Source organism: Periplaneta americana, chromosome 5, assembly GCF_040183065.1.
Source record: "Periplaneta americana isolate PAMFEO1 chromosome 5, P.americana_PAMFEO1_priV1, whole genome shotgun sequence".
Classification (NCBI taxonomy): Eukaryota; Metazoa; Arthropoda; class Insecta; order Blattodea; family Blattidae; genus Periplaneta; species Periplaneta americana.
The window spans coordinates 174,226,707-174,335,518 of record NC_091121.1 but is presented as its reverse complement, the minus strand read 5'-3'; the positions used below and the strand labels follow the sequence as shown (position 1 = coordinate 174,335,518).

At 35.6% G+C, this 108,812-nt stretch overlaps 1 protein-coding gene across 5 annotated transcripts; it reads left to right on the top strand.

Annotated features, from left to right (window-relative positions):
- The first annotated feature begins 1,586 nt into the window (after nucleotides 1-1,586).
- LOC138700295 (pancreatic lipase-related protein 2-like) lies at nucleotides 1,587-98,922 on the top strand. 5 transcript variants are annotated; one of them, XM_069826809.1, is made up of 8 exons: nucleotides 1,587-1,692; nucleotides 34,735-34,817; nucleotides 51,857-51,974; nucleotides 67,822-67,967; nucleotides 77,189-77,440; nucleotides 88,429-88,614; nucleotides 90,974-91,139; nucleotides 98,423-98,917. In XM_069826809.1, exons 2-8 carry the CDS (start codon nucleotides 34,769-34,771, stop codon nucleotides 98,490-98,492), a joined length of 987 nt encoding a protein of 328 aa, XP_069682910.1. In that variant the 5' UTR covers nucleotides 1,587-1,692; nucleotides 34,735-34,768; the 3' UTR covers nucleotides 98,493-98,917. The 5 variants fall into 5 exon arrangements, with proteins under 5 accessions (XP_069682910.1, XP_069682912.1, XP_069682908.1 ...); XM_069826807.1 differs by lacking the exon at nucleotides 1,587-1,692 and adding an exon at nucleotides 14,258-14,380 and having other exon boundaries at nucleotides 98,423-98,918; XM_069826810.1 differs by lacking the exon at nucleotides 1,587-1,692 and adding an exon at nucleotides 19,163-19,195.
- The last annotated feature ends 9,890 nt before the right edge of the window (nucleotides 98,923-108,812 follow it).

Here is a 108,812-nt window from a genome sequence, read left to right as displayed (position 1 = left end):
AGAAGTCTTGTCGTGACCTGATAGCACATCATTTATAATACGAAGTTGTGAATAGGATAATTTTTAGCAATAATGTTTCCCAACTTACATTTCACTTTTTCTGAAATTAGTGAATTGTTATTTTGGATAACGGTTTGTGATACGTTATACACTATATTAAGGGCTTCTGAGAGTTGTAGTTTAGACGATTCTAACAGTGTGATGCTTTTCGACACGATTTTAAAATTAGAATCAATGAACAGAATATCTTCCAATAGCTGTTCAGAAGGCAATGATTTTACAGCTGCAATAGCGGAACTGTCTGTGCTATCCAATGCATCAATTACCTCCATTATTTTGCCGTAATATTCTGCATAATAATTAACAGCATCCAACCACGTTTTCCAAAGGGTCAAGACAGGCTGCGGGGTAAGGGTATTCCAGGGGCAATTGTTTGGAACAGCAACAATTTCATTGTAGTATATTTGATTGAATTCTTGTCTGCACTGAACAAATGTCAAGCTTTGACTATTCCAACCACAGTAATGCAAAAACAAATGCTTACATAGGTATACATTAGCTGTAGCTGCTCTATCTATTTGGACCGGTCACAACTCTTAACATGAACTGCTTATGCTACGAGACCGGGACGTCGCCCACCTCCTCTATACTACCGTACATCGGCAACCTGATAGCATGATGCGTGTGGCAATTCAACGAAGTCTAGATGTAACAGTAGTTGCTTTGTTAATTCATTTCCTTACAAACAATTTCCATGCGAATATTTTCAAAATTTTCAATACACTATCTTCAGTAATACGTATATACGGTATATTAGATTTACGAAAACATTCTGTAAGGCTACTAAATAAATAGGCCTATATCTGAAAATATGAGAAAATATTTCTTTTGAATAAAAAAATGAAACTTGTGTAAATTAAGCATTAAAATTAAAATTTACATTCTTATAATGCACTTATACTTCTCAGGCAAATCTAAAAATTAACATGGATACAGTTTTAATAAGTTCTCTTCCCTTTATCAATTAAATCAGTGCTGGCCATTCCTGAATATAGCTCGACCAAGCGGCATATACCACCTCTTTCGTCTGTCTCTTTCCTTTCCGCTGTAAAGCGCTGAGGCTCTCCTGGGCTCTAAAGCGCGCGCTTGCTCCTGTGGGCATCAATTCACATGTCTGCCCTAGTATTTCATACCAATGGCTAATTTATCTAAGCTTTTAAATAGATAATATAGAACATAACAAATTTAATATAAATATTATTAAAATGGGTAATTCCGGTTCAAATAATTGCCTGGCTGTTGCAGACTCATTGTAAAGTTGGTCTTACCTTATGAAAGAGTGAGTTTCAGTAGCCTAAATATCCAGATGCGAAATTAGGTCAAGATTCAGTATTAGATTACATTACTATGTGACAGAAAGGTCAGCTTGAAGCACTATTTCATGATAATTGAAGAGTAAAATAGCAAGACCGCGAAAAATAGATAAATAAAAAGAAAATTCCAATCGTATCTTATCGAACACGATATTTCTTTAAGAACGTTACTCTAGAAATAATTTATTTTCTAATGCGGAGTTCTTGTCTTTACACCATGAGGTTAAAAGGCTTTAGAACAGCCGTCGTTGGCGGAGTGCACGCTCGTGCTGCTGTCTCTAACCCGCTAGTCCTCTAGTGCATTCGTGGGAGCGGACGGGTAAGTAATATTTCAGTGGCGGCTTTTCGTTCGTACCATAAATTATGTAACTCAGTGGAATTCAATAGCACTAATAGTGTAATGAAGCACCCAATGTTCACATGCGTATTTAAGTAAGCATATTTTACATAGTTAATGAATAGCCTACTCACGATTTCCGTTTTTAATTTCAAACAATTTAAAAAAGTCACCTCTAAAATTGTGGAGTCGAATCAAAGGAGGAGACAAGCCATAAATCTTGATATTTCACTGGAATGTGAGGAAATAATTTCTCCGGACAAAATTCTATGACAACATATTATTCTAACGGTAGGTAGCTTCTCAGAACAGAGTTCTTCGGCAGCGTTTATTATACATTCTTCCAACAAATCACCATCTGTGAATGGTCGGAGTTTTCTTCCAAGACGCAGAGCAGTTTGTAACTAACTCGAACCCTGACATTATCTTCATGAACGTCTTCCTGTGAATAACACAAAGTACTAAAAAATCCTCAAGAACGCTAATGTGAGCAAGGCCGGCAGTATACTGCATGGAAATTCTTCCCGGTCAACCACGGACACGATATCGACCTGTAATGTCACCTGAAGTTTCGTCCACTAGCGGACAAGATCGCACATTTCATTCTTCGCATGTGTGAAGTCCGCTGTACACTCACTCATTCACGTGATTTGCTGTATGTCCAGCGTGGGTAATATAATTTTATTGTTACACTAGCCGTACCCGTGCGCTCCGCTGCACCCGTTAGAAATAAATATAAAGTAATTACATAATTAAAATAGGACGTCGATCCAGGGAACATTCGTGTTTGATAGAAGGATAAATCGTTTAATATGTTACTTAAATTAAATTGCATCCAAATAATTAAAATGCGATCATTTTGGTCCAGAGACACTCATTTGGTGCAATGACAATTCCTTTAACATGTTTCTTAATTTTTATTACATGCAACCATAGTTTAATGAAGATTGACATCATTTAGATTTAATCTGCATATTTTATTTTACTTGTTATAGGTTTCCATTGAATTATGGTAATAACTTTATTTTAACCCTTGTTTTCTACGTATTCAGTGAATGGCGCTTGGCCCACTATGGTTGTGAACCCTTCAAATAACTTATATTATATTACTAGCCGTACCCGTGCGCTCCGCTGCACCCGTTAGAAATAAATATAAAGTAGTTACATAATTAAAATAGGACATTTGATCGAGGAAACATTCGTGTTTGATAGAAGAATAAATCGTTTAATATGTTACTTAAATTAAATTGCATCCAAATAATTAAAATGCGATCATTTTGGTCCAGAGACACTCATTTGGTGCAATGACAATTCCTTTAACATGTTTCTTAATTTTTATTACATGCAACCATAGTTTAATGAAGATTGACATCATTTAGATTTAATCTGCATATTTTATTTTACTTGTTATAGGTTTCCATTGAATTATGGTAATAACTTTATTTTAACCCTTGTTTTCTACGTATTCAGTGAATGGCGCTTGGCCCACTATGGTTGTGAACCCTTCAAATAACTTATATTATATTATATTATATTATATATTATATTATATTATATTATATTATATTATATTACTAGCCGTACCCGTGCGCTCCGCTGCACCCGTTAGAAATAAATATAAAGTAGTTACATAATTAAAATAGGACATTTGATCGAGGAAACATTCGTGTTTGATAGAAGGATAAATCGTTTAATATGTTACTTAATTTAAATTGTATCCAAATAATTAAAATGCGATCATTTTGGTCCAGAGACACTCATTTGGTGCAATGGCAATTCCTTTAACATGTTTCTTAATTTTTATTACATGCAACCATAGTTTAATGAACATTGACATCATTTAGATTTAATGTGTATACTTTATTTTACTTGTTATAGGTTTCCATTGAATTATGGTAATAACTTAATTTTAACCCTTGTTTTCTACGTATTCAATAAATGGCGTTTGGCCCACTATGGTTCTGAACCCTTCAAATAACTTAAATTATATTATATAATATTACATATTATATATTATATTATATTATATTATATTATATTATATTATATTATATTATATTATATTATATTATATTATATTATATTATATTATATTATATTATATTATATTATATTATATTATATTATATTATATTATATTATATTATATTATGTTATGTTATGTTATATTATATTATATTATATTATATTATATTATATTATATTATATTATATTATATTATATTATATTATATTATATTATATTATATCATATCATATCAGAAGTTACTGTAAAAACATTATAGCATTATGTCCATCTAGAGACACTACTCTTTCCAATGGTGACATAATAATTAATTACACAAATCGGTTAATTGAGCTTCCGATATTACTTCATACAAACACAGAAACATTCTCTGTAGGCTATCTTTCATAGCTTTCGATTGTTGCTGTCCAAGGCCCCTTATAGACGAAGTCATTTGTTTTTTTATTTCATTACACGGTCTTAGATGGCAGTTATTTTAATTTTAAAACTCATTTATCTCATTAAATATCAGTTCTATCAAATTTTTCAATGCATAAAACTTATCGCAAATTATTTTTAAAGAAACTTTCGTTATGTAACATTTTTCACAAAAATCAATAATAAGCGAGATATTTCGATTTATTTAATTCAGGCCCCCTTATAACCCCCCCCCTTTTAAATAATGTATTTTGAATGCCATATAGCCTAAAATCTAAGTTACAAAGAACTTATTTTATATACCAATTTTCATCGAAATCCGTTCAGCCATTATCTCGTGAAAAGGTAATAGACAGACAGACAGACAGACATACAAACAAAAATTTCAAAAAAGCGATTTTCGGTTTCAGCGTGGTTAATTATATATGTTAGGACCAATTATTTTTGGAAAATCGAAAATTACCAGAAAAATTTCGGCTACCGATTTATTATTAGTATAGATATTATATTATATTATATTATATTATATTATATTATATTATATATTATATATTATATATTATATATTATATATTATATATTATATATTATATATTATATTATATTATATTATATTATATTATATTATATTATATTATATTATATTATATTATATTATATTATATTACATTACATTACATCAGAAATTACTGTAATAACATTATAGCATTATGTCCATCTAGAGAAACTACACTTTCCAAAGGTGAAATAATAATTAATTATACAAATCGGTTAATTTAGCTTCCGATATTACTTCATACAAACACAGAAACATTCTCTGTAGGCTATCTTTCATAGTTTTCGATTGTTGCTGTCCAAGGCCCCTTATAGACGAAGTCATTTGTTTTTTAATTCATTACACGGCCTTAGATGGCAGTTATTTTAATTTTAAATCTCATTTATCTCATTAAATATTAATCCTATCAAACTTTTTCAAGGAATAAAACGTATCGCAAATAATTTTTAAAGAAACTTTTGTTATGTAACATTTTTTACAAAAATCAATAATAAGCGAAATATTTCGATTTATTTAATTCACGCCCCCTTATAACCCCCCTTTCAAATAATTTATTTTGAATGCCATACAGCCTAAAATCTAAGTTACAACGAACTTAATTTATATTCCAATTTTCATCGAAATCCGTTCAGCCATTATCGCGTGAAAAGGTAACAAACATACAGACAGACATAAAAAACAAAAATTTCAAAAAAGCGATTTTCGGTTACAGGGTGGTTAATTATATATGTTAGGACCAATTATTTTTGGAAAATCGAAAATTACCAGAAAAATTTCGGCTACAGATTTATTATTAGTATAGATTGTATTTACAACCATTTTCCAATTGAATTAAAAATGGATAGACTTGTTATGTGCATGCAAGAACCCCCACTTTTTGTTTTACATTGAAAAAATATATATATATATATATCATTAGGAGAAATCTAATATATAGAGTACGGAAAGAAGTTTTGAAAGAAATTTATGTACTTAAACTTCTTTTTATGTGATTTTCTTCTTTTAAATGCATAAAATAATCGATCATTGCTACGTCGGTTGCTATCAGGTCGCAATTCAGAATAGCAATGTATGGAAAACAAACTACGTACGTCGTGGCGAAACTCTGTTCGAAACTGTCGACAGTTCTAGAAAGACCCAAACAGTCTTGTCCAGTGTCAGACGGTCCGAGACGAAACTGTCTCGTCCAAGACACGATGTCCGATGCAGTATTCTGCGGGCCTAGGGAAACGTTCTCTGACTAACTGCACATCAGTATCGGAATAATAATAATAATGATAATAATAATAATAATAATAATAATACCTGTCTTATATTGGTGTTTTTAACTGTTCCACCATTTCGATTCTTTCGTCGTCTTTAATTTGTCGTATTCATTAGCATGACAGTTGTCATAGTGACGCTGCAGGTTATATTTTTATCTATCACATTGAGTATATTGCTACATTTTAAAACTCTGTAAAAATGCCTCCTCCCATTAAGAGTTAAACAACGTAGGGGTGGAATATCTACGTAAATCACTATTTGAACTTTCTACCATCGTGTACGTACACAAACCACCCACAATTGTCTAGTACTGTACTTACTACTCTAGTCTCCACTGATCGTCCGTATCAGCTAAGGCCAGATTCCTCCCTCTCCCTCCCTCGATGCATGCACTGACGTGCAGGCTTCCCTGCTCTCTTTACCCAATACCCATTTCAGCGAGTGCTGACGACCACTGCTTTAGAATATATTTCAGTAATCGTAGCATTTATTCTTTAAAATATAAGTGAGTTTCAGTAAATATCCAGATGCGAAATTAGGTCAAGATTCAGTATTAGATTACATTACTATGTGACAGGAAGCTCAGTTTGAAGCACTATTTCATGATAATTGAAGAGTAAAATAGCAAGACCGTGAAAAATAGAAAAAAATAAAAGAAAATGCAGTCGTATCTTATCTAACACGATATTTCTTTAAAAAGGTTACTCTAGAAATAATTCGTTTTCAAATGCGGAGTTCTTGTCTTTACTCCATGAGATTAAAAGGCTTTAGAATATATTTTATGCTCGACATGCCGAAATGTAGTAATTATACACCTGGTAGCAGACCTTTAATGCATGTCATTAAAGTACACCTATTCATTAAAGGGCAGGTCTTTCAGCCAATGACGACTCAGGTTACAACTGTTCAGCCAATAACAGGTCAGCTTTCTACCGTTATAAAACCGCAAGTATCGATTATTCTCGGATATGTAATCGAAAGAGAATTAGCGAAAAGTCACGGAGGCTGGAAATCCAATACTGTCGCAGAAGGTTATGTTCTGTTACTATAATAATTAGCGTTAATTGTAAGTAATATTCAAATAAATTCAATTTGTCATCTCGTTTTTCAAAGTCTAATTTTATTTCAATGTTATCTCTGTAGGTTCTTATGGCCTAGCAAGGTCAATGTGGACATCTGTTCCTCGGAAAAAATCAATATTTTCGCGTCTGCGCACATCTCACAACATACGGGACATTGCTCCAGGTCAGATACAATAAAATTAATAATATCAAGTTAGAAATATGGTCGAGCATAAAAAGTCGTATGAAACTCGCCTATAATGGTAATTAAGTAGCTCGTATGAAAATTATGAAACTCGCTTGCGCTCGTTTCATAAATATCCATACTCACTTCTTAATTACCTTCATTATAGGCTCTTTGCATAATGTACTATTATGCTCGACCATGCCGAAATGTAGTAATTATACACCTGGTAACAGTCCTTTAATGCATGTCATTAAAGTACACCTACTCATTAAAGTACAGGTGTTTTCAGCCAATGACAACTCAGCTTACAGGTGTTCAGCCAATGACAAGTCAGCTTTGTACAGTTATAAAACCGCAAGTATCGATTATTCTCGGATATGCAATCGAAAGAAAATTAGCGAAAAGTCACGGAGGCTGGAAAACCAATACTGTCGCAGAACGTTATGTTCTGTTACTACAATAATTAGCGTTAATTGTAAATAATATTCAAATAAATGCAATTTGTCATGTCGTTTTTCAATGTCGAATTCAATAATCAAGTTATACCAAGTTTAATGGGATTACACAAGGTCAATGACATTATTGTTCCTCGGAAAAAATCAATACTTTCGCGTCTGCGCACATCTCACAATTCACGACCTAGAACAAGGTCACTTCCGATCTTGTCAGATACAAATAAAATGTATACATCTGAATAATTTCAAGTTAGAAATATGGTCGAGCATAAAAAGTCGTATGAAACTCGCCTATAATGGTAATTAAGAAACTCGTATGAAAATTATGAAACTCACTTGCGCTCGTTTCATAAACATCCATACTCGCTTCTTAATTACTATCATTATAGGCTCGTTGCATAATGTACTATTAGTAATCATAGGATTTATTCTTTAAAACATAAGTGAGTTTCAGTATATATCCAGATGCGAAATTAGGTCAAGATTCAGTATTAGATTACATTACTATGTGACAGGAAGGTCAGCTTGAAGCACTATTTCATGATAACTGAAGAGTAAAATAGCAAGAGCGTGAAAAATAGATAAATAAAGAGAAAATTGCAATCGTATCTTATCGAACACGATATTTCTCTAAGAAGGTTACTCTGAAATAATTTATTTTCTAATTCGGAGTTCTTGTCTTTACTCCCTGAGATTAAAAGGCTTTAGAATATATTTTAGTAATCATGGGATTTATTCTTTAACACATATTATAAGTAACTGATTAACTAGCGGACTTACTCGTGTTAATTATGTAAGTCTGTGCGGCTGACAGCTGTTTCGGTGCTCCACACACCATTCTCAGAGCCTACTAGATCTCGGCGTCATCTCGAACTTCTCTGCCTGTTATATGGGTGCGTTTGATTGTTGAAAAGTGTTGAAAAGTGGAGTCGAATAGTGTGTACTGAAATTGATTTGTGTGTTGAGAATTTAATCGGGGATAGGCAGAGAAGTAGGAGATGACGCCGAGATCTAGTAGGCTCTGAGGATGGTGTGATGAAGCACCGAAACAGCTGTAAGCCGCAAAGACTTACATAATTAACGAGTAATTCCGCTAGTTAATCAATTACTTATATTCAAGTGTTAAAAGTAGTGTACGCAAGATTCAAAATGGATTATCAAGACACATTATAAATTGAATACGTAATCAATTAAGTCTTATATAAACCTATTTAAACTGTTTTTAATTTAAAAACAGTAATCGGTGAATTTTTTAGTGTAGAGCAGTTTTACAAGGAAATGTCTACTATTCCCTTATAAATTATGCATGATATTTCAAACTCAAAGTACTTCTTGACGTAGAAGACATCCGTATCTTAACAGCAGTGCTGATATCGTTCCGATTACAAAAGAATTCGACAGAACAGCAGTATATTCCGCGTAAATGATCTGTTGTATATTACGAAATTGGGAAGTGTCACTAATACATAGCAATTTACTAAAGATAATTCTCTACTTTACAAGATACACTGATATACAAGTTGTATCAAAAGTGAGGTCAATCATTAAGGAAGTGTTGGACGAGTGGATTTGCTGAAAAATATGATACAGTCATTTGGGGTAACTTTATACCGGTCAGGGTAACTTTGTACCAGTTCCTAATTTTACTACAAGATTTAACTTCACATTTCCTAAGGGACTGAAGCCATCCCCATAACCTACAATCTCCATGCTTTGCTTTCTATCTGTTCAAATAATTGCCTGAATGTTGCAGACTGATTGTAATGTTTCTCTTACCTTATGAAAGAGTGAGTTTCAGAAAATATCCACATACGAAATTAGGTCAAGATTCAGTATTAGATTATAATACTATGTGACAGGAAGGTCAGCTTGAAGCACTATTTCATGATAATTGAAGGGTAAAACAGCAAGACCGTGAAAAATAGATAAATAAAAAGAAAATTCCAATCGTAACTTATCGAAGACGATATTTCTTTAAGAAGGTTACTCTAGAAATAATTTATTTTCTAATGCGGAGTTCTTGTCTTTACTCCATGAGATTAAAAGGCTTTAGAATATGTTTCAGTCATCATAGGATTTATTCTTTAACACGTGTTATAAATTTAATACGTAATAAATTGTCTTATATAGACCTATTTAAACTGTTTGTAATTTAAAAACAAAAATCGGCGAATTTTTTAGTGTAGAGCAGTCTTACAAGGAAATTCCTGCTATTCCCTTATAAATTATGCATGTTGTTTCAAAATCAACGTACAGATCGATTATTTAGTCCTGACAGCTCAGCGAAGCGAAAGAGAGGAAGTAATAGGAGTAGTGGGGAGAGCTCCGGAGAAGAGATAAGGGCGAGTGGTCGGTAAAGGAATGCAGTACAGCTTAATATTGTACTAGAAACTTACTGCTCTACCACACGCATGACATCCGATCGCTCCGAAAGCAAGCGAGTAACTAACCCAAACACCCCTTGGCGTAACTAAATGGACTCGCCTGACCCTGGCGTACATCTCCGGCGACTGTCAGGACTAAATAATCGTACTGGTACTGCTCGACGTAGCAGACATCCGTATCTTACAGCAGTGCTGATACCGTTCCGATTACAAAAGAAGTCGACAGAACAGCAGTAGATTCCGCGTAAATTATCTGTTGTATGTTACGAAATTGGGAAGTGTCACTAATACATAGCAATTTACTAAAGTTAATTCTCTACTTTACAAGATACATTGATATACAAGTTGTATCAAAAGTGAGGTCAATCATTAAGGAAGTGTTGGACGAGCTAATTTGGTGAAAAATATAATACAGTCATTTGGGGCAATTTTATACCGGTCAGGGTAACTTTGTACCAGTTCCCAATTTTACTACAAGATTTAACTTCACATTTCCTAAGGGACTGAGGCCATCCCCATAACCTAGAATCTCTATGCTTTGCTTTCTATCTACGTATTATGTCCTGGTGTTGTGGAAGGGAAGGCCTAATGGCCTTAACTCCACCAAAATAAATAAATAAATAAGTTAAGTAAGTAAGTTAAATAAGTAACTAAGTAAATAAATAAATAAATAATAAATAAATAAATAAACGAATAATTCAATAATTGAATAAATGAGTAAATGAGTAAATGAATAAATGAATAAAAAATTAATGAATAAATGAATAAATAAATAAATAAATAATTGAATAAATAAATAAATAAATAATTGAATAAATGTATAAATGAATAAATGTATAAATGAATAAATGAGTAAATAAGTAAATAAGTAAGTACATAACTAAATAATTAATCAATTAATTAAATAAATAAATAAATAAAATAAGTAAATATACAAATGAATAAATAAATTAATCAAATAAAATTAATATATATATAAATGAATAAATGAATAACTGAATAAGTGAATAAATAAATAAATAAATAAATATAAATAAATAAACAAACATATAAATGAATAAATTTATAACTGAATAAATGAATAAATTTATAAATGAATAAATGAATTACTATATAAATGAATAACTGAATAAATGAATAAATAAATAAAATAAATAAATAAATAAATAATTGAATAATTGAATAAATGAGTAAGTGAATAAATGAATAAATAAATTAATGAATAAATAATTCAATAAATAAATAAATGAATAAATGTATAAATGAATAAATGCATAAATGAATAAATGCATAAATAATTAAATAAGTAAATAACTAATTAAATAAATAAATAAATAAAATAAATAAATATATAAATGAATAAATAAATAATTATATAAATGAATAAATGAATAAATTTATAACTGAATAAATGAATAAATGAATTACTGAATAAATGAATAACTGAATAAATGAATAAATAAATAAAATAAATAAATAGATAATTGAATAATTGAATAAATGAGTAAGTGAATAAATGAATAAATAAATTAATGAATAAATAATTGAATAAATAAATAAATGAATAATTGCATAAATGAATAAATGTATAAATGAATAAATGTACAAATGAATAAATGTACAAATGAATAAATGCATAAATAAGTAAATAAGTAAATAACTATTTAATTAATTAAATAAATAAATAAAATAAATATATATAAATGAATAAATAAATAAATGAAATAAATATATATATAAATGAATAAATAAATATATAAATGAATAAATGAATAACTGAATAAATTAATAAATGAATAACTGAATAAATGAATAAATAAATATTAAATAAAATAAAATAAAATAAATATATATATAAATAAATATATAAATGAATAAATGAATAACTGAATGAATGAATGAATAATGAAATAAACGAACGAATGAATGAATGAATGAATGAATGAATGAATGAATGAATGAATGAATGAATGAATGAATGAATAAGTAAATAAATAAATAAATAAATAAATATGTCCGCTCCCTGAAGAATATTTTGGGCTCCACGTGGTTAAATATTGTATTCTGTTTATAGTAGCTCGTTTATAAAATGATTTTCAACTTTATAGTGTAAGTGTATAATTTTATCTCACCTTTAAAATTATTGTAAATGTTAAAGCTTATCCCCTCTTCTTTAAAATACAATAATAACATCTGACATATATGATCTTGTAAATTATAAAATAAATCCGACAGTGCTGTTTTAGTTCGATTTCAGGGTTACTTTGTGCAGCTACAAAGTTTGCAGAGTATCATTGATTCTATTATAAGAATTTAATTGATTATAAATAAACAATTGATTTTTTATGAAATAATGAGATAATTACTACATAAAATTAATATAAAATGTAACTACTAGACCACTGCGGATTTTGTTGATTAAATCTTTTCATTTATACTTTATTTTTCCTGTCTAGGTTAAATTATTAATTCATAAAAGTAGATTTTTGTTGTACCTTATGTATCAATCAGCAGTAGCCATTATTCAATCCTAAAAGAGATGCACTATCATCTTTACTTTTTAACTGTGCTGTAGAACAGCCGTGGCGAGAATGCGACTCGCGAGACATTGTGGCTCGTTGTGAGAGTTATGCATTTTCTCTTGCTTCTAACCTCCCCCAACCCCCACCCTCTCACTCACTGGAGTCAAACTCCATTCCATTTGTATTTGCCTCTGACCTGCGAGTGGCATATGTCTCTCTCTCGAAACCATGTATATCTACAAAAACGAAAGTTTCAAATAGGATGGGAGGACGCATTTTTTTCCTGTCAATATGACGAGAATATTAAATATATGATTTGTTCACGAGTATTACGAGGAAAACGGTTGTATAACATAAAACGGCATTATACTACATGTTACTCATGTAACATTAAAAGTTACGTGTTAATAATAATAATTAATAATATCATCATCATCATCATCATCTCTTTACGTCGAACCTTTTTCAGCAGATGTATGAATAATGCGGTTAGCTCTTCAATTTGAGCTCACTGATTTACTACGTGATGTCAAATGAAAGCTAAATGTAAGGAGTTGACAAATGTTGAACTTTTCAAATCTTTGCCAAAAAATAAATATCCGAAGCTTCGTTCTTTCGCTTGCTCTGTTGAAGCCATGTTCGCTACAACTTGTTTGTGAAAAATTATTTTCAACAATGAAAATAGTAAAAACCAAATTTAGATCACGACTGAAAGACAAACACCTTCGTGATCAACTACGACTGGCAGTAAGTGACATAATTTCTGATTTTGAAAATTTGTCGCAGACACATTCAGAAGACAGTTAATTTTAGGTTGTGATATTGTTCACTTATTGTTCATTTCTTTCTTCGTTAAACGTATTAAACATTAGTTTGTAGCCTTGTACTGTATAAAATTATATTTAAGTGCTTGACGTAAGGAAAATGAAAATCCGGTAATAAGTTAGACAGTTGCTTCACTTCCCCTTCGGGTGTCCGCCTCCCTCCATAGGTGCTATGCACGTTGCAGGTTACACAGTGGCTCGGCGCACAACTACATTTTCGCCACGGCTGCTCTAGAATATGGCATTAGGAAAATCCAGGGTAACAAAGAGGGTTTGGAATTGAACGGGTTATATCAGCTGCTTGGTTATGCAGATGAGGTAATTATGTTAGGAGAAAATTCACAAACTACACTGAGTAACAAATTTTAACTTTTTTTGCACTGGACACGTGATACATTAAAATTAAAAAAGTAAAGGTGACAGTGTATCTCCTTGCTTTAGCCCACAGTGAATTAGAGAAGTATCGGGTAACGACTTTATTTCTGGGTTGTAGTTGTGACAGGGGATGCGGAACTATTGCGTCACAATTTCAGTGCGAAGATCATTTGTTTCCATGTAATAGCTCTGCTTGTAGTCCAGTTCATATTGACGAAGTTATGACAACGTTTTTACTGACCTTGAACATATGGAATACGGTAAGGTCAATAGGTGCAGCTATTTACTAGGTAACGGTTCAAGAAAGTAAAAAAAAAAAAGAATATATTATTCGTATCATGATAAGGAAACTGAATTTTAAAGCGAGTAAATTATGTAATGTGTTAAGCCATGCGTTTGGATAACCTAGTCAGTGGAAAGAGGTTATCTGTGAACAGGACATAGCGTAGGAGCACACAGCAAGGACAGTCCATTCGGTTTTTGATTAATAGGGAACGAAGTTGCGATACCAAGACTGACTATAGGCGGCTACAGGTTTATGGAATACAGTGAAACTCCACAAATAGACGCTCACTCTCGTATACTTCACGATACAAGGTAAGTCAACGCATCCTGTCCCGTGCTGCACAGGGCTAACCAGTTGAACCAGTGCAGTAGTGTGCAGATACTCGTACACGTTGGTACAGTGTTGCCACGACCACTCACGAAAATCAGGAGAAAAGCATCGAAAAAAACAGGAGATTACAGTAGATAAATTAAACATGAATTTTCTCTGCTTATTATAATATTAATTACAAAACAGTGTATACTGTAAGAAAGATGATACTGTTGTATTACTACAGGGACATCATTTTATTTTTACTTCAATTTTTATTGTACCTGAATTTTTGAATGTACTTCACTCCCACCCCTTCTACTAATTAAGTTCCAACTCCACACAGAGCCAAGACCGCAGATAGTAAGCAGTACTGAGTTACTGAGTATAGTACGTTCCAGAAATATGTTCGCGTTTTCCAGTGACGAAAGAGCTTTCAATATTGAATCATTTTCGCACAGGTACTGTCCGTTTGCCTACGTCGCATCCCGATTTCCCCCACCTGCTTCTGCTCGCCCCTCTGTAAAAGCTGGGCTGTCTTAGCTCTTTTCTGAAAACATTAATTTCTCTTAGGAATTGGACGTTTACGTAATATTATACAGCTGTTTAATTTAACTTAAATAAAAGGGCCTCGTTAAGTAATTCACTGTCACGTGATTTCCCCCCTTTCTACAATCCTGCGGCATAACCACTTGGACGGACAGTAGATAGCATGTCTGAGTAATTTTATATTTTCGGGTCGGGCAGAAGTGAAGATTGAATTTACAGTACGTAGAGTAGGTACAGAATTATTTCAACATGAGTTACTAGTACGAAGGACGAAACTGGCAATTGGAATTAGATGCAATAGTCTATAGTGCGATAATATGCACAAAAGAACTGAAGCCTGTATCGAAATGAACGGCCACCATTTTCAAAATTGTGTTTAAATATTCATATTATGATTATTTTTCAATTTAACTTCTTTCTCTACATTGTACGCTAATGTGCTGTAGACAGTATAATATACACCGCATAATGAATACGTTCGCATGGATAACTCACTTCGTGAGTAAAAACACTTATTCTTAATACAGTACTGTACTTTGATTAAAGAAAAACCTAATGAAAATTATCAAACTCAAAATCGCGATATTTCCTAGTTTACGTAAATGGATTAACTACTTTCCTTCCTTCCTATACCTAGTAGAGTGATTTGTGTTTTACGCCAGTATCATCGAACTCCAGTCTTGGAGGGGGGAGCAAGCGGTGTTTCCGGTTCTCTAAAGGTATAGACAGGTTAATATTAAAAATGTTAGTAAAAATAAAATGATGTCCCTGTATATAGCACATCCCTAACCAATGAAATTGAACAATTTTGCTAAATATTACTACTTCATCTTTACTCAGCGTATGTAAATAAGTCATGCAATTTTGTTTTTACAAGTAATGTCTCATTGACAATGTTTCGCATTAAAATGTATTAATCAGTAGTTTTTTGTATATTGACAAACGATTTTAGATAGAACAAGATTTATTTTAAAGATGATATTAAAGACAGTACTGCATTATCTGCGATTATAACAGACGAAAAACGATCCCTTTTCCTGTTTTTGCATAACTACCATTTAAACTGTTCATAATTTTCCCACTCTGATTTATAATTCTGCGAAGAAGTATTTACTCTTCTTTCTTGCTGGGACACTTTCACTCATTTTAAAAGATCACTGTGCACGATATGTAATACAAAAATGCCATTACCTACACTTTACTCTCACACTGTTTCACGTGTTCTTGTGGCGACGCGCTATGAGCAGAGAGACAAAACGAGCTAGAAGAATATTCTTACTTCTAGCTCGTTGGGGAGACAAATGAAAACTTCGTTTGATTTGTGTATAAGATGGAAAAGTAAGACATGGTGACATAATATAATATGTAATAAATTTAAAATCCGGACATAGAACCAGGCGACTGCAGCATGCCAAAAACGAAGGAGAAATTCGGACTTTTGACAAAGAAAGAAGTAGAGCAGTAGATTCAATGGAAACACAGGAAATCTCCTGCTTAACCAGTAGGTATCGCAACACTGCGTTGGTAGCAAGGCAGGGAACAAGAAATGTGTAGGCCTACTTATGTTGAAGCAGAAGTTACAAATATTGGAACGGTTTAAAAAAGATGAATCAATCAGAGCCATCCCTCCAGAACTTGACATTTCGATCAGAACACTGCATAGGATAAAACAAAATTGATCTAATTACGAGGTATTCTGTAGTGATTATAAGAAACTTTCTTATTATCAGTTGACTGTAGGATGAAAACACAGCTTATTTTGTGTATTTCCTAAATTTAATCAATAGGGATGATTTATGTTCTCTCTTGAAGGGTATACACCATTTTAAAATAATTTAATACACAAACACAACTATTACAAGAAATGCTCGATAAGTTTTTGTAGCTTTATCCTCTTCGGCTCTAATCAACAATAACAAAAATGCAGGTTGCCAGGCGACGATAGAAAACAAAAGATGCGAAAACAAATGAATGTGGTGTAAAAACAATTTAATGCTCTTTCATATCTATACTAATAATAAATCTGTAGCCGAAACTTTTCTGGTAATTTTCGATTTTCCAAAAATAATTGGTCCTAACATATATAATTAACCACCCTGAAGCCGAAAATAGCTTTTTTGAAACTTTTGTTTGTATGTCTGTCTGTATGTTTCTTACCTTTTCACGCGATAATGGATTAACGGATTTCGATGAAAATTAGAATATAAATTATGTTCGTTGTAACTTAGATTTTAGGCTACATGGCATTCAAAATACATTATTTAAAAGGATGGTTATAAGGGGGCCTGAATTAAATAAATCGAAATATCTCGCTTATTATTGATTTTTGTAAAAATTATTGCATAACAAAAGTTTCTTTAAAAATAATTTTCGATAAGTTTTATTCCTTGAAACATTTTGATAGGACTGATATTTAATGAGATAAATGAGTTTTAAAATTAAAATAACTGCCATCTAAGGTCGTATAATGAAATAAGAAACAAATGACTTCGTCTATAAGGGGCCTTGGACAGCAACAATCGAAAGCTATGAAAGATAGCCTACAGAGAATGTTTCTGTGTTTGTATGAAGTAATATCGGAAGCTAAATTAACCGATTTGTATAATTAATTATTATTTCACCATTGGAAAGTGTAGTTTCTCTAGATGGACATAATGCTATAATGTTATTACAGTAACTTCTGATGTAATATAATGTAATGTAATATAATATAATATAATATAATATAATATAATATAATATAATATAATATAATATAATATAATATAATATAATATAATATAATATAATATAAGTTATTTGAAGGGTTCAGAACCATAGTGGGCCAAACGCCATTTACTGAATACGTAGAAAACAAGGGTTAAAATTAAGTTATTACCATAATTAAATGGAAACCTATAACAAGTAAAATAAAGTATATACATTAAATCTAAATGATGTCAATGTTCATTAAACTATGGTTGCATGTAATAAAAATTAGAAACATGTTAAGGGAATTGTCATTGCACCAATGAGTGGTCTCTGGACCAAAATCATTGCATTTTAATTATTAGGATGCAATTTAAATTAAGTAACATATTAAACGATTTATCCTTCTATCAAACACGAAAGTTCCCTGGATCAAATGTCCTATTTTAATTATGTAATTACTTTATATTTATTTCTAACGGGTGCAGCGGAGCGCACGGGTACGGCTAGTTTAAGTATAAAATTATAGGTGTGCCATTCGAAATTCCAAAGTGGGAGTGGCTGAGAATGGGAGGTAAAATCTGAAAGACAATTAGCCTTGTTTAAGACTTCCCCCTTGATATCTAAATTTACGTATTTTTGTTTTAAATTGAATCCAATTAGTTATTTAGAGGGGGAAGTTTTGAGATATATGTAGATATATTTAGAGAGTTTTTCCTCCAGAAGTTTGTTTTATGTTTCAGATGTATCACGTATGTATTATACTTAATCACGGATTTGTTGTGTTATATATTTTGCATATACTGCAATATGTTATTTAAAATATATATTTTAATTATTTATATTTCGCTCCGCACGCCATAAAAAACATTGTACAGCCCTTATGTTTAGCAATGTCCGCAGTACTCCGTAGAAAGACAGCGTTCATACCTCGTCTCGCACACGGACCATTGCTGTGTTTATTTGTGGAATTCCACTGTACTGACTATAGGATGACGTTATCTGTTTACTTTACTGATGTACCTTCAGGTTCGTATGCAGAAGAAAACGCGTAGCATGATGGAAGTTCTGTTCATTCGAAGTATAATGTGTGGTTCTGTATTGTTTATTGTATTCTAATAGGTTGTTTCGACACACCATGCCTATGTTCTGTTTAAAAAGTAAACGTTTCGTAATGATGAAAGAGAGATGGAACGGAGAAAAATTCTCTCCGGCGCCGGGATTTGAACCCGGGTTTTCAGCTCTACGTGCTGATGCTTTATCCACTAAGCCACGCCGGATACAATCCCGACGCCGTTTAGAATCGTCTCAGATTAAGCTCCATCTCTTGGGTTCCCTCTAGTGGCCGCCCTCTGCACTACGTCATAGTAATGAGTTCAGTTATGATTATAACCTAGCGAAGATATTGTGAAGGTGTATTAAAATGCCGCCAATAACAGTTCGAAGATAATTTTTCAGTCAAGGACGAAAATATATATGATAAGGTAAGGTGTATAAGTTAGACGTAAATGTTAGAAAGTGGTGTTATTTACAAAAACACAGTGACTCTAACAGACACATGGAGCATCTGCAACTGTTTAGTGAGTCGATTTGAGATCAGTTTACTTTTTATTATAATATATAAATATAAATTTATCTTCCCTTATGAAAAGGTTGCCAGATTTGACAAAGCGTATTACATATAATTTGGAAACACACCCTAACAGGTAAAATGATATACATTTGAAACGGTTAGGAAATCGAATATACAAAATGTCAGAAAAATGTACACCTAATTAGCGTTTGTGCTCATTTAAAGTTAAGAAAGAGGGGAAAAATATCATCAGATAGGTTAGAATGATTTGAATGCCATATACCGCGAGAAAAATAATAGTACGGATTTGTTGGCATTGATATCTAAACCAATCAACAGCCATCGGTTAAGATAACTTGAAATTTCCATTATCACTCCCATACAAATGATTTCTCAATATCTGAACCGATCCTTTGAGGGCACTAATGGCCATTTCCTTCACAATGCTGTGTGTTAGGCCCAGGTTTTTACATTTGTTGGCAAAGAAGGAGGGTATGGTACCTCGTGCTCCCACTATCAGACCTATTACATCAATGTGGAAGAGGCTGATGCTGAAATGTGCAAATATTCCGTTCTATAAACTTTAGAATCCACATTTTAAACATTCCATTGAAAAGTATACATTTAGAAAATTGCCGAGTTCAACAACAATGCGTACACAATACTTACCCTCGTGTTATGAAATAGATTTAAATTCTGTATGATCAGTTTGTTGGTAACAATAAAAGAGTTAAACTAAAACTGAAGAGTGTCCTTGAAAAAATCCTGCTTTTCGGAACCCTGTGAAATGAAATATGAACTAAATAATGAACAGGCACAAGAATATAATAAATAAAAACTCTTTCAAATTCGTACCGACAACATCGTGTGACGTCGGAAGAACATTTTCATGTTTCAGTAACAATCGAAACAGTTTTATATTTGACAATTTACGAATGTATATAGTTGTACATTGCAACAGAATTAGTGACATTTAAAGTACACTATTTATTTTAATTTAAAATGTATCACCATTTTCTACACAGAAGAGAATGAGGTAAGTCGCTTTCGTAAATATGTCTCATGCCCTATTTGTGTTTGTCACCTGATTATACCGAGTGATGTTTCGATTCAAGCTTAACAGTGCTCTGAACATGTTGCTCTACTAACCCGAGTTGATGTAAACAACACTACTTATATAATAAGCGACGTAGTTAACTTCGTAGCTTCGGTGTGCGAACTCCCATCCGAGCTACTTTCTCAGTAAGTTTCATTTATGCATCCGATTCTTGGGCTGATCGAAACTGTCGATCTATATGGCAAAATTATCCATATTACTACCGTAGCTTCAATAAAATCTTGTATCAAGTTTTGTCCTTTCGGATATAACACTGTCAATTACTAGGTAACAATAAGAGAGGTTCGGTCGAATTCTTTAGTTTCAGTTTTTGTGGTAACCCTAATAATTCTGCTTTAAGATCGCAATCATAATCAGAATTATCGAAATGATTGATATACGATGTTTCAGGTCTAAAACTATCTGCTGCCTTACGCAAGTACAGGGACATCATTTTATTTTTACTTCAATTTTTATTGTACGTGAGTTTTTGAATGTACTTCACTCCCACCCCTTCTACTAATGAAGTTCAACCGTTCTCCACACAGATCTAAGACCGCATATACAGTCATAGTAGCCTTACCGTCACAGTACGTTCCAAAAATATGTTCGCGTTTTCCAATGACGAAAGAGCTTTCAATATTGCATCAATTTCCCAAAAGTACTGTCATCCATTTGCCTACGTCGCATTCCGGTTTTCCCCACCAGCTTCTATTCGCCTCTCTGTAAAGGCTGTCTTAGCTCTTTTCTGAGAACATTAATTTCTATTAGGAATTGGACATCTACGCAATATTATACAACTGTTTAAAATAACTTAAATAAAAAGGCCTCGTTAAGTAATTAACTGTCACGTGATTCCCCCACCCCCTTTCTACGATCCTGCGATCACTTGGACGGACAGTATATAGTATGTTTGAGTAATTTTATCTTTTCGGATCGAGCAGAAGTGAATATTGAATTTACAGTACGTAAGGTACTCTTTTACAGAGTAGGTATAGAATTATTTCAACATGAGTTACTAGTACGAAGGACGAAAATGGTAATTGGAATTATACGCATTAGAACTGAAGCCTGTATCGAAATGAACCGCCACCATTTTGAAAAATGTGTTTAAATATCCATGTTATGATTATTTTTCAATTTAACTTAATTCTCTATAGTGTACGCTAATCTGCTGGAGACAGTATAATATACAATGCATAATGAATATGTCCGTATGGACAGCTCAGTTATTGAGTAAAAACACTTATTGTTAATACTGTACTGTATTCTGATTAAACAAAAACCTAATGAAAATTATCAAACTCAAAAGCGTGATATTTCCTAGTTTACGTAAATGGATGAACTACTTTTCTTCCCTCATATACCTAGTAAAGTGATTTGTTTGTATATTGAGCCATCGAACTCCAGTCGGGGAAGGGGTAGCAACCGTTGATCCAAAGGTATAGCCAGGTTAATATCAGAAATGTTAGTAAAAATAAAATTATGTCCCTGTATATCCACCTTTCACGAACAGTCTGTACCTTTGAAAATCAATGGTAAATTATCACAATTTACTTTTTCCTCTGTTTTCACATGTTGCTACTGCACAAGTGCAAGGATTTTTTTTTATTAATCCTTTTTACACTCTCTATGAAATAATGTAGAACTGCACTACAAACTTGGCAAAGTAAAACTGAAAAGTTACTTAAAGTATCTGTAACATGTAAATCGATGGTAAATTACGTTTTTATCACCACCATTTTTTCTTCTTTTTACATGTTCCTGATGCACAACTGCAAGGCATTTTTATAAATTAATACCTTTTGCACTTACTAAGAAACACTGAATTATCTGTAGTAATGTCACGAGAGGTCTGAGATTTATCTGGGAAATCTCAGACCTCGAGTGGCATTTATTAGGACTATTTCGTGAATAAAATAAAAATGTAAATAATATATCCCTAAAATTCGATCACAAAATGTTAATAATTGTTTATTAACGAATACTTAGCCTATTCAGACATTGTGAAGTTGAAATACTCGTAGATGAATATCGATTACTGCAATAAAGAAATTCGATGTTATTATTCAGTAATGCCAATTGCGAAATAGAGGTTTAGCGATGTTAATTACATGTACTGCACTTTTCTCTTATTATTATAACATAAATACATTTTCATTATCTGCTGAAATCATAATTTAATTTAACAGCAACAGTGGGGACAGCTATATACCAATGCTTATGTATTCACAGCGAGACATATTGCTACACAGTGAAGCCATCTTTGTATAGATAGGCCTAATTAAAACACGAATTTTATTACGCCATACGGAAGGCAGTTTGATGAAAAGACTTTATTATTACTATGCAAGGACATTAGGTTTGATATGTGATTATGTTACATAAATTTGAACATCTGACTTTCTATTAATTGTTTCATTTCATTCACAAAACACAAATTTTATAGGCTACTTATAGGTTATGTTACCTGTGGGAGCATGACCAATGTCAGCTGTGTCTTATTTAGACCGTTACAATCAGTGCTACACGAAAGCATTTTTCATAGCTCGACAAACGCATTCTCGCTGTAGTGTGTAACGGAACTAAAGCTGCATCTACACAGTTCAATATTCCAATCGCGTATGCGTGCAATCTGGGAAGAATATTGAAAGAATCAAATTTAAAAGGTACGCTCAATTAAGATGCATGAAGATTTTGTGCCTACATGGTGCGCCGTTTTGAACGTCGTCTTCACTGCGTAAATATATTAATTAATATTAAATAGCCTATCAATCTTGCATTCATTGCTTTAAAGTTGAAAGAAAAGTTTAACCGTGTAGCTGCATCTTAATGTATTCATGATCATCAATTCACGGGGAAACAGTTGGCGACATCGACTAAACAAAAGAACGACCATGCGATAAATTGATAGCGATAAATCTAGCTGCAAAAATTATCGCAAAGTGTGACTGTGATTGGATGCAATTCAAAATTTCACTACACTTCATTGGTCGAAAATGGAATGACGTCATATAAACGAAATAGTCAACAGTAATCTCACTAGACGTTTTGATTTATCTAGAGAAAATCAAAACTCGAGTGGGATTTAATTGACTATTACACGATTAGAAGAAAGTATATAAAGATTAGAAGTAACGAAGTACTCCAATACAATAAAATATTAATTGACTTACGAAAATACAACTTTCTTCAAATGTATTATTGTACCATCTCAACATTACAAATATTACGCTAGATGCATGCTAGATGGCAGTAGTGTCTTTATACAGACACTGTAATGATTAGTGTTCAATAAATCTTAATATTAAACAATCTCTGATACGTGACTATCCATAATATCATATGGCAGAAGTTCTTTTTATCCTCTCAGAGCAGAAGCTATAACATAACCTAACTAATATACACAAGTGTTAGAAAAGTTTTAATTAACGACGATGACATAAAAAATAAACATGAATAATTTTAAAAGGAATAATTATTGAATGTACAATTTTCAAATTTGAATGTGGTTGGTGGTTCAATTGATGTTATATTGGACGTGTGCGTAATAGAAGTGGAACTCGTTGATTTCGGCAAACATGGTGTATTCAACTTATTCAGAATTTCCGAATGAATAATTTTAAAAGGAATGATTATTAAATGTACAATTTTCAAATTTGGGTGTGGTTGGTGGTTCAATTTATGTTATATTGGACGTGTGCATAATAGAAGTGGAACTCGTTGATTTAGGCCTACATGATGTATTCAACTTATTCAGGATTTCCGAATGGTGCTCTTCATTTATTTGTAAATCGGATTTCAGAAGATGCATAGGTATGATCAGTGACTTTATTAATTCTTGTTCTTGAATGCCAATGCGAGTCATATTTGGAACTGCTGTGCATCGACTGGAATGGTTTGTTATTATATATATATTTTTGACGTCCAGACAAGCGCAGTTTCAAATGTTGGCAAACAAAGAAACAAATGCTAGGGACGCGATAAAATTAAACAAATGCTAGGGACGCGATAAAATTGTGCGATAAGCAGCCATGATTGGTTGAAATACGTCCTTTCGTACCGTTTTATTGGTCAAAAGTAGTATGACGTAGTAAGAGTGTAATAGTAAAAATAATCGGAACAAACGTACGATATTTCCCGGCCTAAAACTCTCTGCTCTCTTACACACATACACACTGAAGTACAAACTTGGCTTGAAAAACCAAAAGGAAATTGTACTTGAGACACCTCTAGGAAGGGTGAAAGAGAAATGAGCTCAACTTTATAGGTGTATACAATTTGTTCCCCTATGCTTTTTAACACATCAAGATCTACCAACGTACTTTTGATGGTTTTATGAGGGATAAATTATAAAGCTTCTCCGAGAAATCGGGTGTCAGAAATATCTTCGGTGCATTGCTTTCCATAGCTTAGGATAAGGTACATTATATTTTCCTCAAGCGCTTCAACGGGATTTTTCTGGATACGCGAGCAAGTTATAGGTCCCAGTCTCGACGGCAGATGTCCTCACGAGCATTGGAGGGGGGGGGGGTTCTGGTGGCCAGTACTTCTACTTTACTTTTCTTGAATACATCTATAGTTTATCGCGTAAGTTATTACTAGACTTCGAGACTTTGTACCCGATACAATAAGTTTACTGTGCATGCTCTATAGGTTGTTGACTCGCTGCAGGTAGCTAGAGATGTGTTGAGGTAACAACGTTGCTATTTAGAATTGAGCACAGTAGTATGGGGAAGCACACATATGTACATTCTGAAAGTAAATATACAGGGACATCACTTTATTTTTACCAACACTTTTAACATTAACCTGGCTATACTCGGAAACACTGTTGCCCCCTTCCATTACAGGAGTTTGATGTTACTAGTGCAATATGTAAACAAATCATTTTACTAGCTATAAGAGGAGAGAAAAGTAGTGTATCCATTTATGTTGTAGGGAAATACGATATTACGATTTTCAGTTTGATCATCACTTTTACGGAATTTATCAAAATATAGTAGAGTAGTAACATTTTTTTTTCAAAAACTCAACTTTCCTGGCGGCTATGTTCGTTATGTAATGTCTACTTTATTTAGCATATTAATTATTGATGTTAACATACAATATAGAGAGTACATTTAACAGTACCTCTTATTTTAATAGATTATTTTACGACGCTTTATCAACATCTTAGGTTATTTAGCGTCTGAATGAGATGAAGGTGATAATGCTGGTGAAATGAATCCGGTTTCCAACACCGAAAGGTACCCAGCATTAACAGTACAGTCTCGTACATTTGCACATGACAGTTACATTATCAATTTACTTCTTTAATTTCATGACAGTCAATGGATAAGTGGACGAATTCCAGACTTTACATACATTCCAGACCCAATATGATCAATGAATTGATTGACAAGTTGAATTGTGACCTAGCCACTGTCTCCTCTTGGGCGGGCAATTTCGGACTCGCCCTTAATCCAAGTAAGACTCAAGCTATAATTATTGGCCATAGGCGTTTAGTTAACTCCCTTAATAACAGTAATCTTTCAGTTGTTACCCTTAACAACACGCTAATCCTTTATTCATCTGTCGTAAAAAATCCTGGCTTCTTTTTTGATAATAATCTAAGATGGAATTTTCAAGTTAAAGAAACGATAAAAAAAAATCTGTTCCTCCATTCACTGTTTGAGTCGCTTGAGAAACTTCTTGCCCCAGCAACTAAAACTTACCCTAGTACAAATCCTAGTAATGGCGCACTTCGATTATTGTGACGTTTTGTTAAGTGACCTAAGTTCTGAACTGTCAGTCAAGTTACAGCGAGCTCAGAATATGTGCGTCAGATACGTGTGCAACATCCGACGATATGATCACATATCACCGTCCTTCGCAAGTCTTTCGTGGCTCCGACTTAAAGAACGTAGAACTTTACACTCTTTGTCTTTATTCTTTCGAATTCTGCACACCTCAACACCAAATTACCTTTCGTCTCGTTTCTCTTATCTATACTCTAGCCACGACGTAAATACCAGATCACTTATCTGTGGCACGCTAAGTATACCTCTTCATAGAACATCTTGTTATTCATCATCTTTTACAGTATCCACCTCGCGTCAATGGAATTCCTTGTCACAAAGTATTGGGCTGCAAGACAATAAACACCTTTAAAAACAGCTTAAAAGATAACCTTATTAGCATTTCACTCCAATCATACTGTTTTAAATTATCACTGACTACATTGTTACTTCTTTCTTTAGACATATCCTGATAGCGCTGTATTTTCAAAATTGTCTCATAATAATCTCTATTATCTAATATTATTTGAATTATATTAACATTCTATGTATTTTAGCTTAATTCTGCTACAAAGTTTATTTCAGTGTTTAATTAATAGTTCATAGTATTTTGTTGTTTAATTCGTAAATAACTCTTGTATACATGTAACTCTTATCTAAATCAAATTGTTGAATTCTTTGGAAGTTCATGCATATGTATGTATACTTTTTGCTGGTTGAGTGGAAGAGAAGGCCTTACGGCCTTATCTCTGCCAGTTAAAGTAAATCATTATTATTATTATTATTATTATTATTATAGTGGGAATCCTAAGAATAGTGCTTATTGTTAAGCCACAGTCTAGTATATACAGTCACGAAGCTCAATACGTAGCAAATATACATCCATAGGTAGTTGCTAACCATTAAGATCGCTAATATCCCTCATTACAGACAATGCGAAATAGTACCGGCACAGTCTATTGTTCCAAGCAACCTCACACCTCAAGCTTCGTGACCGTTGTTAAATTTTTTTTTGAATAGATATTCCTGTTTATCATCAGAATAGATAGTACTAAATAACAAACACAGTATTTTAGTGTCCTTGTACGCATCACAAAGTAAGGAACGACTGTAGCTGAAAATCATTGTTATATAATTCTTCAGTTGAAATGATAATTTATTCGAGTAACGTAATGTTTAGTGTCAGTTGTCTTCTGTCACGGCAAGAAGGAACTCAGGTTCGGCTCTAGCTGCACTTCTTAATAAAGGTAAGTTTGGCCGCTTCTGAGCTGTATTATGGTTGTTGTTGTCGTTCAGTCAATTGTCCGAAGACATGTCTGAACCTCACAAGTGATACCAAAAAGACATCACTTACGAGGCAACTAGACCAGTAGACAATGAGGTAGGTTGGCCAAATTCATGTTTCCCTCCATTGCATACATCGCCGATTAGCTACATATTACACTAGTCAGACTTCAGATGCATACAAGTAATTATTCTTCCTCTGACACATATCGTCAAGAGAGGTGTACAGCCTGATAATAGGTGTATATGACACTATTTATTACTTACTTACAAATGGCTCTTAAGGAACCCGAATATTCATTGCCGCCCTCACATAAGCCTGCCATCGCTCCTTATCCTGTGCAAAATTAATCCACTCTCTATTAACATTTCCCATCTCCCTCAAATCCATTTTAATATTATCCTCCCATCTACGTCTCGGCCTTCCCAAAGGTCTTTTTCTCTCCGGCTTCCCAACTAACACTCTATATGCATTTCTGGATTCGCCCATACGTGCTACATGCCCTACCCATCTCAAACGTCTGGATTTAATGTTAATAATTATGTCAGGTGAAGAATACAATGCGTGAAGTTCTGCGTTGTGTAACTTTCTCCATTCTCCTGTAACTTCATCCCTCTTAGCCCCAAATATTTTCCTAAGAACCTTATTCTCAAACACTCTTAATCTCTGTTTCTCTCTCAAACTAAGAGTCCAAGTTTCTCAACCATACAGAACAACCGTTAATGTAACTGTTTTATAAATTGTAACTTCTATTTATTCTGCGTTTAATTTCCTCCCGAGTGTCATTTATATCTATTACTGTTGCTCCCATAGTTTGGAACATGAGAATGAATATTTTCTTTCAGTATGGTTATTTGTTCTTCAACCTCTTGTGTAATTGCAGTAGCTCTGCATTTCTGTCTTCGAGAGCAGTTGCAATTCATTTCATTCGTTGAGCCAGAAATTCTGCATTGACCTTTCCTTGGTTTGGAGCATGAGAATGAATATTTTCTTTCAGTATGGTTATTTGTTTTTCAACCTCTTGTGTAATTGCAGTAGCTCTGCATTTCTGTCTTCGAGAGCAGTTGCAATTCATTTCATTCGTTGAGCCAGAAATTCTGCATTGACCTTTCCTTGGTTTGGAGTATGAGAGATCAATAACAGTAATCTGTCACTTTTTTGTCTCTTCTCTAGTATGGTGCCCATTACATAGCAATTTATTTTCTCCTCCAGATGAAATTATGATCTGTGCCATAATTATACTGGAGCTTTGTATTACAGTACACCTAACTAAAATATGTACTAGGAGAAAATTTACTTGAATGTTGTATTACACTACACCTAAAAGCATTACCATGGATACTCACTACAATATACAGGCTTTTTCTGGGCTGATGTTACAAAATTTCAGGGAAGATGGGGAAGGGCACATGTATCAATTTGAGATAAGGAACCATGGTCCGGAAATGACCGAGTCGAAAGTTACAAGCAAAAATAGTTGTGTGGAAATGGAATTGTGATTTCGCACCACGTGCCCTCCTTCCCTTAACCTTTATAATAATAATAATAATGATTTATTTTAGCTGGCAGAGTTAAGGCCGTAAGGCCTTCTCTTCCACACAACCAGCAAAAAGTGTATATACATATGCATGAACTTACAAAGAATTCAACAATTTGATTTAGATGAGAGTTACATGTATACAAGAGTTATTTACGAATTAAACAACAAAATACTATGAACTATTAATTAAACACTGAAATAAACTGGGTAGCAGAATTAAACTAAAATACATAGAATGTTAATATATTTCAAATTATATTAGATAATAGAAAGAGATTATTATGAGACAATTTTGAAAATGCAGCACAATCAGGATGATGTCTAAAGAAAAAAAGCAACAGTGTAGTCAGTAATATTTTAAATCAGTATGATTGGAGTGAAATGCTAATAAGGTTATCTTTTAAGCTGTTCTTAAAGGTGTTTGTTGTCTTGCAGCCCCTAATACTTTGTGACAAGGAATTCCATTGACGCGAGGTGGATATTGTAAAAGATGAGGAATAACAAGATGTTCTATGAAGAGGTATATTTAGCGTGCCACAGATAAGTGATCTGGTATTTACGTCGTGGTTAGAGTATAGATAAGAGAAACGAGACGAAAGGTAATTTGGTGTTGAGGTGTGCAGAATTCGAAAGAGTAAAGACAAAGAGTGTAAAGTTCTGCGTTCTTTAAGTCGGAGCCACGAGAGACTTGCGAAGGACGGTGATATGTGATCATATCGTCGGATGTTGCACACGTATCTGATGCACATATTCTGAGCTCGCTGTAACTTGACTGACAGTTCAGAACTTAGATCACTTAACAAAACGTCACAATAATCGAAGTGCGGCATTACTAGGGTTTGTACTAGGGTAAGTTTTAGTTGCTGGGGCAAGAAGTTTCTCAAGCGACTCAAAGAGTGAAAGGAGGAACAGATTTTCTTTATCGTTTCTTTAACTTGAAAATTCCAACTTAGATTATTATCAAAAAAGAAGCCAAGATTTTTTACGACAGATGAATAAGGGATTAGCGTGTTGTTAAGGGTAACAACTGAAAGATTACTGTTATTAAGGGAGTTAACTACACGCTTATGTCCAATAATTATGGCTTGAGTCTTACTTGGGTTAAGTGCGAGTCCGAAATTGGCCGCCCAAGTGGAGACAGTGGCTAGGTCACAATTTAACTTGTCAATCGATTCATTGATCGTATTGGGTCTGGAATGTATGTAAAGTTGTAGGTCGTCGGCATAGAGGTGATATCGGCAATACTGTAAGTTCTTTGATACGTCATTAATGTAGATAGAGAAAAGTAGTGGTCCTAATACGGAGCCCTGCGGCACTCCCGCCTTTGTGTATCGCCATTGGGAGAATTGATTATCAAGTGAAACACACTGTTGGCGGTCCCGTAGGTAGGAGTCCATCCAGCTCAAGGTATTGTCTGATAGGTGCAAAGTTTTCATCTTTGCAAGAAGCAAGTCGATATCAACAGAACCAAAGGCATTGCTGAAATCGAGAAGAGTTAGTGCCGTTACTTCACCCCTATCCATAGCTTCACGGATGTCCTCGGTCACTTTAAGTAGGGCTGTAGTAGTGCTGTGTCCATGCCTAAAACCCGATTGATAGTCATCGAGGAGTTTGTGTTCGTCGAGATAGTTCGTAAGTTGTCCGTGTACAATATGTTCTAATGCTTTTGAAAGAGTGGGAAGAATTGATATCGGTCTGTATTGGTTTACTGTAGAAGGTGTGTTAGATTTAGGTAAAGGTTTCACTAATGCCATTTTCCAGAGTGAGGGGTAGGACCCAGTCATAATAGATGCATTGAATATATGGGTGACGGTCGGCAGAATCACATCTATTATTTTATACAGGAGAGTGATATTTATATTGTCTACACCTTGGGCTTTAGATTTCATACATCGCAGCGTCTTCATTACGTCAGTCGGGTTAATGTATTTAAAGAAGAATTTATCCCATACAGGTTGGGGGCAAGATCTGAGAAATTCAAGAGTCTCTTTTTTATGTAATGGTTCAGGTGGAGCAGTGACGAAATGTTCATTTAGGCTATTGAGTGACAAGTTGATGTTATCTACCCGAGGCTTTGCTTTTGTTAGACCCAGGTTATTAAGGTTACGCCACAATTCTTTCGCACTGACCGAAGGTATAATAAGGGAATGTGCATGGCGTAATTTAGCATTTCTTACTGCTTGATTACATTTATTTCTTAAAACTTTGTAAGTATTAAAATCTAATTTGTCCTTGCTCCGTCTGTATTTACGATAAGCAGTGTCTCTGTCTGTCATGAGTAATTTTATGGCATCGCACATCCAAGGCGCAGGGCGTCTACCAACTCGTCTGGTTTTCAAGGGTGCGTGTTTATCGTATAACTGGATTACTAGGTCGTTAAATTTTTCGATTTTGTCGTCAATGTCTGGTAAATTCCACACTTCAGTCCAAGGCAGGCTAAGTGCATCGTTGATTAATTTATCATGCTCAATATGCTTCAAGTCACGGTATGATGTGATGTGAGGTTTATATTTTGGACAATACAAGGAATATTCTAGAAAGATTATGTCGTGTGCTGAGATACCCGGCGCTGGTAGTTGTCCATTCGTTAATGCTAACTGAGGATTAGTCGTGGCAATAATGTCAAGAAGTGTCTCCGATTCCTGGGTGTGGTGGGTAGCTGCGGAAGGAAGGATGGATATATTGTAAGACTCAAACATGTTCTTAAGTTGAACTGTAGCGTAATTACTTGAATTTAATAAGTTTGTATTGAAATCGCCTAAAATAACAGTATGGTCATAGTGAGGCACAAGATTAAGCAAAGGTGTTTCAAGATCACTTAAGAATCCTGATTTAGGGGGTTTGTATACAACTCCAAGGAGGCACTTTTTGTTGCTTGCACCGACTTCGATGAATAGATATTCAGGATGTTCTAAGACTTCATTCGAAGACTGGTAGACAATTTTAAACGGTAAGTCCGATCGCACATATATCGCAACACCACCTCCGCGTTTACCAATTCGGTCATTTCTACAGAGGGTGTAATTATCTAAACTTACTAGAGAAGATGATAGGGAAGGCTTCAACCACGTTTCAGAGATAAGAATAGCGTGAACAGTCGTGGAAAGATGGTATGGGCCGGATGTCTCCTACGTGGGTACTTGCCCGATACAATCTGTACGCTTGTCTACTATTCCCATTGGCTCATCCGTATTCGAAAATCAGGTCTGCATATTCCGCTCTCGTGTACTCCTCCATTTCACTACGACTGATCGACTGGACACTGCAACCTGTACACATGCACTGCTGTCTACTGACGTGCATATCAGGACCGACCATGTCCGTTACACATTACGCTATCTGCATTGCTTTAGTGTAGTTTCCTGTCCCCATCCCTCTGACAGGAGCACTGAATGGAATACTGTAAGTAGACAACGTAAACAACGTCAGATAAATACAGTATGTGTAAGATGTACAGATAAATACACATAAATGAGGTGTATAGAGGAATAAAATTATTTCAATTCCACAGAACTATTTTTGCTTGTAACTTTCGACTGAGTCATTTCCGGACCAGGGTTCCTTATCTCAAATTGATACATGTGCCCTTCCACATCATCCCTAAAAGTTTGTAACACTATCCCGGAAACACCCTGTATGTATGACAAATATAATTGATTTTTGTATTACACTACAGCTAAGTGCATTACAATGGATACTCACTACAATATATACAGATACAAATTTGAGTTTAGATCGCACCAATGTGTAGTAAAGCATTAAAAGAGAATCAGGCGTGGAAAAAGTATAAGTTATTGACCGTATTGTTCCCAACATTCCGATTGCGTGATTGTAAATGTAATCAACGTGACTATGAAATAGTAATATGCGTTACAAGAGAGGTATGTTCAAGTTTTCATTTCGAGGAAAAGTTTGAAAAAGCGAAACGTAGTTGAGCTTCTTTAATTTCCGAGAATTGAAAGAAAACATACCGCTTGTGTATCGTACATTATTTTGTGCGAAGATCGTTTATTACATACCTGAAAGAGGAATTTCTAATTAGTTGCAATGAAATTTCCATCTTGGTTTCTGTTCAATGACGGCAAATTTGCAAAACAAAAATATCTATCTTCAACATTGTTGCTTTAAAATGTTTTTTGTGTTTACTATACTCCAGCAGGCCGTGATATACGTCTGTCTTTTTTTTCCCCCAGTCTATGATGAGTCTGGAAACTTGTTGATTTTTTCACGGCTTCCTTAATGTTACTTGCATCACGAATGCAGTAACTTTAGTAGAGTTGTAGAGTTTACCTAATTTTTGCAAATATTTAAAAACAATAATTAACAGTGCAATTTAGGTGAAATTGCAGTGGTAAGTTTCCAGCTTATAATTATTACTATGTTAATCGTCTCTAAAAATAATATGTTAAAAACCTAAAGCAGTAAAATGAATGTCGCGCTTAAGCGGTAAGAAGAGGGAAATTGTTATGTGTGTTAAGTTGGGAATACTGAATATGAAATTTTAGACTTTCCGCGGATTGGTTTTGTGCGGAAACCAAGCAAATACGCACGATCTCGCACAAATAAAATTTACTGTCAATGAACATTCCCAGATCTTTTACACAATCCATTCTATTAATTATAACATTTAGTTTAAATTAAATTAAAAATATAATAATAATAATAATAATAATAATAATATTTATTCTGGCGAATTTAAGGCCATCAGGCTTTCTCTTCCACTTTTAGCCAGAAGGAATAAAAGGTGAGACAATTTGCAGTAATACGAGTTAAATTACAGACTATATAACAACACTCAACTACCGACACTGAGTCATATCATTTTTAAAAAGTAAAGGTACGGTCACACGTCGCTACTTTTGCTGCGCAACTTTTGTACTGCAGCTGCAAAAGTTGCGTGTCGTGTTCACACGTAAGCCAAAAGTAGCCCACTGCACGCTACTTTTCGTGCTGCGCAACCCGAGTGCTGCAAAAGTTGCAACTGGAGGTTGCGAGTCTGTTCACACACAAGGCGCTACTTCTGCAGCCGCAGTCATGCTGCAGGTTTCCAACTCCGTGTTGACTTCTCAATATACATTTTGTGGTTATGTTCGCATTATTAAGAAACTCATGCGAAAGCTTACTTATCTATTATTTGCTTTTCTGTCCTAACTAGTATTCAGAAATTGGCATTATTTTTACTATAAAGCTTTTAAAAACGCCTATATACTTAAATGATAACCAACATCATATTCACGTAATCAATGTTGGCAACCCTCCTGTTTGAAACTACGCTACAGAAAATTAAAAAAGTGATATATATCGTCAGAAAATATGCTCAGACTGTGTTGTGCATTTAATAACTGTTACAAATAATTTATTTTCATCACATCTAACATTAAAATACATCCAAACAATAAAAGTATCATTGACACATTTGGTTGGCAACACTGGTCGCAACCGCAGCAAAAGTTTCAACAAAACCGATATCAAAAATGCTGCGGCTGCAACCCTGAGAACCCTGTTCACACGTCGCTACTTTTAAGCTGCGCGCAGCATGGAAAAGTAGAGGGCAGCAGGTTCGGCAGCCGCTACTTTACGGGTTGCACCGATGTTCACACGTCGCAGTACGAGAGTTGCGCAGTTTTTTGTACTGCAGCGCTGCAAAAGTAGCGACGTGTGACCGTACCTTAAGTGTAACGTTTAGAATAAACATTTTCACTGACGTATCATTTGCAGAATTAAAATTTACTATCGCTACTATACCGTGAAATATAAATCTTGAGAATGTGTATGCACTGTAAAGATAAAACATATTTCGATATGGAATATTTTCTTAAAGATTGTGTTAACATCTCATTTTCAGGTTTTGCATAAAGCAGTCTCCTACATTACTCAGAATGATTCTATACAACGTCTTCACGTGGGTACGAGAAAAATTTGTTCCAAGTAAGTTTTACTGAGTACATTCAAATAATACCACAGTTTAGTATATACAGTTCCGAAGCTCAATACTTACTAAATATGCAAACATAGACAGTTGAATATGCATCCATAGGTAGTTGCTCATCACCAGGATCGCTACTATCGCCTCATCACAGACTCTTTCCTTAGCAGACCATAAAATGTATTGTACTTTCGATATCGTGTTCTTTTGAAAAAATTAACGCCTTCCTTCCACTATTGAAATATGAAATACATAAGATTTATATGTTATTTTCACCTCCCTGGATCTTTCGGAAGGATTACTAACCTATTTTTCTTACAATTTATAGCACTACAAACGTCTTCTTGTCCCATATTATTATTCAAATTATTGTATTTTAGCCATTTACAGTTATTACAACCATAACGAACTTTTCACAAAAAATGCGAAATACGTCACAGTCAATGCTTTTTCGATCTAGACCAGGCCGTAGTGTTTGTTCGGGTTTTCTATTTCAGTGTACAGAGCTCAGTGAAATATTATATCTTTATTGCTTATCATTGCTAAGCTTTATTTAGTGTAATGTGAAGAGAATTTTACATGTTAACATAATCTGTTCGCGTCAACATTTCAAGTTTAGAATGGAAGCTATTTTGAAGTTTAATAAAAAAGAATTTATATTTTGATTTCAATTTAGCACATCTACCTTCCTTAATTTTAGACAAAACATTTACCATACCACTCCTATGAAATTAGTATACGTACAATTGTGTTACTTCATCTCTTAAGTAGTAGATAAATGCAATAATTCAGTACTCAATTTTAGTATTAAAATACAGACAAATTGAATGTGCGGGATATCATACATGACAGTATGCTTAATTATAATATATGATTGGGAATTTAGGAATATATATAGTAAACATAACCTATCATTTTCATATGAATGGCAAGGCATTGGAGATCACTAAATTTAGACGGAAAGGGGCAAATGGTACAGTAAACATAACCTATAATTTCAACATATCTAAATATCCGTGAGGTGCAATTGAAAATTATTGAATAGTGCATAAATGAATGTACAAGAATTTCGCAATATTTAATCGAAATAAAGGCAGGTATTGCACATACGAACAACGTAATTTTCATACCATAAATAATATTACATCTTAACTCGCAAGCAAATTATGCCTGAAGTGTCTCATAGTCGTTGTTTTAAATTTTATTAATGGAATTACACTACATTTTAGAGAAACATATGTTACTGTTCATGCATTCCAACTAATTTATATGGTTGAAACGCCGCCCTTCGTGATCGGGTTAAGCAAGTTACATGGTCTGCCTTACGGCCTGTATTAGATCACGATGGCTGTGGCACAGTCTATTGTTCCTAATACTCATAGCGCTCCATGCGGCTAGCAACTATCGCGAGATTTGCAAAAAATCACCCCAAGCTTCGTGACTGTGATATAACCCTACGCATTGAAGAGCGGGATAGATTATATGAAAATAAACCAAACATCTATTATACGTTTTGAGATTAAGTGTATGGTTAATTAAATAATTACATCGAAAGTTTAAACACGCTGGCAACATCGCAATGCCCAAAAATCCGTATGGAGGCATTGAACTCATCCAACTTGAGATGTAAACAAAAGGCTACGTATTGCAAAATCAAGCGACTGCTTTGGCCCGGGTTTTTCTCGACCAAATTTAAAATCTCCTCTTCCCTGTCAACAATTTTGTCAGTCGTTATTGACCCCGAGTGCTAAATGTTGGAATTACGCTACCCGTGTCACAGACCAGCTGGCAGGCAGCTATGATTACCGTATTGAAAATTCCATGAAATCGGGGGTTCAAAACGATCTGTGTCTCTAGATCTATACACCTAAAAAGTGGGGTCGGATCTACTGGATCTTATTCAAATTTGCATGAAAACGTGCATTGTATTCAAAACGATCTCAATACGCTAAGCGCGTGATCGATCGTCATTTGTTTGATGTGTCAGCTGTTTTACAAACAGCGAGCTCAATTACGTATATTGAAAAGGCATGTTGTAACACATAATATTTTGTGTTTTCCTGAAAGCCATTATTACCATTCTTTATTAACAGCCAGAATATCAACAATCCATGAGCCTTATTAGGAAAACTCATTAATGTTTTTAGCTAAGGCTACAGAGTGACTAACATGCTAACATGTCCATGACAACATAACTACTTTCGAAACTTCAGTTTCCGTATTCGTTAACCTCCGTATTCAGATCGTTTTCAATACGAACTGAAAATTGCATGAAAATAGGAATTGGGGACATCGTATTCAATACGGAAACGGTATTGAAATCGATCTGAATACTCCATGACAACATAGTAATTTTAACTAGTAATTCCATGAAAAACTGACTTTAGTATTTACACTATTTTATTTGACTCTTTCATAAACACTGGCTTTACTAATTACAATATTTTAAGTGGCATTTTCACAAACAATGACTTTACTATTTACAATATTTTGACAGGTATGTTTGTTATTTGCAATTAACACTTTCAAAATAACTGAGTTTACTATCTGCAATATTTTGACACGTATGTTTGTTATTTGCAATTAACACTTTCAAAATAACTGAGTTTACTATCTGCAATATTTCGACACGTATGTTTGTTATTTGCAATTAACACTTTCAAAATAACTGAGTTTACTATCTACAATATTTTGACAGGTATGTTTGTTATTTGCAACCAACACTTTCAAAATAACTGAGTTTACTATCTACAATATTTAATATCCTGCCGGAAATCTTTCTGCATACACAAGTACGACGGCATTGGGAGAAGACGACCTTGACTACCAATTATCCCCTACTCATATCGAGTTAGAACAGCTGATCAGGGTTGCCACGTCTAGTTTTGTTAGTCAGGCAACAAATTTTCAATACTTTTTATTTAATTTACACGAAAACCGTCAATTCTATCAAAATACGACAAAGAAAAAAATGTTATAATTTTATTACATTCTCTGTTGGTATTGAGAGAAATCAAGATCCTATACAATTATTCACAACGACGACGTTAAAGTGTTAGGAAAAAACTTTTTTTTTTTCGAAAACTATAAACTTCCCACCGATATGGTTTTAGACTTTTTCGTTGGTTATACTCGATATGAACAATTCATTCTGCAAAGCTGCAGGGTTATTTCAATTCCACCCTGTACATATATCGCCAAGAGAGTATGTACACTTTTCGCCAGTATAAAATTAGTAGAATTCAAAATTCAACTTATATGTAAGTAATTTTGTGTTTAAACGCATGTTGAGTATACTATTGAAGTCTTTTAATCCGCGATAAAATGCGAAATTGAGTATAAAATGCGAATTGTACACGTTTCTGAAAAATAAGAGCAAAATTAAATGTTATGGGATATACTGGGTGTTCAATTCAAAGTGTGTCACGGCTCGCTGTATGTCGTCATGAGGCTAGCCGATGAGCCTAGAGAATTCAATCTTCCTACACTTCCGCAGAGGCGTATTATCTATGTGCCAGAGAAATTGCTTAGCAAGTACGGCGTTCATTCTGAAGAGTACTTACCGATACGTACGGTAACACCTGTAGTGGCAGGAATGTGAACTGTTTGGAAACACGTACTGAGGTGAGTTTTTTTCTTACTGTCGGAATATGTGGAGAGGGTTAAGACGATTACTTACGTATTTGTTGACATTAACTTCGACGGTCAACATGGACACGGAGCATTTGATTTGTGTTGTGGAATGTTGCCGTACGCAATCGATGATAACAAATACCCTGCGTATGACTTGCCCGCGCAAAAAACAGTTCGGAAGAGTTTATGGTAGCACACAGACTTTACAGATCGCCATCTGTTGCTACGACGTTCAAGTTATACCGTGCACGTTCTCAAGTTCAGATTGAACGCCTTGATTAATAGGCAACTTCTCTGACATAAAAGCTGAAACTCGCTTCAAATCGCTGACTCACAACAGTGACGTCATGACACACTTTGAAAATGAACACCCAGTAGTTTTGTTCAATCAAACTATCGAAAGTTCTCGCCACATACAAGTTTTTACATTTTTTCAGATAGTATGTTAGCTTTTACAGTATGAATAGCACAAAAATGTGACCTTCCTGATACCCTCTTAGTCCCTGCTGTGGAGTAACGATCAGCATGACTGACCGCGAAAAGAGCGGGCCGGGTTCAAATTCTGTTTGGGACAAGTTACCTTGTTGAGGTTTTTCTGGGGTTTTTCCTCAACCGATTAACAACAAATGTTGGTTTTGTCCCTGTACTCTGGATTCATTTCTCCTCCATTTCACTCAGACGCTAGATAACGATCGTAATGGAAAAAGCGTCGTAAAATAAAATCAATAAAAGAGACCCTCTTTGTTGTTATCTACATATGAATGATAAAGAGGTATGAATCCCTGAGAATTACTAACACTGAGGAGGATCTTCCTGAAAAAAATTTCGTGAACAGATGCTGTTCAACTAGAACCAATAAATACAGGAAATAATACAATAGACCTTCAAGCTTTCAGTGTTAGAGAATTATCACCCGATCCTATCTAATCTAACCTAATCTATAGCGACGACGCTGTTATTTCCGGCGTGACTCCTCCTCTTTGCTTACGTCATAGGAAGTGAAGGCTCTATAAAGTCTAGGTAGGTAGTATCGTTCGCCATTTTTGTTCTTTCGTTGCCGAGCTACCATACGAGGAATCTATTTGCCACACTGTTAAACATTATTATGTCGTAGCTCCTATGATAATAAATCAAACGCACTGTAATTCAGAAAATAATTGAGCGGCAAATAACGTCCTCGTGTGCTTTCTGCGAACGTCAACGAAAGAGCCAAAATGGCGGGCGATTATATTAAGTACTTATCGAGCCTTAAGAAATGAATAACGTCTTCCTCATCGAATCACAAGACGCACACGTTTAAATGTAGCCGACCTGCAACGCGATTGGCTGCCGGAAATTAGAGCGACGGGACTATAATGTGTTACATATATCGTTATTTCGTCTTTTCAACGGATCTGCTTGTCTGCCTATGCCTTCACTTTAGACCCAGTGTTCACACACACACAAGCTAGTTATTGTGATTGTGTAACAAGATGAGTAGGATAAAATCACATCCTATCTTTTCACATATTTCTTAATGTTCAAAATTAATTTTATATGTTCCTTTACTTATTTATCATTTTCAAGAATTTTAATTGGAAAATCTAGAAAATGCACCTGTTAACACATTTAACACATTGATGACTAGGGAACTAAATCTAAAAACATTGTCTAGAGGCGGCGCTAAAGGTTTAAAGAACACTGGCTATAGGATGACGTCAATTGTTTACTTTGCTGATGAACCTTCAGGTTCGTACACAAAATGAAAGACGTCGCGTGAAGGGAGCTCTGTTCATTCGAAGTTTAATGAATGTGGGTTTTGTATTGCTTATTGCACTCGGTAATAGGTTGTTTCGACACAGCACGCCTATTTTCTGTTTAAAAAGTAAACTTTTCTTATGGAATTCAGTTGTGATCTAGCGAAGGTACAGTGAAGATGTATTAAAATTCCGTCAATAAAATCTGTAACTTTGTCTGTGCGTGTAAAAGACTTCGTAGATGATTATTTTTCAGTCAAGGACGAAAATATATTATGGTGTAAAGTTGTAAGTCAGACATAATAGTACATTATGCAACAAGCCTATAATGAAGGTAATTAAGAAGTGAGTATGGATATTTATGAAACGAGCGCAAGCGAGTTTCATAATTTTGATACGAGCTTCTTAAATACCATTATAGGCGAGTTTCATACGACTTTTTATGCTCGACCATATTTCTAACTTGATATTATTAATTTTAATTGTATCTGACCTTCAGCAATGTTCCATATGTTGTGAGATGTGCGCAGACGCGAAAGTATTGATTTTTTCCGAGGAACAGATATGCACATTGACCTTGCTAGGCCATAAGAACCTACAAGATAACATTGAAATAAAATTAGACTTTGAAAAACGAGATGACAAATTGAATTTATTTGAATATTATTTACAATTAACGCTAATTATTATAGTAACATAACATAACCTTCTGCGACAGTATTGGATTTCCAGCCTCCGTGACTTTTCGCTAATTCTCTTTCGATTGCATATCCGAGAATAATCGATACTTGCGGTTTTATAACGGTAGAAAGCTGACCTGTCATTGGCTGAACAGTTGTAACCTGAGTCGTCATTGGCTGAAAGTCCTGACCTTTAATGGGTAGGTGTACTTTAATGACATGCATTAAAGGTCTGCTACTAGGTGCATAATTACTACATTTCGGCATGGTCGAGCATAAAAGTTATTAAGTGTCATGATTAGAGAAACATTATGACTAAAAGACACATCGAACATCTGAAATTGTTTAGTGATTCGATTTTGGATCAGTCCACTTTTTATTATGACTTGTGTCTGATGCTGATATGTGTTAATATTACTATATTTGATAATGTACACAGTTACACATTGCAACAAAATTAGTGAGACTTCAAGTACACCATTTATTTTTATTTAAAATATATCACAATTTTCTGTAAAGAAGAGAATAAAGTAAGTCGCTTTTCTTTGTGTGTCATATCATATTTTGTATTGGTTACCTGACTATATCCAGCAATATTTTTATTCAAGCATAGGATTGCTCTGTATAAGTCCCTGTACTACTCTGAGTCGATGTGAACAACACGACTTACATATAATACGCGACGTAGTTAACTTCATAGTTTCGGTGTCCGAACTTCCATCCCTATTAATGGCATTGAATTTCCACATAAAACTTTCCATTAAAAAAATATTCCACCACAACATTGTAAGTACTTTAAAATGCAGACAGACAGACAGACAGACAGATGGAGATGGATATAGAGATAGAGATGGATATAGAGATAGAGATGGATATAGAGATAGAGATGGATATAGAGATAGAGATGGATATAGAGATAGAGATGGATATAGAGATAGAGATGGATATAGAGATAGAGATGGATATAGAGATAGAGATGGATATAGAGATAGAGATGGATATAGAGATGGATATAGAGATGGATATAGAGACAGACAGACAGACAGACAGACAGACAGACAGACAGACAGACAGACAGACAGACAGACAGATAGACAGATAGACAGATAGACAGATAGACAGATAGACAGATAGACAGATAGATAGATAGATAGATAGATAGATAGATAGATAGATAGATAGATAGATAGATAGATAGATAGATAGATAGATAGATAGATAGATAGATAGATAGATAGATAGATAGATAGATAGATAGATAGATAGATAGATAGATAGATAGATAGATAGATAGATAGATAGATAGATAGATAGATAGATAGATAGATAGATAGATAGATAGATAGATAGATAGATAGATAGATAGATAGATAGATAGATAGATAGATAGATGCAGGATGGCTGAATACAGGTTAGTTAAAATCGCCATGACAAACACATAAAATACACCACGACAATTGAGGCGGCTACCAAAGCGGTGGCAAGAAATCTGGTCACCAGATACATACTGTAGTTGAGGCAAAATTGGAAAATACAAGATACAGTTCTAATATATATAGAGTGAGGCAGTGGGATATGAAGATTTTTATAGCCCTATTGTGGGACCCTCAGAAAGAATTAAAATAAAACACATATAGGAGAGTGGGAGTAATCTCGTACAATGCAATTTATTAATGTCTGATTACTTTTTAGAAACTACATTCCGTAAGTAGCCTCCATGGCAACGAATACATTCCTGCAATCTGCTATGGAAGTTCTGCATAACTCGCCCCCAGTAAAACAGGTTCTATGGCACTAATTTCGTTCTTTATATTTTGTTTCAGCTGGATGACGGTGCGAGGCTTGTTGCGGTACACCCTATTTTAAAATAACCCCATAGCAAGTAATCAGCGCACACTGCTCATGTTTCAATGAACTGTCTGCGAAACATGTTTCCAGGACGAATAGTTTCACGATTTGGAGACACTGCCAGGCCGCCAAGATCTCCTGACCTGACTGCAGTTGATTACTTCCTAAGGGGTTACCTCAAAAGTAGGGTGTATCGCAACAAGCCTCGCTCCACCATCCAGCTGAAACAAAACATAAGGAACGAAATTAGTGCTATTGTATTGTATTGTATTTATTAACATTCCATGGTATTCATACATGCTTACAGCTAGAATATGGAACAAGTCAAAAAACTTAATACTATTATAAAATCTTAATTTATAGTCATAGTCTAGATGAAATATATATACAGACGAAATTTACAATATAGTCTACTAGTACAACACATAGTTTTAGTATCAATTTCATGAAGTGTTATTGAATGTCATGAATTCACCTACAGAATAGAAGGCGTGAGAAATTAGGTACTTCTTTAATTTGGCCCTAAATATTTTTATGTTTTGAGTTTCATTTTTTATATCGATAGGGAGGCTATTAAAAATTTTTACTGCCATATAACGCACTCCTTTTTGATAGCACGATAGACTTGCCGATGGAGTATGAAAGTCATTTCTTTGACGTGTATTTATGCTATGAACTGTTGAATTAGTTACAAAGTTTTCACGATTACATACGAGGAAGACTATTAATGAAAAGATATACTGACAAGCCATGGGCATTGTTTGTAGTTTTTTTTAAATAGTCCTACACGATTCCCTAGATTTGGCACCTACTATTATTCTAACTACTCTTTTTTGTAATAGAAATATATTGTTGCTATATGTGGAATTTCCCCAGAATATTATTCCAAAACTCATTACCGAGTGGAAGTATGCAAAGTATATTGTTTTTAACGTATTGATATTTACTATCTTTTGCATAGATCTAATAGCAAAACAAGCTGAATTTTGTTTGGGGGTAATTTCTTTAATATGATTTTTCCAATTTAACACATTATCGATTTTTAAGCCAAGAAATTTGGTTGTTGTTGTTGCTAATAGGGATCTATTGTTAATTATTGCCCTACAAATTTGCGACGTTGAATTTGGACAGGATTTAAATTGAATTATGTTAGTTTTGTTACAATTTAATACTAATTTATTGGCTGAGAACCAGTCACATATTTTGAAGAGAATTTCCTCTGTTGAAGATTGGAATGTGTTGGAGTTATTGGCTGTAATTACTATACTTGTGTCATCTGCAAATAATATGGGATGACCTCCATCTTTTATAAGGGGTGCAAGATCATTTATAAACACTAGAAAAAGTAGGGGATCTAATATTGATCCTTGAGGAATTCCATTATTAATAGTTCCCCATGTCGATGTAGATTTCATAATTAGAATTTTTTTTCTGTAACAAGATGTATGCACATCTATCGAACCTGTTTTGTTGGGGCGAGTTATGCAGAACTTTCGTAGCAGATTGCACGAATGTATTCGTTGCCATGGAGGCTACTTACGAAATGTAGACTAGTTTCTAAAAAGTAATCAGACAATAAATTGCATTGTACTACATTACTTCAGTATATGTTTTTCCTTTTAATTCGTTCTGAGTGTCCCACAACAGGACTATAAAAACCGTCATATCCCACTGCCGCAACCTAGATTATGATGATGATGATGATGATAAAGAAGAAGAAGAAGAAGAAGAAACTAGAAAGGTTCCTCAGTTGCTACTTCAACGGAACATTATTGGCTATATTTGAAATATTTTCTTGTACTGTAACTTACAGTTTAGATTGACGGGTAAACGTTAGGAAAATAAATTATTGTGAACATGCGAATTCTTTTAAACACCAGAAAGACATCTTCTCTGTTAGCCCATGGTGTGCAAGGATTCAAGTGAAAGGTATAATATTGCTTTCAAATAAAGCAGTTCTTCCCACTACGAAATCAGGTAGTGACGTAGATCGCCTAAACAGGTCAAGAGTTGCACGTCTACATCAAGGTAGTCTTCTAATTATATCATGAAAGAAAGGACTATCTTATCACTAGAGCCCACATGTAATACTAAGTGAGTGAGCACCAAGAAATGGAATTTGTTTAATAGGCGTATGTGGCAACCCATCACTGTAGAAAACAGCTTGTTACGAAACTTTCAAATAAGCCTCGGAATGGGACTGATTCTCTGGCACGACCACAGCAAAGGAATAAAATGACCTTTGGGGAGGCCGAGACGTAGATGGGAAGATAATATTAAAATGGATTTGAAGGAGGTGGGATACGGTGATAGAGACTGGATTAATCTTGCTCAGGATAGGGACCAATGGCGGGCTTATGTGAGGGCGGCAATGAACCTCCGGGTTCCTTAAAAGCCAGTAAGTAAGGCGTAATAAGATAAGTAATACACAAATTATCAATACACAAATTCATAATCTTAACAAAATTAAACCAAAGAAAATTCAATCTAATCCAAACAATCATTGTATGTATAATAAGAGGTTTACTATCACAAAGATTTTGATTTTCAACAAATAATAAAGTTTTAAAATATTGACCATTGTAATGATACCTAGCCATGAACTTGAATGTTACTCAGAATGTCAGTGATTTCCGATGTCATTTGTAGTTACATGTAAACAGTCCTGCAGATGCGAATTAGTTAATAGTGATTGTGCTTTGTTCCTGAAGTATTTCGCAAGTATGGCTCGAGTGTTTAGGTGCTAAAAATCGGGAAAATATTTATTTTTTATGTCCTAACAATCTGAAAAATATGTGACAAAAGGGTAAATATTTAATTAAGTTTTTATTATTTTACTAGCCGTACCCGTGCGCTCCGCTGCACCTGTTAGACATAAATATAAAGTAATTACATAATTAAAATAGGACATTTGATCCAGGGAACATTCGTGTTTGATAGAAAAATCGTTTAATGTGTTACTTAATTTAAATTGTATTTAAATAATTAAAATGCGGTCATATTGGTCCAGAGAGCACTCATTTGGTGCAATGACAATTCCTTTAACTTGTTTCTTATTTGTTATAACGTGCAACCATAGTTTAATGAAGATTGACATATCTTTTAGTTTTAATGTGTATACTTTATATTAGTTGCTATATGTTTCAGAAGTTACTGTAATAACATTATAGAATTATGTCCACCTAGAGAAACTACACTTTCCAATGGTGAAATAATAATTAAACAATTAATTAACTTCCATATATTACTTAATACAAACACAGAAACATTCTCTTAGGCTATGTTTAATAGCTTTCGATTGTTGTTGTCCAAGGCCCCTTACAGACGAAGTCATTTGTTTTTATTTCAGTACAGCGCCTTGGATGGCGTTGTTATTTTAATTTTAAAACTCATTTATCTCATTAAATATAAGTCCTATCAAAATTTTGTATAGGATAAACCTTATCGGAAAAATGTTTTAAAGAAACTTTTGTTATGTAATATTTTTCATAAAAATTAATAATAAGCGAGATATTTCGATTTATTTAATTCAGGCCCCCTTATAACCCCCCTTTAAATAAAGTATTTTGAATGCCATGTAGCCTAAAATCTAAGTTACAACGAACTTAATTTATATTCCAATTTTCATATAAATCCGTTCAGCCATTATCGCGTGAAGAGGTAACAAACATCCAGACAGACAGACATACAAACTAAAATTTCAAAAAAGCGATTTTCGGTTTCAGGATGGTTAATTATATATGTTAACACCAATTATTTTTGGAAAATCGAAAATTACCAGAAAAACTTTGGCTACAGATTTATTATTAATAAAGATTTTATGTGACTTTAAATAATATACAGTACTCGCCAGTATAAATTATGCTGTCTCACCAACTGGTGAAGAAATACAGTACACAATGAGATTCATCCTCAAGTTGTCCATCACAAAAATGTCTGGCGACTATCGCGGAACACTGCCTTGTACTGGGAAAAAGAGCGTTCTAGCCATTGAGAAACAACATGCACTCCTTAGAGACGTGTTACGCCGTGTCCTAAGTAAATGCGAGCACGAGCGATGCGGGCATCGCGTTAAAACACGCATCGCAAATATCTGCGAGAAAAACCCAAGGTGTCCAATGTAACTGCGTACGGCAGTTTTTAATGCAAAATATCGATTTTTAATGATCGACGTGGACGCATATGGAAAAGACAATTATGCATGAATATTTCATAACTCAGCTATTTATCAAAACATAAAAAAAGACTCTTCACCTTTACGAAAATATGCGCAGGTATGTATGTGTATGTATCTATTAACACTACAATTGGGTATACACCCGGTGGCAGTGATATATAATATACAATAATTACAATTACCCTACATGAAATAATAGTACATTATGCAACGAGCCTATAATGATAGTAATTAAGAAGCGAGTATGGATGTTTATGAAACGAGCGCAAGCGAGTTTCATAATTTTCATACGAGCTTCTTAATTACCATTATAGGCGAGTTTCATACGACTTTTTATGCTCCACCATATTTCTAACTTGAAATTATAGTATTCAGATGTATACATTTTATTTGTATCTGACGAGATCGGAAGTGACCTTGTTCTAGGTCGTGAATTGTGAGATGTGCGCAGACGCGAAAGTATTGATTTTTTCCGAGAAACAATAATGTCATTGACCTTGTGTAATGCCGTTAAACTTGGTATAACTTTGATTATTGAATTCGACATTGAAAAACGAGATGACAAATTGAATTTATTTGAATATTATTTACAATTAACGCTAATTATTATAGTAACAGAACATAACCTTCTGCGACAGTATTGGATTTTCAGCCTCCGTGACTTTCGCTAATTCTCTTTCGATTGCATATCCGAGAATAATCGATACTTGCGGTTTTATAACGGTACAAGGCTGACTCGTTATTGGCTGAACACCTGTAAGCTGAGTTGTCATTGGCTGAAAACACCTGAACTTTAATGAGTAGATGTACTTTAATGACATGCATTAAAGGACTGCTACCAGGTGTATAATTACTACATTTCGGCATGGTCGAGCATAAAATGAAATAAACTTAAATGAAGTAAATTAAAATAAACGTAAATCAATAAATAGCAGTTGAATTAAACCTAGGATTATAATTAAAAACTATTCTATAATAATGCCTACGATAAGCAAAAGTAAATCTAACTTATAAGTACTTCTATTTCGCCCAACTATTACCAATTTAAATAATTACACATCACCTTAATTAATTACATACCAACTTAAGTACATATCATCTTAATTAATTACATATCAACTTAATACTTACATATGAACTTAATTAATTTTATATCAATTTCAATTCAATTAAGTACATGACAACTTAAATAATTACACTGCACCTCCAATTACATTTTCAGTCTAATCTTCTCAACCTTTCCTTAAATGTATTGATTATAAGAGGACCACCCTGAAAGATTGTCGCAGGTAAGCTGTTCCAGTCTACTATTGTGCGGTTAACAAAAGAAAATTTTGCCACGTCCGTTCTTTGATTTCTACATTTAAACTTCCTAATATGATCAACCCTTTCTAAGTATGATGGTGTTGCTAATCTAGCATTGATATCGGTCCATGCTTTGTGTCCCATTTGTGCCTTAAACAATGCGGTGAGTCTGGTTTTTCGTCGCCTTGATTTGAGAAGTTCCCACCCTAAGTCTTTTACTATGTCCTCACCATGTCCCTTCCCCATTTTCACATATTTTGCTGCCTTGCGTTGGACTTTTCTATTGAATCGATTTGGTTTTGTCTGTACGGATCCCAACCTACTGCTCCATATTCCATAATTGGGCGAACAAGGGTTTTGTACGCTAATTCCTTTGACTTTCGGTTAGATTTCTTCAGAATACGCATAGAGAAATGTAGTGCTTTCCAGGCTTTCCTAACTTCGAAAAAAAAAAAAAACTTTATTTTTATTCATAGCGGACAAAGCTTATCCTTTAAGAACATATCTAATGAGACCCTATACTAGAAGAGTTCAAAACAAGATAACGGCCTCATATTTAAATTACCGTTTATCACTTTGAAGAATGACAATAGAAAGGAATGTTATTGAAATCTATTGAAATTATTGTAGAAAATACATTTCATATTATAAAATAATTTTCCATAGCGCTATAATTGACAAGGAATAGGATACTTCTACCAATGCCTCGGAAGATAATGTGACGGAAGGATATCATAATTTCCAACACTCGAAGGCAAGCAATCGTACGTCGAGAGCAGCAGAAAATGTGCGAGACACCTTTTATCAATAATTTTAATTGAAAGTAATTTAATGTTTAAGTGATCTCATTATCACGGGTTTTGAAAACAATAAACATTGATTAAAGCGTATATAATTACATATTTACTTATTTTAAACTTAATTGAATATCCCGTACTATCAGCTATAGAGTCCCATTCTTTGTCAATAGTTAAACGATCCTTGTACTGAGGGTTTCTTTTGTTCCACAACACATTTCTTGTTTGTACATGGACATCATTTTATTTTTACTAACATTTCTAATATTAACCTGGCTATACCTTTGGATTAACGGTTGAGAACCGAAAACACTGTTTGCTACTCCCTTCCACGACTGGAGTTCGATGATACTGGCGTCAAAAACAAACAAAACACTTTACTAGGTATAGGAGGGAAGAAAAGTAGTTCATCCAGTTACGTAAAGTGGGAAATATCGCGATTTTGAGTTAGATAATTTTCATTACGTTTTCTTTAATCAAAATACAGTATTGTATTAACAATAAGTGTTTTTACTCACGAACTAAGCTATCCATTCGGACATATTCATTATGCAGTGTACATTATATTGTCTACGGCACATTAGCGTACAATATAGAGAAAGAAGTTAAATTGAAAAATAATCATAATATGTAGCCTATATTTAAACACTATTTTGAAAATGGTTGCCGTTCATTTCGATAGAGGCTTCAGCTCTTTTTTGCATATTATCGCACTATAGACTATTGTACCTAATTCCAATTACCAGTTTACTCTATAAAAGAGTACCTTACGCACTGTAAATTCAATCTTCACTTCTGTCCGATCCGAAAAGATAAAATTACTCAGACATGCTATCTACTGTCCGTCCAAGTGGTTAAGTGGTTTTGTCGCAGGGCCGTAGAAAGGAGGGAAATTACGTGGAAATTAATTAACGAGGCCCTTTTAAGTTATTTTAAACAGTTGTATAATATTACGTATATGTCCAATTCCTAACAGAAATTAATGTTTTCAGAAAAGAGCTAAGACAGCCCAGCCATAGCCTTTACAGAGGGGCGAACAGAAGCGGGTGGGGGAAACTGGGATGCGACATAGGCAAGCGGACGACAGTACCTGTGCGAGAATATGATTCAATATTGAAAGCTCTTTCTTCACTGGAAAACGTTAACGTATTTCTGGAACGTATTATACTCACTAACTCAATACTGTTTGTGTTTATTATGACCGTAAGGCGACTTTGACTGTAGGACGTTTGGAAGTTTACTAGTAGAGAGAGTGGGAATGAAGTACATTCAAAAACTCAGGTACAATAAAAACTGAAGTAAAAATAAAATGATATCCCTGTACTTCGGAAATTAACACTTCAATTGCTATTGCTTGCCGGACGACATCTGCGGTGAAAATCACACCGTTTTAAATTCCAAACAATGCGTGCGGTGCGGCTTCACAGCATCGTATGAATCGCGCGCGTCTCGTGTTCACGTTATACAACTCCATTTATTACACGCAGAATGATTGTGAACGTCAACCGCAGTAAACGCATCGCACCGCACGCACCGCCTTGCCCGCCTAGGGCTATACTACACGAACGTTAAAAACGTTGCTTTGATAGGCGTTGATAACGTGTGAAAAATGTGTAAACTACACGTTGCGTTAGGGACGCTATGTTTGGTTTCAGAACTGCAATGAATATTATACAAGTTGCATGTGTAGCTCAGCTATGTGTGCAATTAATAAGTCTGTCTCAAAAAAAAAGAGGAAAAGGAGATGGTGGATTCATCCTGCAAACATTAAGAGACTTTAGACAGGAAAGTTTTATACTCCATTTGAAAATCACCGACAGTATCCCGACAAGTTTTTTTCTCTACTATAGAATGTCAATAAAAACTTTTGATGATCTTTTGAATTTAATTTCTCATAAAATTAGGAAAACTGATATTGTAATGAGGAAATCAGTTCATCCTGTCGAAAGGCTGGTTGTAACATTAAGGTAAGTAATAAAATTTGCCTCAATTTGTGATGATTATATTTTTATTTTATACATAATATGTTGAAAACTAAGAAATCAGTACTGACTGAAATTAACAATGAACTCAGAATGATTTGAACTATCGGCAATAACACTCAACGGCGACATATCTGACAATTAGGACATTCTTGATGTTACCCGTTGTTCGACAAGCAGGTTTCTGAACACTTCAGAAACTTTGAAACGGGCTTGAATTGCACGTTCTGGAGGTAAATTGTCCAAGCTTTGTTTCCATCCTTGTCACTCTCTCTGTCTTGTCTTTGTATGGCCACGCTCTCTGATAATGTATTTGTAATATCCCTTGTTGTTCTTCTGTCCCTGTCGAGTGAAGAGATGGTCCCGATTTTGTTTGGGTATCGTTTACATTACCGGTACTCTCATGACCCGAAGTAGCCTGAGAAATAATGCCATCCGGTATGTATTCTTGTTTAGGTGGAGGTATATTCGAAATGGTTTCATTCTCACCAAGAGTAGGTAGTAAAAACTGCATTTGCTTCACAATATCCAGTCTGTTGTTGACGTTGCGTTGGTGACGCACATGCAGTATGAATACGTTTGCAAAACATGGCGTTGCCAACGCAGACCTCTGCGTTGAAACTTCCCAACGTCGAAGCAACGCAACCAAACGCAGCATTTTTAACGCTTGTGTAATATAGTCATGCAATTATACAAGCGATTATATTACCAAAAACCAAGTTCCTATAAAAGAACGTTGTCAACGCAACGTTTTTAACGTTCGTGTAGTATAACCCTCCTTGGACATGGCGTTAATATTGTAGTGTATACGATAAATAGCAATCAAATTACATTTCTGTTTGAAGTATGATGTTTTAAAAATCTTGTATGTGCTTTCTTTCAGTGTTACTCTGGATTACGGGCCCCATAGAATCATACCTGGGACTTCCAGGTGCTGCGAATTGTACATATGCTCAACAAATATGCCCCAACCCATACGTCACATTCTACTTGTATACAACGTAAGTTTCTTTATTAAAGCTTATAACTCAAAATACAGGGCAATTACAAATGATCCATCAGGGTTTGAGTCAAATATTTGCGAAAACTATGGATGCAATATGTTTGTGCTAATTATGAATCGAAAGAAAAACTCTGAAAGTTTACTTTTCCATTGTTGTAATTCTGATGCGTGTAGACCAGTGTTGCCATATTTAATGATAAGTCGCTAAATGTAGGGAATTTTGAATCAGTCTCGGAGACAAATTTTGTAAACTACGATTAGCGACTTTTCTGCTGATTTTTATATTCTTCCACTTTTTCCTTTCTTTTAAGTTAAAACATTCAACTGAAGTCATGCACTTCTTAGTTTTAGAAGAGGCATGGCTGCATGACTGAATAGTCTAATGACTGGGCTTCGAGACTTCGGACCCAATAGAGCAGTTCAGTGGGAAATCCGCATAACGGCGTACTGAGTATAGTGGTAAAGCGTACAGTGGGTGGGGGTACTGTAGAATGAATGCCAAGAAATACGCAAAGGAAAACGCTCTGGATTTGAAGGTTCTGACGAATAATTGGTTTTCATACAAACCTATTTTCAAAGTGTGTCTGAAACTATTACACGGTTAGAAAAGTCAGAGCAAGAGACGCCGGAAGCCCTCAAATTAATTGAGGAAATGACGCAGAGAATGAATGAGACACCAAGTACACCGGTTACTGAACGTGTAAAACATAAGTGGAAATCAATTTTATGTAAAAATAACGGCTATGGAACATTGTGTAATATAAACAGCAAATTAGTAGACATAGAGTCACCCGAGAATAAAGGACTGTCTCTTAGAGATTGCAATAGTGTTAACATTTTTCGTTTTGCTCCTATCACGTCATGCGACGTAGAGCGCAGCTTTTCAGAGTACAAACTGTGTTTGGCAGATAACCGAAAAGGATTTATGTTTGAGACACTGAAAATGTATCTTGTAGTACACTGCAATTCGATACTGTAACTGAACTTCCTAATTACGACCAATAGGATAAATGAAGGAATTAAAATTGATACATGTTTATTGCCACCATTAAAACTGTGTATAATTAAACACAAATGCTTATAACATTTAGGAGAATAAATGCTTTTCATATTCTCTTGACATTGTCATTGTGTAATGTATATTTACTTTCAATGTACATATGTGTGTGTTTCCCCATACTACCTTACTATACTCTATATAGCAACATTATTACCTCAACACATCCCTGCCTTTCACTACCTGCAGCCAGTCAAGAACCTATAGTACACGCATAGTAAACTTGTTGTATCGGGTCCAAAGTCTCGAAGCCTACAATGATTCATACGTGAAAGCCCTGATCTCATATATTTGTGATCAGTGATCAGGGGTGAAAGATGCTGATTCAATTAGTCTCACGGGTTAGGTCTCTCTCTCAATGCTACTGCTCCAACACCCATAAAAGGTGGCAACTTTGATTGACATGTGACGAGTCGCCAGTTCCAGCTAATGTAATCTTGGTTCTTCCCCCCAAACGTGGAGATTTTCCACTCCGAACCTACCCGAAGCAATTGAGTTTTGGGCAGTTCCTGTGAAGCAAATGAGACTGTAGTTTTTGCTGGTTTTAATATATTTAAATATATATCTATAAAGTGTTAGATTTCACAAAAAAAAATTGTGGTCAAACGCTTAGGTGAAAATTTCAACACTTACAATTTACCAGAAAGTGTACTGTCAATGATTGGAGTTCACACCTAAGGAGTAACGGTTAGCGCGTCTGGCCGCGAAACTAGGTGGCCCGGGTTCAATTCCCGGTCGGCGCAAGTTACCTGGTTGAGGTTTTTTCCGGGGTTTTCCATAAACCCAATACGTGAGCAAATGCTGGGTAACTTTCGGTGCTGGACCCCGGACTCATTTCACCGGCATTATCATCTTCATCTCATTCAGACGCTAAATAACCTAAGATATGGCGTCGTAAAATAACCTACTTAAAAAGAAGTCAATGATTGGATCATGTGCAGTGTATTCACAACCATATGTTCCCACACCTTCCACCTCAACATCACAGCCGTCAACAACACAACCAGACCTCGCAGAATAGGGTGACGAAGAGGAAATTATATTTTCTCCGCATATGTATGTTTTCTTATTTTTATTTAGTGATATTTGTTATTAATTTTTAGCGACATTTCTGGGGATTTTTTTAAACAAACTTTTGAGAGATTTAGCTACTTTTTGTTGAAAAGTTTGCGAGATTGTAGTGCGATGTGTTGGCAACAGTGGTGTAGACAGACGGCAGCACAAGCAGTTTTCAAAATCAGTGTTGCCAAGTCAGCGGTTTTGTAGCTAAATCTGGTGTTTTCAGGACTATGGTCAGCTACAGAAGTTTACCGTCAGCGGCTAGCTATTTATTTGGCGTTTTTTGATGATCCCGGCAGAGGGAGACAATATTTTTAAGTTTGTTTTTTTCTGTAAAGATGTTACAATTGTTTTGATATGTACTTGCCAACAACAATATTAGTTAATCATAAACCAGAGATTAATATGGTATTATCACAATTTTTCATTGTGCGAGTATAAAATATCAACGTTTTATGTTAACTCAATTTGGTACAACCATGTCTCTTTCCTGCCTCATCCATTGTTGTACAAATTCGTTGCCACATTCGTTAAACTCTTAGTCTAATCATGTATGCATTCTTTTTGTGAATGAATTGATATGTTTAATCATAAATAGTACATAAAGAACTGAATTATTATTTTCATTTATGATAACTTATATTATATTTCATTCATTCATAGTGTTCTTGCCCATGGGCAGATCTTTCACTACAAACCCAGCATTCCCCAGTCTTTCCTACTTTCTGCCTTCCTCTTTGTCTCCTCATATGATACATATATATTAATGTCCTCTTATACTAAATATTTTTAATTTATCATTCCGCATTGTAGTTTATGCAACACAGACATACTTAAAACTTAAAACCAGATTCATTGTTGGCTGGCACGTCTCCAGCTCAGTGTGAAATCAGATTTCGAACGGACTGGTGTGATTGTGAATGTGATTGTTTCCGAAGTGTACTCTAGATCTACTTCATTCAATTTTGAAGAAATATGCCGCATGAAACTCCATACGTACAAAAGTTTAGAGATGTTTGAAAAAATGTGTGTTGAAAGATTTAGTGGAAGAAGTTGCCGGTGATAGTTGGAAAGCTCGATGTAAATGGTGTAAGGTGATAATAACTGCAAAATATTCAGATTTAATTGTCCATACGATTTTGCATAGAACATACAACCTACGAAGTGATACACGCTTTTCATAATTTAGTCTACATTTTTATAAAATTCTCCAGTTCCTAAAACTTTACGTTTGTATTTAAAATTTGGAAGTGATGTGTTGAGAAAAATCTGGAGTTTTTAAACTACAGTTTAGCGGTTTTTTAAGCTTGTGCAGCGGTAAATGGATTTCTGAGTTGGCAACACTGTTCAAAACACAAAGCGTTCGTAGTTTTGGAATATGAGAAGTCATTTTTCGTACTCCGTGCATTCCGGAGACAGTAGGCCTACCCTGGAACTTCACCGTCAGGTCACCAAAGCATTCTGCAATGGCATCGTCAATTTAAGGCAACTGGTACCTTGAGTAAAGGTAAAAGCAGTGGATGCCCAAGCGTTTCTAATGAAACAGTGGAGCGGTGAGGGTGAGTGTCATTCGCATCAACGGTTAAGTGAGATATGGTCCACTTTGCAATAGGTCCTCTCTACGAAAATGTCCAACGTTTAGAAATGTCCACATAGAAAATTCGTCCAAGTCTTAAATATGTCCTTACCTGAAAAAGGTCCACTGTTAGCAAGTCCTCTTCTTAAAAATGTCCTACGTTTTAATATGTCCACAAATAAATTCGTCCATTTCCCTAAAATGACCGACAAGGAAAACTGCAAGGAAAGTGCCGAGAAATTTATTGTCATTTCAATTATGTTATATATTTTACATATGTAATACAAAAGATACATCAGTTGTTCATCTTGAGGATCACTATATAATTTCAAATATTATCATGTCGTTCTAGGGTATCGAAAAATTTTATTCCTATCTTTGTAAATCTTGGTAATTGCCGACAGTGTTGAAAATTCTCGTTTGATTATTGATATAAGCTACCGTTTATTTACTAGTTGCCTAATATTTGTATGCCCATTAAGGACCTGGATTACTAAATGTTCTGTTTCCGATTGCTGTTGTTGCAAATGGCCAATGAATCGCAAAATGTTTACGTAATGTGCCAATACAAGTCATTGAAATTGAGAGTGGAATCCTTCAACTACATTATTCGTACGCTGTCTGCCATTAATTACTAATTCACAGACGTTTCATGCCTCAGGAGAAAATCTAGGGGGAACTGCCTGCCTTCCCCCTCTTGCCGGATGACGAATAATATAATATGTAATTTCAATGTAAGATGCTAAGTCCAAGATATCGTTCACAAACCTTTCATTTAATAAATCCCAAATAAATTGCAAGTCATTTTAGCGGAATAAACGGCAGTCCCATAATTTCCTGTATTTGGTTTCAAACTTCAGGGTTCTCAATATCCAAATATTGTGCCCTCAGATCCCTGTTGACTACATTTCTCCATATTGCTTCATTGAAGTGGAAAAGACACGCACTCACTAAAGGCTGTGTGATGAATCTCACTGTGAAAAGAGAGAGAAAGGAGATATGTCTTACTTCGTCTGTATTGTTATGGGGATGGGGGAGTGAAGCGATGCCGTCCATCGATCCAGTGGCGGAAGGGACTACTTGATACATTCTGTAGCACAAAATAAGGTAACAAAATATCTCTCTTCGTACTGTATAGTTCCGTCACTGAGCTTGTCTTTCAAGATACTAAGTTCCGGCAGCCTGTACAATAACAAGGTTTTGAAAGGAATCCTGAACATTTACAGCCCTCCTATAATCTCCACTCTCATTTGAAGGGACTTGGTTTTATTGCTACTGAGACAAGTTAAACCTTACCAGGTATACTGCCTGAGAGAATGCCAGTCGACAAGCATTCAGTGCTATAGCAACGAAACACTATTGTTATTCCCAACAAATTATTTCAGTCAGTAACTCATCTCTGTTGAACAACCTTGTATGCTGGACCTTTTTGTATGGACCTTTCGTATGATGGACCTTTTCGTATGATGGGCTTTATAAAATGGTGGACCACATAGATGATGGGCTTTTTCACTCCATGGACAAATTGTATGTAGGACTTTAAATGTTGGACTATTCAGTTTGTGGACATTTTTTTGTGGATCTTTTGTACTTGTGGACATTTTGTTATGGATCTTATAACCTGGAAGCGCATCAATATGCCGCGTCAGTCGGAACTTGATATTCCGCAACCAACTATATGGAAAATTTACGAACTTGATTGCGAATGAAACCGTACCGCATACAGTTACTGCAAAAGCTAAAACCGGAAGACCTCGTGAAACGTTATGAATTTTGTAATTACATGCAGGCCGCTATGGAGGAGAATGACGATCTCTAGTGTTTAGAGACGAGGCCACATTTAACTTGAGTGGCAACCCATACTAGAGCTGAGACGAGATGTTATGGCACCAACCTGCGCGAAGTTTTAAATTGCCGCCCAGTAGGGTAGAGGAGTGGGGGTTGTTTGGGTTACGGTTCTCAAGCTCAGAGCGGCAGGCATACTCTCGGCTCCACAAGTAAAGAACCCTGGCCTCACACCACTTCAGCACAGACGACAGTGATTGACAGGCCAGTTAGGGGAAGCTGTTGCCACGTTTGCTCTTGGCTGGACTCTTTAAATGTATTTTCTTTTGCAACTGGTTGGATTCTTTCAAAAATGGAAAATTCACAACACAGCATTCTCGGCGGTCTCCTGGCGGTATCTTTGTTCACAGTTTCACTAATTGGGGGAGCGTGTCAGTCAGATTTATGGCTTCCTGAACCCAACCCTGCAACGAAGGTTCTTTACTTGTGAAACCAAGAGTACTCTCGGCTCCACAAGTAAAGAACCCTGGCCTCACACCACTTCTGCACAGATGGCAGTGATTGACAGGCCAGTTAGGGGAAGCTGTTGCCACATTTGCTCTTGGCTGGACTCTTTAAATGTATTTTCTTTTGCAACTGGTGGATTCTTTCAAAAATGGAAAATTCACAACTCAGCATTCTCGGCGGTCTCCTGGCGGTATCTTTGTCCACAGTTTCACTAATTGGGGGAGCGTGTCAGTCAGATTTATGGCTTCCTGAACCCAACCCTGCAACGAAGGTTCTTTACTTGTGAAACCAAGAGTATCCGTTTCATCTCTTTCTAAAGACATTCGTCTTACCTTAGTATCACCACTTTCCTACTCAAGAGTCCGAAGGTACCTAATGGAATTACACCCGCTATTCCATCTATATATTTTTATTCTCCATCCTAATTAGACGACTGATCTGTGCTGGAATCAGATGTCCCTAGGTTATGGAAATGTTCTCCAAAATACTGTCCATCACGTGCTCACTTTCAATGTAATTGTTCTCTACTTTCTTCACATAATCGTGCACTGATACCCATTTTTGGAAGAAGCGATTGCAGAGTCGGCCTCTGCTTATGCGTAGAGTATAATTATAGATGAGTCTTCTTAGGACTTCCTCATCAAAATTGTCTACAGCTGCAACAATCTACTTCTTCTTCGGTTGTGTTTTTTCCGGACTGGAGAAAGAATCTGCTGTTCCTGCCTCAATATTTTTCCCTTCGTTCCTGATTCTTGCCAAGGTTCGCTTTGTAATACCAGTGGCAGCCAGTACTCTTGCACACACGCTTTTCAATGGAATTGGTATTCCATTTACAACCTCTTCTGACAAATTTCCATACATTGTATGCTATTTCATGTCCTTGACTATTAACTACTCTATGATTTCACATCTTAGACAATGCCGTAATGAGGGCGCTCAGAAGGACAATGTTTTCAGTATAGCGATAGTAGTAGAACGATCTGAACACTCGGAATGCTAGTAACCAAGTAACCCTACACTCCTCCAGTTGAGTGTGAGGGCGAGTCCAAGCAAACGAACTAAAATGCGTCCCTCGCGCTGGCGCCATAACTTCTCGTCAGGGCTCTACCTCCAAGACTTCATTCCAGTCAACACATAACTCTCTCGCCGTTGGATTGGGCGATGCCTGAAGATGACTTAGCGTTGTTAAAGTGGCCTCCTAGGTCCCCCGACCTAACAGTCCGTGATTTTTTTCTCTGGGAGCGTGTGAAAGACATAGTGTACGTGCCACAACTACCAGCAACTTTGGTTGAGCTCAAGGATCGTATTACAGATGCATTTACGACCATTATCAGGGATATGCTACTGCGCTTGTGATATCACATCGATGTGTGTCGTGTAAAAGAGAAAGTCGGATCGAACAATTGTGAAGGTGTGTCCGAAACTTGGACAGTTTCAATTTATCTTTATGTATCATACATTATTCTGTTATATTTTTCTTTATGCAGCCGCTTAAAACCTGATGAATCATTTGTAATTGTCCTGTATAAATACGTGGAACAACAAAATAAATAAATAAATGACTAACGTTGCCACGCTACAGGACGAGTCGAGATTCATAACGTTACAAGAGATTAAATTTCTCAGGGAATCACAATGTAGATATCCAAAAATTTTCGCCCTTGGAGGAAGACTTGTTTGAAACTTCGTTTCCTGATAACGGAACACCTAGTTGATGAAACTTGAGTCTAGGAAACACCTTGGTGCTCAAAAGTTTAGTTAATAGCATTGCCTATCATTCCAAAGTGAGATATTTATGTTTCATTTAAACCAGCCGTGGCGAAAATGTGACTCGCGAGCACATTGAGCTCGCAATGATAGCTATGCATTTCTCTTGCTTTCTACCTCCCCAAACCCCCACCCTCTCACTCACTGGAGTCAAACCCCGTTCCATTTGTATTTGTTTCTGACCTGCGAGTGGCGTATCGTCGCAATGTCTCTCTCGAAACCATGTGCATCTACAAAAACAAAAGTTTAAATTAGGAGGACGCATTTTCTTTCTGCCATAATGATAACATTAAATGTGTGATTTGTTCACAAGTATTACGAGGAAAACGGTTGTATAACATAAAACGGCATTTTACTACATGTTATCATGAAACATTGAAAGATTAAGTTTTATTATATTATTATTATTATTATTATTATTATTATTATTATTATTATTATTATTTCTGTACGTCGATCCTTTTTCAGCAGATGTACGAATAATGCGGTTAGATCTTCAATTTAGCTCACAGATTTACAATGTGACGTAAATGGAAGTTATATGTAAGGACTTAACAAATGTTAAACTTTTCAAATCTTTGCCAAAAATTAAATATCCGAAGCTTCGTTCTTTCACTTGCACTGTTGAAGCCATGTTCGGTACAACTTACATTTGTGAAAAAATATTTTCAACAATTAAAATAGTAAAAACCAAATTTAGAACACGACTGACAGAGAAATACCTTCGTGATCAACTACGACTGGCAGTAAGTGACATAATTCCTGATTTTGAAACTCTGTTGCAGAGACATTCTGAAGACAGTTAATTTTAGGTTGTGATATTGTGCCCTATGTTTTTTTTGTTCAATTCTTTCTTCGTTACACGTACTAAACATTAGTTTGTAACCTTATACTGCATAAAATTGTATTTAAGTGTTTGACGTAAGGAAAATGAAAATCCGTTAATAAGTCAGACAGTTGCTTCACTTCCCCTTCGGGTGTGCGCCTCCCTCCATAGGTGCTATGCACGTTGCATGTTACACAGTGACTCGGCGCACGATCACATTTTCGCCACGGCTGATTTAAACATAACATTCACGTATAGGCTTTGTCACATTCCTTAAAGAGATGGTATTTCTTTTCGTCGTAGATTTTTTAAACATAACGGGTTCTCGGAACGTTCTTCTCATTTTTTTTTTTTTTAGAAATGTAATAAATTTCTGCACATTACTTCATCCTTCGGCGGTCGCGTCTTTTCTGGTAACACGGCCAGGCGCGCGGAGTACACTGTCCGCCACACAATTTTTCATTAAAAACGGCATTTTCTATAATGTTAACTGAATACTTTTAAGAGCGTTCTTATACAATTTATTACTATTATTATCATCATCATTACTATTATTATTATTATTATTACTATTACTATTACTATTACTATTACTATTACTATTACTATTACTATTACTATTACTATTACTATTACTATTACTATTACTATTACTATCACTATTACTATTACTATTATTATTATTATTATTATTATTATTATTATTATATTTTAATACAAAGGGAACACTCGAATAGAGGAATAGGCGCACGCGAAAGAAATAAGAACTTATCCCCTCCACATACAATCCGAAAATCACTGAATGGCGCACATCGTGTGCCGCCGCGGCAGCCGGAGGGTTAATATTCGCAGACTATTCTCTTCAGTGTCCGAGGAAAGCTGCAGTGAAATTCATTACTTACAGAGATCTAAAACATGTCGACAACGATCAATTAATTTCCGACACCATGTAACTGCCATGGATACAATATTTAAATTAGTCACTGTTGATGAAAAATTGGCCGCTTTTAATAACATGGTGATACAATTCATTTGATAAACACGCACCATTAAGGAAAAGACATGCTACTCATTTTCCTGCTCCATGCATGACTGATAGCATACGTAACCGCCTCCTTTAGGAAGTATAGACACAGCAAATCTGAGGAAAAGTTTTATAACTATAAAAAAAAATTAGGAACAGAACAATGCAAAGTATTAGAAATGCCAAACGTCATCATGCTCTCAGTCTTGTCGACCCCTCCATTTCCCCACGATGCATTGTGTGCAATGTTTCATAAAAAATCTGTTAGATAAGAGAGACGTTATTAATTCTGTCTAAATGCACTCGCCTATGAGCGTATTCCGAATCTCAGCGCTGAGCAATCTGATGGCATCACGGTGTTCCGAATTTCACCGATGGCGACACTGATGCTCCACCGATGTCGCACCGGTGCCATCAACTTGCAGAGGTGGTGGCAGTCTCCATCAGCCGCCATCAGTGAATCTGATTGGTTCTTGTATAGGACGGGAATTAGCAGACGAATAACATCGTGCACTGTTGTGTCATGGCGGTGTGTTCTGCTGTATTGTTTGTAATGAGCACAACGTAAAAACAATATGTTAATGGCTTATGAGCGAACATGTCAACAGACCAGTTATTACTACCGGTTCAAGAAATAAATTGTTTATGCTCTCTTTTCTTTGAACGGGATGGCAATACGGAAATTTCGCAAAATTTTGCTAACTTAGTACAGACAACAACTTACACAGTCGCCATGAAAGCTATCGATCCTTCCAGCAGTTTTGTTCCTATTTCGCTGCAGCGTGACGTCATTGTTGTCCACCGGTCCGGTGCGATTCGGAATACGCTGAATGAAGAGGTAGTTTTTCTTGTGCAAACGTAATCGGAGTTTGTAAACAAAAAATATGTGCCACCTGTAAGGCCTCTACAAAGTTTCCTAACAGTCCGTTAGAATGCAGAGAAGTTATTAATTTCGTCCAGCTACTGGATTTGAGTTCTGAACCACGGTGCCTTTGTTAATGTCAGATAAAAATGTGTCCAATGTAATTTTAACCTGATGTTCGATGTCATGTGAAAAATTTTTCAGGCCTAAAACACTCACACAATGATTAAAAACTTCTTCATTCCATGATTCTTCCCTGCTGTTAAGCCAAACATGAAACAGTTGCCGCCACGTTATCGTTTACCCCACCACTGAAAAAAGAAACTGATAAATGCGCAACAACGCACAAACTTTAATATATGCGATAATATGCAAGAGGGAACTGAAGCCTGTATCGAAATAAACGGCTACCATTTTTAAAATTGTGTTTAAATATCCATATTATGATTATGTTTCAATTTAACTTCATTCTCTACATTGTACTCTAATATGCTGTAGACGGTATAATATACACTGCATAATGAATACGTACGAATGAGTAGCTCAGTTTGTGAGTAAAAACAATTATTGTTAATACTGTACTGTATTTTGATTAAAGAAAAACCTAATGAAAATTATCTGTAGTAGGCCTAATGTCACGAGAGGTCTGAGATTTTCCGATATTTATCAACAGTAATCTCACTAGACGTTTTGATTTATCTAGAGAAAATCAAAACTCGAGTGGGATTTAATTGACTATTACACGATTAGAAGAAAGTATATAAAGATTAGAAGTAACGAAGTACTCCAATACAATAAAATATTAGTTGACTTACGAAAATACAACTGTCTTCAAATGTATTATTGTACCATCTCAACATTACAAATATTACGCTAGATGCATGCTAGATGGCAGTAGTGATCAATGCCTTCTCGTCGAGAAGTTCTCGATCTACACGTATACACGATGGCAATGTTACTAGTCAAGAAGGCTTTGTTGATTCAGTTTCATTTTTATTAAAATGCAACATTCCACTTCAATTATCCGAATCCCAGTAATCAACGTCACTTGATAGATGATTTTCAATAAATCTTAATATTAAACAATTTCTGATACGTGACTATCCTTAATATCATATAGCAGAAGCTATAACATAACCTAACTAATATACACAAGTGTTAGAAAAGTTTTAATTAACGACGATGACATAAAAAATAAACATGAATAATTTTAAAAGGAATAATTATTGAATGTACAATTTTCAAATTTGAATGTGGTTGGTGGTTCAATTGATGTTATATTGGACGTGTGCGTAATAGAAGTGGAACTCGTTGATTTAGGCAAACATGGTGTATTCAACTTATTCAGGATTTCCGAATGAATAATTTTAAAAGGAATAATTATTGAATGTACAAATTTAAAATTTGAATGTGGTTGGTGGTTCAATTGATGTTATATTGGACGTGTGCGTAATAGAAGTGGAACTCGTTGATTTAGACCTACATGGTGTATTCAACTTATTCAGGATTTCCGAATGATGCTCTTCATTTATTTGTAAATCGGATTTCAGAAGAAGCATAGGTATGATCAGTGATTTTTATTAATTCTTGTTCTTGAATGCCAATGCGAGTCATATTTGAAACTGCTGTGCATCGACTGGAGTGGTATGTAATTTTATATATATATATATATATATATATATATATATATATATATATATATATATATTTTACGTCCAGACCAGCGCAGTTTCAAATGTTGGCAAACAAAGAAACAAATGCTAGGGACGCGATTAAATTAAACAAATGCTAGGGACGCGATAAATTTGTGCGATAAGCAGCCATGATTGTTTGAAATACGTCCTTTCGTACCGTTTTATTGGTCAAAAGTAGTATGACGTAGTAAGAGTGTAATAGTCTGGGAAATCTCAGACCTCGAGTGGCATTTATTAGGACTATTTTGTGAATAAAATAAAAATGCAAATAATTTATCCCTAAAATTCGATCACAAAGTGTTAATAATTGTATATTAACGAATCCTTGACCTATTCAGACATTGAGAAGTTGAAATACTCGTAGATGAATATCGATTACTGCAATAAAGAAATTCGATGTTATTATTCAGTAATGCCAATTGCGAAATACAGGTTTAGCAATGTTAATTACATGTACTGCACTTTTACCTCATTATTATAACATAAACAAATTTCCATTATCTGCTGAAATCATAATTTAATTGAACAGTAACAGTGGGGACAGCTATATACCAATGCTTATGTATTCACAGCGAGACGTGTTGCTACACAGTGAAGCCATCTCTGTCTAGAGAGGCCTAATTAAAACACGAAATTTATTACGCCATACGGAAGGCAGTTTGATCAAAGACATTATTACTATGCAAGGTCATTGGGTTTGATATGCGATGATGTTACATAAATTTGAACATCTGACTTTCTATTATTGTTTCATTTCATTCACAAAATACCAATTTGATAGGCTACTTATAGGTTATGTTACCTGTTGAAGCAGGACCAATGTCAGCTGTGTCTTATTTCGACCGTTACAATCAGTGCTACACGAAAGCATTTTTTATAGCTCGACAAACACATTCTCGCTATAGTCTGTAACGGAACTAAAGCTGCATCTAAACAGTTCAATATTCCAATCGCGTATGCGTGCAATCTGGGAAGAATATTAAACGAATCAAGTTTAAAAAGTACGTTCAATTAAGATGCATGAAGGGTTTGTGTCTACATAATGCGCCGTTTTGAACGTCGTCTTCACTGCGTAAATATATTAATTAATATTAAATATCAATCTTGCATTCATTGCTTTAAAGTTGAAAGAAAAATTTAACCGTGTAGTTGCATCTTAATGTATTCATGATCATCAATTTACGGGGAAACAGTTGGCGAGAACGACTAAGCAAAAGAACGACCATGCGATAAATTGAGAGGGATAAATCTAGCTGCAAAAATTATCGCAAAGTCTGACTGTGATTGGTTGGAATTCAAAATTTCGTTACACTTCATTGGTCGAAAATGGAATGACGTCATATAAACGAAATAGTCTAACTCAAAATTGCGATAATCCCTACTTTACGGAAATGGATGAACTACTTTTCATTCCACCTATACCTAGTAAATTGATTTGTTTGTATTTTACACCAGTAACGTCGAACTCCAGTCGTGGAAAGGGGTAGAAAACAGTGTTTCCGGTTCTCAACCGTTAATTCAAAGGTATAGCCAGGTTAATATTAGAAATGTTAGTAAAAATAAAATGATGTTCCTGTATTAGGAACAGCTTTCTTTTACGTGAAGTCAATCTAGTATATGGGCCGCCCTGCATTACTCTTCCGAAGGAAACCATGGTAGAGATTCATTGCCTTTTAAAATATATCACACTCCACCTGGTTTCAACCTGCGAACCCCGGATTCGGCGGTTAATATTAGTGACTTAGATCTTCGAGGATAACAACACGTGAGTAGTAGGGTAGAATTATTTAAAGTCTTAGAGTCCTGTTCATAGACATTTCGCCAGACCGGGCTACGATCGTGCTAAACAGGATTAATATCATATCATATCGCTGATACTGGTTTATGAATAAGAAAAACGTTAGTTCGCTGATCATCCACCGAAAGCCCGCGCTAAGAATGTCTATGAATACTGCCCTTAATATCTAAACAAGTCGTTGACTTTCCTGGAATTATCTAATTTTTTAATTATCCTGAAAGAAAATTACGAGAGCTATTCATAAAGTAACTTCTGTTTATTTTTCACAAACCTGTGAATGACGTTACAGGATTGGGTTACAATACGTTTGAAAGTATACACTCTAATTTATTTTTCCACATAGTTTCCAGTCACATTGAGACACTTGTCGTAGCGTTTGACGAGCTTTGAAATTCCGCAATCGTAGAATTCGGCCGCCTGCGACTGAAGCCAACCTACGACGCTGGTTTTCAATGTGACTGGAAACTATGTGGAAAAATAAATTAGAGTGTATACTTTCAAACGTATTGTAACCCAATTCTGTAACGTCATTCACAAGTTTGTAAAAAATAAACGGAAGTTACTTTATCAATAGCTCTCGTATAATCACTTTTATTCTTGTAATTGAATAGGTATCTTCTATTACATTGCTTTGCTTAATGAAGAACGTCATGAGTAGACTTCGTGCAATTGCCACGAGAATCGCAAGGTTTACTGCGCACGCAATATAGACTGTATGAGAAGGGAGCGTGCAAAGGATTGAGTATGCCTCTGATGTAAACACTGAGCAGTATACTGCGGTTACAATAAAACCTGTATCCTGCGTTGAAGAAATATAATGAATGATCTTTGAGGTAGGAAATATCTAAACATGTAAATACACAATTATTTTATAGTGAGATATATTAACTCTTAAAATTTAATGTAAGATACTCACATCATTCTTGAATATGTGTATTGCAGTGAACATTTAGGTACATTTTGAGCGGCTGCAAAGTAATCTCCTCAGATGGTCACTTAAACAGTTTTTATATTGGGAAATGTACGTTCAACATCACACGATGTAATACGTGCATATTTGAAGAACGGAAAGTTACTACTTTTTAGTACACCAACTTCAGACGTCTTGTCGTGACCTGATATTACATCATTTATAATACGAAGGTTGTGAATAGGCAGAATGTTTAGCAATAATGTTTCTCAACTCACATTTCACTTTTTTCTGAAATTAGTGAATTTTTATTTTGGATAACGGTTTGTGATACTTTATCCACTATATTAAGGGCTTCTGAGAGTTGTAGTTTAGACGATTCTAACAGAATGATGCTTTTGGACACGATTTTAAAATTAGAATCAATGAACAGAATATCTTCCAATAGCTGTTCAGAAGGCAATGATTTTATAGCTGCAACAGCGGAACTGTCTGTCCTATTCAACGCATCAATTACCTCCATTATTTTGCTGTAATGTTCTGCATAATAATTAACAGCATCCAACCACGTTCCCCAACGGGTCAAGACTGGCTGCGGGGGTAAGGGTATTCCAGGGACAATTATTTGGAACAGCAACACTCTCATTGTAGTATGTTTGATTGAATTCTTGTCTACACTGAACAAATGTTAAGCTTTGACTATTCCAACCACAGTAATGCAAAAACAAGTGTTTACATAGGTATACATTAGCTGTAGCTGCTCTATCTATTTGGACCGGTCACATCTCTTAACATGAACTGCTTATACTACGCGACCGGGCAGTCGCTCACCTCCTCTATACTACCGTACATCGGCAACCTGATTGCATGCTGCGTGTGGCAATTCAACGAAGTCTAGTCATGAGATATTTCTCTCCACAAAAACTGCATCAGAAATAAGACACCGGTTTTACGTCCATTCTCTTTCTCAAATGTTGCAGTGATCATCCGGAACCGAGACTTCTAAATCCGAATTACCCTGATAACATCACCAGTTCACTTTTCATGACTGGAAAGCCTATCAAAATAATGTTACATGGATACAACTCGAGTCATACAACATTTCCTAACATTATAATTGGACCAGGTAAATAAGTTTAAGAAATGTTCATTGTAGTACGGAAGAAATCTTATCAATATACTGAATCTAGATTAATATTAAGTTCTGTTGTTAAAAAAGACTGAAGAAAAATAAGTTGTTGGTGAGAAAATAGACTGTTCCTGATTGTAAATGTGATTTAATCTGCAACTGAATTCTATATTTGAAAAAGGGCTCGACTTCATAAAACTTTATTTTCAGGACAGAAAAAAGTTTTTACCCCTAAACTGGCGTAAAATCCCATTGTAGAGGGAAGGCAATTTAATTTTAGTTTAATTTTTATTATACCTGAGTTTTTTAATGTCCTTCACTCCCGCCCCTTCTACTAATGAAATTCAACCGTCCTCCAACCAAGGCCGCATATACAGTCATAGTAGCTTTACGGCCATTGTAAACAGTACTGAGTTAGTGAGTATAGTACTTTTCAGAAATATGTTCGCGTTTTCCATTGACGAAAGAGCTTTCAATATTGAATCATATTCTAGCACAGGTACTGTCGTCCGTTTGCCTGCGTCGCAACCCGGTTTCCCCCATCCGCTTCTGCTCGCCCCTCTGTAAAGGCTAGTGGCTGGGATGTCTTAGCTCTTTTCTGAAAAAATTATTTTCTGTTAGGAATTGGACGTCTACGTAATATTATACAACTGTTTAAAATAACTTGAATAAAAGGGCCTCGTTAAGTAATTAACTGTCACGTGATTTCCCCCCTTTCTACGATCCTGCGACAAAACCACTTGGACGGACAGTAGATAGCATGTTTGAGTAATTTTATCTTTTCTGATCGGGGAGAAGTGAAGATTGAATTTACAATAAAGAAGGTACTCTTTTATAGAGTAGATACAGAATTATTTCAACATTAGTTACTAGTACGAAGGACGAAACTGGTAACTGGAATTAGGTACAACGGTCAATTTTATTTTAGTAGGTTATTTTACGACGCTTTATCAACAGCTTAGGTTATTTAGCGTCTGAATGAGATGAAGGTGATAATGCCGGTGAAATGAGCCCGGGGTCCAACACCGAAAGTTACCCAGGATTTGCTCATATTGGGTTGAGGAAAAACCCCGGAAAAAAACCTCAACCAGGTAACTTGCCCCGACCGGGAATCGAACCCGGACCACCTGGTTTCGCGGCCAGACGTTCTAACCGTTACTCTACAGGTGTGGACAACACCTATAATGCGATAATGTGCACGAAAGAACAGAAGACAATTCTACTAATAACTATTAATTACACCTCAATGTATGAGGGGCAGTCAAATGAAAACGGGTCACCATGCGTATATCTCACGGTGGATAAGTTGGTACCAACTGGAATTTGATTGCCACATCTGGTGGCGACTCGATAAAGCATAGTTACAGCCTCTGTTTACACACCAGTCGTTTGTTTATTATGCTGGAAGTGAGTTTACAGATACGTCATTGGCGGTTCCTCGGGGGAGGGAAGGGAGGAACGTCCTCCTCACATATGTGCCTTCAAATTCAAGGAACATTCGATAATTTTTAAGTTCACAGCTATAAGAAAACCTCGGTTGATCGAGTTTTAAACGATGCGCGCTCATGTGCTGCTAGAAAACAGTAAGAAAGTTGCGAGATTGTTTGTGTGGAGGAAAGTCAATCCATTCCTCCTTTACTGCAGTTAGCACACATAGACAACAGCGCACTAGCGGTCAGAGAAAGAAGCGGAGTTTTAAAGCGAGTAAGTGAACGGAGAGGGAGGAGATCCTCCTCTGAATCAGCGCATGGGCGGGAAATAGAAACCGACTGGTCGTCCAGCAAGCTCGCTACCGCTGCTATCTAACGATCTTGCATTCAACCAGACTATAACACATCTAGGAGGAAGCATAATAAAAACAGTTTTAACGCAACGCTATGAAAGACACCATATAAACTTTTTTTTAAATTATAAATAAAATATATTATTCATTGCACTTTATATTAAGCTACTATTTAGGGTTTGAAACTTTCAAGGATATTTGAAAGTTAAAGTCGGGTTTATATAAAACAAAGAGGAAGTAGTTCTCCGTTTTTATCGCAGATCTTTTTGGCCCCTGAAATTCACTTCCAGTCATGTGTACTAGACAGGGCAATAGCAAAGTTGTCAGTTTGTACAAATATATTTGAAATTGAAGGTAGTACTCCAAACTTCATTATTTTTACACAAAAAATTAATTGGCCATTGGCAACTTTGAACAATAATGGTAGTATGACTTTACAAGAACTGATATTCTTCAAAAGCATGTGATACTGAACTTTTAAAATGTACATGTGGCAACACAGACCACGTGGTTGGGTGCAGTGTTCTCGCTTTCCTCAGATTATTTTCAATTCCCATTTCCGCGGTTCCGATTACGTGTTAGTAGCTATAGTCTCTTCCAACGCGTGTGATGCTGTAGTGTGCTCGAAAAATGCTTCAAGGAGAACTTTCTTGTAATTGTTAATTTGTGCAATTATTCAACAATCAATGGAAGTGAAAACATTATATATTTTGGAAAATTTAGAAAACTCAGTTTACAAGAACAGATTATTGCTATACAGAAGGGAAGACCAACCCCAACACTACCTGGTCTTACATGTATGCATGTTGGCTAATTTGTAGCATGTTTCATTCAAGAAGGTGTCATTTCGTCCTGTTACCTTCTTTCCTCCTCTTAAGAAATACGCAGGAGCCGCCACTGAGATACGTGAATTCGTCTAACATCACTAATGAAGGCAGGTAAAGAAGAACAGCGAGATGTAGTGCGATTTTTGACTGCTGAAGAAATAGGAGGACCAGAAATTCAACGTCGAATATCTGCTGTTTACGGCGAACACAGCATGTCACGTTTGCTTGTATTGGAATGGTACAAGAGATTCCGAGAGGAACGGGTGTCACTGCAAGACGATGCTCGTCCAGGACAGGCTCATCGTGCCATCACTCCTGCTGTTATTGCTGTGTTTGATGCTCTTATACGGGGAAATCGACGGATTACTGTGGAAGAACTTCGTCGTTTGGCAAGAATAAGTCACGGTTCCGTACACATCATTGTGGCGAAGCATCTGCATTACCGAAAAATCTACTCGCCATGATTTGCACGGAGAAACAAAAAAAAAAAACAGAACTGCTGGAATTCTATTGAAGGCGTCATCCTTCTTCATGATAATACCCGCCCACAATTTGTTAACTCTGTGAGGAATACGATTCAGAGATTTGGTTGGGAAATGTTTCAACACCACTCTCCTTACAGCCCAGATCTCTTCCCATGAGATTTTCACATTTTTGGATAGTTGAAGAAAGACATTTGTGGACTCGTTTTACATCGGATGAAAACGTGTGTGATTGGGTAAAGAACTGGTTCGGCAGACAGCCCACAAGCTTTTTCAAGAATGGAATTGATTGTCTTGTCTCGCAGTGGGATAAATGTTCAGGGACATCATTTTATTTTCACTTCAATTTTTATTGTACCTGAGTTTTCTAATGTACTTCACTCCCAACCCTTCTACTAATGAAGTTCAACCTTCCTCCACATAGATCCAAGACCGCATATACAGTCATAGTAGCCTTACGGTCATAGTAAACAGTACGTTCCAAAAATATGTTCGCGTTTTCCAGTGACGAAAGAGCTTTCAATATCGAATCATTTTCGCACAGGTACTGTCATCCATTTGCCTACGTCGTATCCCGGTTTCCCCCACCAGATTTTATTCGCCAACTAGTGGCTGGGCTGTGTTAGCTCTTTTCTGAGAACATTAATTTCTATTTAGGAATTGGACGTCTACATTATTATATACGTATTATACAAATGTTTAAAATAACTTAATTAAAAGGGCCTCGTTAAGTAATTAACTGTCACGTGATTTACTCCCTTTCTACGACCCTACGACATAACCACTTGGACGGACAGTAGATAGTATATTTGAGTAATTTTATCTTTTCGGATCGGGCAGAAGTGAAGTTGAATTTACAGTACGTAAGGTACTCTTTTATAGAGTAGGTACAGAATTATTTCAACAAGGGTTACTGGTGCGAAGGACGAAACAGGTAATTGGAATTAGGTACAATAGTCTATAGTACGATAATATGCACATTAGAACTGAAGCCTGTATCGAAATATACGACCACCATTTTAAAAACATGTGTTTGAATATTCATATTATGATTATTTTTCAATTTAACTTCATTCTTCATACTGTACGCTAATGTGTTGTAGACAGTATAATATACACTGCATAATGAATACGTCCACATGTACAGTTCAGTTCGTGAGTAAAAACACTCATTGTTAATACTGTACTGTATTTTGATTAAAGAAAAACCTAATGAAAATGATCAAACTCAAAAGCGTAATATTTCCTAGTTTACGTAAATGGATAAACTACTTTTCTTCCCTCCTATACCTAGTAAAGTGATTTGCTTGTATATTAAGTCAGTATCATCGAACTCCAGTCGCGGAAGGGAGTAGCAAACGGCGTTGATCTAGAGGTATAGGCAAGTTAATAATAAAAATGTTAGTAAAAATAAAATGATGTCCTTGTATAAACAATTTTGGAGATTACTTTTGAGGTAATAAATGTTCTGTTATACAAAGTGAGCGAATGAAAGGGGCGATTTTAAAATTTTAAGAATTGTTGCACTGATTACTTTGAAATGAAACTTTCACTTTACATTTAAATTATATACAATAGCATTTACCTATACCTAAGGAAATTCTGATTTTCTGAACAATACATCCTGCAGGTGGGATCCATTTCGTTGTGCAAGTCCAAGTCTAGCCATGTGACTGGTCGCACATCCTGTTGAAACCACATGTTTCTATTAATGGGAGGATTATTGGCAATTTTTGGAGACAAAAATTCTTGAATCATTCGGACATATCGCTATGATGTTACAGTAACAGATGTCCCATTATCGTCCTCAAAGAAATAAGGACCGATGACTCCAAACTGTGACTTTGACACTGTGTGATGGTTCCTCATGCATTTCATAACGGTTAGTTGGTGAAAAGTATCGAAAGTTTTGTTTATTGACGTATCCAGAGAGATGAAAATGAACTTCATCACTCATCAGTACATTGTGTGCAATATGTGTCTGTGTCTAATGCCTACCCACTTCACTTGCGTGATCCGGGTTGCGCATAGAAGGCAGAAGTGTGACCCAGTTTCAAATTGCACACCACTACGGCGGGCCACGTTATGCGTGATGTGTATCTGTGAAGAGTGATGTAGTGTATTGGGATGAGTGTATGTTAAATGTTTGTGTAAGTGTAGTGTAGAGAATGGGTGAGAATCATGATGATGAAGGTGAGGACGGGAGAAGGGGAAACCCGGTGCCGGCACGTAGCCTACTCCTGCCGAATAGCACCAATGGGGCCGCCAGGCTTAACGTCCCCATCCGACGGACGAATCACTATCAACAGTGACATATGCTTTCCCTTCACATGAACTACGGAGAGATTTGGGATTTAACCCAGGCAGATTGATGCAGAATTTATTGATTAGAAGTTGTGCACCACCATCTCTCCTAGTCCCGACGTAGAAATTTTGCAAGAAAATTTCTGACCCAGCCGAGAATCGAACACGGGCTGGTTAGTATATAGGCAGGTCCACACCTGTGGAGTAACGATCAGCGCGTCTGGCCGCGAAACCAGGTGGCCCGGGTTCGATTCCCGGTCGGGGTAAGTTACCTGGTTGAGGTTTTTTCCGGGGTTTTCCCTCAACCCAAGATGAGCAAATGCTGGGTAACTTTCGGTGCTCGACCCCGGGCTCATTTCACCGGCATTATCACCTTCATCTCATTCAGACGCTAAATAACCTAAGCTGTTGATAAAGCGTCGTAAAATAACCTACTAAAAAAATCTATAGGCAGACACGCTACCACAGAGCCAGCTCGGCGGACTTGTGGACAATGTTTTCGTTAACATTTTGATCCAAAAATTGTGGAAAAAAGTAATGTGATTTACTTTATCAGCATTTTTAATGTCTGCACTACTTCAATTTTGTATGGATCCAAGTGTAAGTATGGATCCATGTGTAAGTCCTTATGAAGACTGTTCGTATACTGGTGTTTGACAAGCCAAGTAAAATTGCATGACGACGGGAAGAACGTTTAGGACTATGGATCATAGCAACTCTCAGGAAGTTGATGTTTTCCGGGTTACGTACAGATCACTGGAGACTTCTTCTTTAACGCAGAACCAGTTATATTAAAGTTCTGAATCCAGATTTTATTGCATGGGCTGATGGTATCGGATCAATGCGATGGATATTGTAATGACGTCAAAACAGTCATTGTGCAGCAATGAAACTATCACTCTTTTTGTAATATGCTTAATAGCAAAAGCACGTTGTTCACTCGTCCAACGATCCATTATAAACAAATGTTAACTAATGAAGAATAGATTGTTGCATGTAACAATTAAAATACCCGACAACACCCGAAAAGACACGAATCTGAAAATCGCCGTTTCATTGGTTCTCTTGTAGTTTTTAGCATGTGACCCATTTTCATTTGACTGTCCCTCATACATTAAAAGTACAGGGACATCATTTTATTTTTACATCAATTTTTATTGTACCTGAGTTTTTTAATGTACTTTACTCCCACCTCTTCTACTAATGAAGTTTCAACTGTGTTCCAGAGAGAATCAAGGCCGCTTATAGTAAACAGCACTGAGTTACTGAGTATAGTACGTTCCAGAAATATGTTCCCGTTTTCCAGTGACGAAAGAACTTTTAATACTGAATCATATTTTCGCACAGGTACTGTCCGTTTGCCTACGTCGCATCCCGACTTCCCCCACCTGCTTGTAAAAGCAGGGCTGTCTTAGCTCTTTTCCGAAAACAATAATTTCTGTTAGGAATTGGACGTTTACGTAATATTACACAACTGTTTAAAATAACTTAAATTAAAGGGCCTCGTTAAGTAATTAACTGTCACGTGATTTCCCTGCTTTCTACGATCCTGCGGAATAACCACTTGGACGGACAGTAGATAACATGTCTGAGTAATTTTATCTATGCGAGTCGGGCAGAAGAGAAGATTGAATTTACATTACATAAGGTACTCTTTTATAGAGTAGGTACAGAATTATTTCGACATAAGTTACTAGTACGAAGGACGAAACTGGTAATTGGAATTAGATGCAATAGTCTATAGTGCGATAATATGCACAAAAGAAGTGAAGCCTGTAGGCTATCGAAATAATGGCTACCATCTTCAAAAATGTGTTTAAATATCCATATTATGATTATTTCTCAATTAAACTTCATTATTCTCTATATTGTACGCTAATGTGCTGTAGACCGTATAATATACAGTGCATAATGAATACGTTCGCATGGATAGCTCAGTTCGTGAGTAAAAGCACTTATTCTTAATACAGTACTGCATTTTGAGTAAATAAAAATCCTAATGAAAATTATCGAACTCAAAATCGCGATATTTCCTAGTTTACGTAAATGGATGAAGTACTTTTCTTCCCTCCTATACCTAGTAAAGTGATTTGTTTGTGTTTTACGCCAGTATCATCGAACTCCAGTTGTGGAAGGGGGTAGCGAACGGGTTTTCCGGTTCTCTAAAGGTATAGCCAGGTTAATATTAAAAATGTTAGTAAAAATAAAATGATGTCCCTGTATTATACCAGTGGTTGTCAGGACTCGCTGAAATGTGCAAAGAGTAAGCGGAGCCGTCCCATGTGCTCCGTAGTGCAGCAGGAAGAGATAGAGAGCATACCCGCTAGCAGCTACTAGTACACCATGGTGCACTGTGTTCTCCGCGGGTAACAGACGCTAGCCCTAGGGTGCTCTGCGCTAACGACCGCTGTATTAGATCATATTTTTGTGGAACAGTACCTAATAAATGTTTTGGACGTTGATGATAACGATTATTATTATTATTATTATTATTATTATTATTATTATTATTATTGTCCACACCTGTGGAGTAACGGTTACCGCGTCTGGCCGCGAAACCAGGTGGCCCAGGTTCGATTCCCGGTCGGGGCAAGTTACCTGGTTGAGGTTTTTTCCGGGGTTTTCCCTCAACCAAATATGAGCAAATGCTGGGTAACTTTCGGTGTTGGACCCCGGACTCATTTCACCGGCATTATGACCTAGTACAAACCCTAGTACCCTAGTACAAACCCTAGTAATAACGCATTTCGATTACTGTGACGTTTTGTTAAGTGACCTAAGTTCTGAACTGTCAGTCAAGTTACAGCGAATTCAGAATATGTGCGTCAGATACGTATGCAACATCCGACGATACGAACACATATCACCGTCCTTCGCAAGTCTTTCGTGGCTCCGACTTAAAGAACGTAGAACTTTACACTCCTTGTCATTGCTGTTTCGAAATCTGCACACTTCAACACCAAATTACCTTTCGTCTCGTTTCTCTTATCTATACTCTAGCCACGACGTAAATACCAGATCACTTATCTGTGGCGCGTTAAGTATACCTCTTCATAGAACATCTCGTTATTCATCATCTTTTACAGTATCCACCTCGCGACAATGTAATTCCCTGTCACAAAGTATTAGGGGCTGCAAGACAATAAACACTTTTAAAAACAGCTTAAAAGATAACCTTCTTAACATTTCACTCCAATCATACTGACTTAAACTATCACTGTCTACATTGTTACTTCTTTCTTTAGACATGCATCCTGATAGTGCTGCATTTTCAAAATTGTCTCATAATAATCTCTTTCTATTATCTAACATTACTTGAAATATATTAACATTCTATGAATTTTAGCTTAATTCTGCTACATAGTTTGTATTTCAGTGTTTAATTAATAGTTCATAGTATTTTGTTGTTTAATTCGTAAATAACTCTTGTATACATGTAGCTCTTATCTAAATCAAATTGTTGAATTCTTTGTAAGTTGATACATATGTACAGTATGTATACTTTTTGCTGGTTGAGTGGAAGAGAAGGCCTTACGGCCTTAACTCTATCAGCTAAAATAAATCTTTATTATTATTATTATTATTATTATTATTATTATTATTACATCTCATTCAGACGCTAAATAACCTAAGCTGTTGATAAAACGTCGTAAAATAACCTACTAAAATTATTATTATTATTATTACTATTATTATTATTATTATAATTATTATTATTATTATTATTATTATTATTATTATTATTATTATTATTAGCATTGTATTTTGTACTGAATACTACATACCACTGGAAATATAATAATTATGTTGCTTATCTTGTAGAGTATCTAGCTGCCGGAAACTACAACGTGATAGCAGCTGAGTTTGAAGAACTCGTGAAGAAAGACTGTTACTTGAATGCCATGAAAAACATGCCAGTAATTGCTAACTGTACAGCACAATTTATCGGATTCCTCGTGAATTCTTTGGGTGTCTCTCTACAAGATATTCACGTTATCGGATTCAGCCTGGGTGCCCCAATTGCCGGGCAAATAGCCAACTACATGAAATGGGGAAAACTAAGTAGAATCACAGGTAAGTTAAAAATTCCTGTAGACCAATCTTTGAAATCAGTAAAACTTCTTGTACTGATCATAATGCACGAGAAACAACATGATGATGATGATGATGATGATGATGATGATGATGATTGATGATGATGATGATGATGATAACGTTCTTGTACACGCTCGGCAATTTGGACACTTCTGATATTTATAATATCTCATTATCTCATCTGAGCCCAAGACTAAATAATATGAATGATTATAACTGGAGATAATTAGACCCGAGGAATTGGTACAAGCAGTTTTTTCGAAAATTTCGTAATTTAATATCTACAGAAATTAGGTTTCTAGAAAAAAAAATACACACGTATCAAATTTATTTTAGAGTTAAAAGTCACCGAAAAATAAAACAAAAAAAAAAAAATTGGAGATAGCAATATGAAATCTTGATAGGTTTGAAGTGGAATCGCTCTTGTGCTAGGGCAGGATAATAAAACAAGACAGCTTCAGTCCAAATAATAATAATAATAATAATAATAATAATAATAATAATAATAATAATAATAATAATAATAATAATAATAATAATAATAATAATCCGAAAAAACAGCTTGTTACGTATCCCTATAATAAGCCTCGGAATAGGACTGATTCTCTGGCACGACCACATCAAAGAAATAAGGTTTTGAGATTTGGCACTTGGAACGTAACTAGTCTTTATAGAACAGGAGGGGTAACATTAGTAGCAAAAGAACTAGCTAGATATAGAATAGACTTCGTAGGAGTACAAGAGGTTAGGTTAGATGGGAATGGCATATCACAAATAGGAGATTACTTGTTGTATTATGGGGAAGGAAACAATAATCACCAATTAGGAACAGGATTCTTTGTTCATAAAAGAATAAAATCAGCAGTAAAAAAGGTCGAATTTATCAGTGACAGGTTATCATATTTAGTACTTAAGGGTAGATGGTGCGACATCATAGTTATAAATGCTCACGCCCCTACAGAAGAGAAAGACGACCATATAAAGAATAGCTTCTATGAGGAATTGGAACATACTTTTGATCAGTTCCCTAGATATCACATGAAAATTTTATTGGGGGATTTCAATGCTAAAGCAGGACGGGAGGATATTTTTAGACCAACTATTGGAAAAGAGAGCCTACACGCAATTAGTAGTGACAATGGAGTTAGATTAGTCAACTTTGCCACATCGAAAAATTTAATTGTCAAAAGTACAACATTCCCCCATAAGGATATACATAAATATACTTGGACTTCTCCAGATGGATTGACACACAACCAAATAGATCACATCTTGATAGATAAACGGAGACATACTAGTATAGTAGATATTCGAACTTTCAGGGGTGCAGACTGTAATTCTGACCATTATTTGGTGATTGGAGAATTAAGAGAAAGATTATCAGTAGCCAAGCGAGTAGAGCAGCAAGTTAATATTACTAAATTCAATATTTTGAAATTAAAGGACGAGGAAGCTGAGCAAAATTATCAGGTCGAAATTTCGAATAGGTTTGCCACTTTAGAAAGTTCCGACGAAGTTGAGAAAGAATTAGATGTTAATAGCGTGTGGGAAAATATCAGAGATAGTATCAAAATTGCAGCTGAGCAGAGCATAGGTTATTATGAAACTAAGAAAAAGAAACCGTGGTTTGATGAAGATTGTTGCATGGTAGTAGAAAGAAGGAAACAGGCAAAATTGAAATTCTTACAGGATCCAGTTGAGGAGAAGAGAGATAATTATTTCAATGAAAGACGGGAAGCAAGTCGTACACTTAGGAATAAAAAGAGAGGTTACTTGAAGGAAAAACTGAATGAGGTAGAAACAAATAGTAAGAATAAAAACATTCGGGATTTATATAAGGGTATAAAGGAATTTAAGAACGGATATCAGCCAAGGGTAAACGTGATCAAGGATGAGAATGGTGACTTGCTTGCAGACTCTCCATCAATCCTAAACAGATGGAAAAACTATTTTGCGCAACTACTAAATGTACATAGGCCAAATAGAAATGATCGGGACGAAATTGAAATACAAACTGCTGAGCCATTTATACCCGAACCCACACTTTCAGAAGTCGAAATTGCGATAGAAAATCTGAAAAAGTACAAGTCTCCAGGTATCGATCAAATTCCAGCAGAATTAATACAAGAGGGTGGAAGTGCATTATATAGCGAAATTTATAAACTTGTACTTGCTATTTGGGAAAAGGAAATTGTACCAGAACAATGGAAGGAGTCCATAATTGTGCCTATTTTTAAAAAGGGGGACAAAACCAACTGTGGTAACTTTCGAGGAATATCACTTTTGTTGACGTCGTACAAAATTTTGTCCAATATTCTTTTGAGAAGATTAACTCCGTACGTAGATGAAATTATTGGGGATCATCAGTGCGGTTTTCGGCGTAATAGATCGACTATTGATCAGATTTTTTGTATTCGACAGATAATGGAGAAAAAATGGGAGTATAAGGGTACAGTACATCAGTTATTCATAGATTTCAAAAAGGCATATGACTCGGTTAAGAGGGAAGTATTATATGATATTCTTATTGAATTTGGTATTCCCAAGAAACTAGTTCGATTAATTAAAATGTGTCTCAGTGAAACATACAGCAGAGTCCGTATAGGTCAGTTTCTATCTGATGCTTTTCCAATTCACTGCGGGCTAAAGCAGGGAGATGCACTATCACCTTTACTTTTTAACTTCGCGCTTGAATATGCTATTAGGAAAGTTCAGGATAACAGGCAGGGTTTGGAATTGAACGGGTTACATCAGCTTCTTGTCTATGCGGATGACGTGAATATGTTAGGAGAAAATACACAAACGATTAGGGAAAACACGGAAATTTTACTTGAAGCAAGTAGAGCGATCGGTTTGGAAGTAAATCCCGAAAAGACAAAGTATATGATTATGTCTCGTGACCAGAATATTGTACGAAATGGAAATATAAAAATTGGAGATTTATCCTTCGAAGAGGTGGAAAAATTCAAATATCTTGGAGCAACAGTAACAAATATAAATGACACTCGGGAGGAAATCAAACGCAGAATAAATATGGGAAATGCGTGTTATTATTCGGTTGAGAAGCTCTTATCATCCAGTCTGCTGTCCAAAAATCTGAAAGTTAGAATTTATAAAACAGTTATATTACCGGTTGCTCTGTATGGTTGTGAAACTTGGACTCTCACTCTGAGAGAGGAACATAGGTTCAGGGTGTTTGAGAATAAGGTGCTTAGGAAAATATTTGGGGCTAAGCGGGATGAAGTTACAGGAGAATGGAGAAAGTTACACAACACAGAACTGCACGCATTGTATTCTTCACCTGACATAATTAGGAACATTAAATCCAGACGTTTGAGATGGGCAGGGCATGTAGCACGTATGGGCGAATCCAGAAATGCATATAGAGTGTTAGTTGGGAGACCGGAGGGAAAAAGACCTTTAGGGAGGCCGAGACGTAGATGGGAGGATAATAGCAAAATGGATTTGAGGGAGGTGGGATATGATGATAGAGACTGGATTAATCTTGCACAGGATAGGGACCGCTGGCGGGCTTATGTGAGGGCGGCAATGAACCTTCGGGTTCCTTAAAAGCCATTTGTAAGTAAGTAAGTAAGTAAATGTAATAATATATATTATTATAATTTATTATATTATTATTATTATTATTATTATTATTATTATTATTATTATTATTATTATTATTATTATTATAGTGACAGTAATACCAATAATAAATATAAAAACTTCCATGATAATTTTTCATTTTTCTCAATTTCAAAGTCATACTAGTATTTAATTAGCATAAATATTATTTATGTAATAGAATTATGTTTGTTAAATTGCAAAAGTCACATTTTACTCGAAAACTTTAAGCGATGGAAACATTTTGAAAACAAATTTGAAATCACTGCGATGTTTTCTATGAGAATACATAGTTTTAACAGACAAAATTTTAGTCACTATGTATACAGAAGTCCGCCAGAAAAATATTCCTTTGTTTAACTAGCCGTAAGATGGAAACTAATAAATATTTTGAATATCAACCATTTTTAAAACTAATTTTCATTCATTCTAAACATTTCTCTCGCTTTGACCCCCCTCCAAAGTGAAAAATAAAAAAGTTTGCCGCTTACTAAATTTTGACGGTGTCGATGTAAATTTTGAACAGCTCTCACTTTCCAAAAAATATTTTGTTTTCGAAATTTTTTCTGTGCTTTCCTTAGACATTTATCTACGAATACCAAAAATTACAGCGCGATTGATTGACTGTTAAGGCTCATTCACAATGAAAATTAAACATAACACAAGCGTTAACTTAAGAATGAAAAAGTTACGGTAAAATCAACAAATCATACCATCATTCACGATGGGAACATAAACATAACAGCAAACATACTTGGTAACCATGGAAACATAACAACGACGCCAATTCCTCATATTCTGTCGTATACTTCAGCGCTCCACGATTGTGTTCTGTTTGCAAATCACGTAAGCATAAGCATGGAAGTTTGGAGTTTGCAAACTTCCATGTTAACGTCTTACGGTAATGTTTATATCAATACTCATGTGTATCATTGTGAATGGTCCCATTTGGTAACTTGGCCGCAAACTTCTGTGTTTATGTTACGGTTATGTTTAATTTTCATTGTGAATGGGCCTTTACAGGAGCTATGACATGATGAATTCTAAAGTTTCGGCAAATAGTGTCCTCGTCAGTTTCTGATCACCCGCATCAGCTACGGCTGCATTCTCACTCTCCCTTGCACCACGGTGCTTTTTCCGATACACTCCTTACCCGACACCCATTTCAGCGAGTGCTGACGACTACTGCCTTAAGGACTTCTTTATCACACATACATATGAACAAAGTTAACATTTATAAACATTGAGATGGGTGAAAATTACGTAAACATGAGTTGTATAATGTTAAACATGCAGTAATTCACATGTCTACATTCATGGATGGGCAACTCGTGCTCCCAAAGTGCTAAAAACCTTGAAAGAGAGAAAGGCAGACGGAGCCAGCCGCAGCAGTTACAAGTTGTTTGTAGTTTCTCTGCAAAAGCAGTTCACTGCCACGGTGCGCTCTGGCGGCTCATGCAGGTGGTCGTGATATCTATTCCATGATTTGAATTTCAGAATGACGCATAGTACAATAATTATAGTAATTTTAGACAGACTATACCTGAACACATAACAAAATTATATTATTTTCTAGCTTTGTAACTAGTTTAGTACTGGAAACACAAAATGAATACAACCTTTCAAGATACAACAAATATAGCTGCAACACTTATTTATTATTACACTATTTGTTAGTATTTCTCATTGTATGTCTTATTTGAAACGTAGAACGCTAGAATTTACAAGTCTTTATATATTAAAGAGTATTCCTCTGTTCTCAGAAAAGTGATAGTCTGTATTCGCAATCAATAACAAATTCAAGGAAGTATTTTTTACATGTCAAGGCAAATGAAATAAGCTTACTTCTGAGCTCTTCCTGTACATTGAGAGCTTTTAAGGCTGGTTCACAATAAACCGGGAATGGAAACGACGAGAACGAGAACGGAAATATTGTTAAAATAAATGTATTTAAATGTGAGTATTCACAATTAACTATTGTGAATGCTCACGTTTAAATACATTTATTTTAACATTATTTCCGTTCTCGTTCTCGTTGTCGTTCCCATTCCCGGTTTATTATGAACCAGCCTTTACACTTAACTTATTTCTTGTATTAAACTCTACCTCAAGCACATACAGTATAAATGGAAGGAAAGAGTACATTTGGAAATTCTGACTAGGCAACATTACGAACAGTTCGATTCCTCATTTTGCTGGAATCTGAGTGGCGTGCTGTTCTGTAGATTTATTAATTCAAGCTATAAATTTCCAGGATTTTCTATCAGTGTAAGCCAATAAGATTTCAGAAAAATTTCGATTCCTTGTTAATTGTCACTGTTTCTCCAAACTTAGCAGTGAATTCTGCTGTAGGTCTTGAAGTAGGGTCTTATATTTGATAAGAAGATATTCTTATCACTCTTCAAGATAGTTTATAGTCAAAGAAAGTGAAGTTGTCTATGTTCTACGTGATGCTACCACATTTCAAATTTATCCATAAATGTTCTTAGCTGGTCGATTATATGTCGTGCAATTCTGTAACTCGCACGCACAACATGCTAATGATATTTGATATCAGTCTCACCTTGTTGATATCTCATTTTTACCTTTAGCTGTTCTAAAGCAGATGCAGACAGTATTTCTTTACTAAAACCTTCGCGGTTTATACGTAACATAAAATGCCATGCGTAAGAAAGTGTAATAGAATACAAGCTTTACTTCTCTTCTCAATAAAGAAATACTCTTTTTACTCGTAACTAAAGGGAAATGATCTGGTAATTATATTGTTTTTCACTTAGTCCGTTCTACCTGCACTGAGATTGTGTTGACACATTGACAGCAGGAGTTGCCCACTCATGTATTTGTCCGTTTCCTTCAAATCTTGGACAAACGTTACACTATACGGATTCAGGTTGAGATACAGTAGGACACGGTGACAGGACATACGGATTACGTTAGCTTGCTGACTTCGTATTGATTTCTTCGGACTAATTGTGAACCTCTGATGAATATCGGCGACCACCGCTGGCGTACGGATTGACGGTGTTCTGTTTCACTTCACATTGACCAGGAACCTGCCCTGCGCTATTTTCACATTGAATGATAAATGGAAAGTCCAGGATAACACAGAGGGTTTGGAATTGAACGGGTTACATCAGCTTCTTGTCTATACGCATGACGTGAATGTGTTAGGCGGAAATCCACAAACAATTAGGGTAAACACGGAAATTTTACTTGAAGCAAGTAAAGCGATAGGTTTGGGAGTAAATCCCGAAAAGACAAAATATATGATTATGTCTCGTGATCAGAATATTGTACGAAATGGAAATATAAAAATTGGAGATTTATCCTTCGAAGAGGTGGAAAAATTCAAATATCTTGAAGGAACAGTAAAAAATATAAATGACACTCGGGAGGAAATTAAAAGCAGAATAAATATGGGAAATCCCTGTTATTATTCGGGTGAGAAGCTTTTGTCATTTAGTCTGCTGTCAAAAAATCTGAAAGTTAGAATTTATAAAACAGTTATATTACCGGTTGTTCTGTATGGTTGTGAAACTTGGACTCTCACTTTGAGAGAAGAACAGAGATTACGGGTGTTGAGAATAAGGTTCTTAGGAAAATATTTGGGGCTAAGAGGGATGGAGTTACAGGAGAATGGAGAAAGTTACACAACACAGAACTGCACGCATTGTATTCTTCACCTGACATAATTAGGAACATTAAATCCAAGCGTTTGAGATGGGCAGGGCATGTAGCACGTATGGGCGAATCCAGAAATGCATATAAAGTGTTAGTTGGGAGGCCGGCAGGAAAAAGACCTTTGGGGAGGCCGAGACGTAGATGGGAAGATAATATTAAAATGGATTTGAGGGAGGTGGGATGTGATGGTAGAGACTGGATTAATCTTGCTCAGGATAGGGATCAATGGCGGGCTTATGTGAGGGCGGCAATGAACCTCCGGGTTCCTTAAAAGCCAGTAAATAAGTAAGTATGTAAGTATGCTAAATGGAAAGTTTGACTGGTACACTTCTGCTAGGAAATGTACCTACGAAAATGTCCCGTGCATACATGAGTGGGCAACTCGTGCTCTCAAAGTGTCAACACAACCTCAGTCAAGTAGAACGAACTCTGTTCTAGTTGTAGTGTCTGTACGCGGTTCTTGCAAGACGTGAGTTCGTTCGAGTCTGCAGTAAGTGGCGGCTCGTTATGAGTGAAACACTAAAATCCGATCAGATCGTTCCGAGATCGTTTCCCTTTTATTGACGACTGGGAAAAAGTACGTTTTTGTCAAGAAGGAAGGTAAAGCTATGTCTTATATAGGGACATCATTTTATTTTTCCTTCAATTTTTATTGTACCTGAGTTTTTGAATGTACTTCACTCCTACCCCTTCTGCTAGCGAACTTCCACCCAAGGTCGCATAATAAAGACTATACACTAGTGTGTATAGTACGTTCCAGAAATATGGTCGTATTTTCCAGTGAATAAAGTGCATTCATTATTGAATCATATATTCGCACAGGTACTGTATCCGTTTGGTTACGTCACTTCCCTCTTTCCAACATCCGTTTCTATTGGCCCCTCTCTAAAGGCTAGTGGCTGGGCTGTCTTAGCTCTTTTCTGAAAACATTTGCTGTCAGGAATTGGACGTCTACGTAATATTATTATACAACTGTTTAAAATAATTTCAATAACAGGACCTCGTTACGTAACTGTCACGTGATCCCCCCCTTCTACGACCCTGCGACATAACTACTTCGACGGACAGTAGACAGCAATCTGAGTAAATTTATCTGTGCGAATCGGGCTGAAGTGAAGTGATTACAATACGTAAGTAAGATACTCTGTTATAAAGTACAGAATTATTATTTCAAGAGGCACAGGATTATGGCAACCCATGACTGATGTTTTGCATTATTTCTGTTGGGGTTACTGTAAAATAGTCGTGTTTGTTAACATCCTACAACAATATAAGAATTAAAGAATTACATTCCAGAAACAATACATTCCATTTCAGAAGATATGCTTAAAAACGTTTTCGATAATATGCACAAAAAAGAACTGAAGTCCGTACAGAAATGAACGGCCATCATTTTCAACAATTTGTTTAAATATCCAGATAATGGTTATTTTTCAATTTAAATTCACTCTCCATATTGTATGCTAATGTGCTGTAGACAGTATATTATACATTGACTAAAGAATATGTCCCCTTGGATAGTTCAATTAGTGAGTAAAAACACTTATTGTTAATACTGTACTGTATTTTGAGTAAATAAAAACTTAATGAAAATTATCAAACTGAAAATCGTAATTGTTCCTAGTTTACGTAAATGGATGCACTACTTTTCTTCCCTCCTATACCTAGTAAAGTGATTTGTTTGTATCTCACTCTAGTATCGTCAAACTCCGGTCGTGGAAGGGGGTAACATAGTGTTTGTGATTCTCATCCGTTAATCCAAAGGTATAGCCAGGTTAATATTAGAAATGTTAGTAAAAACAGAATGATGACCCGATATTACTTTGTTATGCATTACATTTTAATATCAGAAGACATTTTACAAATAGGCATAGCGAAAGTTTTGGTAAAGAAATGCTGAATGGACATACAAGACAGAAAGCTTTAGAAGACCTAAAAGGAAAAATGGGCTATCAAAAGGTGAGACCGATATCACATGTCGCCAGCACGTTATGAGTGAGAATTACAGAATTCCGCGACATATTTATGATCGATCAACTAAGAGTATTTTTAGATAAGCTAGCCGTACCCGTGCGCTCCGCTGCACCCGTTAGAAATAAATATAAAGTAATTACATAATTAAAATAGGACGTTTGATCCAGGGAACATTCGTGTTTCATAGAAGGATAAATCGTTTAATATGTTACTTAATTTAAATTGCATCCAAATAATTAAAATGCGATCATTTTGGTCCAGAGACCACTCATTGGTGCAATGACAATCCTTTAACATGTTTCTAAATTTTATTACATGCAACCATAGTTTAATGAATATGGACATCATTTACATTTAATGTGTATACTTTATTTTACTTGTTATAGGTTTCCATTGAATTATGGTAATAACTTAATTTTAACCCTTGTTTTCTACGTATTCAGTAAATGGCGTTTGGCCCACTATGGTTCTGAACCCTTCAAATAACTTAAATCATATTATATAATATTACATTACATATATTATATAATATTACATTACATATATTATATAATATTACATTACATATATTATATTATATTACATTACATATATTATATTATATTACATTACATATATTATATTACATTACATACATTATATTACATTACATATATTATATTATATTATATTATATTATATTATATTATATTATATTATATTATATTATATTATATTATATTATATTACATTACAGTACATTATATAATATTATATTATATTATATTACATTATTTTATTTTATTTTATTTTATTTTATTTTATTTTATTTTATACTATACTATACTATACTATACTATACTATACTATACTATACTATACTATACCATACCATACCATACTATACTATACTATATTATATTATATTATATTATATTATATTATATTATATCAGAAGTTACTGTAATAACATTATAGCATTATGTCCATCTAGACAAACTACAGTTTCCAATGGTGAAATAATAATTAATTATACAAATCGGTTAATTTAGCTTCCGATATTACTTCATACAAACAGAAAACATTCTCTGTAGGCTATCTTTCATAGCTTTCGATTGTTGCTGTCCAAGGCCCCTTATAGACGAAGTCATTTGTTTCTTATTTCATTATACGGCCTTAGATGGCAGTTATTTCATTTTAAAACTCATTTATCTCATTAAATATCAGTCCTATCAAAATTTTTCAAGGAATAAAACTTATCGCACATTATTTTCAAAGAAACATTTGTTATGTAACATTTTTCACAAAAATCAATAATAAGCGAGATATTTCGATTTATTTAATTCAGGCCCCCTTATAACCCCCTTTTAAATAATGTATTTTGAATGCCATATACCCTAAAATCTAAGTTACAACGAACATAATTTATACTCCAATTGTCATCGAAATCCGTTCAGTGATTATCGCGTGGAAAGGTAACAAACATACAGACAGACAGACAGACAAAAATTTCAAAAAAGCGATTTTCTGTTTCAGGGTAGTTAATTATATATGTTAGGACCAATTATTTTTGGAAAATCGAAAATTACCAGAACAATTTCGGCTACAGATTTATTATTAGTATAGATGAGGCAGTATCAAGGGGAACAAATTTGTAACTGAATTCTAGACTTAGTTACAATTATATTTTTTATTTTGCTTATATTTAGGTCTTGAACCCGCGCTTCCTCCTCTGCAAGATCTTTCAAAGAAACCAGACATATTGGATAAAGGAGACGCGGACTTCGTAGACATAATACATACTCAAATTGGTACCCTTGGAAAGGTACGGAGCACCGGTCACGTGGACTTCTACGTGAACAATGGTTTCAAGCAACCAAGCTGCCCTAAGCCAGGTAAGTATGTTCATACAGAATTTAAAAATATTATAGATTTATTAATTTGTCCTACAGAATAATATCTGTAATATTGACAATTAATATTTGAGGAGAAAAATTCGCTCCGGCGCCGGGGATCGAACCCGGGTCCTTGGTTCTACGTATTAAGCGCTCTGACCATTGAGCTACGCCGAATTCAATCCACAGCACCGGACCGAACCCTCCTCCTTCAAGTCACTCGCGGAAAGTCAAGAAACGCCTGAACGATATAGACAGGCAAATAACAGAAGGGGAATGTAGGGATAAGATTGCTCTGGAGATCCAATCGATGATCAAAACAAATTGGGGGGCCGAATTATATCTCTATGGAGCTAGCAGAGAAGGTAGACTGGGTTTAATCTGGTTTCGTCTAGGAGCCTGGAGGGCACTTAAAACCGTCAACGAAGAATATGTTCTCGTTGAGGTAAAGGCGAGACATCACACCATATTTTATCGGAGTGTGAAGCCACAGAAGCTCTGAGGAAAAGATTCCTGCCAGAGTCCTTCATTACATCTAGCAGGGGGTACTTGGCAACATACAATATGTTAAATTACGTTAAATTTTGTGACAGTGTGGGAAAATGTATGGCAAAAGTTCGACAGTTGAGGGTGGAACTGGCCGAGGAAATAGGGGAAAGAGTTATTAATTAGTGTTGTAATGATGAAGTAATTAGGGGATAATGTTCTTTTTGTATTTATTGCATCTTTTTTTTCCTATTTGTATTTTATCGCGTGTGTATGTTTTTTTATGCATTACCTTACTTTTATTAGTTGGATTATTTCGTGCAGTCTCAATAAGAAATTGAATTGTTTATTATATATATATATATATATATATATATACATATATGATTCACAATTTTTTTTCTCTCTCTCTCTCTTTTCATATCTTACATTTATTTAATTCTTATTATTTTTGTGAAATTTGGTTTGAAGTTAGATTAGTTGTAATTGTGATAATTAATGATAACGGTAGTAATAATAGTAACTGTTGTTTTATTATTTCATTATTAGTAGGTATTATTTTCGTTTTGAAGTTTCAAACTATGCATAGCTATAGCACGAATGGCAGTACGGGCTCGTGCGAAGGATCTTGTGTACATGAGTTTGTATAATTTATTATGCATCAATAAATGCACTTATCTATCTATCTATCTATCTATCTATCTATCTATCTATCTATCTATCTATCTATCTATCTATCTGTATATCTATCTGTCTCTCTATCTGCCTGCCTGTCTGTCTGTTTGTATGTCTGTATATCTATCTATCTATCTATCTATCTATCTATCTATCTATCTATCTATCTATCTATCTATCTATCTATCTATCTATCTATCTGCCTGCCTGTCTCTCTGTCTGTATATCTATCTATCTATCTATCTATCTATCTATCTATCTGCCTGCCTGTCTCTCTGTCTGTCTGTCTGTCTATCTATCTATCTATCTATCTATCTATCTATCTATCTATCTATCTATCTATCTATCTATCTATCTATCTATCTATCTATCTATCTATCTATCTATCTATCTATCTATCTATCTATCTATCTATCTATCTATCTATCTATCTATCTATCTATCTATCTATCTATCTATCTATCTATCTATCTATCTATCTATCTATCTATCTATCTATCTATCTATCTATCTATCTATCTATCTATCTATCTATCTATCTATCTATCTATCTATCTATCTATCTATCTATCTATCTATCTATCTATCTATCTATCTATCTATCTATCTATCTATCTATCTATCTATCTATCTATCTATCTATCTATCTATCTATCTATCTATCTATCTATCTATCTATCTATCTATCTATCTATCTATCTATCTATCTATCTATCTATCTATCTATCTATCTATCTATCTATCTATCTATCTATCTATCTATCTATCTATCTATCTATCTATCTATCTATCTATCTATCTATCTATCTATCTATCTATCTATCTATCTATCTATCTATCTATCTATCTATCTATCTATCTATCTATCTATCTATCTACCACTCAGCTGAGTGCGCTTCTAGTATAATGGCAGTTGACATTGGTCATATACGGTAACATATATGCCTAACTTGGAGTCAGGCCACAAAGGTAAACATTGATCATTATCTCACCCTTATTGGAAATGAGACATTGTTCGTTTTTCCCCGTGTACCCTTTTCAACATACGAGTACTTAACTATTTTGGCAACTCTGAATTCAGTGGAATTAACTTTAAATCATGGCGGTCGTTCGTTGTAACGGCGAAAAAACACACTATCGTGTAAAAAAGTGTATTGTTTAGTATTTACACCGAGTTTTGATGAAGTGTTTTTAACAGGTTTCCTATGTAGTCACGGCCGTTCAGTTTCATACTACGCAGAGAGCATTACGACGCCTATTGGATTCTGGGGATATCGCTGTCCCGACGTAATCGACGCTACTATTTTTACCGATAGATGTTCTTCCAATTCCAGCATTCTTATGGGAGAATACACAAATTCGAGGTATGTCAAAATCCATCCTTAAATATACAAGGTGCAAATGATATAAATTTCCAGAATTATGCAGACTGTACATCTCGACCTACTCAACATGATTTGTAGTGAAAGTTTTGTCATTTCTTCTATTTTTGTTTCTAATTTCTAAAATATTATGTTTTTAGGATTGATAGTAGTCTAATATTTACTGTTCGAGTAAATGTGAACGTCACTGCCAATGAACTTCCGTCCAAGGCAAGGTAACACCACCACCATAGAGAGAGAACTGAGTAGAGCCCGGACGAGAAGTTAAGGCACCAGAGCGAGGGACGCATTTTAGTTCGTTTGCTTGAACTCGACCTCACACTCAACTGGAGGTGTGTTGGGTTAGTTGGTTACTAGCATTCCGAGTGTTCAGATCGTTCTGCTACTACCGCTATTGCTAATACTGAAAACATTGTCCTTCTGAGCGCCCTCATTACGGCATTGTCTAAGATGTGAAATCATAGAGTAGTTCATAGTCAAGGACATGAAATAGCATACAATGTATGGAAATTCCTGTCAGAAGAGGGTGTAAATGGAATACCAATTCCATTGAAAAGCGTGTGTGCAAGAGTACTGGCTGCCACTGGTATTTCAAAGCGAACCTTGGCAAGAATCAGGAAAGAAGGGAAACATTTGAGGCAGGAACAGCAGATTCTTTCTCCAGTCCGGAAAAATCACAGCCGAAGAAGAAGATTGTTGCAGCTGTAGACAGTTTTTATGAGGAAATTCTAAGAAGACTCATCTATAATTTCTACGCTACGCATAAGCAGAAGCCGACTCTGCAATCGCTTCTTCCAAGAATGGATATCAGTGTATGATTATGTGAAGAAAGTAGAGAACAATTGCATTGAAAGTAAGCACGTGATGGACAGCATTTCGGAGAACATTTCCATAAACTTAGGGACATGTGATCCCAGCACAGATCAGTCGTCTGATTCGGACGGAGAATAAGAATATAAAGATGGAATAGCGGACGTAATTCCATTAGGTACCTTCGGACTCTTGAGTAGGAAAATGGTGATACTAAGGTAAAACGAATGTTTTTAGAAAGAGATGAAACGGATATGCCTGCCGCTCTGAGCTTGAGAACCGTAACCCAAACAACCCCCACTCCTCTACCCTGCTGGCCGGCAATTTAAAACTTCGCGCAGGTTGGTGCCATTACATCTCGTCTCAGCTCTACCCTGATTTGTAAACAAGGATATCGGTCCACCGCTGTGGAGTAATGGTCAATACGTCTAGTTATGAAACGAGCGGGCCCGGTTTCAAATCCTGGTTGGGACAAGTTACCTGGTTAGGGATTTTTCCGGGGTTTTCCCTCAACCAATTGAAGCAGAATTGCCGAGTAATTTTCGGCGCTGAACTTCGGACTCATTTCGCCATCATCAATTCACAAATCATGATCATGATCATCATCATCATCCATATAATAGCCCGAATTAAGTTCACGGTGCGGCGTGCTGTACTAGTACAAGAGCACGATCGTTCGGCTACCCAATCATTCACCAGAACTGCAGTGTAAGCCTTCGGGTCCTTCGTATAAAGTGGTGGACAAGGATATCACCACAGTTGCAATGTATACGTGGCGGACCGAAGTACATTGTGTCCGTAACGTCATGTTGCAGTTTTGAACACTTACAATGGCTAAACGAAACGAAACCAAACCAAAGGATGAAACTTATGACACATTGAAAAGTAGGTCAAAGAGTTTTCGAAGCATAAATTTCAATTTTGTGCGTGCCCAGGTAATGACATAAAACAACAATGAAGTGAATCACTCTATTTAGTCAAGATGTAGACGGTGCAAATAAAAGTTCAATTTTTATTGGGTTATTTTACGACGTTGTATCAACATCTAGGTTATTCAGCGTCTGAATGAAATGAAGGTGATAATGCCAGTGAAATGAGTCCGGGGTCCAGCACCGAAAGTTACCCAGCATTTGCTCGTATTGGGTTGAGGGAAAACCCCGGAAAAAACCTCAACCAGGTAACTTGCCCCGACCGGGATTCGAACCCGGGCCACCTGGTTTCGCGGCCAGACGCGCTGACCGTTACTCCACAGGTATGGACAATAAAAAGTTCAATACGTCCTGTAGCTTGCAAAATTTGAATCCGTGACGCATGTTCGTCGTGAATACAGTCATTCATTCATTCATTTTATTCCATCGATCTTACATGATCAATAAAGCTTTAAGATGTGGAACAAGTCAAAATTTTACAATATTATAATTTTTACAAATTTTTATAGTTTTACAATTTAGTAATTTTCTACAATTTTTACAATTTTGTGCAATTTTTTACAATATTTTGGCGAGATATAGTGAGATGAGGTAAGGTCCGAGGATTCGCCAAAACATTACCCGACATTTGCCTTTTGGTTGGGGAAAACTTCGGAAAACCCCAACCAGGTAATCAAATCAAAGGGGGGTAATCTGATCAAAGGAGTTGATGCCAAGGACTCGTCATAGACCATCCAGCTTCAGTCCCAGGGCTGCTTCAGTCCCACGGTGTGTACAATGAAGAGCCGTCACAGAAACAACATTCACCGGTGGGATAAGCAGTTGAAGGAAATGGCAGCTTTTTGAACCAAAAACGTTCTGGTAGGTCTTCGTTTAGTGACGAGTCTGTTGAAGCTATACGGAATAGCTACCTAAGGAGCCCCAAGAAATCTGTGCGGACCTGTGTTCGAAATCTATCTACCAGAAGAAGACTACAGTTCAGAAAGTTTTCAAGAAACGTCTCCGCTTTACAGGTTACAAACTGCATTTGTTACACGCTATCCGCCGAACTGATAAACGCAAACGATTTGATTTTGCTGTACAGATGCTTGATGAGATGGACAATGATGAACAATTCTTACAGAAGATTATGTTTAGTGATGAGGCCACATTCCATGTGTGTGGACATGTTCATCCCCATAACGTGAGGATATGGGCTTCTGAAAATCCTCGTGCCTACATTGAGTATGAACGCAACACTCCTACGGTGAATGTCTGGTGTGCCCTCATGCATGAAAAAATTATAGGCCCATATTTCTTTATGGAGCAGACTGTGATATCAAACAACTACCTTGACATGTTGCAACGGTATCCTGTGCCACAAATTCAAGATAAAGGCGAAAGTGTCATATCTCAACAAGACGGTTCTCTTTCACACTACACCAACATTGTTCGCGAGTTTCTGGATACAGCATTTCCCCAGAGGTGGATAGAAGGGGTGGACGCCTTTAGACTTTTACTTGTGGGGTTATTGATCATTTAAAAGAGAGCAATCACAGACACTAATCACTTTGTAACACCTGATACCCTTAGTCCTGTGTGGGATGAATTAGAATAACTTTCAGATGTGTGTAGACCAACAATGGAAGCCACATCGAACTGCATTGAACAGGTATGCAAACTTGGAGAGATTTTCTTCCATTTGTTGAGGTTTCATATTTCTATCTTGTTTCATTGCTTTAGTGTGACTGTTCAAAATTGCACCATGACTTTACGGACACAGTGTATAAAGAATGTTCCCGGGATGGTGTTACAAACTTTCAGGGATGATGGGGAAGGGCACATGTATCAATTTGAGATAAAGAACCCTGGTCCGGAAATGACTGAGTCGAAAGTTATAAGCAAAAATAGTTGTGTGGAAATGGAATTGTAATTTGGCACCACTTGCCCACCTTCCCTTAACCTTTGGAACAGTCGTGGAAAGATGGTATGGGCCGGATGTCTCCTACGTGGGTACTTGTCACGATACAATCTGTGAGCGTGTCTACTGTTCCCATTGGCTCATCCGTATTCGAAAATCAGGTCTGCATATTCCGCTCTCCTGCACTCCTCCATTTCACTAGGACTGATCGACTGGACACTGCTGTCTACAGACATGCATATAAGGACCGTTACACATTACGCTATCTGCATTGCTTTACTGTAGTTTCCTGTCCCCACCCCTCAGACAGCGCACTGAATGGAATATTGTAAGTAGACAACGTAAACAACGTCAGATGAATACAGTATGTGTAAGATGTACACATAAATATACATAAATAAGGTGTACAGAGGAATAAAATTATTTCATTTCCACACAACTATTTTTGTTTATAACTTTCGACTGAGTCATTTCCGGACCAGGGTTTCTTATCTCAAATTGATACATGTGCCCTTCCCCATCATCCCTGAAAGTTTGTAACACTAGCCCGGAAACACCCTGTATAATGATGGTCTATTATCATTTCCAAAAACATTAAACTCACAGAAAACTTTTTTTCTATGGAAATCACAATAACTAGAGAAAATTTGTATATATATATATTTGTTCAGTAATTTATGAGCTATTGGCAGTTTATATCGTTTACATCCTGTATGTACAGAATCTCTAAAAATTGTTAACACTTATATGGATAGTGATTCAGTTTATGTTTATGTGATTGAACACCGGACCTTGAGGGCAACATGTTTCCATTTCTTCAAAATGAGGTAGGTCATGGTATTTCCATGGTTATAATGAATTTGTTTTCATCTCTTATAAAAATAGCAACGAGATTCATCTTGGGGCAAAAGACGAAAGATTGTGGCACGGACGGAGGAGTTTCAATGATTCGTAAAAAATATTAAGCCTATTTCAACAGTGATTCACCATCTAGATTAACCATTTACTGCATTAGAATTTAGTATGATGAAACCGGCTCAGTTGCTGACAATTACAAAGCGACGAGGTCGATTCCTTAAAAGCTTAATTCCTTTAGCCTACTTTCTTATGTAATCCAAGCAAATCAACAAGACGGTACTGTGCAGGATCTGATCTCTCCAGGTGAACTCTATGTAATTTCTTGGATGCTGCTCCATCGCATTTTGCTTGGGATATTCGAACAAACCTTAACGAAACATTTTAATGAAGAGGGATTGGTAAAGGAGGACCAATGTAATAGTCAGCACGTTCGCCAAGATTTGACTTCCTGTGATCTTTTCAATGCTGGGTATGCCAAATGACCATGTACAGAGAGTTCCTACACAGACTGGCTTCACTCCAACCTCTACCTAAGAAAATCTGTTGTCGGGCGGTGAGCGGTCGTACGTTTCGCCTGATACTGTTACGCAAAATAGCACTAACCTATAGGTAGAAAAATATTCATTAACATTTATTTGAAAGACGAGTACAATCTTTCATGCATGCAAAAGATCAATTTCCTGTGCATTATAATCTACACTTTCATTGATAGATTAAACGAGGAGTACATGCACATGCGACTGAATCGAATATGTTCAATATCGATATACAGTAAAACCTCGTTAATCCGGACCCCAATGAGCCGGACTTCGCTTAATCCGGATAGGCAAAAAAACTATGAGTTTTGAAAAATTAAAGAACCTTGTTTTAAGACTTAATTTTATACTTTAGAACTACGGAATTGCAATAATTACAATACTGGGTGTTCCTTTCAAAGTGTGTCATGACGTCACTGTTGTTGGGTCACCGATTTGAAGCGAGTTTCAGCTTATATGTTAGAGAAGTTGCCTATTATTTAAGGCGTTCTTCAATCTGAACTTGAGAACGTGTACGCTATAACTTGAACGTCGTAGCAACAGATGGCGGTCTGTACGGTCTGTGTGCTACCATAACCTCTTTCGAACTGTGTTTTGCGCCGGCAAGTCGTACGCAGGGTATTTGTTATCATCGGTTGCGTACAGTAACATTCCACAACACAAATCAAATGCCCTGTGTCCATATTGACCGTCGAAGTTAATGTCAACAAATACGTAAGTAATCGTCTTAATCCTCTCCCTCATATCCCGACAGTAAGAAAAAAAAAACTCACTTCAGTACGTGCTTCCAAACAGTTCACATTCTTGCCACTACTGGCGTTACCGTACGTATCGGTAAGTAGCTAATCTTCAGAATGAACGCCGTGCTTGCTAGGCAACTTCTCTCGCATTTAGGTAATACGCCTTTGCGGAAGTGTAGGAAAATTGAATTCTCTAGGCTCATCGGATAGCCACATGACGACATACAGCGAGCCATGACACATTTTGAGCTGAACACCCAGTAGTACACCTGTACTTACTTACTTATGGCTTATAAGGAACCCGGAGGTTCATTGCCGCCCTCACATAAGCTCGCCATCGGTTCCTATCCTGAGCAAGATTAATCTAGTCTCTACAATCATATCCCACCTCCCTCAAATCCATTTTAATATTATCCTCCCATCTACATCTCGGCATCCCCAAAGGCCTTTTTCCCTCCGGCCTCCCAAATAACACTATATGCATTTCTGGATTCGCCCATACGTGCTACATGCTCTCTCCATCTCAAATGTCTGGATTTAATGTTCCTAATTATGTCAGGTGAAGAATACGATGCGTGCAGTTCTGTGTTTGTGTAACTTTCTCCATTATTCTGTAACTTCATCCCTCTTAGCCCCAAATATTTTCCTAAGCACCTTATTCTCAAATACCCTTAACCTCTGAATAATTTCAAGGGAAAAATTGTTCCGGGGCCGGGTATCGATCCCGGGACCTCTGGTTGAACGTACCAGCGCTCTACCAACTGAGCTACCCGGGAACTCCACCCGACACCGTCTCAACTTTTCCCTTTATATCCACACAACTCGCGTGGGCAGACGAAACGCCAGAGACCCACATCGAGTGCACACAATCTCTGTGTGACTTGGAATTATGGTTCCCGGGTAGCTCAGTTGGTAGAGCGCTGGTACGTTCAACCAGAGGTCCCGGGATCGATACCCGGCCCCGGAACAATTTTCCCTTGAAATTATTGAAATCTGCTGTACAGGGAACTTTACCTGAAAGACTAGATTTGCACCCTTAACCTCTATTCCTCTCTCAAAGTGAGAGTCCAAGTTTCACATAGTATTAAAAATAAAGAAAGTCCATAAAGTTTGAATTAAAGTAATTAAAATATATAGAAAAAAATATGGGTATCACGTATGTACTGCATTGTATGTAGGTCTATTGCTTTACATTTTACTGTACTTTATAGTGTATTTAGGCCTATGCCCTTTAAATACACCATAATAAACGTGTCATGTTGCTATAAATGGAGTTTTAATCCACTTTCTACTGTATTTTAGGTTATTTCAGCTAATCCGGACTTTCGTTAAACCGGTCAACTTATCCCCAATTAGTCCGGATTAAAGAGGTTTTATAGTATTAATATATGAAAATCTTTGTTTTGTCCCATATTTAATATCTTGCTGTTACTATACTTTACAATATTCTTCAACTTGCTGTTAAACTAATCAATTTCCATCTTCCTTACAGTGCAAGAGGTATATACAAGGTAGACACTCACGATAAGCCTCCTTATGCAATGGGAAAGAATAGAGGATAACGACACACTGCCAACGGCTAACATGAAGCTACTCTCTCCGTACTACTAGAAAATACTACCCTAATTGCTACTACTATAAATTCCCCCAAAGCTATTGTTACTCATTTCCATATCAGACATGGAGTTTCTAGTTCACATCAAGCTAAACATATACAAAAAATTTTATCTCAACACTTGTTAGATTAACAATTGAAGGTTTTTTTTTTTTGGAAAAACATAAATTTTCAGTAAAAACAAAAAACTATCTGGCACGGGTGTTGTTAACACTTCAAGCACGAAGTTAACCATGCCATTTCTTAAGGTGTTCTAGAAACTTGGGACAGTTGAAGTATTTATAACTTAAGTTGCCTCATAGAAATACATGTGTAAATGCAGGTACTCATTAGCTAGTTAGCTAGTTAAATAAATAAATAAATAAATAAATAAATAAATAAATAAACTATGGTTGTTTTATGAAAACCACTGAAAATTTCCTTTCCTAGAACAAAGAACTGTTTTATCAACAGTAATCTCACTAGACGTTTTGATTTATCTAGAGAAAATCAAAACTCGAGTGGGATTCAATTGACTATTACACGATTAGAAGAAAGTATATAAAGATTAGAAGTAACGAAGTACTCTAATACAATAAAATATTAATTGACTTACGAAAATACAACTGTCTTCAAATGTATTATTGTACCATCTCAACATTACAAATATTACGCTAGATGCATGCTAGATGGCAGTAGTGATCAATGCCTTCTCGTCGAGAAGTTCTCGATCTACACGTATACACGATGGCAATGTTACTAGTCAAGAAGGCTTTGTTGATTCTGTTTCATTTTTATTATTAAAACAGTTGCATTCCACTTATTATCCGAATCTCAGTAATCAACGTCAATTGACAGATGATTTTCAATAAATCTTAATATTAAACAATATCTGATACGTGACTATCCATAATATCATATAGCAGAAGCTATAACATAACCTAACTAGTATACTGTACACAAGTGTTAGAAAAGTTTTAATTAACGACGATGACATAAAAAATAAACATGAATAATTTTAAAAGGAATAATTATTGAATGTACAATTTTCAAATTTGAATGTGGTTGGTGGTTCAATTGATGTTATATTGGACGTGTGCGTAATAGAAGTGGAACTCGTTGACTTAGGCCTACATGGTGTATTCAACTTATTCAGAATTTCCGAATGAATAATTTTAAAAGGAATAATTATTGAATGTACAATTTTCAAATTTGAATGTGGTTGGTGGTTCAATTGATGTTATATTAGACGTGTGCGTAATAGAAGTGGAACTCGTTGATTTAGGCCTACATGGTGTATTCAACTTATTCAGGATTTCCGAATGGTGCTCTTCATTTATTTGTAAATCAGATTTCAGAAGATGCATAGGTATGATCAGTGATTTTTATTAATTCTTGTTCTTGAATGCCAATGCGAGTCATATTTGAAACTGCTGTGCATCGACTGGAGTGGTTTGTAATTATATATATATATATATATATATATATATATATATATATATATTTTATTAATTTTTTTTTTGACGTCCAGACCAGCGCAGTTTCAAATGTTGGCAAACAAAGAAACAAATCTAGGGACGCGATAAAATTAAACAAATGCTAGGGACGCGATAAAATTGTGCGATAAGCAGCCATGATTGGTTGAAATACGTCCTTTCGTACCGTTTTATTGGTCAAAAGTAGTATGACGTAGTAAGAGTGTAATAGTCACTAACAACTAATTCAGTAGATAGCCACTACAATATGCTCACCACAGCTTAACAGAGCTATCTTAAATTTGAATTTTTTGAACTATGGTTCTTTCTTTTAAAAAAAGGTCTTTCAATTATTACGAACATAATTTAAAAAAAAAATCAATATTCTTACAGGTATGTAAATTTATAATGCACTTTTATTTTAACAGGTCATTTTATAATAATTTAATTTTAGTAACATACAACCGACACACAATTCTAATGAAATATTTTATTTAAGAGAGAAAAATTGCACATTTCTATCATTCCTGAAAGCAACATTGGTCTCTACGGACCATATTCATAGACATTCTTTGCGCGGAGGTCCTGTGGATGATCAGCGAACTAACGTTTTCCGTATTCATAAACCAGTGTTAGCGATATGATATGATATGAATCCTGTACAAGTAATCACTCGATAACCGGGGCTAGTTTAGCACGCTCGTAGCGCGGGCTAGCGAAATGTCTGTGCATAGCACCCTATGTGTTCATGTGAACTATGATATGATGAGAAAACAGCAGTAAAAACAAAAATGGAACTGAAGAATGAAAATAAATCTATACGTTTCTAAAACCATTTTGGACTCCTGATTACTCCTTTTCTTCTCTCCCTCTCTGATGCAACAGTCATCATGAATTTTTAACTCATAAAGACAAGCTTCGAGAAAATATAGGCCTACATATAAGACAACATCTTTTGAGTTTAATCATTAATAAAACAATTTTTCTGCTAAACTATTACAAAGAGTAATATATTGTATAACGTCCTAGATTAAGAAAATTGTAGTAACTTTGCCTTAGAGGAGCGTTTCTCAAACTGGGGATCGCGAGGTCATACTAAGAAGGTTGCGAAATGATGATAACTTAACGAATAGAAAAGGAATAAAAACAAATTTCCTGAGAAAAACGAACACATGCATTGTAAACACATAATTTAGGTATGCGATTCTTTACAAAATATTAATTTATAACTACAGTTAGAATATTATAGATTATTAATTTGTCATACAGGATAATATCTGTAATATTGACAATTAATATTTAAGGAGAAAAATTCGCTCCGGTGCCGGAGACCGAACTCGGGTCCTTGGTTCTACGTACCAAGCGCTCTGTCCACTGAGCTACGCCGAATTCAATCCACAGCACCGGCTCGAACCTTCCTCCTGTAATGTTTCTCTTTTTGGCCTGACCCCAAGTTAGGCATATATGTTGACGTATATGTCCAGTGTCAACTGTCATTATACTAGGAACGCACTCAGCTGAGTGACTTGTTTAGCCGGGATTCCGCAGTTAAGTGCACAGTAATCTGTAAATGTTAATTGTGAATTGTGATATTATTCTGTATAACAAATTAATAAATCTATAATATTCTCATAGCTAGCACTGTACAGATCGATGACACAGACAGAATGATTGCTGAAATTCAGGTTGGACAGAAGGTGAAAGGGACATAAAAGAAGTACGCATAAGTAACAGAGATTACTGGTCATCACGATATGAAGAATTCAAGGAGACCAGGTCGTGTCCTGGACAATCTCGAAATCTGGACACCTGTGCACGCTTTAAACTAAGGAATTAAATTGTTAATTGTTTGAAATAGTGAATTTATTTTTAAATAAGTAACACAAAAAGTTGTATCAACATTTTGAGGTGAAACTGAGACAAATGTAAGAAAACTTGGGCGAAAACACTTGAGTAAAACGTGTTGAACCATGAGTTAAAATAAAACTGAGATAATTGTCTAGGAAACGATTAGGAAGCAGCTGTCGGAAAAAGTGTCAAGGAAAATGCCCACATACTTTCATTATCTTTAACCAGTGACCGCGGTAAATTATCTTTCCAGTAAATGCTTTCCTCTTCCGATAAAATAATTGCATAAATAACTACAAATGAGGCAAATACTTCATGACCTTCAAGCGAAGGTAAAAGAGCCAATTTAAAAATTCCCGATACAACTGAACTGATATCCTAGTACTCAGTAACTCAATAAGTTTATGATGAAGGATCGGTGGAGCGGAGAAAAACTCTCTCCGGCACCGGAATTCGAACCCGAGTTTCCAGCTCTACGTGCTGACGCTATATCCACTAAGACCACACCGGATTCCAATTCCGATGCCGGATTGAATCCTCTCAGTTTAAGCTCTACCTCTTAGTTTCCCGATCCCATATGACAGCGGTGGCGAAAATGTAATCGTACGTCGAGCCGCTGTGTAACCTGCAACATGCCTAGCACCTATGGAGGGAGGCGGACACCAGAAGGGGAAGTGAAGCAACTGTCTGACTTGTTAACGGATTTTCATTTTCCTTACGTCAAGCACTTAAATGTAATTTTATACAGTACTAGGCTACAAACTATGTTTAGTACGTGTAACGAAGAAAGAAATGAACAATAAATGAACAATATCACAACCTAAAATTAACTGTCTTCAGAATGTCTCTGCGACAAAGTTTCAAAATCAGGAATTACGTCACTTACTGCCAGTCGTAGTTGATCACGAAGGTATTTGTCTTTCAGTCATGATCTAAATTTGGTTTTTACTATTTTAATTGTTGAAAATAATTTTTCACAAACGTAAGTTGTAGCGAACATGGCTTCAACAGCGCAAGCAAAAGAACAAAGCTTCGGATATTTATTTTTTGGCAAAGATTTGAAAGTTCAACATGTGTCAAGTCCTTACAGTAGTAGTAGTAGGATTTAAAAAGGGCGCGTCAGCTACTATGGCTATTTGCGCCCTTATCTAAAATTCTTCATAAAACAAAGACATAAATAATATAACAATCAGAGTGCTAAAGAAACTAAAAAGCGTTGTCACGGTAAAACGAGGTACACTCAAGTCCTTACATCTAGCTTTCATTTGACATCACATAGTAAATCAGTGAGTTAAAATTGAAGAGCTAACCGCATTATTCGTACATCTGCTGAAAAAAGGGTCGACGTACAGAGATGATGATGACGATGATTATGATGATGATGATGATAACAACAATAACACTTAACCTTTAATGTTTCAGCAGTAACATGTAGTATAATGCCGTTTTATGTTAAACAACCGTTTTCCTCGTAATACTTGTGAACAAATCATAGATCTACATTTAATATTCTCATCATATTGACAGCAAAAAAATGCGTCCTCCCATCCTACTTGAAACTTTGGTACATGGTTTCGAGAGAGACATATGCCACTCGCAGGTCAGAGACAAATACAAATGGAACGGAGTTTGACTCCAGTGAGTGAGAGGGTGGGGGTTGGCGGAGGTTAGAAGCAAGCGAAATGCACAGCTATCACTGCGAGCCACAATGTCTCTCGAGTCACGTTCTCGCCGCGGCTGCCATATGATAGCGCAATAATTGCTGCACGGAAATATCATATGAACTTCGGTACATCGCAATAATAAAATAATACAATAAGTTTATGCTGTAAAAATGTCTTATGTTGCCATCATGGTGATTTGTGAGTAGGCTGTATTAGTACCTTCATAAACAAAATCAGTAGAGTTAGCTTTAATTGCTAGTACCGGCATTGTGAAAATCTTGCACGTTTTTATAACGGAGATTTCATTTCTGTAGAGCTGATATCTGAATGTCACCAATTTGCTGCATATCTGAAAGTTAATATGAAATCTTTGCAAGAATATGCTGGATACTGTGACAGCTGCAATGGGGTTCGAACGCGTGTCCGACAGGGCGCGCGGCAGACGAAACGTTGGTGGTTTAGGTGTGGCGGCGAGGGGAGCGTCTGGATGCTGAGAGGGTAGAGGGGCGGTGTGCTACGGCGACGCGGCGAGGGGAGGTTGCGCGCGCATCTGCTGCTTGCCGAGAAAGGTCCAGAAGTCCGTCGAAGTGGAAAAATCCCGAGCTCGAACTTTCTCGGCTACGTCGCTGTGGTTATAAATTACACACGCGAGTGAACGACAGGGATTCATTCCGTCAGTAAGGCAGTGTTGTCACAGGCAGATTTGGACAGTAAGCGAGTTAGTCTTGTGTAGCAGTGAAGCCAGCTTCGAGACCAGAGCGCGACTTGAGTTGTGTCCGTAACTGTGGAGCCTGAAGCTCGGAGTTCGAGTGCAGTGGACCGCAGTTGGAGGACCTGAGTTCGAAGTTCAGCGGATCGTCTCCGAAGGTCTGGGGTTCGAGATTCTGTGAACGCGAGTGACTGAGCTAGGAGAACTAGCCAAGACAAACGAGCTGTGAACTGAGAACTGACAGTTCTGTGTTGTAAATAGTGCTTTGTGAATATTAGTTAAGATTAACAGTTCATTGTTGTTCGTAATAGTCCAAGTGAATTGTCATTGTCGTTTGTGGAGTGCAATAACGAACGCCGTGTTGCTGTGCGGAGAGCAAATCCCATTGATGACGGGAGTGAAATTAAATTGTAGAGAGTGATAATTATTGTTGAGATAATAAAATTACATTGTTGAGTTGGAATAAATTTACAATATGATAAAATTTATACAAATCTTAAAATACATAACCAGTAGGATAAACTTGGCTAATTTCGTGACATGGTTAATTTCGTGATATTTCTTTTTAAATTTAGCACGAAATTATACCAGCGACAAATGTAACTTTGATAGTAGAGTATAAATGGCAGAAGATGACTATAACATAGATTTTGTTCACTGCGCTCATACTGTGACGTGAGGGAATTTTTTTTTTTTTTTTTTTTTTTTGAAGAGTTGTGGGTTCTATAGATTTCAATTTTTTTTAATTTTACTGGGTTATTTTACAACGCTTTATCAACAGCTTACGTTATTTAGCGTCTGAATGAGATGAAGGTGATAATGCGCCGGTGAAATGATTCCGGGGTCCAGCACCGAAAATTGCCCAGCATTTGCTCATATTGGGTTGAGGGAAAACCCCGGAAAAAACCTCAACCAGGTAACTTGCCCCATCTGGTTTCGCGGCCAGACGCGCTAACCGTTACTCCACAGGTGTGGACAGCTTTCAATTTGTGAGTGAATACACCATGCGATTTCCTTTGTTAAAGAAGAGTTTTTTTTGCTGTGTTTTGTGGTTAAAATTATTTTCAACGTCAAGTATTACCCGTCCAAGGCGAGTGAGCGCCTGGCAGATGAGCGCGCCACTTGTTCTGTTTACCGTCCTGCAGTAAGACTATAGAGACAACTGAACATGCGACGTATTTGTTTGGATTTCAAGGCATCATTTTTGCTTGGACATAGAAAAACATGTTGTATCATTACATCTGTATTAATAATAAATCTGTAGCCGAAACTTTTCTGGTAATTTTCGATTTTCCAAAAATAATTGGTCCTAACATACATAATTAACCACCCTGAAACCGAAAATCGCTTTTTTGAAATTTTTGTTTGTCTGTCTGTCTGTCTGTATGTTTGTTACCTTTTCACGCGATAATGGCTGAACGGATTTCGATGAAAATTGGAATATAAGTTAAGTTCGTTGTAACTTAGATTTTAGGCTATATGGCATTCAAAATACATTATTTAAAAGGGGAGTTATAAGGGGGCCTGAATTAAATAAATCTAAATATCTCGCTTATTATTGATTTTTGTGAAAAATCTTACATAACAAAAGTTTCTTCAAAAATAATTTGCGATAAGTTTTATTCCTTGAAAAAGTTTGACAGGACTGATATTTAATGAGATAAATGAGTTTTAAAATTAAAATAACTGCCATCTAAGGCCGTGTAATGAATTAAAAAACAAATGACTTCGTCTGTAAGGGACCTTGGACAGCAACAATCGAAAGCTATGAAAGATAGCCTACAGAGAATGTTTCTGTGTTTGTATGAAGTAATATCGGAAGATAAATTAACCGATTTGTATAATTAATTATTATTTCACCATTGGAAAGTGTAGTTTCTCTAGATGCACATAATGCTATAATGTTATTACAGTAACTTCTGATTAATATAATATAATATAATATATACAATATTATATTATATTATATAATTTAATTTATTTGAAGGGTTCAGAACCATAGTGGGCCAAGCGCCATTTAGTGAATACGTAGAAAACAAAGGTTAAAATTGAGTTATTACCATAATTCAATGGAAACCTATAACAAGTAAAATAAAATATACACATCAAATCTAAATGATTTCAATCTTCATTAAGCTATGGTTGCATGTAATAAAAATTAAGAAACATGTTAAGGGAATTGTCATTGCACCAAATGAGTGTCTCTGGACCAAAATGATCGCATTTTAATTATTTGGATGCAATTTAAATTAAGTAACATATCAAACGATTTATCCTTCTATCAAACACGAATGTTCCCTGGATCAAATGACCTGTTTTAATTATGTAATTACTTTATATTTATTTCTAACGGGTGCAGCGGAGCGCACGGGTACGGCTAGTTAATATATTTCAGTATTATCGCCGCGGCCTCATACTCAACAACCGGCATCATACAATAACGTGCGGTGTGCTTTTAAAACATAATTTTGCGGACCGATTGTTGCTCTGTAGGTTTCACTCTAAGCGTCACGTTGTCACGTCTACTTCCCCGATAAGAATAAGCACTAGTTTATTGAAAAATGAGTTCTATTCAGTCAATACTTAACATAAACACAATAAAACATGTTATAATAACATTTACACAGATTTTAAAAACAAACGTTTTCGCCAATTTTTTCGTCCTCAGCACAAGACATTGCAACCTCGGTTTTAGTCCACGTGGATTAGACAAGTAGGTGTCATTTAATAATGGAAGCAGCTTATTGGTTGCAATATTGAAATTGAGGCGAGTGATTGGAGCGGCGACACAAGAAATTGAAAACAATAATACAATTAAATTTCAAAGACCTGCCGAATGTTATGCACGAGGCCGCTCAAAGACCTGCCGACCGTTAACCATGAGAGCGCGGTGATAATCGCCGACGCACAAAAAGAATATAACTATCACTATCAGTATTATACAGCAGCCGTGGCGAAAATGTGACTCGCGAGCACATTGTGGCTCGCAATGATAGCCATGCATTTCTCTTGCTTCCTACCTCCAACAACCCCCTCTCACTCACTGGAGTCAAACTCCGTTCCTTTTGTATTTGTCTCTGATCTGCGAGTGGCGTTTCGTCGCAATGTCTCTCTCGAAACCACGTAGGCCTACCTCTACAAAAACGAAAGTTTCAAGTAGGATGGGAGGACGCATTTTTTTTTGCTGCCAATATGATGAGAATATTAAATGTATGATTTGTTCACAAGTATTATGAGGAAAAGGGTTGTACAACATAAAACGACATTATACTACATGTCACTCATGAAACATTAAAAGGTTAAGTGTCATTATTATTATTATTATTATTATTATTATTATTATTATTATTATTATTATTATTATTATTGTCATCATCATCATCATCATCATTATCTCTGTATGTCGATCCTTTTTCAGCAGATGAACGAATAATGCGATTAGATCTTCAATTTAAACTCACAGATTTACAATGTGATGTTAAATGAAAGCTAGATGTAAGGACTTGACAAATGTTGAACTTTCAAATCTTTGCCAAAAAATAAATATCCGAAGCTTCGTTCTTTCGCTACAACTTACGTTTGTGAAATAGTAATATGCGTTACAAGAGCGGTATGTTGAAGTTTTCATGTTCGAGGAAAAGTTTGAAAAAGCGAAACGTAGTTGAGCTTTTTTAATTTCCGAGAATTGAAAGAAAACAAAACGCTCGTGTATCGTACATTATTTTGTGCGAATATCGTTTATTACATACCTGAAAGAGGAATTTCTAATTAGGTGCAATGAAATCTCCATCTTGGTTTCTGTTCAATGACGGCAAATTTTCAAAACAAAAATATCTGTCTTCAACATTGTTGCTTTAAAATGTTTTCTGTGTTTACTATTCTCCAGGAGGCCGTGATATACGTCTGTTTTTTTCCCCAGTCTATGATGAGTCTGGAATCTTGTTGATTTTTTCACGGCTTCCTTAATGTTACTTGCATCACGAATGCAGTAACTTTAGTGGAGTTGTAGAGATTACTTAATTTTTGCAAACATTTAAAAACAATAATTAACAGAGCGATTTAGGTGAAATTGCAGTGGTAAGTTTCCAATTTATAATTATTACTATATTGAACGTCTCTAAAAATAATATGTTAAAAGCATAAAGCAGGAAAATCAATAAGTCACTTAAGCGGTAAGAAGAGGGAAATTGTTATGTGTGTTAGGTTGGAAATACTGAATGTGGAATTTTATGCTTTCTGCGGATTGGTTTTGTGCGGAAACCAAGCAAACACACACGATCTCGCACAAAATTATTTTCAACAATGAAAATAGTAAAAACCAAATGTAGATTATGACTGACAGACAAACACCTTCGTGATTAACTACGACTGGCAGTGAGTGGCATAATTACTGATTTTGAAACTCTGTCGCAGAGACATTCTGAAGACAGTTAATTTTAGGTTGTGATATTGTGTCCTATGTTTTATTGTTCATTTCTTTCTTCGTTACACGTACTAAACATTAGTTTGTAGCCTTGTACTGTATAAAATTATATTTAAGTGCTTGACGTAAGAAAATGAAAATCCGTTAATAAGTCATACAGTTGCTTCAC

What these genes read in the sequence shown, in the direction of transcription:
- LOC138700295 (XM_069826807.1), top strand. Translation starts at nt 14,322, where the DNA reads ATGGAATACAGTGAAACTCCACAAATAGACGCTCACTCTCGTATACTT. An exon ending in ACATTCTACTTGTATACAAC is followed by an intron (nt 51,975 to 67,821) that starts GTAAGTTTCTTT and finishes CAAATGTTGCAG; the next exon opens with TGATCATCCGGAACCGAGAC. An exon ending in AAAACTAAGTAGAATCACAG is followed by an intron (nt 77,441 to 88,428) that starts GTAAGTTAAAAA and finishes GCTTATATTTAG; the next exon opens with GTCTTGAACCCGCGCTTCCT.